At 49.3% G+C, this 144179-nt stretch overlaps 2 protein-coding genes across 2 annotated transcripts; one reads left to right on the forward strand and one right to left on the reverse strand.

Annotated features, from left to right (window-relative positions):
* The first annotated feature begins 1325 nt into the window (after positions 1–1325).
* uck2a (uridine-cytidine kinase 2a) lies at positions 1326–79497 on the forward strand. Its single transcript, XM_038794938.1, has 7 exons — positions 1326–1672; positions 14037–14196; positions 14310–14406; positions 31647–31789; positions 37379–37476; positions 69870–69918; positions 76869–79497. Exons 1-7 carry the CDS (start codon positions 1592–1594, stop codon positions 77003–77005), a joined length of 765 nt encoding a protein of 254 aa, XP_038650866.1. The 5' UTR covers positions 1326–1591; the 3' UTR covers positions 77006–79497.
* An 8470-nt stretch (positions 79498–87967) lies between these two features.
* LOC119964148 (SCAN domain-containing protein 3-like) lies at positions 87968–89535 on the reverse strand (the record flags this gene model as incomplete). The annotated part of the gene is given in 2 exon segments (XM_038793443.1): positions 87968–88871; positions 88873–89535. Coding segments are annotated over 2 exon segments (1254 nt in total), but the record flags the coding sequence as incomplete, so codon positions are not given.
* Positions 89536–144179: the final 54644 nt, after the last annotated feature.

Genomic DNA, 144179 nt, shown 5'->3' on the forward strand with positions numbered 1-144179 from the left:
CAGTCGGCATTAAGAAGGCAAATGCAATGTTGGCATTCATGTCATGACGGCTAGAATACAAGACCAGGAATGTACTTCTAAGACTGTATAAGGCTCTGGTCAGACCCCATTTGGAGTATTGTGAGCAGTTTTGGGTCCCGTATCTAAGGAAGAATGTGCTAGCCTTGGAGATCCCAGAGGAGATTCACAAGAATGATCCCTGGAATGAAGAACTTGTTGAATGAGGAATGTTTGAGGACTCTGGGTCTGTACTCATTGGAGTTCAGAAGGATGAGAGGGGATCTTATTGAAACTTACAAGATACTGCGAGGCCTGGATAGAGTGGACGTGGAGAGGATGTTTCCACTTGTAGGTAAAACTAGAACCAGAGGACACCATCTCAGACTAAAGGGACAATCCTTTAAAACCGAGATGAGTAGGAATTTCTTCAGCCAGAGGGTGGTGAATCTGTGGAACTCTTTGCCGCAGAAGGCAATGGAGGCCAATTCACTGAGTCTATTTAAGACAGAGATAGATAGGTTCTTGATTAATAAGGGGATCAGGGGTTATGGGGAGAAGGCAGGAGAATGGGGATGAGAAAATATCAGCCATGATTGAATGGCGGAGCAGACTCGATCGGCCAAGTGGCCTAATTCTGCTCCTATGTCCTATGATCTTATTTGAGAGTTTTCACTCAGAGTTAGCTTTAAGAAGGGGACTCTGTACAGCTGTGCCAGGCGTCAACACAGTTGTTGTACATGATATGTGCTCCAATACCTTTCCTTATTATCGTGTTGGGGGTCGATTAGCAGTTGGTTCGACAAGTGATGCCAACAGCATGGGTTCAATTCCCATACATGCTATGGTTTTCATGATAGTCCCACCTTCTCAACCTTGCCCCTCCCTCACCTGAGGTGTGATGACCTTCAGATAACTCACTACCAGTCAGCTCTCTCTGAAAGGGGAGTGCAGCCTATGGTACTGTGGTGACAGTTACATTATCTCCTTAATTGCATCGGCGTAATACTTGGGTACAAAACTCTTCAGTAGATAGTATCATACGAGACCCTCACTTGATGAGATGAGAGACAGAAGAGTAAAACAAGGCACCAGTCACAACTGGAGTTAACATAGATAAAAGTTCATACCATCATCTTTTCTTTGGATTTCTCTAAAGTTATTTACTAATGAATTATTTCTGAAAAAATCGGACTTAAATAAAATGTTTTTAAAATATTTTTATTACATGCTATTTGGATGCCATTGGTTGGCTATTCCCAGTAGTGAGTCATGGGTGGTTTCTTTCCCCATTGCTTAGATACAGCTCCGCCCCGGGTATAAAGTTGGCATGCCTGAGTAATGTTGCTGGGGATGGCGGTTCTGACTCAGTAGTCAGCTGCACCTAGTCTGATGCAGCGAGTGGGTGGGGGTCGGAAAGCGTCTGAACCGTGTCATCGTCCAGTATTACAAATTCGGGCGTCCTTCAGAACTGCAACTGCACGAATTCCAAGCGAGTTAGCCCTACTCTCTCCCTTCCTAGGACCAACCAAGACCGGATTCGCAGGTGGGGGAGGGAGGAGGAAAGAAAGATAAGCAAAGGGCTGTGTGCAGCATGGCAGGAGACAGCGATCAGACGGTGCAGAACCGCAAACCCTTTGTAATCGGGGTCGGAGGGGGCACCGCCAGCGGCAAAGTATGGCTTTCTATATCCGATTGATGCGTTTTCGCAGTGATTGTCAGCGAGTTGAAGCGGCCGCGTGGTTCCTCCGGGGTTCCAGCCGCTTTGTCCCGGGCTGCCTGCATTGGTGGCGGCGGGGAGTAGACAGGGACCTCCTTTCGCTTGGTTATCTTACAGAGTTGCAATGATTTATATCGGGGAGGATTAGACACAGGTCGTAGTTTTAAGCATCGGAATATTGTTGGGTGATGTATCCATGTAATCTGCGACCCGTGGCGGGCGTATCAGAAACTGACGAGTCGGATAAAGCAAACTGGTGCAGCAGCACCCTTTTGTCTTTCTAACCATAACAAAGCACTTGGTAATAATGCGCACATATTTAATAGATATGGGTGCAATTTGCTGGGAGAGAGTAGTGTCTCGAAGTGCAAGCCGGAGGTGAGGGGCTCAGGATTTAACATGGAGTAGATGTATACAGGGGTAGTCAGTTTGTACCGGGATATGTATCGATTGACACGTGGGTCAGAAATGTGCAGAGCGAATTCGGAAGTGAGAACTTTTTTCTCTTTTAAAAGTCTGAGCTGTGCCAGATTCCTCCCAACACAGGCCAAGTTTATTTATAACTCTGCCCCTATTTCCCCTGCACATTATGTCCGCTCAGCGGGCTGCATATTTCCCGCTATTATTTTTGTTTTGGTGTCTCTCTTTTCCACCCCAGCTCATTCACACAAGTGATTTTCCTGAATTTCATGGCACTTAAACAGCAAGCCTTCAACAGTGTTTAAATCTGATATGTTTGCCAAACTCCTCCCAAGTTCAATAGTTTATTTTTCAATATGAGGATGGGGTTTTCCTGCCGTTTCCTCTCTGTGGGGGGGGGGGGGGGGGGGAGAGGTGTTGCTTTGATGGCTTCAACAAATGAACAGCGCGGTTTTAATTTTGACTATATTTCTTTTGCGTGCCCATTTTTAAAGGGGAGAAGTTTGCATAGAAAGTTGGCATCATGCTTTTGTTTGCTTCGTGCACGGTTAGAATTTAGAGCTGGAATTAATATATTAACATGTAAAGTCCCGCCAATGGAAAAGGGAAGGATTGGCGCTTTTACATTCAAATTCCCTCAATTTAATGAACACACGGATTAATTAGAATAATTATGCCCAAGCAGAACCAATTTTACAAGTGACAATTCACTTGGATTTTTGTCCTGGTAAAAATGCCATATTGTATCTGTAGTGTGTTCTGATTTGACCAGAAGTGCAAAAACTAGATCCTAAAGCTGCCTTCAAACCATTCTTTTCTTCTTGTGCAAATGATGCAACGGTAGAATGACCAGCTGGCGATCGCCCTGTTTTGATTGATGTGCGGTTTGCTCCAGGCCATTACTGACGCCTCTTTCATAATATCAGCAAGTTTTGGTGAAATTATAGTATGTGTAAAAGATCACAAGAAACTGGGCAGTTGGATTTGTAAAAGATCTGTTTTTTTTATTCCCCTACAATGTGACTTCATCCTTGTCTATAAAGTGCTATAGGGTGGTCAGAAAGGGGCTTTATAAATGTCAGACTGTCTTTCTGGTTCCCGCTGTTTTTGCTTTGCCGTCTGTTTCAGCAGTGTGGAAAAAGTCTTCAAACACCAACCCAAAAGACTGTATTCTGTTTAGAAATTCAGTGCAAGGGCAGCACGGTGGCGCAGTGGTTAGCACTGCTGCCTCTTGGTGCTGACGTCCCAGGTTCGATTCCGGCTCTGGGTCACTGTCGGTGTGGAGTTTGCACATTCTCCCCGTATTTGCATCCAAAGATGTGCAGGATAGGTGGATTGGCCACACTAAATTGCCCCTGAATTGGAAAAAATGAATTGGGCACTCTAAATAAAAAAAAAAAAGAAATTCAGTACAATGGGGTGGAAACTACAGGTACTCAAAATAAAAACAGAAAATGCTTGGTGAACATAGCAGGCCAATCAGCACCTAGAAAGAGAAACAAAACAAGCTGTGTATATCCAGCAAATTCCAGTTTTCATTTTAAATTGGCTTTTGAAAATTCATGCAGTTTTCTGATACTACAGATGTGCCTAACCGGTGTTTGCTTAACCTTCTATTGTTAAAATTGAATTATGTGCCTTAATCCTGCCATATTGCAGAATAATGACAGGATTGTAATGGTGAAAAGTGCTATCTATATGTCTTTGTATTTCTTTTAGTTATTCTTTTGCATGCGTTGTAAATTTAATATGACTCAACCAGAAGAAATGAATACAGCTTAGAATATTTTCTGTATAATGTGGCAGTCTTTAACACTAACCTTGCAGCACAATCCTATCACATTTGACGCTGGTACCTAAGTTAATGCTATACTGCATTGTGCTGACGAGTGCAGTCTGATTATGACACAGTCTAACTGAATAGCCAATATGTTTGCTGCATCAGGTAATTCAGTCTGTTCAGCATCTTGTATTACATTGATCTGCTGCATATTTTGTCCACTAAGTGGAAGTCTTGGCCCATTGGTGGTTTGGATTGCAAAATAAAATAACAACTGACCATTGTCTTGTCAAGGAAGATTGTGTTAACATCCTTTCTTCCTCTTTGGCTAGTGTCTTGCATTGCACCATGCACTGTGGCCCTTAATTGACACTGCAGTCATTTTGTGCGACCATTTCTGTTGACCATTGCATTTAATTCTTCAGGATACAGTTGCAGCAAAAACTGCACCAAGTTGATTTTTGCAGACTTAATTGCACAGCAACTAAATCAGAAGCACAATTGCACATGAGCAGTTTAGAATGGATCTTTCTGATGTGAATATATTTTTCCCGGTAGCTGTCCAGAGCCTGTTTCTCCATTCAATTGCATCATGGGCTATTTGTATCTTAACTCCATTTAGTGGCATTGGTTTTGTAACCCTTAATACCCTTGCCTATCTTTCAATGTTAATTCTTACATTTTCAATTGACTGAGCTTCATTGGTCTTTTGGAAGAAAATGTTTTTGGATGTCTACTCCTCCTTCTACTTCCATTACCCAAAGATGAAGCACTCTATCCACCCAGGAAGGCAAGAACACCACAGTTTCTGTCTTCTGTGGTTAAGATCTTTTGTGTGACAGAGCTTTGTTTGGAATTGGTTTTGGAAAATTACTTTGTTTGGCAGGACTCCTGACAGCCCGGAAGCTGCATCACTGTGTTGTTTGCCAGTTGTCGTGTTATGATCACGGTAGAGACCAGTGACTTTTACATTTTTTTTTAAGATCCAAAAACCCAGATATTCACTAAAGGAATGAACCCACAAGTAATTTTATTACAGAACATGGCTATCTTTAACTGGCTAAGATAAAAATACAATAAACACAATTGCTTATACTTTAAATCCACTTTTCTTCTACTTGTACCCCCAAATTCTCAAGTCAGATACTTTTCAAAACTTGGAAGATTAACACTTGGCCTGGGTATTGAGTCAATGATTTGTTGAATGTGATGAGATATCTTGGGCCTTCAGTTTTACTTCTGGCAAAGTTGCCCCTTCAAATCTTCTCCAACCATCCTAAGATTGCAAATTTCCCATTCCACTTGGTATCTTAAGCACTGCTACCTTAGGTCAAAACTTTTCTGGTTCCAATATTTAACTATGGAGTTTTCTACTGAAAATGCTAATTTTCTCGCAACAGCTGGGCTACGCTAGAAATTAAACTCTCTGTTAATGGAGTCTGTCAGTTAACAAGAGTTTTTAACTTCTTCCTTTTACTCCAGAGTTTGCTAAACCTAACTAAACTGTTTGAACTAAGAACTACTCTTAGGAATGTATTCACCCCTATAATTGTTTTTAAAAAAATATTTTATTCTCCTTTTTCACAATTTTTCTCCCGAATTTACACCCAACAACAATCAATAAACAACAACAAATATCTCAAACCCCATAACAGTAACAACGATCCTATCCTCCCACCATGCCCAGACATCAGCCCGCACGTTAACATAAACAAATGACAAAGGGAAAAAAAAGGAATCAGGGATTACCCATAGCCATCTTCAACATACACCCCCCCCCCCCCAACTAATGTTCAATGTTATCCAGTTCTTGAACGTGCATAATAAATAGTGCCCATGACTTCTAGAACCCCTCCGACCTTCCCCTCAGTTCGAACTTAACCTTCTCAAGGGTCAAGTATTCCAACAGGTCCCCTCGCCACTCCAGGGTGGAGAAGCTGCTCTCCATCCCAGCAGGATCCGCCTTCGGGCGATCAACGAGGCGAAGGCTATGATATCTGCCTCCGCACCCGTTTCCAACCCTGGCTGGTCCGACACCCCGAATATGGCCTCCTGGGGACCCGGGTTCAGCTTAACATGCACCACCTTAGAAATGACCCCAAACACATCCTTCCAGTACTCCCCAAGCTTTGGACAGGACCAAAACATATGAACGTGATTAGCCCCCCCCCCCCCGCAACGTTCACACACATCTTCTACCCCTTCAAAGATTCGACTCATCCTTGCCCTTGTGAGGTGTGCCCTGTACACCACCTTCAGCTGTATCAGCCCCAACCTCGCACACGAGGTGGAGGCATTCACTCTCCGGAGCACCTCACACCAGACCCCCTCCTCTATAACCTCTCCCAATTCTTCCTCCCACTTTGCTTTGATCCCCTCCAGTGGTGCCTTATCCTTTTCCAACATAGCTCCGTATACCGCTGACACTGTCCCCATCTCCAGTCCACTTGCTGCCAGCACCTCCTCCAACAACGTGGAGGCCGTTTCCTCCAGTAAGCTCTGTATCTCCTTCCTGGCAAAGTCCTGAACCTGCATATACCTAAACACTTCTCCCTGCTCCAGCCCATACTTCGCTTCCAGCTCCCTCAATCCTGCAAATCGACCCCGAAGAAACAAATAGAACATAGAACAGTACAGCATAGAACAGGCCCTTCGGCCCTCAATGTTGTGCCGAGCCATGATCACCCTACTCAAACCCACGGATCCACCCTATACCTGTAACCCAACAACCCCCCCCTTAACCTTACTTTTATTAGGACACTACGGGCAATTTAGCATGGCCAATCCACCTAACCCGCACATCTTTGGACTGTGGGAGGAAACCGGAGCACCCGGAGGAAACCCACGCACACACGGGGAGGACGTGCAGACTCCACACAGACAGTGACCCAGGCGGGAATCGAACCTGGGACCCTGGAGCTGTGAAGCATTTATGCTAACCAGCTTCCGTCCCACCTCCCTGGCTCAAATCTGTGGTTCTCCCGGATCGGCATTTCCCTCGACCATGCCCCCAACCTGAAGTGTTGGCGAAACTGCCTCCAGATTTTCAATGAGGCTATTACTACCGGACTTCCTGAGTATTTCCCCGGAGCTATCGGGAGCGGGGCCGTTGCTAGTGCCTTTAGCCCCGACCCCCTGCACAAACTCTCCTCCATTCTGACCCACTGGGAATCAACCCCTCTTGACCCAGGTCCGCACCTTCTCCACATTCGCCGCCCAGTAGTAGTACATCTGTTTCGGGAGACCCATACCTCCTGCCTGCCTTCCCCTCTGTAGCAGCACCTTCCTCACTCTGGCCACCTTCCCTCCCCATATAAACGAGGTAGTCATCCCCTCAATCTCCCTGAAAAAAGACTTTGGCAGGAAAATCGGTAGGCATTGAAAAATAAACAGAATTCGCGGCAACACATCCATTTTAACTGCCTGTACCCGACCCGCCAGTGACAGAGGGAGACCATCCCACTTTGCCAGGTCGGCTTTCACTCTCCCCACCAAACTAGTGATGTTGTATCTGCGAAGCCTTCCCCACTCCCGGGCAACCTGCACCCCCAAATACCTAAAGTGAGTCCCTGCCCTACGGAATGGCAGCCCCACCACCCCTGCCCCCACCCCCGGTTGAGACACTGCGAAATACTCACTCTTTTCCAAGTTCAGCTTGTACCCAGAGAAAGACCCAAATACCTGCAGCAACTCCAATATTCCTCCTATCGACGCACTCGGCTCCGACACATACAGCAGCAAGTCGTTGGCATACAAGGACACCCTATGCTCTATCCACCCCCCCCCCCCCCCCCCCCTCACTATTCCTTTCCATGCTCCCGAACTTCTTAATGCGATGGCCAACGGCTCAAGCGCAAACAGCAGGGGGGGACATAGGACATCCCTGCCCCGTCCCACGGTGGAGAGAGAAGTATCACCCCTATAATTGTTAACCGTTTTTTCTATTCTTCATCTCCAAGGCAACCTGGTCCCATGATCATTTACGACTGTTTTAGTTCTACCAGAAATCCAATATGAATTCTTAAAAGAGACCACCACCCACGGAAAATATTTTTTCCCCCTCAAGCACCTGGGCCATCACAGAAGTTGTGTCCGTTAATGACAAGCTTCTTTAATTGTTATCTTACCAAAGCATATCATTGAAAGAGGATATTCCCTAGATTGGACCTTCTAAAATACAATAAGAACACTTTCAAAGTTTATGAATTCAGATGTTAAAATTGATTCTTTGTTGAAAGTTGAAAAAGGTGATGGACTGACTTTTGTTTTTAATAAACATTTTATTGAGGTATTTTTGGTATAGTAACAACAAAATAAACAATATACATGAAACCATAAACATAGCCATTTACCTTTCGTGCAGGTCCCCCCTACTGTAATCTAAACCCACCCCCCCCATCTGCTAACGATGAATTTTCCGCAAAGAAGTCGATGAACGGTTGCCACCTCCGGGTGAACCCTAACAGTGACCCTTTCAAGGCGAACTTAATTTTCTCCAAACAGTGAAAGCTAACCATGTCCGATAGCCAGGTCTCCGACTTTGGGGGCTTTGAGTCCCTCCAAGCTAATAATATCCGTCTCCGGGCTACCAGGGAGGCAAAGGCCAGAACGTCTGCCTCTCCTCCTGGATTCCCGGGTCTTCCGACACCCCGAAAATCGCCACCGCTGGACTCAGCGCCACCCTTGCTTTTAACACCGTGGACATGACATCCGCAAACACCTGCCAAAATCCCCTAAACTTTGGACATGTCCAAAACATGTGAACATGGTTTGCGGGTCCTCCCGCATATTTTGCGCACCTGTCCTCCACCCCAAGGAATCTGCTCATCCGGGCCACTGTCATGTGAGCCCGGTCACAATCTTAAATTGTATCAGGCTGAGCCTGGCACATGTTGCGGGCATGTTTACTCTACTCAACGCATGGACTGACTTCTTAAACAAAAGTGTTCCACCTTGTGACATTTTAAAGTTATGTTCACAAGTAACATGAGAAGGTTATTAAAGTGATCTTTTGGAATGTATTAACACCTTTTGATGTGGAAGTGCTGGGTTTATGAAACTTTTGAATCGAAATAAATATCACTACAAAGCCATAAGCAGAAATGGAAAATGCTGGAAACATTGATTAAGCAGTTTCTGGATAGAACAAGCTATATAGTAGTTCAGATAGCGACCCTTCATTGATCGAAGGATCCACATCAAAAAAAAAGTTAATTGTCTTTCCTCCACAGGTGCTGCCTGGTCTACATATCTCCAGTATTCTCTGCTTGTTCCAGATTTTAGATCTGGGGTATTTTGCTTTTTGGGTCATTTATTGTCCCGTTTTAAACCTGAAACAATTTTTCATTCAGCAAATTTTCAAAGGTAAATTAACCTTGTCAATGAGTGAGAAGGGTGAGGGAAGTAAGTAGGAGTGTTAATGAGCATTTTCTATGGAAATTGTGTTGATTTTCTTTTTAACAGTGATTTCGAACGACAATAAATGAAAATCTAAATTCAGCGGCTAGCCAAGTACCAGTTGCTGATCTATAGAAACTGATGGTTGGTATCCAGGCAGCAATTTGCCAAAACAATTGATGCTGTGCAAACATGCAGTCTTGTTTTTAAATAAATTTAGAGTACCCAATTCATTTTTTTCCAATTAAGGAGCAATTTAGTGTGGCCAATTCATCTGCCCTGAACATCTTTGGGTTGGGGGGCAAAACCCACGCAAACGGGGAGAATGTGCAAACTCCACATGGACAGTGACCCAGAGTCGGGATCAAACCTGGGACCTTCGCACCGTGAGGCAGCAGTGCTAACCACTGCGCCACCTTGCTGCCCAAACATGCAGTCTTAAGGGCAGACTGTTGCACAGTCTATCCTGACCTGACAAACTTTGCTTTATGATAAAACGTCAACAGTCTGAAACATTAACTCTGATTTTCTCTCTGTGGATGCTGCTGGACCTAGGTGTTTCCAGCATTTTCTGTTTTATGTATGATGTGCCAGATTTGCTCCAATTTTACTTCCTCTCTGTCTCTTATCTGTTAAATGCTCCAGAGCTCTTGTGTGGATTAGAACTTTGCTATTAGCTCTCATGTTGAGTAATTGGATCAAAGTATTGAGTGTTATTTTGATATTCCATTGATGAAACATGTCCTCCATGTGCATACACTTTTTCTTATTCTTTCATGTCATTTGGAACAAGTTATTAATTGTGCTTTAAGAACAGAAAATGCAGGAAGTGCACAGGTCAGGCAATATCAACAGAAAGAGAAACAGGCCAGACAGGATCAACAGGGAGAGAGAGAAAAACTGACGATTTAATGGGGGAAAACAGCCTTTAGCTGGATGCTTCCCACTGTTAAGCAGAACTTTCTTTGGCCTCAGCAAGGAACACCGTCGAGGCCACACTTGCCTCACTTTTTAAATGCCGCTGCTGATTCTCGACCCACTGAGGCCTCCAGGCCTCCCCAGTGCCCCAACTTAACTAGGGATCACGAGCTCCCCTCACTCCACCTCAAGGGCAGGCCACCCCGGGCCTGATTCCTGAACAGGGCACCTTGACACTGCCAACCTTGCAACCTGGCAGTGCCATGGTGCCCAGATGGCAGTGCCAAGGTTCCCAGGTGGCAGGATACCACCCTGCCCATAGCCTGACCACCTAGGGGCTCCGATGGTCTGGGAGACCCCCTGTTACCGTTACGCCTGGTCCACATTTGTGTAGACTGGTGCTAAACGGCTCCATGGCAAGGTCCCTTGGTGCGGAATTTCGGTCCCAGGCCTTGGGAGCATTAGGCGCAGTCCTATATGTAAGTCTGAATCTCATGCAGAAAGGACAAGATCCAGATTCTAACATCTCATTAGATCCAGCGAGGTGTTCTGCGCATCACAAATCCTGCGAGAGGTCTCGCAAGGATTAAAGGCCTTGTTGCGCGTAACGGGGCCGTTTGATTGTGCCCCATGTGTTAGATCAATGGCATTCCATCTGAACTCCCTGTGTTTGGAGGTACTTCACCAAGAATTCATACTCATTAATTCCATCCATTTTTCTAAAGCTGGAGGAATTTAAATCAACACAAAAGGACACCAATCTTATAAAAATAAATTTTACTTATTCAGTTCCCCTCTCTAAGGAATGTGGATGGAATTGTGTAGTGAAATTCCCAGAACCTTAAAACAAAATGTGTCACTGCTCATTAATATATTTAAAGTGGATTTTTTGATTTGCGCAGTGACAAAAACTTGCAACTTTTCAAACGTTGTCCGCAGCCACTTCGAGGATTCAGAGATATGTTGATTTCTGTCCAACCCAGAGCCACTAATCATAAATGTGATCCAGAATTCTGTACCCTTCTGTCTTTGGTGACTTATTTAGGATTTGTTCCCTGCATTCATAGTACTGTTTTTTGATGGATTACTGTCACTGTCTTGGAATTTAAGGCCGGGCAATCTGTGTCTGTGTCAATATTTAAAGGGTTCCTCCATATATGAGGGGAAAATTGAAAAGCAACAAAACCAATTGCCTTTCTGAATAACCTTATTGTGTGGCATGTAGGTAATCTCACATTTCTCTTCAAAACATCGTCCAACACTTCATAGAATCATAGAATTTACAGTGCAGAAGGAGGCCATTCGGCCCATCGTGCCTGCACCAGCCCTTGGAAAGAGCAGCCTACCTAAGCCCTCATCCCCACCCTATCCCAGTAACCCTACCCAACCCAATCTTTTTGGACACTAAGGGCAATTTAGAATGGCCAATCCACCTAACTTGCACATCTTTGGACTAGGGGAGGAAACTGGAGCACCCGGAGGAAACCCACGCAGACACTGGGAGAACGTGCAGACTCCGCACAGACAGTGACCCAAGCCGGGAATCGAACCTGGGACCCTGGAGCTGTGAAGCTCTTACGATTCTTTCTCTCAAAAGTAGTATTTATTTTTAGGCATTCTATTATTATAGCATTATTTACATTTTAGTGAAGCAGCATTTGAGCATCCAATGCACTGGCTCCTTACATTTAGGCCACTAAATCCAGCTCTCCTGTCTAGGCAGCTGAGTTTGCAGTGAAAATAAAGTTTTTGCAATGCAGCGTAAACACCAGGAGTTATCATATATTTGCTTGCTTCCTGCAATAAAAAATCTATCTTGGTTTCCCTCCCCATGCCGCCTCCTGAATTTAGGGAAAAAATTGTCAAAACCCTTGAACCAAAACTCGAATCATGGAATAATTACAGCACAGAAGGAGGCCATTTAGCCTGGCGTGTCTGTGCAAGCTCTAATAAGAGCAATTCACCTGGTTCCACTCCCTCGCATTTACCTCATAGCTCTGCAATTTCTTTCCTCTACAGATCTGATCTAATTCTGAAATGCATGATTGAAGCCACCTCTACCACACAGGCAGTGCATTCCAGATGCTAATCATTCGCCTCTTGAAAAAAAATCCTCTCATGCCATATTTGCTTCCTTTGCCCAACGCTTTAAACCAGTGTCCTCTGGTTCTTGATCCTTCTGCCATTGTGAACAGTTCTATCTACTCTGTCCAGACTGCTTACGATTTTGAACACTTCAAACAAATATCTTAATCTTCTCCAAGGATAATACCCCCAGCTTCTCCAATCTATCTGTATAACTGATGTTTCTGATCCGTGGAACTACTCTCATGATTTTTTCTGCACCATCTCACATGCCGTTGCATCCTTCTTAGTGTGTGATGAGGCCAAACCAATGTTTTATCATTACTTTCTTGCTTTTGTACTGCAAGTCCCTATTTATATAGCCCTGGATGCGTTATGCTTTATTAACTGCTCTCTCACCCTGTCCTGTCACCTTCAGAGATTTGTGCACAAACATGCCCAGGTCTATCTCATCCTGCACTCCCCTTTGAATTGTACCTCTCCCTGTTCTTTCTACTACTAAAACCTGTTGGAATCAGCTGGAATCCTGAAATCTGGACCCTTGTCAAAGCCAGAGAAGATTGTAGCAACAATTAACTTATTCTTCAATAACGCACTCTACTCTAGAATAATTATGATGCATAAACACAGCCAACACACAATTTGAACAGTGTAGTAGCCACCACAATTGCATGAGGTTCTGCAGTCATCTGTTCAACTTTATTGCTGCAGTTGTTGTGTAGACTGCTGCTGAGTGGCTAAAAGATCGCCGGTAGCCTTCTGTCAGGTGCGATGGTGGTTTGTGCCATAGTAGTCAACTTTGGTGAACATTGCCTGGTGTGACTCAGGAGCTCCACTTATCACTCTCATCCTGATGATCCTGGCACATTAGCCCAGTAAATAGATTTTCCAATTTATGCTGAGCTATTTTTTGGCAGGGCAGGAGTAGGAATGTAAAAATTTGATGCAGTAGCCCTAGACTTCCCAGGGGGAATACCACAGTTCCAGATCCTCATCACTATCCAGTGATCGGTGCTGGAGGTACTGATGGGGCTTAACTGTGATGTTTTTCTCTTTGTTTTCCCTCCCATGCCCCATCAAAGGGCTTGAACACATGCACACCTGGACATAGTGCTTGAAGAAGTATAACATGGCAAGTTTTCAGTGCCTTCGCTGACCTATAGGTATTCCACCTGCCTATTAAACATGTATAATCTCTAATCTGGAACGTTAACATTTATAACTGAATATTTGACTGTCATTCCCGATTGAGTAAATTTTTAGATGCTCCTCGTTATGCTTTATTGAAATCCGGGTGGCAACAATCTGTTGCTTTTGCATCTGATAAAAATCCGTGCTTAATTTTGAGAAACAATTTCATATAATGCCACAGACATAACTTTATAGCAGTAGTGCCCAACGTTATGGTATTGTTATGCCTACTGTTGATAATGGCTCCACACTGCCTCAGATATTGTCTGACCACAAAACAGGAGGTAGTTTCAATGTAGTCTTATAGTTGAATTGTTGATATTAGATTTTGATATCTTTCTATGTTTTTTAAACTGAAGTGTGGCAAATGTTAAGGAATGCACTTTTTAACTGCCACAGCTCTCAATACAATATGTTTATTGTTCCATTTTGTATAGTTTTGAAGGCAAATTATTTTGGAGGGGATTAGCTAATGTAGGAACTGCAGCCTTGTTCACTTGTGTTTTTTTTCTCTCTTTTCTGGGGTAGTCCTCAGTTTGTGCGAAAATAGTCCAACTACTCGGTCAAAATGAAATCGATCATCATAAGCGGCAGGTGGTTATTGTGAGCCAGGATAGCTTTTACCGTGTGTTAACAGCTGAACAGAAAGGAAAAGCAATGAAAGGCCAATTTAACTTCGATCATCCAGGTACATGAATCTTGAAAAAGGAGGCAACATCAACAGAGAATTTAGTTATGCATTGCTGTAAGTCTTCATTGATGCAATGATCTGCTTTGTTCTGTCCATTTTGTTATTTACAGATGCTTTTGATAATGAATTAATACTGAACACCCTGAGGGATATCATTGAAGGCAAAACGGTTGAGATTCCTGTCTATGACTTTGTTTCTCATTCCAGGTAATTTATATAAATAAAGGTCATATTTGTTTTAAATGTTGCTTGTAGGCAAAGTAATACTTGGCAGATTCCATTGGCGCCAAATGATGTACACAGCAGATGTGTTTGGTTTATCTGGGGTGTTGAGCCAGTGAATTTGTGGAGCTGATGTTTTCTTTGTACTTTCATTCCGCAAATTTGGTTTCTGATTTATCAACCATGTCTTGGCTGGAGGAGCCAGTGAATAGAAGAGCCTTGCAGAACAGAAAGGTGCAAAGATTGAACACTGATGTCATAAGTGTAGGAGTGCTACATTTGGTTAAGATGAGCAAAAATTGTGTAACCTTCTTTATGTGATCACTAACTTGCAGCCATTAGGTAAAGTCAAAATCAAACTTGGCTTTCTTGTGCGTGTTTTTTTAATTGTTTTTATTTTTAAATTGTAAATTTGTACATCCGTGCTCTGGTATCAGGATTTCATTCTATCAAATTGGGTGATAGCACCAAAATAACGGCTATAGTGTCACATAAACTCTTTTCCCTGGTCATTGTCTTAATTCTCACCTAGGCCATTCAAAATATTGGCGTCTGCTTTGACTCTTCCGACCAAAAATAGTCACCATCTCAAAGACCACCTATTTCTACCTCTGTAGCTCCGCCCCATCTTCGCTCATCTGATGCTAAAACCCCTGTCAATGATTATTTTTCCATCTCCAGACTTGATAGTTCCAATGCTGGATGACCTTCCACCTTGCGCTCTCCATAACTTGAGCACATCCAAAACTTTGATGCATCTGTCCTAACGTACACTTAAGTAACACTCAACCATCACACCCTGTTGACCTACACTGGCTCCCTTGGCAACATCTTAATTTTTAAAAAAATCGTGTGGCATGGTGGTGCAGTGGTTAGCACTGCTGCCTCACGACACCTAGGGCCCGGGTTTGATCCCGGACCGGGGCCCCTGTCAGTGTGATGTTTGCACATTCTTCCAGTGTCTGCGTGGGTCTCACCCCCACAACCCAAAGATGTGCAGAATAGGTGGATTGGTCATGCTAAATTGTCCCTTAATTGGGAAAAAAAGAACTGGGTACTGTTTTCTGTTTTCAAATGCCTCTGTAGCCTTACCCCACCCCCATCCTATCAGCATCCCTACAAACTTTTACTGAGCTCCTCCAAGGAGGGGATTCTAGTGAGAATTCGAGTTCTTTTTGCCCTCAGTCAAGTCTCTGTAAAAAATACCAAGTCGGATTGTCGGTAACAACTTTAATTTAATTGTGCATCTTGCAAGTTGACCCACTCTGCCTGGGTCTTGTAGAGTCCCCAGAGTGAGTGAGCCCCAGAACAAAGAAACTTGGTCTCATATACATTAGTTAAAAAATGAGGTTTACACCCACGACCAAATAAGGTAACTTGGCAATTGTAGGGTTTCTATAGGTTCCTAGCCATATAACTAGGCGGGCGGTAGGCAGCCACGCGTTGGAGGGCTCCCGTTCGGGAATGGCACTGTCGGGGGTTAATGCCCGGTCCTAGGGGCAGCGAAGGTGGTAAAGGACAGAAGGCACAGGGAAGGGATATGTCGAGGATCAGTAAAAGAACGGCCGTGAGAACAGCTGAAAGTCCTCCGGGGAGTAGAAAGGTAACCGCGGGTCGGTAAAGAAAATGGAGGCTGGAGCACCAGGGGAGGCCGCATTGCTTACGGCTGACAAAATAACTAAGGTGATGGCTGCGGAATTCAAAAGGCAGTTTACAAAATACATGGAGACAACGAGGAAGGAGATGAGGGAGGTTTTGAGTGTGCTGGTGGAGGAGGCGATTTCCCTGGGGGCGAGCGCAGTGGCGGAGGTGCGGGAGCAAGGGGAGGCGCTGAAGGAAGTGGAGGAGACATTATTGCAGCACGGTGATCAACTTACCTCGATGGGGAAGGAGATGCGGAAGGTGTGGAGATAAACAAGGATCTGTGAGGAAAAATGGAAGACCTGGAAAACAGATCCAGGCGACAGAATTTGAGGATTGTGGGGCTGCCCGAAGGAGTTGAAGGGCCGAGGCCGACTGAGTATTTTGCCGCGATGCTGGCAAAACTATTGGGGGAGGGGGAGGATCCCATCCGATATGAACTGGATCGGGCTCATCGGTCGTGGAGGCCTGTACCAAAGGCAAGTGAGCCGCCAAGGGTAGTGACTCTGTGCTTCTGTAGGTACAGTGTGAAGGAGAAGGCCCTGTGTTGGGCCAAGCAGAAGCGGGTGGTGCAATGCGCTGGAGCTGGTATACATGTATATCAGGACTTTATGGTGGAGCTGGCGAGGAGGCGGGCTGCTTTCAACCGGGTGAAGAGGGCACTGTACATTAGCAAGGTGCAGTGCGGCATTGTATATCCAGCGAAGCGGAGGGTGACTTACAAGCTCAAGGACTTTTATTTTGGAACGGCGGAGGCAGCGGAGGAGTTTGCAAAGGCAGAAGGACTGTGGCAGAACTGAGAAATGGCCATGTGCCGATGTAACCTCATGACTGTATTTTCTTCTTTTTCTTTCTTTCACTGCGTGCGGGTGTATGGGCTAAAGGAGCCGATGTGTATATATTTGGACAAGGGAAGTGATGGGACTTTCACGCGAAGTGAGGGCTCTTTGGGGTGTAGGTGGATAGGGCAGCACGGTGGCATTGTGGATAGCACAATTGCTTCACAGCTCCAGGGTCCCAGGTTCGATTCCGGCTTGGGTCACTGTCTGTGCAGAGTCTGCACATCCTCCCCGTGTGTGCGTGGGTTTCCTCCGGGTGCTCCGGTTTCCTCCCACAGTCCAAAGATGTGCAGGTTAGGTGGATTGGCCATGATAAATTGCCCATAGTGTCCAAAATTGCCCTTAGTGTTGGGTGGGGTTACTGGGTTATTGGGATAGGGTGGAGGTGTTGACCTTGGGTAGGGTGCTCTTTCCAAGAGCCGGTGCAGACTCGATGGGCCGAACAGCCTCCTTCTGCACTGTAAATTCTATGATAATCTATGTGGGGGTTTGTGTGCTAAAAGAGGATTTCTGGGCTTTCCAAGGGCTGGGCAAGGGGGAAAGGGACCCGGGCGGGGGCCTCCACGCTGGCCGGTTTAAGCCGGCCAGTGAACGGGAGTGAGGTGGAGGAGGGGCTGCGGCCATTGGAGCCTGACAGAACAGGGTCCGAGTGGTCTAGCCGGGGTGGAAAGGAGTTTTACGAGAGGCAATGGACTGGAGGAGTTGGAGAAGGGTGGTTTACAACTATTGGGTATCATGTACGGTACTCTTTCAGAGTCGGGGGGAGGGGGGGGGGGGGGGGTGGACTCTATGCTGACCATGGGCGGTCCCGGACTCCTTTTTTATTTTTCTCCTTTGTTTTTTAGTTTCCACCATGGGAGGGTTTGTTTTATTGGATCCATATATTGACAGGTGGGCCGTTGTTTGGGGTGGTGGGAGGATGGGATCGTTGTTATTGTTAAGGGGATTGATTTTGTATTTGTTACCGTTTACTGTCTGTGGGTGGGGTGTAAATTTTGAAGGAAAATGTGAAAATGGAGAATGGTTTTGTGAAGGGTAGGTCATGCCTCACAAACCTTATCGAGTTCTTTGAGAAGGTGACTGAACAGGTAGACGAGGGTAGAGCAGTTGATGTGGTGTATATGGATTTCAGTAAAGCGTTTGATAAGGTTCCCCACGGTCGGCTATTGCAGAAAATACGGAGGCTGGGGATTGAGGGTGATTTAGAGATGTGGATCAGAAATTGGCTAGTTGAAAGAAGACAGAGAGTGGTAGTTGATGGGAAATGTTCAGAATGGAGTTCAGTTACGAGTGGCGTACCACAAGGATCTGTTCTGGGGCCGTTGCTGTTTGTCATTTTTATAAATGACCTAGAGGAGGGCGCAGAAGGATGGGTGAGTAAATTTGCAGACGACACTAAAGTCGGTGGAGTTGTAGACAGTGCGGAAGGATGTTGCAGGTTACAGAGGGACATAGATAAGCTGCAGAGCTGGGCTGAGAGGTGGCAAATGGAGTTTAATGTGGAGAAGTGTGAGGTGATTCACTTTGGAAAGAATAACAGAAATGTGGAATATTTGGCTAATGGTAAAATTCATGGTAGTGTGGATGAGCAGAGGGATCTCGGTGTCCATGTACATAGATCCCTGAAAGTTGCCACCCAGGTTGATAGGGTTGTGAAGAAGGCCTATGGTGTGTTGGCCTTTATTGGTAGAGGGATTGAGTTCCGGAGCCATGAGGTCATGTTGCAGTTGTACAAAACTCTAGTACGGCCGCATTTGGAGTATTGCGTACAGTTCTGGTCGCCTCATTATAGGAAGGACGTGGAAACTTTGGAACGGGTGCAGAGGAGATTTACCAGGATGTTGCCTGGTATGGAGGGAAAATCTTATGAGGAAAGGCTGATGGACTTGAGGTTGTTGTCGTTAGAGAGAAGAAGGTTAAGAGGTGACTTAATAGAGGCATACAAAATGATCAGAGGGTTAGATAGGGTGGACAGCGAGAGCCTTCTCCCGCGGATGGAGGTGGCTAGCACGAGGGGACATAGCCTTAAATTGAGGGGTAATAGATATAGGACAGAGGTCAGAGGTGGGTTTTTTACGCAAAGAGTGGTGAGGCCGTGGAATGCCCTACCTGCAACAGTAGTGAACACGCCAACATTGAGGGCATTAAAAAATTTATTGGATAAGCATATGGATGATAAGGGCATAGTGTAGGTTAGATGGCCTTTAGATTTTTTCCATGTCGGTGCAACATCGAGGGCCGAAGGGCCTGTACTGCGCTGTATTGTTCTATGTTCTATGTTCTAAAACATTAAAAAAAACCTAGCCATATAAGGTAATCTTTGCAATTACTGGTCCCAATAGGCTGCCCTCACATTCCTTTTGCCTGAGGCCCCTGTGATCACCCATCCCCCTCACCATGATGCTCCTGATTTAACCTGACTACTCACAATGCATCAGTGCCATCCCCTTTTGTTCATTTCCTCCTTTTATCATACCATGGTAACTACTGATCCACCCCCTAATATTTCCTCCTGCTGTGTCCCATATGCGGTGTTCCCCTCCTTAATCCTCGTCTAGGAAAATTCTTCACTGCAATGCCAGCTCTCGCTGTAATGCCTCGTCGTCTGTTGGGTGTTCATGGGTCCTAACCATCAAGATTTTAAGGGTGCTTATTTGCTCCAGTGCAACCTGTACTCTGCCTATCACGCATTTAACGATGGCTAGGCCTACAAGGATGCAACTGAGTGCGACGGCTAAGTACATGGCCATATTTATCATCCAGTCCGTCCACCCTCCGAATCCCCAACTTCCCCAGGAACCTTTGTCGTTCATGCCGTCTAAGTGGTCCCGTATCCGGTCCATGAATTTAGTGATGTTGGCGGTTAGGTCCTGAGCTCCCATGATACATTTTCCCTTTACGATGGCGCATACCCCACCTTCACGGGCCAGGAGATAGTCACGGCCGTATCGATTCTGCGTGGTAAACAATCGTAGTTGGAACAATTCTTTCGTTATTGCCCAAGAGCTCCCAGTGTTTCGTTTCCCAAAATAGTGAGGCCACAGATGAAGTAGTTTCGATTGTTGACCGCCACAGAACCCCCCACGCCCCCCAGAGGCAGGACACTTCGGATTCCCCATCCTGCTGAGTGGCCCCGGTTGGGTGCTAGGACCCAGGGTTTCTTCCAGTTCTCACAGAATTCTGCTGAGACTGCCCGGTGTGTCAATCGATGGTGATGGGCCCACTCGGGGGCAGGGGACTGTGGTGGGGACTAGAGTTCCGATAGCAGTTTTTCGGGGCAATGGGTGTGACAAAACATTGGTTGCTGTGCCATTAAAGAAGAAGTAGTATCCGTTGTCTGTGTACAGGCTGGCATCACAGCCAGGTTGATCAGGGATCTTCCAGTGGCCCAGTTCATCCAGCTTCTGAATGCCCATTCGGCCTCCCAGACAATGCGGAAGGCCCTACTTCCAGCAGTTATGTGAGAGACATTTGCCCAACCACAGAGGAGCTGGAGGCCGGCTCTCAATGGAACCCAGGCGGTGTTGTGACAGACGCATTGGCCTAACGTCTGGGTTACATGACACTTCCGTTCAGTACAGGTGGAGAACAGACATGTTATATCCTCTTCCACCTCTACCACCATACATCCGTACCCCTTTCTAACCAAACAGTTTTTGTATGACCGGGGTCTCTATTGGAGGAGAGGTGGTTGGGTATGTATCCCTTCCACCGTTGGAGCTTGTCATAGTGTGAATGGAAATTATCTCGGGGAAGGGGAAGGCAAATTGCTGGTGGGGCTGAATCCGTGTCATAAGGGAGAGTAACCTGCTCGGGCGGTGGCTGGGAACGCTGGCAGTGAACCACCGCTTGGGGAGTTCCCCAGAGTGGTGAAACTGAAAAAAATCTGGCCACCGAGGTAGGGTCCAGGTAACAGACAACCGGTCCTTGGCCATACATGCGGTAATAGGTCTGGAGGAAGAGACTCATGGTCCCCAGGTCCCCTTCTTTTTGGGTCCTAAGTGAAGTGAGTAGGCTTTCCGATACCCTGCATTCCCGTCGTGCCTCCCGCTTTACCCTTTCCGTCTTATCACGATTTTCCCTTCCGCCCGTGCAATCTCCGCCTATCCCCTCCTCTCGGCATGATTTTACCTTTATGGTACCAGTCTCGTTACATCCAAAATCAAATTTACATTTAGTCCAGAAATAGGGCAATGTCCATACAGCTTTTCCTGCCAATCGTCTGGACCGATGGAGTTGTTTCATTAGTCCCTCATAGTTCGTTAACCTGGTGACCTTCCATGAGCCAGCATCATGCCCCCGTGTATGAGGGCAGTGGAGAACGTCACCTCTGCATAGGTGAAATGCCCTTGAAGATTGGTCCCGATGACAGGATGAAATAACATTGTCCCTCCTGAAATGAAAATCGCTTATTGTCACGAGTAGGCTTCAATGAAGTTACTGTGAAAAGCCCCTAGTCGCCACATTCCGGCGCCTGTCCGGGGAGGCTGGTACGGGAATCGAACCGTGCTGCTGGCCTGCTTGGTCTGCTTTAAAAGCCAGCGATTTAGCTGTGTGAGCTAAACCAGCCCCTAATTCCTTCCTTTGGGAGTACGACGATCGGGACGAGGTAGAAGACGGCCCAGGCGGCCCGCATCCAAACTGACATGCTCCAAACCTGTAAGACAGTCCTGGGGAAAGGACAGTAAGAAGTCTTACAACACCAGGTTAAAGTCCAACAGGTTTGTTTCAAACACGAGCTTTCGGAGCACGGCTCCTTCTTCAGGTGAATGGAAAGGCTTGTTCCAGAAATGTTTATATAGACACAGTCAGAGATGCCCCGGAATGCGAGCACCTGCAGGCAATCAAATCATCAAAGATGCAGAGAGAGAGGTAACTCCAGGTTAAAGAGGTGTGAATTGTCCCAAGCCAGTTCAGTCGGTAGGCCTCTGCAAGTCCAGGCTTGTTGGTGGGGGCCGAATGTAATGCGACATGAATCCCAGATCCCGGTTGAGTCCGCATTCATGCGTGCGGAACTTAGCTATAAGTTTTTGCTCAGCAATTTTGCGTTGTCGCGTCTCCTGAAGGCCTCCTTGTAGAATGCTGACCCGGAGATCAGAGGCTGGATCTGGGATTCATGTCGCATTACATTCGGCCCCCACCAACAAGCCTGGACTTGCAGAGGCCTACCGACTGAACTGGCTTGGGACAATTCACACCTCTTTAACCTGGAGTTACCTCTCTCTCTGCATCTTTGATGATTTGATTGCCTGCAGGTGCTCGCATTCCGGGGCATCTCTGACTGTGTCTATATAAACATTTCTGGAACAAGCCTTTCCATTCACCTGAAGAAGGAGCCGTGCTCCGAAAGCTCGTGTTTGAAACAAACCTGTTGGACTTTAACCTGGTGTTGTAAGACTTCTTACTGTGCTCACCCCAGTCCAACGCCGGCATCTCCACATCTGGGGAAAGGAGGCAGGTTAATGACTGACCTTCTTGCAGTGGTGGAGGTGGACCCAAGCACTCGTCCCTTCTACTTTAGCTGCAGTGGGGGTAGTAAGGAGAACTTGGAAGGGCCCCTCCCACCGAGGTTCCAACCCTTTCCGAACGCAATTTTTTACCATGACATAACTTCCAGGCTGCACTTGAGGCGAGCTAGACAATAGGGTCGGTGTCAAGTGAGCTGCTTTAACGTGGCCATGGAGTTCCTTGAGAGCTTTGGTGAGGGATAAGACATAAGTCGTCATTTCTTCAGTCATATGTTGAAACTGGACCAGTTTGGGGACCTTTTGGTTCCAGGGGGTTCTGAGGGGCCTGCCATAAAGGATCTCTGCAGGAGAGAGTTGGGCCGGTCCTGCAGGTGTAACCCGCAGCTGGAAAAGGGCGACAGGGAGCAACTTAAGCCATGTTAACTCCGTTTCCGCTCTCAGTTTAGCTAACTTGGTTTTGAGAGTCTGATTGTGTCTTTCAATGAGCCCGGCACCCTGTGGCCTCTCTGCACAGTGTAACTGTTGGCGTCTGCCCAGTTGGGAGCAGAACTCCTTGTTAATCTGACCAATAAAGTGGGGCCCGTTGTCGGAACTTAACTAAGCGGGTATTCCGTACCGAAGAATGATTTCTCCCATTAGAACCTTAACCACAGTAGCAGCTTTGTTATCAGTAGTCGGATATGCCTCAATCCATTTGCTGAATACGTCCACAATAACCAAAACATATTTATAACATTGACATCTTTCCAACTCAATGTAATCCATCTGGAGCGTTTCAAAGGGACCACTGGGCAAAGGGGTTTTCCCCATCTCACAAGGGATACTCTTACCGGTGTTATACTGCTGGCACATCAAACACCGGTTACTTATGCGCTGGGCAAGCACCTGTATTTTGGTATGCCACTAAGTGTCCAGTAGCAAGTCGCTAGTCCCCTGAGCCCCACAGTGAGTTGCAAAGTGTATATATTCGATGACCCACAACGCTAGCGTATCAGACATACAAGTCTGATGTGCTGGAGTGGTCCATAAACAAGATACAGGATCATAAACAAGATACAGGTGTTTCTCTGGTTGGCAATCAGTAGCTAGTGGTGTCCCTCAGGGATCCGTGTTGGGCCCACAATTGTTCACAATTTACATAGATGATTTGGAGTTGGGGACCAAGGGCAATGTGTCCAAGTTTGCAGATGACACTAAGATGAGTGGTAAAGCGAAAAGTGCAGAGGATACTGGAAGTCTGCAGAGAGATTTGGATAGGTTAAGTGAATGGGCTAGGGTCTGGCAGATGGAATACAATGTTGACAAATGTGAGGTTATCCATTTTGGTAGGAATAATAGCAAACGGGATTATTATTTAAACGATAAAATATTAAAGCATGCCGCTGTTCAGAGAGACTTGGGTGTGCTAGGGCATGAGTCACAGAAGGTTGGTTTACAAGTGCAACAGGTGATTAAGAAGGCAAATGGAATTTTGTCCTTCATTGCTAGAGGGATGGAGTTTAAGACTAGGGAGGTTATGTTGCAATTGTATAAGGTGTTAGTGCGGCCACACCTGGAGTACTGTGTTCAGTTTTGTTCTCCTTACTTGAGAAAGGACGTACTGGCGCTGGAGGGTGTGCAGAGGAGATTCACTAGGTTAATCCCAGAACTGAAGGGGTTGGATTATGAGGAGAGGTTGAGTAGACTGGGACTGTACTCGTTGGAATTTAGAAGGATGAGGGGGGATCTTATGGAAACATTTAAAATTATGAAGGGAATAGATAGGATAGATGCGGGCAGGTTGTTTCCACTGGCGGATGACAGCAGAACTAGGGGACATAGCCTCAAAATAAGGGGAAGTAGATTTAGGACTGAGTTTAGGAGGAACTTCTTCACCCAAAGGGTTGTGAATCTATGGAATTCCTTGCCCAGTGAAGCAGTTGAGGCTCCTTCATTACATGTTTTTAAGGTAAAGATAGATAGTTTTTTGAACAATAAAGGGATTAAGGGTTATGGTGTTCGGGCCGTAAAGTGGAGCTGAGTCCACAAAAGATCAGCCATGATCTAATTGAATGGCGGAGCAGGCTCGAGGGGCCAGATGGCCTACTCCTGCTCCTAGTTCTTATGTTCTTATATGTAATGGCTGCACGATGGCATTAATTGAGCATAAGTCCTGTACTCGCCGGTACTGGTCCGGTTTGCCTGGTTTGGGCACCGCTAATATGGGTGTGTTATTCTGATTGGTAAGGGACCAGGATACCCTGTTGCAACAGTTCTTGGATTAATTTGGCTATAGACGGGATGGCTTAGGTTTTCAGGGGTATTGCCGAATGGAGGGCAGCCTGACATGGTCCTTAATCGCTACCTTAATGGGTGTAACCTTTGCTTGTCCCACCTGTGACGGGTGATCCGCCCAAACCTGAGGGTTGACATATTACAAAACGTCGCTCCCCAGATGATACTGGAGTCGGGTGTTAACCGTCTCAGGGGCCTCGAAGTACTGTATGGAAGTGCCCTCTGACAGTACTTGGAGTGCATACTCTGTCGGATCCGATTGTTCCACTGCCCTCCTTACCATAGGCCCCAGATCCTTGGCATGGTATTGGTCATGGACTTGGCTTGTAATATTGGGGGCCACGGAGGTTGATTGTCGCCATAAATGTGGTGGTATTGTAACAAAGTCGGCTGTATCTTCTTGTCCCGTGACTGTGGTTGTAATAGTGACTGGCCATTCGGTCCCAATTAATGGCCGGTATTTGTCCTCCAACTCCCTGTTCTGTCCGGTTCTGTCATAGGCCAGGGTAACGTGGTGCAGCGAATGTTCAATGTCCAACGTCCACCACTGGGGTGTAGTAGAGACATAACACTGTTGTCTCGGCCTCCATAATTGCACCATTACCCCCTCGTCCCCGCATTCTAGCCGTAGCTGGAAGATACACAGTAGGGCCAGCAAATTGCAGTCCAATCCGGTGCTGACCACAAATTGATGATCTGTCGACTCATTCTCATAAGTTACCTTCACTGGTTCAGAAATGGGATACTGACACACCTGGCCTTGGAATCCCGACAAATGCTGGGTGTGGTCGGATAGTGGTAGTTGGAGTTCCGGTTTCACCGAAAACATGGCTGCTCCGGTGTCGATTATAACTGGGTGATGTTGATCTCCTATCTGCAGAGAAATCATGGGTTCTCTGTCTGAATGGAGAGTCCGTATGACTAAATTGGCTGGTCAGTCTTGTGGTGGGAAGGGGTTTGCTTGGGAAAAGTCGGTGTAGCTCGTCTGTCCTCCCCTTGGTGGGTACCGCCTCCTTTGTGTCAGGTATCCTCCTCCTGCCACCTGTGTTCTAAATGGGCATTCCTGATGCCAGTGATCTGCGTGGCCACAATTGAAACATTCATTGTTCCCTCTATATCCCGGCCCTCTTCCCCGTCCCCATCTCCCGGTGGACCAATGGCCTCGCAGAGGGGGTGGCAGTTGAAAGGTTGCTGGTGCATACGGCGGGCCGTAGAGAGGGGCTGAAGGTCCATTTGGGTGGGTTTGATATCCTCCCCCGTGCTGATCCACCCACCCGAGGTTACAATATTGGGGTTCCAGCTGGTAAGGTACCGTACCTGCGCACGGTTGGGGTCTCGGATCGTCTTTTTTCATTACATACTCGGTCTTAATTTTTGTAACTGGGCCTCCTTCTTGGCCTCCGCCCTCTTTCCAATAAAATCTTACTGCCTGGGCCACCTGGGAAGGGTCGTTCTCTGTCCAATTCATGTTATTACATTTCACAGCGGTGGCCACGGAAGGTGGTAGGCAATGCATTAATATAGCGCACTATTGAGGGGAATTCTGACCATTTTGGTACAGCAAGTCGCCTGACTGCCCACGGTAGATTTCATTAAGGGATTCCAGAAATTCCTCTGGCTCCTCACACTTTTTGGGTTTGATATCTAGGATGGCAGAGATGTTTATGGGCTTTTGAAATGTGGCACTTAATGCATTCAGGATTTGTGCCCGTCTATCATCGTCCATAGCATGGGCCTGCTGACGTGCAGCATGGTCGGCATAATTCAAGTGGTTGAGGTGACTGCGGTATTCGGCTGGGTTATGACCTGTTGGACTAGGGCCCAGAGGTCCCTGGAGTCAGCTTGATAAATGGAGATGGTGATTCTCAGATAGTCCACAAAAGCAGCAGGAGATTTCTTCCTGTCTGGGATTGAAGCTAGAATAGCCTCACTGGGTCTCCTCAGAAAATAAACATTTATCGTGGGCTGAGCTGCCGCTGTAGCGACATCAGTTTGGGCATTTTCCTAATTGGCAACTGTCTCTGAGTCTTGCTAGGGGGCGTCAAAGGTGGTGCAGATGGGAGCGGATTCCTATGCCCCTTCAGAGGCGTCGGAGTCCTCCCCTTCCGATATGGGGGGCTCCGGTTCTTCAAAACCGTCCCTGTCCTCACCCCATGGTGACAGAATTTTCTGTCCTGTCATCTTGGCCTTAAGCGATCTAGGTCGTAGGCGTAATTGTTTCCGGATGGTCTCAGATCCCTTTTTCATAGTTCGAGATCGAGTTCTCCAGCTAACCGGGCTTGTATAACGGGGCTTCCCTTTTCTAACGGGTGTCGGGGGTGAGGAAGTAGTACCCGAGCTATCAATTGAATGGGCTGGTGTCGGTGCCTCCGGAGCTATTATGCGATCGGCCAGAGGGGGCGGAATTATCGTCTGGGCCTGTGAGACTGAGTCTAAGGGGACTGGAGTGGACGGCATAATTTTAATCTGGGGAACAGCGACTGGATATAAATTATGATACACTGGGGGCGCCGGAGATGGTGCAGGCAATGCCGCTGGCGCTGTTGGGATCCTACCGGACATGGCCCAATGCTCTAGGTCGTCGTCTACCTCTGTCAATGCAAGGCCAGCCATTGAACTACGTCGTCCATTTTTCTCACTCGAGTCTGCCCTTTCTTTCTGTGCGCGTTTTTTGAATGCGCACTCCTTTTTCAGGATTTCCACAGTTTTCTGGTTCCCCTTCACAAATTGATATTCCCATTTTAAGGGCGTTTTCTTGCCAACTTGATAACAGGGTTTTATCTTTCTCCTCTTGACAATATTATCTCCATAATCCAATTAACTCTTTCGCTTTCATACTTTTGTTCTTTTTCCAGATTTCTCCCTGAATGTTCTTAACGATTTCCAAATCTTTGGTTCCCCGAGTGGCCATTCATCTCCCAATTTCTTTCCTAAAGCTGCAGACATTTGCCTAAAATCTCTTGCTTTGTCTGGATATGTGTCGCATAATGCTTGTAACGAACTACCTGGATCCCTCGTGTTATGTAAACAATTCCCTATAATCTCGAACTATTCCTCAGACTGTGTTGTTCGCCACTACAGTCCAAGAATACAATTTAACTTAATGAATTCTAGTTTTCAACACACACGCGAAACTGAATTATCCTTTGATATTCCCTCAGTTCTCTAATCGCCCCTTAACTGAACTATCACTACGATATTCCCTCAGTTTCTAACTGAATTATCGCTAGGATATTCCCTCAGTTCTCATTAACCCTCAGTCGTACCTACATCGACTGAATTTTAATTTTCTAATCCGCCAGACTGACCTTTGATTTCGTCGAGACGATCTTACCTGACCATGTGCGAGTGATCAAACTTTTATCACACTACGAGACAGAGGAAAACCAACATGGTTATTTTTCAGCTACTCGCGTCGTGGGCCCATTTCCCCTCTCCCCGTCTGAGACTAGTTTAATTCTGATTTCGCAGATGACCGGTGATTGTCTGTTGAGATCCCACTTCTGACACCAAATGAGAATTCTAGTTCCTTTTTGCCCTCAGTCTGGTCTCAGTAAAAATACCAAGTCGGATTGCAGGTAACAACTTTAATTTAATTGCGCGTCTTGCAAGTTGACTCACTCTGCCTGAGTCTTGTAGAATCCCCAGAGTGAGTGAGTCCCAGAAAAAAGAAACTTGGTCTCATATACATTGGTAAAAAAAATGAGGTCTACACACACACGATCAAATAAGGTAACTTGGAATTGTAGGGTTTCTATAGGTTGCCTTACATTCCATAACCTAGCCATATAAGGTAATCTTAGCAATTACTGGTCCCAATAGGCTGCCCTCGCATTCCTTTTACCTGAGGCCCCTGTGATCACCCATCCCCCTCACCATGATGCTCCTGACTTAGCCTGACTACCCACAATGCTTCAGTGCCATCCCCTTTTGTTCATTTCCTCACTAGAAATGGAGAAAATTCTTTGGATATACACTCAGTACGTTTCCTGAAATTAGTGTCAAAATCATGCACTGATTTTTGCCTTTAAGTTAAAAATTCTAATTCACATGATGTGGACCTTGCTGGTAAGGCTGTTGTTGCATGTTCCTAATTGCCCTTGGCTGGCACTGAGCGACCCATTGAATACAACTGAGTGATTAGCTAGGCCATTTCAGAGAGCAGTTTCAAGTCAATCACTTTACTGTGCATCTAGAGTCACATTGGTCAATCTTAGCAAGGATTGCAGATTTCCTTCCCTAATTGTCATTAATCAAACAGAAAACCAATCTTGTAATTTCTTGGTCACCATGGCAGGTACTAGCTTTTAAATTACAGATTTATTCAGTTAACTGAATTTACATTTGTCAGCTACTTTGGTGGGAATTAAACTTGGCTCCACATCGTTATTCCGGGCCCCTCGATACAGTAACATAGCTACGGTGCTACTATACCAAATGCTATAAAGCATAGCAGTGGGAAGGCAGTGGCGTGGTGGTACTGTCACAGGTCTAGTAATCCAGAGGCCCAGGGTAATGGTCTGGGGGGCATGGGTTTGAATCCCACCAGGGCAGATGGTGCGATTTGAATTAAATTTAAAAGAAATCTGGAATTAAAAGTCTAATGACGACCATGAAACCATTGTTGATTGTCCTTTACGGAAGGAAATCTGCCATCCTTACATGGTCTGGCCTACATATGACTCCAGACCCACAGCAATGTAGTTGACTCTTAAATGCCCTCCAGGATGGGCAACAAATTCTGGCCCAGCCAGCGACGCCCACGCCCCATGAACGAATACAGAAATAACCGTGTTCCTTTTTTTTTTTGACCCCTGGTTTCCTCTGACTTTGCATGATCTTGAGTACTGTACATGTGTGGACAATTCTTCCAAGATATGAGTGAAGCTATAGTTCCCAGGTGTGTCCAACTGGCCTCAAATGTTGACCTGGGGGAGAAGGGGGCAGATTGCTGCACTAAAATTTAAATGGCAAATACTACAGAGATTAACTGAATCCAGATTATGTGCAATTATTTCAAGTGCTATGTAGTTCGGACAGTGCTAGAATATTTCAACTCCTTCCCAACAATTCCAGCATATCAACTAGTTCCTGTTCAGCTCTGAGCTAAAGAATTAACCTATTCATCAAGTTGCAAGTATCAGTGGAGATCTTGGGCGGGATTCTCCGAATCCCCGCTGGCTCGGAGAATCGGCGTGGGTCAGCGTGAATCCTGCTGCCCTCCAAATTCTCTGGCCCCCCAAAAATCAGCCCGGTGTGAATCGCGCCGCCCGCCTCGGAGAATGGCGGGGACCGGCGCGACTCAATGGGCCCCGGGGCTGCCTGAATTCTCCGGCCCGCAATGGGCCAAAGTCCCACCCGTTTTTTGCCAGTCCCGCCGGCATAAATTGGAGTTGGTCCCGTACCGGCCGGACCTGGGGGCGCTGGCGGCCTCCGGGGTTCTGGAGGGGGGGAGGGGAATCTGGCCCTGGGAGGTGGCCTGGCCCGCCATCGGGGCCCACCGATCCGCCGTGGGGCACTCTATTGTTCCACACCAGTGGCTGCAGCAGTCCGCCATTGCCGGTGCGGAAATGAAGCCCTCTGCGCATGCGCGGGGATGACGCCAGCACATGCTGGCACTCCCGCGCATGCGCCAACTCGTGCCGGCAGGAGGAGGCCCTTCGGCATCGGTTGGCGTGGCGCCAAGCGCCTTTCCCGCCGGCTGACGGGGCGCAAACCACTCCGGGGCGGGCCTAGCTCCTGAAGGTGCAGAGAATTCCGCACTTTTGGGGCGGCCCAACACCGGAGTGGTTCACGCCACTCCGACCCACCTGAGTTGCCCGCCCCACCGATTACGGCGGAATCCCGCCCCTAACTTTTTAACCTCCAATTCTTTCAAGGGGTTTTTGCTTTTTTAAAAAAAAAGTCTTGCCTTCCCCTGTCCAGCAACTGCCCTTCCTAGCTGCATTTAGACCGCAGTAACCTGATCCAACTCTACCTTTTTAATCACTAAGCTGTTTCTCTGGACTTTATTTTGATGTTACTGTGTGACAAAGTGTGACAGCATTTTTTTTTTTGTTAAAACAAAATCTTCCTAGTGCTAAGAGTTCAGATCATCCTGACCTGAACTTGATTTAGTTTTCTTTAAAATATCAAATCAAACAAAAGCTTTTCACTTCAAAATTGAATGATAGTTTTTAATGTAAAATGTCTGTACATTTTGTGCTGTAAGCTGCAAAAGTACCTTCAGTGCTTCAGGAAGTTGAGCTGAATCTGATTCTCTCTCTCTCTCTCTCTCTCTTTCATCCTCCCTGTCGTATAATATAAACACAAGGGACAAGTACAGTGAGCCTACCTAATGATGAGTCTGGTACTGGGCCATTTTGGATTTGTGTTCAGTGGCTGTAACTTGAACGCTTTGATTTTACACTGATTTTTCTTTTTATTCCCATTTTTAAAAAAAACAAGCACCCATGTGAGTAAAAGTTTTGTTGCAACAGTGTTAAGTGAATGAATTTTACAGCATAGAATGGAACCTTGCACAAGCCTCCCTGGGCACTCATGATTTGCCGAGAATTAGTTTTGAAAAAGCATTTAATTACGAAATGGAATCTAGTGCACACAAAAAGGTAGCACGGTAGCATAGTGGTCAGCACCATGACTTCACAGCGCCAGGGTCCCAGGTTCGATTCCTGGCTTGGGTCACTGTGTGGAGTCTCCCAGTGTCTGCGTGGGTTGCCTCCGGGTGCTCCGGTTTCCTCCCACAAGTCCCGAAAGACATGCTATTAGGTAATTTGGACATTCTGAATTCTTCCTCTGTTACCCGAACAGGCGTGGGAATGTGGCGACTAGGGGTTTTCACAGTAACTTCATTGCAGTGTTAATGAAAGCCTACTTGTGACAATAAAAATTATTATTATAAATGGCTGCAAGCACTGGAAATGATAGGATAGTTCTAGTGAACACCTTGTGTGGCAATAGAAACCATGGTATTGCTGTTTATCCGTGTATGTTACCTTTGCAGAAAACCTGAGACAGTCACTGTTTACCCAGCGGACGTGGTGCTGTTTGAAGGCATCCTGGCCTTTTACGTGCAGGAGATCCGGGACATGTTTCAGATGAAGCTATTTGTGGACACTGATGCAGACACCCGGCTATCACGCAGAGGTACAGGGCAGATAGAAACCATCATTGCAATGTGATTCCTGTATAAACATGACATGGCTTTTCTAAAATGACCAATCAGAGTGAAGCAAAAGTGTCCCCTGCCCCTTATTCAATTGGCACAACTGATAATTTAAGAGAATTTTTTCAGAAGGAATTTTTTTATGAACTTAAATATTACCAGTGTTCACTACACATTCCATACCTTGCAGATAGCCGCATGTGTGCCAATGGACACAGTCTGGTCCTTTTTCAGAGAAAACTGTGTGTGGTCAGGAGAGGGCAGGTAACCAGAGTATGCACCCCCCCAAAGGTCGGGCTCAGCCTGGATTATCATAGAACTTACAGTGCAGAAGGAGGCCATTCGGCCCATCGAGTCTGTACCGACCCTTGGAAAAAGCACCCTACTTAAGTCCACGCCTCCACCATTTCCCCGTAACCCAATACCCCCAGCTAATCTTATGGACACTAAGGGGCAATTTAGCATGGTCAATCCACTTAACCTGCACATCTTTGGACTGTGGGAGGAAACCGGAGCACCTGGAAGAAACTCACACAGACATGGGGAGAACATGCAGACTCCACACAGTCACCCCAAGGCCGGAATTGAACCCTGGTCCCTGGAGCTGTGAGACAGCAGTGCTAACCACTGTGCCACCGTGCTGCCTCTGAATGACTAAATGGGCACCTTTACTAAGCCCAGGACAGGACCAGTAAGGTGGCTCTCCAGATTGCGTCCTTACCTGCACCACTAGTTGGACCTAGATCAGGAGCATGGGTCAGAGTTGGAGCCAAAAGGTGAGGTGCAATCCTTTTATGTTGGAGCATTTCTTCCACTTTTTCTCACCGCGAGCAGAAGTATGCCACATGGTCTTGTCAGGTAAGCCTATAAAATAACATCTTAAATCCTGTTAGATGGGACTGATGTGAGCATTATTCCACACCCCAGTTCCCCAGCAGTGCAGAGAGGACTCCTCCATAGTCCCCCCTCACCCATCTCTGCTGGATGGAAAGTGAAGGATAAATATAGCATGGTGATTGCAGGTGTTGCTCTCGAGACTTTTCTGAGTGGTGTTTTCATGCTGTCTGTAACACATTCTGAAATATCATTTGGAAAATCTGAATTTCATCAACTGAACTACCAAATATACTTTAATATTTCACCAGCTTATTTGTGGAGCTGATCAGCTGAGGTTTCTTTGTGTGCATGACATGAACAAACTATGAAATGCATGTTGTTGCTATCTTGCAACCAATCACCAGGAAAGTACATTTAGAGCAATATTTCCCTGTTAAAGGAAAAGAATAGCTTGAGTGAAGAGAAAATGTTATTCAAACTTTTCCCTCTTTCTGAAGATGAGTATTTCCTATTTTGGAAGGTTTTGCCCTACTTCTGATTGTTTTCCACCTTTTTGTTGTTCTTGGAGGTAACTCCTGTAGGAAATTATTTTCAGGTGAACAGATGACCATGGGATGAATTTTATGTCGTTCCCCCAAATGAGTTTATAGGCAGGGGAGTGACCACAAAGTTTTTTGCATGGCCTACCCACCAGGCTCCTGCCCATCCCAGCCTTCCTGTAATTATACGCTGGAACAGGTGGGGCCTGGGTCGACCCGCCCTTGCCCCAATTGAGGCTCTTGGGCGACAAATTATTGACCATTTATTAAAGGTAGACCTTTTCCTGCCGAGCCTCGATGACAGGCTGGTGAGAGGAGTTTACAGGTGTGGGGTGAGATGATGGTGGAGAGAGGTCTGATAATGAACCCTTTTCAGACCCTGGGTTAAGGTGGAGGATTTCCATGAGCAGCCTCCTTTCAACATTGGGTATCCCTCTGGTCCCTGCCTGCAGGTGGTCCCCACCACCCCTTCCATTTCACACCTCTCTGTCAACACCCCCACCCCGGGCCTCACCTTCCTGACCCTGAGACTCCCACTCTTTAAAGAAAATATTTTATTCAGGAATTTGCATAAACAAACAACTAAAGAAACAAACAAAAGCAGAAGTAAAATTATACCACAGAATAAATAATCCGCACCCACTCCCCCTCCTCCTGTCCTGCCTTCCCCTTATTTCCTTCCCCCTTTCTGCTGACGCCTCAATCCTCCTTAAATAATTCAATGAATGGCGCCACCTCTGAGTGAACCCATCAGCCGACCCCCCTCAGGATGAACTTGACCTTCTCCAGCCTCAGGAATTCTGCCAGGTCGCTCACCCACACCTCCGCCTTCAGCAGTTCGGAGTCCCTCCACCCGAGCAAAATCCATCTCCGGGCTATCAGGGAAGCAAAGGCCAAAACATCAGCGTCTCTCACCCCCTGGACTCCCGGGTCTTCCTTCACCCTAGATATCGCTACCTCTGGACTCGGGACCACCTTTACCCACAACACCTCTGCCATTACATCCGCAAACCCCTGCCAGAAACCCTTTAGCTTCAGACATACCCAAAACATGTGGACACGATTCACAGGCCTCCCCCGCACAGCCCACACCTGTCCTCTACTTCCTCAAAAAACGTACTCATCCGCCCAGCCATCATATGCCCACTGTGGATTACTTTAAACTAAATAAGACTGAGCTTCGCACATGATGAGGACACATTCACCCTCCACAGGACCTCCTCCCAAGTCCCGGCCTCCATCTCCCAGCTCATCCTCCCACTTTCGATTTATGTCCTCCATCGGCTCCTTGTAGACCTCAGACACCTTCCCTTTCCCTATATCCTCCTTCGACAACACCTTGTCCTGCAGCCTCATGATCTCAGTTGCTTTGTCATTCAACGTTACATTTCTGTATGGGTTGTTCATCAGAGGTCCTGGAGCTCACACCAGCAATGCTTTGTCCTATTGTGGAGCCTCCAGGACAGCTCACACCACCACTGCTTTGTCCTGCTGTGGGTTCTCCTGAGCCACTCTCTCCAGCAGGTTTAGTTGTGTGATCCTGGCCTGTTTGTGTCTCTAGCCCTCTCTTCCTTATTACAAAACAATCCATTTCAAATTTTACAGTCCTATTGCTTGTTTGCTGCTGACAAAATGGAGGAATCGTGCCCAGAGCTTGTGATGTCAGTGTTCAGGGCGCGTGACTTGTTCTCTACCATCGCATCGCATTGAATTTAAAAAAAAAAAAAATCTCCAGGGTCAGCATACTGACGTCAGGAGGAGGCGGCGGTGTTTCTTGCTGGACTCTGGGCATGTGCACCGATGAGCGGGCATGCATGCGCAGCACGTCCGCATTCTGAAAGCTTGTCGCAGCCGTCATTTTTAAAGCTGGTCGCAGTCGGTTGCTATGGCCGTTGCGCATTAATTCCATGATCGGCAACGCCGCGATGGATGGCTCCATGACCCTCTCAACACCCTGGGGCCGCGACCCCGACTTTGAAAATGACTGTTCTAGATGGTAGCGGTCGTGAGTTTGGATGGTACTGTATCAGGAGCTTTGATGAGTTCCTGTGGTAAATCTTGTAGATGGTACATGCTGCTGCCAGTGCTCATCGATGGTGGAGAGAGTGAATGTTTGTGGAAGGTTTACCAATCAAACGGGCTTCTTTCTCCTGGATGGTGTAGAGCTCCTTGAATGTTGTTGGAGCTGCACTCATCCAGGCAAGTAAAAAGTATTTCATTACAATCCTGACTCGTGCCTTGTAGATGGTGGACAGGTTTTCGGGAATCGGGAGGTGAGAAACTCACTGCAGTATTCCTAGCCGTTGACGTGCTCTGGTAGCCACAGTATTTATATGGCTAGTCCAGTTCAGTTTCTGATCAGTGGTAACACCACAGAATGTTAATAGTGGGGAATTCAGCGATGGTAATACCATTAAATGTTTTGGGGTGATGGTTAGATTCTCTCCTGTTGGAGATGGTTATGGCCTGGCACTTGTGTGCATGAATATTACTTGTCAGCCCAAGCCTGGATATTGTCCAGGTCTTGCTGCGTTTTGACATGGACTGCTTTAATATCTGTGTCACGAATGGGGCTGAACATTGTGCAGTCATCTGCGAACATCTCCACTTCTGATTCTATGACAGAAGGAAGGTTGTTGATGAATCAGCTGAAGATGGTTCGGTCTAGAACATCTCGATCCCTCTGTGCCTCAATCCTACAGGCATTCATTCTCCGACTGAGTAATACTCTGCTTTTTAAAATCTTCTTGCCAAAGTGAACAATTTCACATTTCCCACATTAAAGTCCATCTGCCAGACTTCTCACTCAACCTATATCTATACCTAGATATAGATATCTATATGTCTATATCTAGTTGCAACCTCCTGTGTCCTCTTCACAACATACCTCTTCCCCATCTTTGTGTCATCTGAAAATTTAGCTACCATGCCTTAATTCCCCTCATCTAAGTATTTGTAAACTGTAAAAAGTTGGGAGACGTCAGCACAGACCCCTGCGGACTCCACTCGTCACATGCTGGCAACCTGCATTCCCTGTTGCTGTGGAGCTTCATCCTTTTTGCAAGACTTTGAAACACACTCTGAAATGGCCACTTGGATCCTCTTGGGTTCATTGGTGAAGATGAGAATGTTTTTGTTTATTGAATACAGTAAAATTGCAGACAAAACAATTACTGGGAGCACAGTAATGCATGAAGGACACGAGATATGACAGCATAATGGATGTTGAGTAACAGTGGTTTCTCAGCGTGGTTGTGAAAGGCATTTAAGACAGTCAGTTTCTTAAGCAGTCCCAGATGTGATGGTGGTCTAATTTACACCTTTATAGGCCTGGGTTTTGATGTTTTCTGAGATCACCTGAGAGTCTCTGATACCCAGCCTACACTGTTTTCAACGTTCTCCGGTATTTTACTGTTTTGCATTGAGGTTTTGTTAATCTATCAATTCTTGTTGAACAATACTCATCTCGATTCAGTTTGTTCCTGCAGACGGGAAAATATTGTTTTCTGTTCTAAGGTAAAGCCCTTTATGTGGACCACTGGAGTTTAAACGTTGAACTTGACTAAAAAAAAACAATATCACTTTGGCAAGGCTCCTGGTAGCAAGAGTTTGTCATGTGATTTGCATAGATCAAGTGACTCGTCTGCATAAATGCCATTAATTCAAACATTTCAATTTTCACTCCCCCCTTTGCCACAACGTTGAGAGAACTGAAAATGACAACACCGTGAGACTGTTGAATGTTGTAAGGCATGTTGGTATTTTACGTTTAGGCTTTTGTAATTGAATACTTTATAAATATTAATTTCACATTGTTTGGTGGCTCATTCTTCCCTGCCCCTTGTTTCTCCATTTTCATGAGTGAGTTGAGATTAGTTGTTCCCATTGTCTGAGTTTCAAACCTGTGGCACATTGGGCTTGTGCGGAAATGCATTGTGCAACATGTATGTGTATTTGATCTTTTCCTTAACTGGCCAACCATTAAACTGTGTAAAGCAATTATTCATACTGCTTGCAATTGAAGACATTTCAGACATTCATGTTTTGAGAGTAATAAAGTCGAACGTAGTTAACTAAAATTTAATTAGGGAAATGTTACTGTTTTGTTTTGAGTGCTGATTTTTGAAGTGAATATTTCTGTAAATTCTCATTTTGCAATTGTACAGTAAGAATGCCTCCTTTGTTTTCTTTCAGTATTAAGAGATATCAGTGAAAGGCAACGGGACCTAGAACAAGTTTTAACACAGTACATAACATTTGTCAAGCCAGCTTTTGAAGAATTCTGCCTTCCAGTAAGTATAACAGGGCCATTGATGTAATATTTACTTCAGGTTCTATAATATGGAGTATTAAGCACCCACTCTGGGTGAACCTAACTTCCTTTTGCTTCTTCACAGTGTGGGAGAGACCTGTAGTTTGGTCATACTGGTTGTATCTTGTTGTTTAACCTCTGTTACCAAAGCTGCCAAGACTGAGTATTAAATGGTTTACTGAATTTGCTAAGAGACAGCGTTTGTCAGTAAAATGCAATTTTAAAAAACGATTTTAGTGAAATTCAGTAGGATACAATGTAACTCGCACCGATTATGTGGACCTCGAAGCAGTAGAAAACATTTGGCAATAAGGGAAAATAATTGGGGTCTGGCCCATGGGCAGCTGCCTCGAGCATCTGCAGAGGCTGCTGCTGCTGCCACCTTCTCCTGGCATCTGGCCGCATCGCGTAGAACCAGCACCACTATGGAAACTTCTGCGTCCAACATCCCTGCGTTCTCGTTCAATATCTTTAAGGCATTGGGTAGAGGATGTTAGACTAACAGACAACAGTGGCTCCCACTCCGGGACCCTACATTCCCCAACTGATTCTCCAACCACCCTAACTGGAACGCCCTCCCCACTTACTCCAGGACTGGGCACTGGTCCCGTGGCACTCACCCAACCTCCAGCCGTGGACATATCCCCTGGATTTGTGTCCGACCCCCAGGGTGTTCGGATGTTGGCTGCTGCATGTGTGGTGTTGCCTCCCACAATGTTCAGATACATTGTCCAGGCATCATGGTCTCATTGGGATGCTAGTCTATGACTCCGACATGCTACATTTCCCGCCCACCCACGTGAATACACTTGGCATGTCTGAAGTGTTCACTTCACCACGATTGTCAATTCCCGATTAGCAATAACCTTCAGCCGCACGGCCAGAGGCCTCGGCAGTCAGTGGGGATTATGGGTGGTCCTGGGACAGGGACAAAGATTGCCCCAGAATGGATGCACATGATCCAGGGGTTGGCCCGATGGTGCAGCGAGCGATTGACCCCCAGCGACGCGAACATCCCCCCCCCCCCCGGCCCACTGCTGCGGAGGGTCCCCTCAGCCGAGGGTCCCCCATCCTGCACCGAGCATAGGGGCAGCAAGCCTAGCACCCTCCGGGCTTTTTACCTGTGAGCTACTCACCTTCTCGGCTCCCTACAGAAGCCCTTCTGCCAGGTTCACGCTTTTCAAAAGAAGCATTAATCGGCGTCAGCGTGACCACTTGCTGGTGGGGCCACTGAATCATGGGAGGCCGTTGGATAAGGGATGGCTCTCGTTAATTGTATGGAATGGGGCTTAAGTGATGATAATTGGTTTCTCGCCACGCTACAGCGAGATTTATATTTCCCCTAAAGAGCAGGCCGGTTGCATCGCAAACTGTTTGGCACCTGGCGTGGTCCCCATTTTTGCCCCTTCCCGCTATTCACCGGCAATGTTAGGCTTGAGCGAGAGTGTAACAAGGCCGGAAGATCGCCCCATGGTGTATATTTAAAATATATTTTCACATGTCCTATATCAACTCCGCTCCATTTAAAACTGCATTCCCTGGGTTCTGATTCCTACTCTCTTCTCTATCTGAAGTGTCCAAATTTGCATGCAGTGTTGTAGATGCTGCTTCAGGCATTATCAGTCTTTTAAAATAAGATTTGCGTAGCCAATTCTCTTTTTTTCCAATTAAGGGGCAATTTAGCATGGCCAATCCACCTACGCTGCACAATTTTGTTTGGGTTGTGGGGGTGAAACCCACGCAGACACGGGAAGAATGTGCTAACTCCACACGGACAATGACCCGGGGCTGGGGTCGAACCCGAGTCCTCAGCGCAGTGAGGCAGCAGTGCTAACCACTGCGCCAACATGCCGCTCTCAGGCATTATCAGTTTTATACAATTGGAATAATTTGTGTTTTGTAATCTGATGCTCTTACGTAATGTCCAATACTTCAGTAGCCTGGTTGATAACATACTTTAATTGACTGTTTAATTAATCCAATCCTCATCCTTACCCTGACTGATTGGAAGCCCATTTGTTAAGTACATTTCCTGTCAAACCAATACACGTTGATGTCTAAAACCGTCAAGCAATTTCATAGTCCTGGTGAAAGTCTCCATTGCCATTCATTAATTGTATAAGCAGAGGATCTTGGTGCTGTTCCCATTCCTAATTGATTTCTATTTATCCTTTCAGTTTACTTTATATTGAGAAATGTTGAGCTAATGGTCATCGTTCTAAAGAACTTTCTTCTATTTAGGAACCCTCGTGCAGAAATACTTTCTGAAATAGTACGTAAACAGTTATCTGCCGGCCTTTGTCTTGTGTGATAACCATGGGCGGGATTCTCTGGGAATCGGCGGGGCGGGCAGAAACGGCGCAGTGGAGTGGCGGGAACCACTCCGGCGTCGGGCCACCCCAAATGTGCGGAATCCTCTGCACCTTCAGGGGCTAGGCCGGCGCCGGAGTGGTTTGCACCCCGCCCGCCGGCGTAGAAGGCCTTTGGCGCCGCTCCAGCCGGGGCCGAAGGGACTCCGCCGGCTGCCGCGGGTCCGCGCATATGCGGGAAGGTCAGCGGCTGCTGACGTCATCCCTGCGCATGCTCGGGGGTGGATCACCTTCGTGCCGGCCATCACTGAGGCTTACACGGCCGGCACGGAGGAATAGAGTGCCCTCACGGCATAGGCCCGCCCACGGATCGGTGGGCCCCGATCGCGGGCCAGGCCACCATGGCACCCCCTGGGGCCAGATCGCCCCGTCCCCGCCCCACAGGATCCCGGAGCCCGCCCGTGCCACCAGCTCCCGCCAGTAAGGGACCTACTCCAATCTACGCCGGCGGGACCTGCATAGAACGGGCGGGATTTCGGCCCATCGCAGGCCGGAGAATCGCCGGGGGGGAGCCTGCCGACTGGCGCGGCGTGATTCCCGCCAAATCCCCGGCAGGGGGTCGGAGAATCCCACCCCACTTGTGTAGATGAACAGGATCTGACCTATTGCTGTTTTTAGAAAAAAAACATTGAAGCAGAAACTAAACTAGCGAGTGGCTGAGATGACCACCCACGTGACTGGGCAGTGTCCAAGCACTGACGTCCATTACGGTGGCCATCTTGCTGTGCACTGACCACCCACCTTGGCCCTTGGTTCTGCAGTGTGACACTGTCCATATGGGTGCCCCCACCCCCGCACGCCACCCACCCAGGGCAACACCCATGTTAGCCCCTGGCGAGGGCAGTGCCAGCCAACGGTACCTATGACATCGGGGACGGAGGCCCATGGTGCCAGCCACTGATGGGGCCAGGGGTGCGGGGATGGGGGGAGGGGAAGGGATATGCGGGGGCGGATCCCACAGTGTCAACCAGGCTGTAGCCCGGTGGACGTTGTTGGGCATGGGTGTATGCACCACACTAACAGGTCGACCGTTCACCTCTCTGCAGATAATGAATATTCGAATACAACCAGCAAATGTGGCCTTCCTGTTGGTTGCTGCAGCCCTGGGGGCTGCCCTACGGCTGTATGACTGGGCGCTTCTCGAGGAGGAGGAAGAAGCTGCAGCAGCACGTTCAGCAGCAGAGGGGCAGCCACTCATGGAGAGCAAGCCGCCTAACAGGCCGAGGAGGTGCCAAGGAGGCGCCGCATGAGGTGGCACGGTAGCGCAGTGGTTAGCACTGTTGCTTCACAGGGTCCCTGGTTTGATACCCGGCTTGGGTCACTGTCTGTGCGGAGTCTGCCCGTTCTCCCCATGTCTGCGTGGGTTTCCTCCGGGTGCTCTGGTTTCCTCCCACAGTCCAAAGGTGTGCAGGTTAGGTGGATTGGCCATGAAAAATTGCCTTTAATGTCCAAAAATGGTTGGGTGGGGTTATGGGGATAGGGTGGAGGTGTGGAAGGCTCCGGCTGAGCAGAGAGACAGTGTGATATATCAGCCAGATGATGGCACAACTCGCACTGCAGGGGTATGGGGGAGGACACCCACTCCCAGTGGCCGTCAAGGTGACAGTCGCCCTGAACTTTTACGCGACCAGGTCCGTCCAGGTGTCGAGTGGGGTCTTGTCCGGGCTCTCACAGATCTCATTACACAAGTGCATCCGCACCGTCATGGAGGCCCTATATGCCCAGGCGGATCATAGATACATACGTACATAGAAGATAGGAGCAGGAGTAGGCCTTTTTGGCCCTTCGGGCCTGGTCCGCCGTTCATCACGATCATGACTGATCATCCAACTCAATAGCCTATTCCTGCTTTCTCCCCATAGCCTTTGATTCCATTCTCCCCAAGTGCTATATCCAGCCGCCTCTTGAATATATTCTACTTCCTGTGGCAATGAATTCCAGAGGCACACCTCTCTTTGTAGGAAGAAATGTCCCCTTATCTCTGTCCAAAATGGTTTACCCTGAATCCTCAGACTGTGACCCCTGGTTTTGGACACACCCATCATTCAATACATCTATTTCAATGTGGACTGAGCTCACCAGGATGCCTGGGCAACGGGGTTCACCGCCATCAACGGGATGCCCTGGGCCCAGGGGGTGATCGACGGGATGCATGTCCCCCGTCGAGCACCTGCAGATAACTGGCTGCTCTACACAAACCGAAAGGGATTCCCCTCGATGAACGTGCAGCTGATATGTGACCATCAGCTGGGCATCATTCACCTCTGCACCCGATACCCGGACAGTGTGCACGATGCCTTCATCCTGGCACACCCGATGATTCCTGACATGTTCGAGACGCCCCCACCCTGCTGAGGGGTTGGCTTCTGGGTGATATGGGCTATTGCTGCGGTCTTGGCTGCTGATGCCTGTGCGGAGGCCACAGACTGATGCGGAGACCCACTACAATGAGGTCCATACAGCAACCAGGGGCGTGATCGAGCGGTGCTTTGCCCTCCTGAAGGTGGGGTTCAGGTGCCTCGACCGCTCTGCAGGGGCCCTCCAGTATGGTGGTGAGAGGGTTGCCTGCATTTCGCTGGCTTTTAAAGCAGACCAAGCAGGCCAGCAGCACGGTTCGATTCCCGTACCAGCCTCCCCGGACAGGCGCCGGAATGTGGCGACTAGGGGCTTTTCACATTAACTTCATTGAAGCCTACTCGTGACAATAAGCGATTTTCATTTTTTTCATTTTCATTTCATTGTGGCGGCCACCCACAGGGTTCGCCCATATTCCGCCCACCCCTGGCCAGCCCAGACCAGATCCCCTCATACCCATCTGACAGCACCGAGGCAGATTGCAGCACTGGTAACAGGTATTTATTGTGGACAAATATATCTAGGTTTGTGCCCTAGCCCCTATAACTAAACTGTGCCCTGTACTCATGCCAACTTAACCGGTGTCTACTTTTCTGGCCTTGTGCGTCCTAACGCTAGGTGGATCCCCAGACGGTACAGCAGGAGTGGAGTTGATTCCTGCCCTGCGACCTGGGATGGCCAGGCCTGGATGGGCCTGACTGCTGCTCGGGTGTCCCAGGTGGCGTGGTGCTGCCCTATTTTGCACGCTGCCCACCAGATGCACCAAGAACAGGAGGGGAGTGTCCAAGGTGCTGCGGGGTTCTGGCACCTCCCCTGCGGGAGTTACCAGCACGAGCCCCATCACCCCCTCTTCTCTTGGGGTGCCTGATGGCCTCCAGGCTACTCCATGTGAGGGGGTGCAAGCGGAGCCATCCCCTGAGGCTCCCTGAGCCTTAGGCATTGGACATGCTGATCCATAGCCAAAATCGTCATCCCCCCCCTATCAACACCGCCACCCTTGCGGTGTTGGCCTGAGTGGCACACATTGTCGACACCACCTCCTGCTGCTGCCTGCGGTTGGACTTGTCAACTGTGCCTGCAGGTGCTGAATACTCGCCGACAACCCCTCATGTCCCTGGCTCTGTGACTGCATCTCCACAATCAATGGGTCTGACTCTTCCGGAAGCCCGAGCACCGGCTGGATGCTAGTTCCTCGGGTCGGCCTGCCTTCTGACTGTCTGCATCCTCGGGAGTTCTTACCTCCATCTGCTGTATCGGGTCAACTGTGTGGTGCGCACTAGATAGCGTCCCAGTGACCATATTGAGTTCTTTACCTGTCAGTCTGGCCTCAATAAAACTCGATGGATTTGTAGGTATAGTATTATTTTTAACCAACTTGCAAGGCTGACTCGCTCCACAGAGGTTCAGAACACACAGGCGGTCTTCTGAAGCTCCAGAACCGAGTGAAATCGGAGACAAAGAAATCTCTGCAAATATCATTCAAATGGCATCAAGTTTCACATACAAGATTCCCATAGGTCATCCTATACACCTCCTGACCTGGCCATATATCCTGATTGGCTCACTTCACATTCCTCAACCCTGGGCCTCTTGTTACCCAGCATCCTTTTCCCCATCCTCCACGAGGCTCCCCTCCCCCCTTCCTGGCCGTGCTTTCTGAATCCCTTTGTCCTTTGTTTGTGAACTCATTACTATCAGACTGGCTCACATCTACATTATTCTAACTAATATTTTAACTAACTATTTTATATCACATTCGTTTGTTCAATTCCTCATTCCCTCCTTTTATCATTTCATGATAACCTATCGGTCCAATCCGTAGCTACGGCCCCTCATCTAAGAAGATTTGTCGCTGCATTGCCAATTCTTGTTGCAGCACCCCGTCATCCGCTGCACCCTCGTGGATCATAACAGCCAAGATTCTAGGGGCGTCTATCTCTTCCAGTGCACCCTGCATTTTACCCATCATGCATTTAAGGATGCAGCCGAGTGCCACTGCTAAATACATGGCCATATTTATCAACCAGTCTTTCCAACCTCTGAATCCCCAGTTACGCCAAGAGCCAGGGTCCTGCATACCGTCCAGGTGATCCCGTATGCGATCCATAAATTTAGTGATGTTAGCGGTTAGGTCTTGAACGCCCATGATACACTTGCCCTGCACTATGGCGCATACCCCACCCTCACGGGCCAGAAGATAGTCAAGAGCATACCGGTTCTGCATGGCAAACAACCGCAGCTGAGACAATTCCTTGGTTATTGCCCCGAGGGCTCCCAAGGTTTTGTTTCCCAGGATAGTAAGGCTACAAATAAAATAATTCCTATCGCTGACCGCCAAGGAACCCCCCCATACCTCCCAGTGTCAAGACGCTCAGAATTCCCCATCCGGCTGAGTGGCCCCGGTTGGGTGCTAGAACCTGAGGTTTTTTCCAGTTCTCGCAGAATTCGGCTGAGACTGCCCGGCGTGCTAACTGATTGTGCAGTATCCACGCAGAGGGGCAGGGGACTGTGGTGGGGACTAGAGTCCCGATAGCAATCCGGCGGGGAAATGGGGGTGACAAAACATTGGTCGCTGTGCCATTGACAAAAAAAGTAGTATCCTTGTTCCGTGTACAGGCTAGCATCACAATCAGTATATCGGTTGAGATGGGGTCCCCCAGTAGCCCAGTTTATCCAGCTTTGGAACACCCATTCGGGGAACAGACATGTTATATTCGTTTCCACCTCTATCAGCAAACAACCGTACCCCTCACTGCTGAAACAATTCTCGTACGACCGGGAGTCTCTATTGGGAGGGAAGTGGCTAGGTATATACGCCCTCCACCGTTGAAGCTTATCATACTGTGGGTGGGGATTATCCCGAGGAAGGGGAAGGCAAATAGCCGGTGGTGCTGAACCCGGATCGTAAGGAAGAGTGACTTGCTCGGGCGGTGGCTCGGAACGATGACAATGCACCACCATTTGGGGAGTGCCCCAAAGCGGTGAAACAGAAAATAACCTAGACACCGATGCGGGGTTCAGGTAGCAGACAACCCGTCCCTGGCCATACAAACAGTGGTAGATCTGGTAGAAGAGATTCATACTGCCCAGGTTTCCCTCATTCTGGGTCCTAAATGAAGTAAGTATATCTCCTGATAACCTACGTTCTAGTTGTACTCCCTTTCTCACACGCTCCGTCCTCTCTCTAGTCCCCCCCCTCTCTCTCACAACCTCTTCCTACCCTCTCCTCACGGTCTGACTTTACCTTTATGGCACCAATCTTGACACATCCAAAATCAAATTTACATGTACTCCAAAAACAAGGCAATGTCCATGCAATGTTCCCTTCCCATCGCCGGGACCGGTGCAATTGCTTCATGAGTCCTGCATTGTCCGTTAACCTGATGACCTTCCATGAGTCGATACCATGTCCTCGTATATGGGGGCAGCGGAGAACGTCACCTCTGCATAAGTGAAATGTCCTTGTAGTTTGGTTGGGGTTACAGATGTAGATGATATTTCCCTTTTCCATTTCCGCCGCCGATGTCACTCCAAGTGAGGCGAGGCCGAAGATTACACAGGCGGTGCGTAGCCAACCCATCATGCTCCACACCTGTAAAACAGCGCTGGGGAAGGGAGGCAGGTTAGTGACTGACATTTTTACAGTGGTGGAGGTGGACCCAAGCACTCCGCCCCTCCACTTTAATTGCAGTGGGGGTGGTAAGGAGAACTTGGAAGGGCCCCTCCCATCGTGGCTCCAACCCTTTCCGAGTCCAATTTTTGACCATGACATAGCTCGCTTTCCGTGCAGCCTGGTAGTTATGTAATGGGGACGGTGACGGGTGAGCTGCGCGGACCTGGCCGTGGAGCTCCTTGAGGACCTTAGTGAGGGCTAGAATATAGGTAGTCATTTCTTCAGTCATATGGTGAAACTGGACCAGTCTGGGAACATGCAGGTTCCAGGGAGTTCTAAGGGGCCTGCCATAAAGGATCTCGGCAGGAGAGAGCCGGGCCAATCCCGCAGGTGTAACCCGCAGCTGGAAGAGGGCAATGGGGAGCAACTTAAGCCATGTCAATCCCGTGTCTGCTCTTAATTTAGCCAATTTAGTTCTGAGGGTCTGATTGTGTCTCTCAACCAACCTGGCCGCCTGCGATCTGTACGCACAGTGTAACTGCGGGCGTATGCCCAACTGGGAGCAGAACTCCTTGTTAATCTGTCCAATAAAATGAGGCCCGTTATCAGAACTTAACTGAGCTGGTATACCGTACCGGGGAATGATTTCCCGCATCAGAACTTTAACCACTGTAGCAGCTTTATTATCAGTAGTTGGATACGCCTCAATCCATTTGCTGAACACATCCACAATAACCAAGACATATTTATAACATTGACACCTTTCCAACTCAATGTAATCCATTTGGAGCATCTCGTAGGGACCACTGGGCAACGGGGTTTGCCCCATACCACAAGGGATACCTTTGCCGGTGTTATATTGCTGGCAAATCAAACACCGATTACTGATATTCTGGGCCAGCCCCTGCATTTTAGGATGCAACCAAGTGTCCAGTAACAAATCACTAGTCCCCTGAGCCCCACAATGAGTTGCAAATTGTACACATCCGATGACCCATAATGCTAGCACATCAGACATACAAGTCTGATGTGCTGCCGTGGTCCATAAAGAAGAAACAGAATCATATGTACAACCTAAACGTTTCCACTATCACTCTCAAGTGCGTCCTCCTGTAACCTTATGACGTCTTGGATGGTTGGCAATGTCTTGTCAGAGGCAGACCTATTTATTGCAGAAAGTTTAGGCACCATCACTTGCTGAGTTTGCGCGGCTGTCCGCGCTGCACAATCTGCACGTCCATTACCAACGTCAACCGGGGTCTTACCGTTTGTATGGGCAGCGCATTTAATGACGGAAATCTGCGCGGGCATAAGGAGGGCCTGCAGTAAGTCATTAACTAAACCCCGGTGGGATATCTCCGTGCCTGCTGAGGTAAGGAATCCCCTATTCTTCCAGAGTTGTCCGAAGTCATAACTACCCCGAAGGCGTATCGTGAGTCAGTATAAATATTTACCCGGCGATCTGCCCCAAGTATACATGCACGGGTAAGGGCAAAACGTTTGGCTTGTTGGGCTGAATAAGGGGTCTGAAAAGTGGCCGCTTCTAGGGTCAGGCCATTCTGATCCGCGATTGCGTAACCGGATAGTCTCTGGCCAGTGGGGCTTATTAATGCACTGCCATCAACATACATAATCATGTCAGGTTAATCTAACGGAATATCGCTCAGATCTTTCCTTATTGTAGTAGCTTCCTGAATCAAGGCTAGACAGTCGTGGCCAGGCGCGTCTTCATGGTCAGGGGGACCGCTAAGAAAACAGGCTGGATTGATAGTGGTACAATATTTAAATGTCAGACGTGGATTGTTTAAAAGGTATATTTTATACCTATTCTGACGAGCTGCGGTAAGATGCTGAGTCTGCAGTTGCCCCAGTAGTGCGATGACCGAGTGGGAGCTATACATCGTAATGTCCTGTTGGAGAGTTATATTGGCAGCAGCTTGCAGACTATTGTATATCACTGCCAGGATCTGGGTGCAAACAGGGTGGCCCAACGCCACTGGATCAAGTTTGGAAGAGTAATATGCCACGGGCCGGTGCTTATCCCCATGTTGCTGGGTGAGTACCGCTGTTGAACACCCTTCCAGAACAGTACAGTATATCTGAAACGGTCAGTTGTACAGGGGCCTACCGAGGGCTGGTGCTTGTAACAAGGCCTGCTTCAGGCAACGGAAGGCTTCGAGTGCCTCAGTGGTGAGAGTAAAATTCCCCCCTTCGCTAGTGTAAGGCGTCAGCAGCTTTGTATAGACAGCGATGTTTGGTATCCACTGCCTACAATAATTCACCATACCCAGCCAATGACGGACCTCCTTGGCTGTGGTAGGGCCAGGGAATTGGCATATGGGTTCAATCCTACTGGGTTCGAGATTTCTGTCTGTGGCTGTAAGTAAAACTCCTAAGAACTTGACCTTTGTCTGAGCCACCAGGACCTTTGATTGTGAAACAACGTAACCCAACGAGGATAGGTGGTTTAATAACTGGATCACATCATCCCTGTTACTGGGCTCGTCGGGACTCGCTACCAATAGGTCATCTACATACTGCACGAGAGTGGAACCATGCTCCAATGTAAAGGCCTGGAGTTGGGTCTGCAGACATCTGGAGAAGAGTAGGTGAGTTGACGAACCCCTGAGGCAGTCAGGTCCAGGTATACCGCTGTCCATTGTAAGTGAAGGCAAACAAATATTGGCTTTCAGATGCGAGTGGAAGGGCAAAGAAAGTGTGCTGGAGGTCAACTACGGCGAAGACCCGGGCCCTAGCTGGAATTTGAGCCAGTATGTGGGCGGGATTAGGGACGAGAGCATGTAACGGCTGCGCAATGGCATTGATTGAATGTAAATCCTGCACTAACCGGTACTGGTCCGGTTTGCCTGGTTTGGGCACCGCAAGTATGGGAGTGTTACATTCTGATTGGCAAGGGACCAGAATACCCTGTTGCAACAGTTCTCGGATTAATTTGTCTATGGACGGGGCAGCTTGGGGTTTCAGGGGGTATTGTCGAATGGAAGGCAGCGTTACATGGTCCTTAATCGTTACCTTAATGGGTGTAACATTTGCCTGTCCCACTTGTGATGGGTATTCTGCCCAGACCTGTGGGTTGACATATTCCAAAACGTCACGTCCCAGGTGATGCTGAAGTTGAGTGTTAATCGTTTCAGGGACCTCAAAATATTTTATGGAAGTACCGTCTGGCATGACTTGAAGTGCGTACTCTGTTGGATCTGAATGGTCCACTGCCCTCCTTACCATAGGCCCAGATCCTTGGCATGGTATTGGCCGTGGACTTGACGTGTAATGTGAGGGCGGACAGAAGCTGACTGTGGCCAAAAGTGTGGTGGTATTGTAACAAAATCGGCTGTACCTTCTTTTCCCGTGACTGTGGCTGTAATCTTGACTGGCCTTTCAGTCCCAATTAATGGCCGGTATTTGTCCTCCAACTCCCTGTTCAGTCCGGTTCTGTCACAGGCCAGGGTAACGTGGTGCAGTGAATGTTCAATGTCCAACGTCCACCACTGGGGTGTGATAGAAATATAGCACTGTTGTCTCATCCTCCATGATTGAACCGTTACCCCTTCGTCTCCGCACTCTAGCTGTAGCTGGAAGATACACAGTAAATCTCGGGCCAACAAGTTACAGTCCAATCCAGTAGTCACCACAAACTGATGATCTGTAGACTTATTCTCATAAGTGACTGTCACAGGTTCAGAAATAGGATACTCACACACCTGGCCTTGGAACCCCGACAAATGCTGGGTGTGGTCGGGTAGTGGTAGTTGGAGTTCTGATTGCACCTAAGACATGGTTGCTCCAGTGTCGATTACAAATGGGTAATGTTGATCTCCAATCTGCAGAGAGATAATAGGTTCCCTGTCCGATTGGAGAGTCCTTATGACTAAATTAGCTAGTCAATCTCGTGTTGGGAAAGGGTTTGCCTGGGAGATGATACCTTTGTCGGTGTACCTCGTCTGTCCTCCCCTTGGTGGGTACCCCCTCCTTTGGGTCGGGTAGTCTCCTTCTGCTGCCCGTCTTTTAAAGGGGCATTCCTGATGCCAGTGATCTGTACGGCCACAATTAAAACATGCATTGTTCCCTCTATATCTGCCCCGTCCTCTTTTCCCAGTAGACCAATGGTCCCTCAGAGGGGGCGGCAGTTGTAAAGCTGTTGGTGCATAAAGAGGAGCTGAGGGTCCATTTGGGTGGGTTTGATATCCTCCCCCGTGTTGATCCACCCACCCACGGTCACAATATTGGGGTTCCAGCTGGTAAGCCACTGTATCTGCTGCTGGTTGGGGTTTCAGATCATCCTTTTTCATTACATACTCTGTCTTAATCTTTGTAACTGAGCCTCCTTCCTGGCCTACACCCTCCTTCCAATAAAATCTGACTGCCCGGGCCATCTGGGAAGGGTCGTTCTCTGTCCAGTTCATGTTATTACATTTCACAGCGGTGGCCACGGAAGGTGGTAGGCAATGCATTAATATAGCGCACTATTGAGGGGAATTCTGACCATTTTGGTACAGCAAGTCGCCTGACTGCCCACGGTAGATTTCATTAAAGCGTTCCAGAAATTCCTCTGGCTCCTCAGTCTTTTTAGGTTTGAGGTCTAAGATAGCAGAGATGTTTATGGGCTTTTGAAATGTGGCATTCAACGCATTCAGGATTTGTGACCGTCTATCATTGTCCAAGGCATGGGCCTGCTGAAGTGCGGCGTGGCTAGCATACTTCAAGTGGTTGAGGTGACTGCGGTACTCTGCTGGGGTTAAAACCTGCTGGACTAGGGCCCAGAGGTCCCTAGAATTAGCTTGACAAACTGAGATAGTAGTTCTCAGATAGTCCACAAAAGCAGCAGGAGATTTCTTCCTGTCTGGGATTGCAGCCAGAATAGCCATCATCTTACTGGGTCTCCATGGGAGATAAACGTCTATAGTGGGCTGCGCTACTGCTGTTGCAGCATCAGGGTTGGGTATTTTCCTAATCGGCAACTGTCTCAGAGCCTCACTAGGGGGTGCTTTAGCGGATTCCTCTGGCTCTTCAAAGACTTTGACGTCCTTCCCTTCCGATAAGGGGAGCTCCGGCTCCTCAGAACCATTCCTGTCCTCACTCTTTGTTCTCATACTTTTCTGTCCTACTATATCGGCCTTAAGGGATCTAGGTGGTATGCGTAATTGTTTCTAGATAGGATCAGGCCCCTCTCTCATTGTCCGAGATCGGGTCCTAGAGCTAACTGGGCTTGTGGGACAGAGCTCCCCTTCTCTAACAGATGGCGAAGGTGCAGAATTAGGACCCAAACTATCAACCGAAGGGACTGGAGAGGCTGGCATGATTTGAATCTGGGAAGCAGTGACTGGATCTAAATTATGATACCCTGGTGGTTCTGGAATTAGTGCAGACAATGCTACTGGTGCAGTCGGGACTCTACCCGACATGGTCCAATTCTCTAGGTCATCATCTGCCTCTGTCAATGCAAGGCCAGCCATTGAACTACGTAGCCCATTTTTTAAACTCGAGTCTGCCCCGCTAGGTGTCTCCCTCTCTTTACTTGCGTGTTTTTTGAATGCACACTCCTTTTTCAAGATCTCCAGAGTTTTCTGGTTCCCCCCTTCACTAATTGGAATCCCCATTTTAAGGGCATTTTCTTGCCAACTTGATAACATGATATTATCCCTCTCCTCTTGACAATATTGTCTCCATAATCCAATTAACTCTTTGGCTTTCATACTTTGGTGTTTCTTCCATATTTCACCCTGAACTTTTAAAATAATCTCCAGATCTTTAGTGCCCCCCTAGTGGCCATTCGTCATCCAATTTCTTCCTTAAAGTTGCTGACATTTTTCTAAAATCTCTCGCTTTATAGAGCATAGAACATAGAACAGTACAGCACAGAACAGGCCCTTCAGCCCTCGACGCCGTGCCGAACAATGATCACCCTACTTAAACCCACATACCCAACAATCCCCCCCATTAACCTTACACTATGGGCAATTTAGCATGGCCAATCCACCTAACCCGCACATCTTTGGACTGTGGGAGGAAACCGGAGCACCCGGAGGAAACCCACGCACACACGGGGAGGACGTGCAGACTCCGCACAGACAGTGACCCAGCCGGGAATTGAACCTGGGACCCTGGAGCTGTGAAGCATTGATGCTAACCACCATGCTACCGTGAGGCCCAAATCACTTATCTGGATAAGTATCACATAATATTTGCAATGAACTGTTTGGATCACTTGTGTTATCCAAGCAATTCCTCATAATCTCGAACTAGTCCTCAAGACTGCGTTGTTCACCACTACAGTCCAAGGATACAATTTTAGGTTAATCAATTATAATTTCCAAAACACACGTGGAACTGAACTGTCCTTCCGACATCCCATCAATTCCGCAATCAACCCTTAACTGAACTATCAATATTATGATATCCCATCAGTCTTTTTCAACCCTCAGTCGCACCTACATCGACTGAATTTTTAAATTTTCTAATCCCCAGACTGACCTTTGATTTCGTCGAGACGATCTTTCCGTACCAACCGCGAGTGACCAGAACAATCAGACCATGAGAAAAGGGAACAATCAATGTGGTCATTTTCCAGCAACTCACATTGTGGGCCCATTTACACTTTCCTTGTCCAACATCAGTCTAATTCTGATTTTGCAGCTGGCCGGTGACCGTCTGGAGAAACCCCGGGTTTTCGGCACCAAGTGACAATATTGAGTTCTTTACCCGTCAGTCTGGCCTCAATAAAACTCGAGATGGATTTGTAGGTATAGTATTATTTATTTTTAACCAACTTGCAAGGCTGACTCGCTCCACAGAGATTCAGAACACAGGTGGTCTTCTGAAGCCCCAGAACCGAGTGAAATCGGAGACAAAGAAATCTCTGCAAATATCATTCAAATGGCATCAAGTTTCACATACAAGGGGCGCGATTCTCCGATGCTGCGCCGCATCGGGAAAGCCGTCGTGAATTCGGTCGAATTTAACGACGGTGCGAAACGGCCCAGATCGCGACCTATTCTGGCCCCGAGAATGGGCTAGCAGCCGGGCGAAACACGGGGGGGGGGGGGGGGGGGGGGGGGGGGCGGGACCGGGGGGGGGGGGGGGGGGGGGGGACGTCGGAAGCGCGCAATGCCCAAGTGACGCTGCTCCGCGTCGTAGAAGTACGCGATCTACGACAACAAAGGAGGGGTGGGGAAATGTCAGAGCCACGGAGGGCCGCCCCGAGGTTCCGTGATACGGACCTAGAGACCCTCCTCAATGAGGTGGAGCAGCGCAGGGGCATCATCTGCCCAAGACGAGGGCATCACCACTCTTCCAGCGTTGTGCGATGGGCCTGGCGTGAGGTGGGCACTGCAGTCAGTGCTGTAGGGCAGACCCCTCGGTCTGGGGAGCAGTGCCGCAAGAAGCTCCACGACCTCACCAGGGCTGCCAGGGTAAGTGCCACGAGGGTGCCCCCGGGTCACAACCATGTTCCTCATCATCCACACACACTCCCCCCCCCCCCCCCCCCCCCCCGCCCCAGAAAGGGGGGGGGGGGCGAGAGTGAGTGGAGAGTGGTTAACAAAGTTGTCAGGGACCCACATGAGTGCTGCGACCCCCTGGAGAGATACCATGTTGTAGCTGCAACTTTGCCGATATCTGAACGCCCTGATGATGTCTGCCGAATTGTGATGATTTATCTATGCCCCCCCCCCCCCCCCAAACAGGACAAGACTGCCCACAACAGCCGGGAGTGCAACAGGACCGGAGGGGGTTCACCCATTATGCACCCCCTGACAGTGTTCGAGCAGAGGGCCATGGACCTTGCTGGGGGATCTGCCACCCGGGAGGTTGGAGGTGCAGAGCCAAGTGAGACAACCCTGCATGACCCCCCCCTCCTCCCCCCAGCCCATCCTCTGTCCCCTCACACTCTACCCACTGGACCCCCCATCCTCTGTCCCCTCGCACTCTACCCACTGGACCATCCTACCCCCGGCCGAGCGTGTCTAACTAACCCCGTATCATTCTGTTCCCTAGGGCGTGCTGACGAACGTCCAGGGCCGTCTGGTGCCACACACAGGCGACCATCCACAACAACCACCGCACCCTGGGCCGCACGCCAGAGGGTGGCAGGAGGTCGGCCAGGAGTGCCATCCTTCAAATCCGGGACTCTCGAGCGGGTCGTACAGCGAACGGACAGTGACGACTTTCATGGCTGTGCGTTGCCCGAAGGTCAGGCCGTGAGACAGGACAGGACGGGGTCAGTGGACCCAGACGCACAGAGGACGGCGACACAGTCAACGGACTCACCTGACGCTGAACCATACATGGGCCGCGTGCGCCCTGTGCTCGGATATGACTGGGACCAGGACCCTCCTGAATTTCTGACGGACGGGGACCTAGAGCTTGCGGCACTGCTGTCTCCCACACCATCCACCATCCCAGAGACACTCACCTCGGTTGGGCAATTAAGTGATGAGGCTCCTGGGTCACGGTCTGGTGTGCACCACACAGCTGAGCTGGTACAGCAGGTGGAGGTCGGAGCAGCTGAGGGACTGGACGGTCGGAGGGCAGCCAGCATCCAGCTGGCGGCCAGACGTTTCCCGGGTTTCTGGATTTACTCGACCCACCTGGACAGCCGATGCATTTGGAAACCCAGGGACACAATGAGGGGATGAGGGCCGTCTTCCAGCAGCTGCAGACGCAGTTGGAGTAGTCAAACCGCATCCAGGAGCAGGGAGTGGTGCCGATCATGGCAGCCACCCAGGCCGACACCGCACGGGTGGCGTCCGCGGTCGAGGCAATGGGTGAAACAATATCGGCCATGGGTGAGGTTCTGCAAGGTATTGGGCTTCACGTGCATGCGTCATCCATGACCCTGGAGATGGGTGCCCTCTCACAGGCAGCAATGCGCCAGAGCCAACATGACATTGCCGGCGCGCTACGGGCCATGGCACAGTCCCAGCAGTCAGTCGTGGAGAGCAGCGACCGCCTGGTGCACGTGCTGGATGGCGTCGCGCACTCACAGGTTGAGGTCGCACAGTCCCTGGCGGGAATGTCTCACTCCCTGGACTCCGTCTCTGCGAACCTTCGGACCCTGGTAGATACCGTTGCAGGCCTCCAGGACTGACAGCGCCAGGTGTCAGTGGGGTGACGGGGCACCTCCCCGCTCGCACCTCAGTCGCACTGTGAGGCCCGGGGGCCACCGGGCTCCCCGAGGGAGGAGGTGGTTCCGGGGCCCGTCCCATTAACTCCATCACGGGACGTCCCTGAATGCTCGGCCTCCCCCCGTCCCTTCCCTGGTGCATCGGGTGGGAAGAGCAGGGTGGCACCATGTCATCCGAAACGCCCGCGGAGCAGCCTGGCCCATCAAGGCCGGGTCGCCCCAGGAAATGAGTGCCGACGGGGAGACATGTCGCGGAACGTGATTCTCAGCAGTCCGCCTCCACTCCTGCTGTACCATCTGGGGATTCACTAGACGGAGTGGTAGGGCCCGTAAGGCAATGAAGAGGGACACATAGTAAGCTGGCACGGATGAAGGGCACAGTTTAGTTGTAAGGGCTAGGGCATCTGTACATAACATTCACCATTAAACTCACTGCTGCACCTAACTTGTAAGACTGATTTTTCCGTTGCCACGGGAATCGTGATGGTGACCGAGTGTCGCTGGGGTTGACGAGCGGTGAAACTTCGGTGCCGGGTGTGCAGTCCCTTCCCCTCCCCCTCCCACAGTCGGACACCGTAGTCCTTGGCACTCCGACGCCAGCTACCCCACGCGGGCACGTGATGGAGTGTCCATGACGATCTCAGCGGCCACCAGGGTGGATGGTTCAGCTATTGCCATGAGTCAGACTTTGTCTAACGATTCTGAGCTCACAGCTCATCGCAGAGCGGGCTGTCATCATTCCACATGGCACTGATCACACCCGCTGACACAGCCATCAATGTTGAGCCATTCCGTTTCACCGCAGTGGTATGGTGATCTCGAAGTGCAGCAGTGTACACGGTGCGGGGGGGTGTGGTGGTGGTGGTGGGAGTTGTGTGCTGTCCGTCTGCACGACTGGCGATGCAGGTGGTAGTGTTCAGCGATGCCGTCGCACGCGATGCGTGAATCATGCAGCCACCAACGCGTAGCGTGCCCGCTGTCCTCGCCGGGTCTGTCGTGCAGCCTCCTGGACATTATCAGCACCCGGGCCGTGTGTGTGTGCTGCGCCCGACGCACCATCAACCTCCTCCAGCTCCTCTTCCTCCTCCTCCGTGTTGGCACCACTGCCAGTGGCTTCTCCCTCCGACTCCTCCACAGGGCATCTCCCCTCTGCATTGCGATGTTGTGCAGCGCACAGCAGACCACTACAATGCGAGTGACCCTCTCGGGCTGGTACTGCAGGGCCCCTCCGGAGCGGTCCAGGCACCTGAATCTCATTTTCAGAAGACCAAAGCAGTGCTCCACCACACCCCTGGTTGCTGCATGGGTGAAGGGTCTCCGCGTTGGTCTGAGGCCTCCGTATGGACATCATCAGCCAAGACCTCAGTGGATAACCCCTGTCGCCCAGTAACCAGCCCCTCAGCCGGGGGGGGCCGTCCCTCAAACATAGTAGCGATGAATGACTGCGCAAGAATGTACGCATCATGCATACTCCCAGGGAACCTTGCGCACACGTGCATGATCTTCAGGTGGGGGTTGCATACCCCTGGATGTTCATGGAATATGTCCCCTTCCTGTTAGTGAACACTTCCCTGTTGCCTGCAGGCGGGCGCATGGGGACGTGAACACCATCAATCACTCCCTGGACCATCGGTATCCCGGCCACGTAGGCAAATCCACGGGCTCGTGCTTCTTGATTTGCTCGGTCCTCGGGAAAGGTGATGTAGCGATCGGCGATGGCATACAGGGCGTCGGTCACATCCCGGATGCACCTGTGGACCGATGCCTGCGATATCCCGGATAGGTCCCCACTCGGAGACTGGAAGGAGCCGGTAGCATAAAAGTTAAGTGCCACCGTCACCTTGACGGCAACCGGTATCGCGTGTCCTCCTCCCGTTCCACGTGGGGCGAGGTGCGCCACGAGGTGGCAGATATGTGCGACCGTCTCTCTGCTGAACCGGAGTCTCCTGCTGCAGGTGATGTCCGGCAGTGTCTCGAAAGAGATCCGGGCACGGTACACCCTAGGCCTCGATTGGCGCCCTGGCTCCACCATCAATGCCCCCCCCCGCTGCTCGACATCAGTGCCCGCATCCTGTGCCTTCCGCAGCGTTTGGGGGTCAATATTCCCCTCGGCATCCCCCTGGACATACCGGCCATGAGTGCCTGCGGCCTATATGGCGATGATGGGCCACTTCGCGGCCATTCCCTCTGCTCCTGCAGCTGCCCCTGTATCCACTGTGGGATGTCGCTGTGGACGCTGCTGGATGTCCAACTGCAGTGCAGCGGCCCCAACCACTGCGCTGAACGTCGCCGTCCTGTTCCAATACATTATGGTCACCTACAGAAGGGTGGTGGGGGGCAGAGAAACGACATGTTAGACGGAGGTTATTCGACACCTCGGCAGCCGCCTGCCACGGGATACCGGTCCGCTCACCTCCTCACTGCTCGTCAGCCAGACTTTAAAAAGCAGGTGTGGACGGCGATGGCGTGAACTGGGGTCATGCCGTCGGGACTTCGGTCCATCCGGGCGGGAGAATAGCGGGGGTGCCGGAGAATCGCCATTTTGGGTGAATCGGGCGATTCTCCGTGTTTTTGCACACGAAACACGATGGAACAGATTTGGCCGTTTCGGAGAATAGCGGGAGCGCGTCGGACCGGCGTCGCGTGAAAAACTGGCGCGGCCCGCTATTCTCCCTACCGGCGTGACATCGGAGAATCACGCCCAAGATTCCCATAGGTCATCCTATACACCTCCTGACCTGGCCATATATCCTGATTGGCTCACTTCGCATTCCTCAACCCTGGGCCTCTTGTTACCCAGCATCCTTTTCCCCATCCTCCACGAGGCTCCCCTCCCCCCTTCCTGGCCATGCTTTCTGAATCCCTTTGTCCTTTGTTTGTGAACTCACTACTATCAGACTGGCTCACATCTACATTATTCTAACTAATATTTTAACTAACTATTTTATATCACATTCATTCGTTCAATTCCTCACCAGTAGCCTCTTTCACTAACATGGCCAACCAAAGTGAGTGTTTCTGGGATGGTGGCGGGTGTTGAGCGACAGCTGTGACGGAAAGTCAGTGTCGTCCTTGACCCGAGCTCTGGGGTTTCCTGCGTCTTGGGTGGAGGGCTGGTGTTCGAGCTGCTCCCATCACTGCTACACTCACAGAAGTGGCTCCGGCTGTGGCACTGGCTGAGGGCGTGGCAGCGATAGACGGATCCGCCTCATCTCCAGCAGGTCCTGCAAGACACAAGTCGCATGATTAGACCGCAGGCTGGGAGTGAGTGGGGGTAGGCGTGGGTGGGGGGAGAGGTGTAGGATGTGGTGGTGTGAGAGTGAAAATGGTGTGTGGATGGTGATGGGAAAGTGGGAGGGGGGGGTTGGTTTACACACGTGGCATGGGGAACCGCAACTAAGCCGGGTCTCACTTCCTCACCCATGGCCGACCTCCCTTTCCTCCGGGCGGCTAACTATGTCCAGGGCCTTCTCCTCTGCCACGGCGAAGGGCCGCAGGTCCGGCAGACCCTCTCCTGTCTTCCTCCGCTCCCGGCGATTGTGCGCGGTCTTCTCCTGGGAGTTGGGGAAAATACATAAAACAACAGTGTTAGACAATCTGACGCATGCAGCCCGGGGGTGGGTAGGTGATGGTCTCAGTGGCCTGGTCACCTGGCCATGGCAGCCGGTATAGATACCCGCATGTGGTGCAGGATGAGGGTTCGGCTGTTGTCCCGGGGAGGTTCGTGACAGGGGCATACTGCTGCCTGCCTCCCTGAGGAGGTTGTGCAGAATGCTGGCCTGTCCGGACGGTGTTGCTGGCGGCGCTCATGGCCTCTGCCACCTGCTTTCAGGAACCACTAACGGCGGCAGCCGGCAGCCTCCTTCCCCGGCTGGGGTACAGGGCCATCCGCCGCTTCTCCACCACGTGCAACAGGGTCTTCAGCTCAGCGTCTGTGTACCTCGGGGCTGCTCTCCTCGCTGTCATTTTGTTGGTTGGGATGGTGTGTGTGGGGGGTGAGAGTTGTTTATATGCGGCTGCAGCTTGCCTGCCTTTGGGTGTCAATCACAAAACTGGTGAATCTGGCACTGTTTCCCATTAGAATCGATTGTGTTCCACATGGCACACGGTGCTAGCCCCTTAACAGTAACGGAATCGATCCAGGTGCAGCGCTGGTTTTTCTGTCGTAAAAGTCCACGGATTCGGCGTTAGCGTCAAAACGTAGTCTCAGAAACGGCGAATCCCTCCCGTGGTCTTTTCTGTTCCTGTATAATACTACAGCAGGAGTTGCTGAATAGTAATTAGGAATGCAGCATTTTACAGGTCCTGTAGCGAGTCAGTACTGCACTAACTTGAACCATGAACCTTCCTGACTATATTTGCTCAGACAATTGATGGATAGCTGCATTTTCATTTTACTAGTTGATGGATAATTGTATTTTCATTTTTACTAGTGTTTTTGTGGCAGTAACTAGTCTCTAATTCACTTAACCACACTATAGTTTGAGATTTCTCCTTCATCTTGTTCATCTGCTTCATAGGCTTTTAACATTATTCCATCTTCCATGGATTTTACTGTTATTTTTATTAATTAAGACAACATAATAAATACTGCATGAAGTATTTAATTCTCAATTGTATGCAAAAATTAAGGTTTTCTACAGTTAACTTTGTTTTGAAAAATTTAGATTTTCATAACAATTACTTATTGGCATAGTGCAGTTAATGCAGTAAAACATTCCACGGTGCTTAACCAGAACAATATCAATAAAAAACACGTGGGCGAGGAGGACGGCCACCATGACTGGTTGAATTCCAATATCCATTACCTGCAGAGGGCGAGAGGCTGGCTTGTTAGCTTGGTGCGTACCCGAGTGACCAACCAGGTCCAACGGGCGGCACGGTAGCCCCAGTTGGCACTGTGGACCTTTCCCCTGCATTCCCCCCATATCCCTTGTGGATGGGGTGGGGTAGGGGGGAGGAGGGTATGGGCTGGGGTCATGGGGTGGGAGAACCCATATGTCCAGTGGCACTCTGCAGAACCATGGGCCACGACGGGTGGTCAGTGGGGTGCACAACAAGATGGTGCCTTGCAGGCTGCAGTAATGTCAGCTCGTGCCTGGACTACCCCCCCCCCCCCCCCACCTCCCCAGTCCCTTGGGGGTCACCAATTGCCCTGGCAGAGCCCCCCATCCCCCCGCACCGGTCAGCCTGAAGCACCAGTGAACCTCGCCATCGGGAATTCCCCCCGTTGGAGGCAGAAAATCGTGGAGGCCCCGGAGAATACCAGGGCAGGCCCACTAATGACATTAAACGGCGTTTAGTGTTTGTGCAATGTGGAATGCATTTACCCCGCTGTCAATGCACTGGAAAATTGCGATTTGGCGTAACCCAGTACCCGCCACTATTTTGGCATCAAAGCCAATTCTCCGCCCAATCGCCTTCCCGGTTTTGGCATTGACCGACAGAGAATCCTGCACATAATATTTTACTTAAGATGTTTGTGAATGCCAGGACAATAAAAATCATGCCTGTATTATAACTTGCACGCAGTGATACAGGCATTAAAGGGAGCAACAATTTTTGAAGATGTATCTTGTGCCATGACGGTGTAAGTAAGCAGAACAAGCTGTCATCATAGAATTTACAGCGCAGAAGGAGGCCATTCGGCCCATCTAGTCTGCACTGGCTCCTGGAAAGAGCATCCTACCCAAGGTCAACACCCCCACCCAACACCAAGGGCAATTTTGGACACTAAGGGCAATTTATCATGGCCAATCCACCTAACCTGCACATCTTTGGACTGTGGGAGGAAACCGGAGCACCCGGAGGAAACCCACGCACACACGGGGAGGATGTGCAGACTCCGCACAGACAGTGACCCAAGCCGGAATCGAACCTGGGACCCTGGAGCTGTGGAGCAATTGTGCTGTCCACAATGCTACCGTGCTGCCCTGGCCTGCCATACAGGGCTGTCATGTGAGAGTACCTTTAAGAAATGGGTGTTTATAATTGGGTGTGTATGTAATTATCTGTAGTGAGAGTACCTTTAAGAAATGGGTGTTTATTATGCAATGATGTCAGAGTGGGTGGAGCTGGGCTGTTTGACAGCTTTTTACTTTTGTTTTAGGCTGTTTGCTGCAGTGTGTGTTTTAGTTTCGTTTTCAGAGCTGTGTAGCTGCAGTTACAGCCAGAAGGTGTATTAGAGCAGTGTTCTTCAAAGTCGGGGGCGCAACCCTTGGGTGGGTCGCGGGAGGGTCGCGAAGCCGTTGTCCGCAGTGCTCCAGATCACGCAAATCCCCACGCAGCAGCCGGCTTTTCATAACGCCGGCTGCAAGCGGCCGTGAACATGTTCAAAAAAAAAAAAAATTTCGGCCGCATTGTGCATGCGCGCACGATGACCGACGCGCATGTGCAAATGCGCATGTTCGTCGCTTATCAGGCACGCATGCGCAGTGCGGCCGCTATTTTTTTTTAAGGGTTGCAGTTTATTTTACAAGTTCTGTAGTGGTTTTTATTCATTTATTTTATTCATTTAATTTTTATTTTTTTCATTTATTTTATTCATTTTGGTTTTTTTACAAGTTCGGGGGGGGGGGGGTTTTAGTCATTTTTTTCATTTATTTTACTCATTTTATTTTAATTTTTTACAAGTTCTGGGGAGGGTTTTATTTGATAAAATATTACAGGAAAAAAATTCAGAACTTTGGACAAATGGAGACTCCGGGGACGCGATTCTCCGATGCTGCGCCGGTTGGGAGAATCTCCTGCCGCGCCAGTTTTCCACGCGATGCCGGTCCAATGCCCTCCCGCGATTCTCCCAACCAGCGAGATCGGCCCCATCGGGTTCTGCGCTGCGCAAACCGGAGAATCGCCCGAGACACCAAAATGGCGATTCTCCGATACCCCTGCTATTCTCCGGCCTGATGGGCCAAAGTACCGATGGCGTGACCCCAGTTCACGCCGTCGCCGTTCACGCCTGGTAAATATAGTCGTCAGGGGGGGGGGGGGGGGGGGGGGGGGGAGTGGAGGTGGAAGGGGAGTGGAGGTGGGAATGGGGGTGGAGGGAAGGAGTGGGGGGTGGGACGGGGGGAGTGGAGGTGGAAGAAGGGGAGTGGAGGTGGAAGAAGGGGAGTGGAGGTGGAAGAAGGGGAGTGGAGGTGGAAGAAGGGGAGTGGAGGTGGAAGAAGGGGAGTGGAGGTGGAAGAAGGGGAGTGGAGGTGGAAGAAGGGGAGTGGAGGTGGAAGAAGGGGAGTGGAGGTGGAGGTGGAAGGGGAGTGGAGGAGGAGGTGGAAGGGGAGTGGAGGTGGAAGGGGAGTGGAGGTGGAAGGGGAGTGGAGGTGGAAGAAGGGGAGTGGAGGTGGAGGTGGAAGGGGAGTGGAGGTGGAGGTGGAAGGGGAGTGGAGGTGGAGGTGGAAGGGGAGTGGAGGTGGAGGTGGAAGGGGAGTGGAGGTGGAAGGGGAGTGGAGGTGGAAGGGGAGTGGAGGTGGAAGGGAGTGGAGGTGGAAGGGGAGTGGAGGTGGAAGAGGAGTGGAGGTGGAAGGGGAGTGGAGGTGGAAGGGGAGTGGAGGTGGAAGGGGAGTGGAGGTGGAAGGGGAGTGGAGGTGGAAGGGGAGTGGAGGTGGAAGGGGAGTGGAGGTGGAAGGGGAGTGGAGGTGGAAGGGGAGTGGAGGTGGAAGGGGAGTGGAGGTGGAAGGGGAGTGGAGGTGGAAGGGGAGTGGAGGTGGAAGGGGAGTGGAGGTGGAAGGAGGGTGGAGGTGGAAGGGGAGTGGAGGTGGAAGGAGGGTGGAGGTGGAAGGGGTGGAGGTGGGAGAAGGGGAGTGGAGGTGGGAGAAGGGGAGTGGAGGTGGGAGAAGGGGAGTGGAGGTGGGAGAAGGGGAGTGGAGGTGGGAGAAGGGGAGTGGAGGGGGAGGGAGTGGAGGTGGGAGGGTGGAGGGAGGGAGTGGAGGTGGGAGGGTGGAGGGAGGGAGTGGAGGTGGGAGAAGGGGAGGGAGGGGAGTGGAGGTGGGAGAAGGGGAGGGAGGGAGTGGAGGAGGGAGGGAGTGGAGGTGGGAGAAAGGGAGGGAGGGAGTGGAGGTGGGAGGGAGTGGAGGAGGAAGGTGGAGGGAATGGAGGGGTTCGTCCATCCGCGGATGCCACATGTCAGCCGCCCTGCCGTGGCAGGAGGGTGACGAGGACACGTCGCAGGTTGTCATGTGGCTGATGGGCAGAGGCGACTGGCGCACCGGTGAGGAGGATGGTGTTAACTGACTGTTAGACGCAGACAGTGGCCAGGGGTTAGGCTGGCTGCGTGTCTGCAGTGCGACCAGGCCACCGAGGCACACAGGTATCCCATGGCACCCGGCTGCCGAGGTGTCGAAGAACCTCCGTGTGATATGTTTTTTCTCTGCCCCCCACCCGCTCCTGCAGGTCACCATGTATGCCAACCAGACAGCGATGTTCACCGCAGGGTTGGAGCCGCTGTACTGCAGTTGGCCATCCAGCAACGTCGACTGCGACGGCCCAGAGTGGATGCAGATGCAGCAGCTGCTGCGGCTGCAGAGTGGATGGTTGCGGAGTGCCCCGTCGTCACTGCGCAGGCCGCAGGCGCTCATGGCCGGAATGTCCAGGGGGATGGCAAGGGGAACATTGACCCCCAAACGGTGAGGAAGTGCATGGGGGGGGAGGAGGAGCCACTGATGGTGGTGCCAGGGCGCCACAGGCGGCCAGCAAGGAACAGGGTGTACCGTGACCGAATGATGTTCGAGGCCCTACCGGACATCACATGCAGGAGGAGACTATGGTTCAGCAGGGAGACGGTCGCACATGGTGGCACACCTCGCACCACATGGAATCGGAGGAGGACACGCTATACCGGTGTCCGTCAAGGTGATGGTGGCCCTCAATCTCTACGCTACCGGTTCCTTCCAGGCGCCGAGCGGGGACCTATCTGGGATCTCACAGGCATCGGTCCACAGGTGCATCCGGGCCGTGACCGATGCCTTGTACGCCATCGCGGACAGGTACATTAAATTCCCCGAGGACTGAGCACAGCAGGAAGCACGGGCACGTGGATTCACCAAGGTGGCCGGGATACCGATGGTCCAGGGTGTAATCGATGGTGTGCACGTCCCCATGCACCCACCTGCAGACAACAGGGAAGTGCTCATGCACAGGAAGGGCGTATACTCCATGAACATGCAGGTGGTCTGCGACCTCCACATGAGGATCATGCACGTGTGCGCAAGGTACCCCGGGAGTGTGCATGACACCTACATTCTGGCACAGTCGTTCATCCCCGCAATGTTCGAGGGATGTCCCCCCCCCCACCGGCTGAGGGGCTGGTTGCTGGACGGCAGGGGTTATCCGTTGAGGTCATAGCTGATGACGCCAATACGGAGGCCTCAGACCACCGCGGAGAGCCTATACAAAGAGGCCAATGCAGCAACCAGTGGTGTGGTGGAGCCGTGCTTCGGCTTGCTGGAGATGCGATTCAGATGCCTGGACCGCTCCGGAGGGGCCCTGCAGTACCGGCCCGATAGGGTCGGTCGCATAGTTGTGGTCTGCTGTGCGCTGCACAACATCGCGATGCAGAGGGGAGATGCCCTGGTGGAGGAGTCGGAGGGAGAACTCGATGGCAACGGAGCTAACGCAAACGAAGAGGAGGATGAGGATCTGGTGTGCATCAGGGTGGGGGAGGGGTGCCGGACACAGACACGACCCGGGTGCTGGTTATGTCCAGGAGGCTGCACGATGGCACCGTCGAGGACAGCGGGCACGTGACGCATTGGTGGCTGCAAGGTTCACGCACCGTGTGGGAGGGATTCGCTGAACACACTTGCACCGCCAGTCTTGCACACGGGCACCACACAGCACCCACCACCCCTCCGCACCGCGTACACGGCACCAATTTCACATCACCTTACCACTGCGGCATTACAGGATTGCACTACATTGATGATTGTGTAAGCGGGTGTGATCAGTGCCGTGTTGAATGATGACAGCCTGCTCTGCGATGAGCTGTGAGCTCAGATTCGTCAGCCGAGGTCTGACTCATGGCAATAGCTGAACCATCCACCCCGGTGGTCACAGCGTTCATCACGGACACTCCATCACGTGCGTGTGTGGGGTAGCTGGCGTCGGAGTGCCGAGGACTACGGTGTCCGATTTTGGGAGGGGGGGGGAAGGGACAGCACACCCAGCACCGACGTTGAACCGCTCGTCAACTCCACCACCACTCAGTCACCCTCACGAGCCCCCTGGCACCGGACATGGAACAGAGTCTTACAAGTTACGTGCAACCGTAAAATTGTGAAATTCACATACGGATGCCCTAGCCCCAACAACTAAACTGTGCCCTGCACCCGTGCCAACTTACTATGTGTCTAACTTCTTTGCCTTACGGGCCCTACCACTACGTCTAGGGGTCTCCCCAGATGGTACAGTAGGAGTGGAGGCGGACTGCTGAGAAACACGCCCTACGATGTGGCTCCCCGTCGGCACGCGTTTCCTGGGGCGGCCCGGCTTCGATGGCCAGGCTGCTCGGCGGGCGTGCTGGATGGCGTGGTGCCACCCTGTCCTGCCTGCTGCCCACCAGATGCTCCAGGGACGGAACGGAGGGAGGCCGAGTGTTCAGGGACACCCTGTGCTGGAGTTACTGGGACTGGCCCCAGAACCTCCTCCTCCCTCGAGGAGCCCGGTGGCCCCCGGGCCTCACTGTGGGGCGGAGGTGCGATCGGCGACATGCCCCGTTACACCACTGACACCTGGCGCTGCCAGTCCTGGAGGGCTGCAGTGGTATCGACCATGGTCCGAATGTTCGCAGAGACAGAGCCCAGGGAGTTAGACATTCCCGCCAGGGAATGTGCGACCTCAACCTGTGAGTGCGCGACGCCATCCAGCACGTGCGCCAGGCAGTCGATGTTCTCCGCGACAGACTGCTGGGACTGTGCCATGGCCTGGTGAGACTTGACCAGGGCCCGGAGCACGTCGGCAGTTTTGTGTTGGCTCTGGCGCATGGAGGCAGCCCTCTCCTGGGCCATGGATGACGCGTGCACGTCAAGCCCAACGCCTTGCAGAACCTGACCAATGGCCGAAACCGTTTTACCCATTGCCTCCACTGCGGACGCCACCCGTGCGGTGTCAGCCTGGGTGGCTGCAATGAGCGGCACCACTCCCTGCTCCTGGACACGGATGGACTCCTCCAACTGCATCTGCAGGGGCTGGAAGATGGCCCTCATCCCGTTATTCAGTCCCTGGGTGTCCACATGCATCAGGTGTTCGGGTGGGTCAAGTACATCCAGGAACCCGAGAACTATCTGGGCGGCAGCTGGTTGCTGCCTTCTGACCGTCCAGCCCCTCGGCTGCTCCAAACTCCAACTGCTGTACGGCTTGGCTATGTGGTGCGCACCAGACCGTGACCCAGGAGCCTCATCACTTATTTGCCCAACCGAGGTGAGTGTCTCTGGGATGGTGGATGGTGTGGGAGACAGCAGTGCAGCAAGCTCTAGGTCATCGTCCGTAAAGAAGTCCGGTGTGTCCTGGTCCCCCTCATGGCCCGGCGCAGGGCGCACGCGGCCTATGTCATGTTGCGCTCCAGGTGATTCCGTGGACTGTGTGGCAGTCCTCTGTGCGTCACTGTCCACTGTCCCTGTCTTGTCCCCCGTCACTGTCGTGACTCGTGGCCCCACCTTCGGGCAATGCACGGCCATCACTTTCGTCACTGACCGTCCTCTGTGCGTCCCCATCCAGCGTCCCGGACTGAGAGGATGGCCCTCCTGTCCGACCTCCTTCCACCCTCTGGCGTGCGTCCCTGGGTGCGGTTGAGGTTGCGGACATTCGGCGGCTGGCCCTGGGGAACACAATGATACGGGGTTTGTCAGACACGCTGGGCCGGGTGTACGGTGGTGGTGGGGGCAGAGTGTGATGGGGGAGGGAATCGGGGGTGCAGTGGGCAGAGTGTGAGGGGATGGGGGGTGCAGTGGGCAGAGTGTGGGGGGGGAGGGGATGGGGGGTGCAGTGGCCAGAGTGTGAGGGGGGAGGGGATGGGGGGTGCAGTGGCCAGACTGTGAGGGGGGAGGGGATGGGGGGGTGCAGTGGCCAGAGTGTGAGGGGGGAGGGGATGGGGGGTGTAGTGGCCAGAGTGTGAGGGGGGAGTGCAGTGGCCAGAGTGTGAGGGGGGAGGGGATGGGGGTGCAGTGGCCAGAGTGTGAGGGGGGAGAGGATGGGGGGGTGCAGTGGCCAGAGTTTGAGGGGGGCGATGATGGGCTGAGGGGTGATGACGGCTGGGGGGGGGGGGGGGGGGGGACATACTGGGTTGTCTCACTTGCTTCTGCGCCTCCGACCTCGCATGGCGCGACCTCCCGGGTGGCAGATCCCCCAGCAAGGTCCAGGGCCCTCTGCTCGTGAATGGTTAGGGGGTGTAGCACAGGCTAACCCCCTCCAGTTCGCATATGCTCACGGTGGCTGTGATCTGTCTTGTCCTGTGGGGGGGGGGGGCATGGATAGAGCATCACAATTAGGCAGGTATCGTCAGGGCGTTCAGATATAGGCTACATTAATGCTGGGTGGGGGGGACAGTTGGAGCCATGGCATCTCTCCAGGGGGTCACAGTGCTCATGTGGGTCGAGTACAACGTTGTGCACCCTGAGCCCCCCCCCACCCCCCCTGCCCGGGGTGGGGGGCAGGGAGGGGGGGGGGGGTTGGGTGTGACCCGGGGGCACCCTCGCAGCACTTACCCAGGCAGCCCTAGTGAGGTTGTGGAGCTTCTTTCTGCACTGCTCCCCGGACCGGGTGCTGTACCCCACAGCGGTGCCAACCTCACGCCAGCCATGCCTCACCGTGCTGGACGGCTAGCGATGCCCACGCCTTGGGCAGGGGATGGCCCTTCGTTGTTCCACCTGATCGAGGAGGGTGTCCAGGTCCGTGTCCCGGAACCTCGGTGCACTGTGCCATTCGGGCGTCGCGCGGTTACAATGCTGCTTTCGTGCCATGCCCCCCGAGTTCCTCGCTACCCCGCTCCTAGCCCATTTTCGGGGCCTGAATCAATCGCGATCGAGGCCGTTTCGCGCCGTCGTGAAACTTGACGGCGTTCACGACGGCGCGGGGACTCTGTCGTAACATCGGAGAATCCCGCCCCATACTTTCCGACGCCAGAAGGCTTCACCTTCATCCAACAGGTTCCATTGGAGGAGCGTGTACGAGGGCCAAAGGGACCCAAAACCCTTTCCTCCATTTTTGTCAGCAGCAAACAAGATAAGAGAAAATGGTGGGTCGCACAGGTTGGCCGGTTGGTAAAAATGCGTCCCCGGAAAAAATGTTTGAAGAACACTGAATTAGAGTCTCTCCAAACAGCCTCCTCGAACAGGCGCCAGAATGTGGCGACTAGGGGCTTTTCACAGTAACTTCATATGAGGCCTACTTGTGACAATAAATGATTTTCATTTTTCATTTGTCTGTAATCTAAAGGCTGTAAATCAATCCTGGTCATTTAAAACTAATAACAGCAGTGGCTTTAACCTAATGTGATTCTGGTAAACGGTGTTTAAAGTCTTATGGATGTTAAAAGGAAAGCTTAAAGGATTACTTAGTGTTGTATTCTTTGGGGGTTGTATTTGAATTAATGGTTGCTAAGATGTTTACTATGTTTTAAAAGGTTAATTTGAGTTCATAGAATAATCATTGTTTCGCTTTAAAAATACTTTTACATTTCTGCTGTACCACACCTGTAGAGTGGGCCGTGTGCTCCCCATACCACAATCTATTAAACGTTGTGGGTCAGGTGAACTCCATGATACACTTTGGGGATCTCTAAACCCTGGCCCATAACAAAGCAAGGACTTCATTTGAATAACTTTTGAAGTGAATAGAACAACGAGCATTGTAATATAATTTGATGAAACATTGATTTGCAGAATATAGTAAACTGCTTCATTAAACACAACCGCCGTACAAGATTCTCCTGATGTCTAAAAATCGGGACGCAATTCTCCCAACGGGAGTCTGAGTGCTAACGCCGGAGTGAAAACCGGAGGGCGCGATTCAACGCTGCCCACGACGGGTCAGAGAATAGCGGGAGGGCCTTCCCGACATTTTTCCCGACCTCCCGCTATTCTCCCCGCCACGGCCGCCCCAGATGGATCTTGCGGGATGGCGGAGGAAAGGAGGTCCTTAGAGAGGCTGGCCCGCCGGTCGGTGGGCACCAACGCAGGCCAGACCCCTTCGGAGGCCCCCCCCCCCCCTAAGATTTCCTACGCAGTTCCCGCTGGCAGCGACCAGGTGTGGATGGCGCCGGCGGGAACCTGTCGTGTTGGGGCGGCCGCTCGGCCCATCCGGGCCGGAGAATCACCGCCCACCTTTTGCGAGCGGCAATTCTCCCAGCAGCCAGCGGTGATTCTCGCCGTGTGGTTTGGGGGGTGGGAGAATTGCGTGTGGGTGCTGGGGCGGCGTGGTGGGGCTCGCGCTGCTCCCCGGCGATACTCCCACCCGGGATGGGGGGGGAGGGGGAGAATTCCGCCCTCTAATTTATGCCCTCAGTTCCCAATATGCAGTTTGTCGCTTAATAAAATAGGCCGTAACTACGCCCCCTTCATTTTTGCTTCATCTATTCTACTGCATGCATGCCACATGTATAAACTTGAGGCTCCTCTCTATTTTTTTTTTAAATTTTAGAGTAGCCAATTATTTTTTCCAATTAAGGGGCAATTTAGCATGGCCAATCCACCTAACCTGTACGTCTTTGGATTGTGGGGTTGAAACCCACGCAGACACGGGGAGAACATGCAAACTCCACACAGGGCCGGGATTCGAACCCGGGTCCTCAGCGCCGTAGGCAGCAATGCTAACCACTGTGCCACCGTGCTGCCCTGGCTCCTCCCTATTTAACCTGTAATAATGTTGTGATACGCTGCCAAATAAACATTATTTTTTCTAAACAGACTAAAAAGTATGCAGATGTCATCATTCCAAGAGGAGCAGAAAACCTGGGTATGAAGCTTCTCATTGCTTTTAATAATGTTTATACAATCTTCTTGAAGCAAGGGAACTGTTTCCTAATTTACTACTAGTTGTTGGGTGAAATCAGTTATTGTTCTATGAGCCTTTTTTCTGCTTCTGTGTATCTCCTAACGATTACGCATTGGTTTACCACCTGGAGTGTAACGTCTGACAATTCTGCCGCAGTATTTTGGGAGAGCCATTTTGATGGGGTAAGTGTTCAAGTCATGGACTATGGTGGTGGTATGTGCAAAACTAGGATAATGAAAGTCTCATTCCTAAATTCATATTGTGTTTTCAACTGGCGTTCCAGATTGATATCCAGAGCAATTATTTTTTAGATTACACCAGCGAATCACTTTATACCCGAGTCTACCCGAGTGACCATTGTCAGAAACCTGAAATGGCAACATAAAATGAACACACTTCTGCAACTGCGCTGCCTCGTCCTAGACTGCCCAATCATCTTCTAAATCCGTTCCCCTTAATATCTCTCAAATGTCAATCAAATCAGCCTTGACTTTCTAGATTTCTCTCCCTTGGAGTCTGGGTATTATTCTGCTGAATTTATGCTGCACTGCCTCTCTCAGGCCAAGATATCCTTCCTAAGGTGCAGTGTCCAGAATTGCTGGGCTTTGAGTACCTGCAGCATGACTTCCAACCTCTTCAATTCCTCTCGATATAAATGAAGCATTTCATGAGTTTTTTTGGTCCCTGTCGATGACATTTTAATAATCTGTGTACCTGGACCTCCATCATTCTAGCTTTTAGAATTGTGGAATGGTTACAGCACAGAGGGAGGCCATTCAACCCATCATGTTTCTGCAGGCTCATTGCAAGAGCAACTCGCTGAGTCCTACACTCCATTCTGGAAACTCATATAAATAACATCCACAGACGTTCTCCTGTCCACTACTTTGGTCACTTCAAAAATTTCAATTAGATTCACCAGGCGTGACCTACGCTTTAAAAATTTGTGCTGGCTTTCTCTGATCACCTACAAATTTTCAAGGTGTTTAATCAATCCATCCTTCATTTCCTGACAACAAATGTTAGCCTATTATTCTGTATTTTTCTCTTATCCCTTCCTCCTTTTTTTAAATATTGGAGTACTTCTGCAATTTTCCAAACAAGAGGAACTCTTCCTGAATAGAGAACTTTGAAAAATTATAATTAGGGCATCTGCAATGTTCTCACTTACTTCCTTTAAACAACTGGAATGGAAAACATGTGGAAAGGTCAGCAATACAAAATCCATTTTATTGAACTGCACTGAATGGTTGAGTCCAAAGCCCAACTGTAGCCACAAAAATGGTAGGTGGCAAACTGCTTAAATTCCTGCTTCCAGCACCATGGAAATATTTGCCTTGATGTGTAATTGAGTGGAGGCAGGCTTGCACATAATTTCATACGTCTGACCAGCATTCCAGCTTGTCAACATCATTACCACGCAATGTTGATGAAGGCTGCTACTAGGGCGAGTAGCTTGCTTAGATGCCAGCTATTAGGATTATTAGAATTTCCTGAGAAAGAGCTTTGATGACTTGAATTTAGACTATTTTAAAGAAATGACGGACTCAACCTCCTTGTGTCCCGGTCTGTCAACACCACCAACCACCCTTTAATACAGTAGAGCCAAGATGTTGAGAAATGCACCTGGACCACCACAGAAAGAAGTGTTATGAATAGGAAGGGGGGTTAAATTAAACGCTAATTTCTCCTCTCACCATCCATCCATAAACAGAAATGTGTTTATTAATTTTCTCCCTCACACTCAACGCCCCTTATAAGTACTAGCAAATTTCCTTTCATTTGTTTTTTAGTTTTAGTGTACCTAATTCATTTTTTCCAATTAAGGGGTAATTTAGCGTCACAAATCCACCTATCCTGCTCATTTTTGGGTTGTGGGGGCGAAACCCATGCAAACGGGGAGAATGTGCAAATTCCCCACGGACAGTAAACCAGAGACGGAATCGAACCTGGGGCCTCGGCGCCGTGAGGCAGCAGGGCTAACCCACTGCGCCACCGTGCTGCCCCGTATTTCCTTTAATAACCCCACACCTCCCACAGATAGGGTGAAATCAAAAGGTTAGTTGATTTGCATAGACAAAACATGGGAGAGGGTTGTAGGTTTGCCTCCTTTGCATTCATACAGTAAAAGAAGGATAGATAAAAGCATAATTTGCTGTACAGAGACCACAGAACAGAATACACATTGTTTCACATGGGCTCCATAATCAAAGTCTGATGAGGTATTCCTTCATAAAGGTCGGCAGGTTGAAAAACCAATGCTGTATAATTCACTTTCTGATGGTGTTGACTTCACGCATTGAGATGGACAAGCAGAAATTAATCATTCTTTTAGGCAATGATACAGAATTTCCAGTAGAAGCTGTGTAGATGGGGCCAGGTGTTCAACCTGGACCAGAGTTCCCTGTCTGTGAGAGTACTAGTCAGATGGTAAAAAAGAGTAGGCTGAGACTTTGCAGTTTAGCAATGCAATATTACTGGTTGCACAAACCAGAGGCCTCTGTCACATGACTATCACCTCTCCACGCTGCCTTTGACAAAGGATGTGTATCCCTCATCTAGGTCCCCAAGATTGTTAAATGTCTCATCCATTTAGAATTGAAAGGAAGGTTGTGAGGCCCTTTGACTTAGCACATAGGCAGACAGACACCTGTTAGCTAGCCTGAGTTATGAAATGCCGATGCCCTTTGTATAGTTCTCTTTGAATATGGTGTGTGCAGCCCACATGGGGTTTGTTAGTGACTCGTCAGGGATAATGAGGTGCAGGTTTTTTTGATACTGCCAGGTAGATCCAGTTTCAAATATTTACAGATAGCAATGAGCATATTGCCATATATGTTATTTTTAAAAAACAGAATGAGGTCTTAGTCCCTACATTCGCAGCTGTTGAACAACTCGATAACATTTCACATAAGCCGTGTTTAGAGAATTTGATTTTAAAGCTAAGAACATAGAAAAATACAACACAGAACAGGTCCTTTGGCCCACTTTGTTGTGCCGAACATTTGTCCTAGATTAAGACCAAATTAATCTACACCCCATCATTCTACCGTAATCCATGTACCTATTCAATAGCCGCTTGAAGGTCCCTAATGTTTCTGACTCAACTACTTCCACAGGCAGTGCATTCCATGACCCCACTACTCTCTGACATCTGACATCCCCCCTATATCTTCCACCATTCACCTTAAATTTATGTCCCCTTGTAATGGTTTGTTCCACCTAGGGAAAAAGTCTCTGACTGTCTACTCCAGTGCATCTCAAACTATCTGATGTGGCGGACCGGCAGTTTTTTTTTTCCAATGTGCCAGGGACCGGTGAGCGAAACAAGCCAATCCAGGATTACTGTCTCTTTCTTTTCTGGAAACACTCCAAGTACCGGCAGACGATGGCTCGCGTACCGGCACCGGTACGCGTACCACACTTTGAGAAGCACTGGTCTACTCTATCTATTCCCCTGATCATTTTAGGATTGGTAAAGAGTTCAAAATCCCAGTTCCTTATGGTAGCAGTTAAAAAATGCATGTTTGGAGTTGTCTGCAAATATATATCCTGATGGTTAAAATCTGTTTTGCTATCCAAATCATTTCCTTGAAATTATTGTTCTGAATGCTGTATGGCAATGAAAGCAATGTTCTCTCCAATTAACAAATGGAGGAATTGAATGTCCTTGAAACTCTTAGTGACTCAAGTTTGAAAAACTACGAAATAGAATTTCTCTGAAGTCTGAGGCCATATCTGGGCCAATTTACACCCCTCTTTATAGAATCTAAAACTAGGAGTAATGTGGTTGCTGATCCATTTTACACTAATCACTAACTTAAAATTGTCTCCATAGTCATTTTGCATCTGACTGCGACGGTGAGTTGCTATTTTCATACTATATTGTGAATTAGTTATGGGGCAGCTTCTGGTGGAAAAGTCATTACTGCTCAGTATCTGACCATTGAGGAACAGCTAAATTGATAAATATTTTTATTTCCATATTTAGCAAGAGAAAAACCAAATTAGCAACAGCAATTAGGGTACCAATTCATTTTTTTCCAATTGAGGGGCAATTTAGCGTGGCCAATCCACCTACCCTGCACATCTTTGCGTTGTGGGGGTCAGACCCACGTAAACATGGGGAGAATGTGCAAACTCCACATGAACAGTGGCCCAGTGCCGGGATCGCCCTGGGACCTTGGTGCCATGAGAGAGCAGTGCTAGCCACTGCGCCACCATGCTGCCCCACACCAATGTGGTGTGGTTTAGCCAACACCAGTGGTTGGTTTAGCTCACTCGGCTAAATCGCTGGCTTTTACAGCAGACCAAGCAGGCCAGCAGCACGGTTCGATTCCCGTACCAGCCTCCCCGGACAGGCGCCGGAATGTGGCGACTAGGGGCTTTTCACAGTAACTTCATTGAAGCCTACTCGTGACAATAAGCGATTTTCATTTCATGTATTTTGATGGTGTGCACCTTATACTCACTTTTCATTGGGCCAAACTCGCATTTTATTGTCTGTGAAGCAGCTGTTAGAAAAATAACTACATAGAAGCACCAATTAGCAGTTGTAAGCAATATGGCTCTTTTTGGGAATATGGCTGAGGAGAAAATAGCGTTAAGTATAGCAGTCAAATGGCAAGTTCCAGGTTGAACAGAAGCTGCAGATCTAATGGCTCTCAGAGTATTACTACTTGGGAAACAAAAATGGACCACAGAGCAGGAATATGTTATCCTGTAAATAATTTAATTGCTTTCAGACCACAAGAACGTGTAGTTTTAGACCACTCTTTCTGTGATATGTCATAGTGCAATTCAACGGTCTAGCTCTTGAAGGATACTTTTCTGTAGATTTTTCTGCATTTGTGCATCTTTATAATGTGAAATTTGTAATAATCAGTTATTAAAAGAACTTGCGACTACCTTCATTTTGAACGTGTTGAAATCAGGACAGAATAATTAATTAGACTGAACTGTACGTCTGAACATACGACCATTCTGAAATTTATGGAATACTAATACTGTTTCTTGTGCAAAAATGCTTCCTAATACATAGCACCTAACATGGTGGTTCCTGAGGAACGAATCTGTCTTGGGCTGACTATTCTGCCTCTTGTTTGATTAGACTATGCTGATGCTACTTTTCCATGGATTGTGCAGTACTTGCTTTAGCTAGGGGGCAACAATTGTGTTTCTGCCACCCTATCAGTTGTGTTATAATGGGAATTGAATAACTTAGCCAGTAATAATCTTCCACATGCTTATGTCAATTGCATTCTATTATCAAGTCTATTATCAAGAAAGAAATAGGAGGGCACCTCGATAGAAATTGTCCCATTGAACGAACGCAGCATGGATTCATGAAAGGCAGGTCATGCTTGACGAATCTCTTGGAATTCTATGAAGACATTTCGAGCAAGGTAGACAAAGGGGACCCAGTGGATGTGGTGTACCTAGATTTCCAAAAGGCCTTTGACAAGGTACTGCACAAGAGGCTGCTGCATAAGATAAGGATGCATGGTGTTAAGGGTAGAGTACTAGCATGGATAGAGGATTGGCTGTCTAACAGGAAACAAAGAGTGGGAATAAATTAGTGCTATTCTGGCTGGCAATCAGTGACGAGTGGTGTGCCTCAGGGATCGGTGTTGGGACCACAATTATTTACAATTTATATAGACGATTTGGAGTTGGGAACTACGTGTAAGGTATCCAAGTTTGCAGATGACACGAAGGTGTGTGGCAGAGCAAAGTGTACTGAGGACTGTAAAACCTTAAAGAGGAACATTGACACATTGAGTGAGTGGGCAAAGGTCTGGCAGATGGAGTATAATGTCAATAAGTGAAGTCATGCATTTTGGTAGGAGTAACAATGGAACGGATTATTACTTAAATGCTAAAAAGCTGCAGCATGCTGCTATGCAGAGGGACCTGGGTGTACTTGTGCATGAGTCACAGAAGGTTGGTCTGCAGGTGCAACAAGTAATTAGGAAGGCAAATGTAATTTTGTCATTCATTGCAAAGGGGATTGAGTTTAAAAGTAGAGAGGTAATGTTGCAGTTGTACAAGGTGCTGGTGAGGCCACACCTGGAGTACTGTGTGCAGTTTTGGTCTCCACACTTGAGAAAGGATGTGCTAGCACTAGAGGGGTGCAGAGGAGGTTCACTAGGCTGATTCCGGAGTTGAGGGGGTTATCGTATGAGGAGAGGCTGAGTAGATTGGGATTATATTCACTGGAATTCAGAAGGTTGAGGGGGGATCTAATAGAAACATATAAAATTTTGAAGGGAATGGATAAGATAGAAGTAGAAAGGATGTTTCCACTGGTAGGTGAAAGTAGGACAAGAGGGCATAGCCTCAAGATTAGGGGGAGCAGATTTAGGACTGAATCAAGGAGGAACTTCTTCACTCAGAGGGTGGTTAAAGTATGGAATTCCCTACCGAAAGGAGTAGTAGACACTACTTCATTGAATATATTTAAAGATAGGGTAGATGTTTTTTTGAAAAATAAAGAAATTACGGGATATGGCGAGAATGCGGGTAAGTGGTTCTGAGATCACGAAAAGATCAGCCATGATCTTATAGAATGGCGGAGCAGGCTCGAAGGGCCGCATGGTCTACTTCTGCTCGTAGTTCTTATGTTCTTATTCCCTCAAGGATTCATTGATCTCTATCCATTGAATTCCTGGAACAGTAAATTAGAATAAAAGTATTTTTTTATTTAAACCCCAGTCATTGAAAATTATGAAACTATTTGTATAAAGGCTTCACGGCAGCAAGATGGAAGTAGACGTGGTAGTGGAAGGTATTTCTGATGGAATAACTTGTTCAGTGTATATCATTGGCGGGGGAGGCGACATTAGTATATCAGGTAATATATTAGTATAATTCCGATGTATTTAACAAACTCTTCCAATTTTTCCTTCTAGTTGCCATAAACTTGATAGTGCAGCATATCCAAGACCTTCTCAATGGTGGGCTGAGCAAGCGTCAGAATGGTTATTTGAATGGCTACACTCTTTCATGCAAGAGAGACACTTCGGATTCCAACAGCAGACCACACTGACCGAAGGCCAAGCAGTAGAAACCTTCTATTGAAGTTTAGCATTGACTCTACTATTTACTGTTTCGGGGAAGGAGAAACCAGCCAAGATCTTGCAATATTTGTTCAAAACAAAATTACGGCTTCACTTTTTCTGGCGACTACAGAATTTTCAGAGGCATTTAATTTTGCTCAGCAAGTTTCTGTCTATTGCATTAACTTTAAAAGAAGTGACATCTTGCCTTTTGACCAGTATGTTCTTATTAAGTGTTTGTGTTCCAGCATCACTGGCTAAGAAATACAATCCAATAATGGAATACATTTGGTTGAGTTTGGAAATGTACAAATGAAGGCAAATCCTGTCCTGTTGTGATTGTCCTTTTGTCGAATTTTGATTTGGGAATTCGCAATGCGACATCTCGCAAGATCGGGTTAGATCTCGTAAGGTGTGTTGAGCCAGCTAGATCCCGGAAGATGGATCTCCCGGCATCTGTCCGCTGCGCAACGCTGCCTTTCGGGCGTAACACAGCCAGTAGATCACGCCCAAGTGTTTCCAGAATTCTTTTCAAAAAGAGAAGAGATCACAGAATAATGATGGAAGAACACCAAACAAATCATATTAGTTCAGCGAATATGGTCTTCACTCCCCTCTCCTCTTCTGCCATTGCCAATATCTGTCTTTTTTTAAAGAAATAATTCTGCGATTTTGGTGCTCCACCAACTTCCCAAAAGTCCATTCTGTACATTCTTGGGTCTGACAGTTTACCTTCTTTTAAAAAAAAAATAGATTTAGAGTACCCAATTATTTTTACTTATTTATTTTTTCCAATTAAGGTGTAATTTAGGGTGGCCAACCCACCTACCCCGTACATCTTTGGGTTGGGGTGAAACCCATGCAGACATGAGGAGAATGTGCAAAGTCCACACATACAGTGAGTGACCCAGGGCCAGGATTCGAACCCGGGTCCTCAGCGCTGCAGTCCCAGTGCTATCCACTACACCACATGCCGCCCAATAGTTTGCCTTCTTAATAGTTTGAAGCTGCTCTCCCTCTTGTCCATTTTTTCCAATTTAATAATACAGATTTACCTTTTCTACAATCCTTTTAGCTATCTTGTTGCCTGGACTTGATCACCTTCCTAGTTTTCAGTCGGTTGAAGGTTCTGTTGTGAATCTTGTTCACAGGACTGGAAAATGAGTAAACACTTTTAATGCAATAAAACAAATGGAAATAAAGAGACAGGCCACATTGACACCTCCCACTCACCCCTACCCATTGCATTTCCATTACACTCACTACGACTTTCAATTCTCATTTCAGGTTAAATGCTGCACCCAAACTGCAGCCTTTTGTTTTGACTTTTGAAAATTCTAATCAACTTTTCTGCATATTCCCAGCACTTTGGGCCCAGCCTTTAAGTTTTTTATTTAAGTTTTTTCTGTTCATTTCAAGGCCATGTCTTGTGCTCGAAATCAACTGACTGATTCTGCTCCAGAAAAGGCCATGTTGTCAATGAATTTTAACATGAAAAATTCCACGTTAAAACAACACTGCTTGAGCTTCAGTTTCAATGTGAAGATGTTAGCCTCTCTACCATTAACTTTTCATGTTTTCTTTGGAGCATTGAGTGCTGGAATTTAGGAGTTAACATTAAATACCAGTAGTGCCAAATTTGGGTTATTGAATTGAAAAGCAAATGGCAGCTACGTGAGTGTTGTAGATGCAACTAATGTTGTTAAATTACAGTTTACAGAAAATATATCGTGATATGGGTTAATATCATTCATGTATTGGGACATTTGTGTTTCTCTAACCCTCTACTCCTGGGAACCAATATAGATATCGCAGTTCCTTCAATAAATAGTTGTGTATGTAGACATTTTTGCTTGAAAAAGTAGACCGGCCAAATGTTTGCTAAGACTGCTATATGCGAAGATTGCCTGGTCCCACTCTAAAATAATTGAAATAAAAACAAAAAATGCTGATCTACCCCCAGGAATCATCGATTTGAAATGGTAACTGTTCCTCCCCACAGATGCTGCCACACCTGCTGAGTTTTTCCAGCATTTTCTGTTTTTATTCCAGATTTCCAGCATCTACAGTATTTTGCTTTTGTCTAAGATACTTGAAATTGGCTTTGCTGTCTGAAAGACAAATGCCTACAAGCTTACGTTTTGGCCAACTTCTGAACTGTATTATACCTTCTGGATTTTACTGGCTATCACGGAAATGGGAGTTAAACTTGAAGTAGAAATATAATTCATTGTTCCACTGTTCCAGCTGACCAAAATGATCCTTTCTTGTTTTGTAATGGTGCAGGTAACCTTTTTTGTTGTTGGCGAAAGACTTGATTTGAATTTATTTTCTTAATTGTATTTTCTCTATTTCCCTTTTTATTTCCACCACCTCCAATGCTTTGTAATGTATTGTATGTCAGTCCACTACCATAGAAAGTCAGGGAATAAAGGGACTCTTGAAGTGCTGCACCTGAATAAAATAACAATTTTCTATGGAATATTGTAATGCCTTGACTTGTTATTTGTTTAATCTTGACCAAAGTTAACTATTTATTCCCTTAAGGGGCTGTCTATATTTTATCTTTGGAAAGTTTGCTTTGAGGCATTTGACTCAGGTTCCCGCATGGGAGACTGATCAAGAAGATAAGAGCATGTGGACTTCCAGTGGCGGCTATGAAGGAGTAGGTCGCACATTTGGCGGCTCCCGCTCAGGTCAGACCTTTGGACATTTTCCCCCAATTTTTTACCGGACTTGATTTGGAAAATTGATGGTAGAGGCAATTGTTGACTGGATTCCCACATCAGTGCATGGAGAGGCGGACTAGAAGTGCTCGTAAAGGAAGAAACAGACAAATAGAGAAGGCCTGGGCTGAAGCTGCAGCGGGGGAAAGCATGGCGGATGACCGGAGTCCTGGCTTGTCGAGCCAGCGGTCAACGGAGCAGCTGATGCAAGTTATCCAGGAGGGCTTCGCCAAGCAGGAATGCTTGGACCCGATTAACTAATCAATTGCACGGCTGGAATTCCAATTAGATGCCCAAGATCGGGCGATCCAGAAAGTAGAGAAGGCACTGCCTGAGCAGGAGGGACATCAAACTGGTGGAGTTGAAGGTGGGGATGTTGAGAGACCAGCAGAAAAGACTCCTGGAGAAAGTGGAGGACCTAGAGAAAAGATCCCGCCGGCAGAACCTGAGAATCGTCAGTCTCCTGGAGGGGTCCGTAGGAGCGGACGCTGGGACATACATAGCGGGTATGTTTGAGAAGTTGCTGGGGGATAGGACGTTCTCCCGACCCTTGGAGGTGGACAGGGCGCACAGAGCGCTCACGAGAAAGCCGTGAGTGTGGGACCCCCCCCGAGGGCAATGGTGGTGGCATTCCACAGGTACTTGGACATGGAGCGTATTTTACGGTGGGCCTGGCAGACACGGAGTTGTAAAGAACAGTATCCTGCGGATCTGAGTGCAGAGGTGGCCAGGAGAAGAGTGGGGTTCAATCAGGTACAGTTGACCCTATTTAAGAAAATGGTGAAGTTTGTACTGCTGTATCCGGCCCGTCTCTGGGTCATGTACGAGGAGCAACATTTTTATTTTGAGTCGCCCGAGGACGCGATGGACTTCGCGAAAAGGAAAGGACTGATGGTGGACTGAGGATTTTGAACTTTGCTGCAACGTTCACATTAAAAATTTTTTCTTGTTTTTCGTTTTCCGGACGTTATTTTTAATGCTTTCTGTATTGATTTGGGGCCAGTTGCAGAGCTGAGTGAGTTAAAGTTTACATTTGCACTGATGGGGGATGGAGGTGTGTTTGTCAGATGCTGAATCTTCTGTTTGATCTTTTCTTTGTTTATCGATTTTTTTCCAGAGGGCAATTGTGTTGGGACTGGTTTTTCGTTTGAGTATGTGTGTATGAGCAGGGGGGAGGGTGGGGAGGGAACAATAGGTGGGAGAATGTCTGGTGCCATGGTCGGGGGTCACCAAGCTAGCTAGGGGGCTAGCTCATGGAAGCGCAGTGGAGGGTGAGCAGATGTTATGCTTGTCGAAGGGGTTGGTTTACATTTTGCTGTTACTAGCAGGGGGAGGGGGGAAGATGTTCTGTTGATGGAGGAGGGACTGTTGCTGAGGGACAGAAAGGATGTTGGGGGCGGAGGCTGCCTGGGGGCGGGCCGGTGGAGATGGGTGGCCCAAGAAAGGGGATGGCTGATCGGCTAAAAGGGGGCGATGAGCCCCCCAACTTAGTCCTCTTACATTCACCTGGAATGTAAGAGGACTAAATGGGCCGGTTAAGAGAGAACGCGTGTTCACGCATTTGAGAGGACTGAAGGCGGACGTGGTAATGCTACAACTGACGCACCTTAGAGTCACTGATCAGAACACATTAAGGAAGGGATAGGTCGGACAAGTTTTTCACTCTGGGCTGGACTCGAAGACTAGAGGGGTCACAGTTCTGATTAATAAGCAAGTGGTGTTTGAGGCGGGAAGAATAGCTTCGATGTGGGAGGTCGGTACATTATGGTCAGTGGGAAACTGGAGGGGGTGCAGGTGGTACTAGTAAATGTGTATGCGCCAAATGGGATGATGTAGAGTTTATAAAGAGGATGCTGGGCAAGATCCCGGACCTAGATTCGCATAAATTGGTCATGGGAGGGGACTTCAACACAGTTATTGACCCTGGTTTAGACCGGTTGAGCTCAAAGACGGGTAGGGTGCCAGCAATGGCAAAGGAGCTAAAGGGGTTCATGGAGCAGGTGGGGGTGGACCCATGGAGATTTTGGCAGCCGAGAGAGTGAAGGCGTTTTCCTTCTACTCGCACGTGCATAAAATGTACTCCTGGATCGTTTAAAAATTTTTGAACATGGGGGTGGTGGACACGGGGTATTCGGTGATCACAATCTCGGATCATGCCCTGCACTGGGTTGACCTACAGGTTAGCAAGGAGAGTAGCCAGCGCCCGAACTGGAGGCCAGACATGGGACTTTTAGCTGACGAAGAGGTGTGGGTGGCGGCTGAGGAAATGTATGCAGAACTACCTGGAAGTCAATGACATGGGTGAAGTTTCGGCAGCGGTGGTCTGGGAGGCATTGAAGGCGGTGGTTAGAGGGGAGCTGATCTCGATACAGGCCCACAGGGAGAAGGCAGACAGGCAGAAGTGGACCGACTGACAAAGGAGATATTGCAGGTCGACAGGAGGTATGCGGAGACCCCAGACGCAGGGCTTTTAAGGAAATGACGGAGGCTACAGGTGGAGTTTGGCTTGTTAACTACAGGGAGGGTGGTAGAGCAGTTGTGGAAGGTGAGGGGGGTGATCTATGAGCATGGGGAGAAGGCCAGCAGAATGCTTGCACAGCAGCTTAGGAAGAAGGAGGCAGCCGGGAGATAGGGAAAGTAAAGGATGGGGACGGGAGCCTAGTTGGGGACTCAGCAGCGGTGAATAAAGCGTTCAAGGAGTTCTACAGTAGGCTGTATGGGTCGGAACCCCCAGCGGGGCCGGAGTGGATGAGGCACTTAGGGGTGCTGAATTTCCCAAAGTTGGGCGAGGGGTTGATAGAAGGGCTGGGGGCCCCGATCGGGTTGGAAGAGATAGCAGAGGGTCTGAAGGCCATGCAGTTGGGCAAAGTATCGGGGCCGGACAGGTACCCAGTGGAGTTCTATAAAAAGTTCTCTGGGATATTGGGGCCGCTGTTGATGAGGACATTCAATGAGGTAAGGGAGCGTGGGAGCTTCCCCCGACGATGTCACAGGCCATGATCTCATTGATCCTGAAGCGGTTCAAGGACTCGGAGCTGTGTGGGTCCAACAGGCCGATATCCCTATTGAATGTGGACGCCAAACTGCTGGCCAAAATCTTGTCCTCTAGGAATGAGGATTGTGTTCCGGACGTTATTGGGAAGGACCAGACGGGGTTTGTTAAGGGAAGGCAGTTGGTTCCAATGTAAGAAGGTTGTTAAATGTGATCATGATGCCCCCAGAAGGTAGGGAGGTGGAGGTAGTGGTCGCAATGGACGCAAAGAAAGCTTTTTGGTAGAATGGGAAAATCTTTGGGAGGTACTGAGACTGTTCGGATTTGGGCGGGGCTTTATTGACTGGTTGTTGTATCAGGCTCCTGTTGCGAGCGTACGGACGGATAGGACAGCATTGGACTATTTTAGGCTGCATTGGGAGACGAGACAGGGATGCCCCCTCTCCCCACTGTTCGCGTTAGCCATAGAGCCGCTGGCAATTGCGCTGAGAGCCTCAAGGCGCTGGTCCGGGGGGGAATGGAACACAGAGTCTCGCTTTATGCAGACTACCTGCTCCTGTATGTATCGGATTAGTGGGAATGAAAGATATGAGGATTCTGGGGGAATTCGGCCGGTTTTCGGGTTATAAACTAAATATGGGGAAAAGTGAGATGTTTGCGATCCAGGCAAGGGGGCAAGAGAGGCGACTGGGGGAACTGCCATTAAGAGTAGTAGGGGGAAGCTTTTGGTACCTAGGCATCCAAGTGGCGCGGGAATGGGAACGGCTGCACAAGCTAAATCTGGCCCGACTAGTGGACCAAATGAAGGATGATTATCGGAGGTGGGACGCGCTTCCGTTTTCACTAGCTGGGAGGGTGCAGACAGTGAAAATGACGGTCCTCCCGAGATTCCTGTTTGTGTTTCAGTGTCTCTCCATCTTTATTCCGAGGGTCCTTTTTTAAACATGTTAATAAGGTAATCATTGGCTTTGTATGGGCAGCGCCGGCCCTAGGGTTGCTGGCACCCCGGGCAAGCTGAACTTCGGCGGCGTTGGGGGGCGGGGGGGAGGCGGGGGGGGGGGGGGAGGGGGGCGGGGGAGGCGGGCGGGGGGGGGGCCGGAGGGGGGGGGGGCCGGCGGGGGGGAGGCCGGCGGGGGGGGGGGGGGGGGCCGGAGTGACCACCGGCGAGCCTGGATCCATCCGCCATGTTTGTGCGGGGCGGCCACCGCGCATGCGCTGGTTGGCACCGGCCCAACTGCGCATGCGCGGGACCCGAGTCTTTTATGTGGCGCCGGGTCTCTGATGCCGGTCACGCACTCCTGCATGGCGCCCCCCTAGCACATGGCGCCCCGGGCGACTGCCCGAGTTGCCGGTACCTTGAGCCGGCCCTGTGTATGGGCGGCCAAGACCCCACGAGTAAATAGGGATGCGAGTAAAAGAGGGGGGGGGGGGGGGTGGAGGGCTGGCTGGCGCTGCAGAACGTCAGTAATTACTATTGAGCGGCGAGCATAGCCATGATTAGGAAGTGGGTGGTGGGGGGAGGGTCAGTTTGGGAGTGTGTGGAGGCGGTCTCATGCAAGGGCACCAGCTCGGGGGAGTTGATAACAGCGCCTCTGATGTCCCCACCGGCACGGTACTCCACCAGCCCTGTGGTGGTGGCGGCCCTGAGGGTCTGGGGGCAATGGAGGAGGCACGTAGGACTGGAGGGAGCATCGGTGTGGTCGCTAATCTGTAATAATCACCGGTTTGCCCCGGGAAGGATGGATGGAGGGTTTCGGAGATGGCAAAGAGCAGGGGTTGAGAGGGTGGGGAATATGTTTATACAGGAGAGCTTTCCTAGCCTGAGGGAGGTGGAGGATAAATTTGGATTGGCGAGGGGAAACAAATTTAGGTACTTGCAGGTAAGGAACTTCCTATGAAAATCACTTATTGTCACAAGTAGACTTCAAATAAAGTTACTGTGAAAAGCCCCTACGCAGGCAGTTTTCAACCTTCCCGCTCCTACGACAAAGGGGGGTATAGGACAGGGTAGTTTCTAGAGTGTGGGTGGGAGAGGGTGGGTCTCTGACATTTACAATGAACTCATGGGGTCAGAGGAGACGCAGACTGAGGAGCTGAAGCGCAAGTGGGAAGAGGAGTTGGGAGGAGAGATAGAGGATGGTCTCTGGGCGGACGCGTTGCGTAGAGTCAATGCATCCACATGTGCCAGGCTCGGCCTGATACAATTCAAGGTCGTTCACCGGGCTCACATGACAGTGGCCCAGATGAGTAGGGTTTTTGAGGTAGAAGATAGGTGTGCAGGAGGGCCAGTGAACCATGTCCACATGTTCTGGACATGCCCAAAGCTGAGGGGATTCTGGCAGGGGTTTGCAGATGCCATGTCCACGGTGTTAAAAACAAGGGTGGCACCGAATCCAGAGGTGCCAATTTTTGGAGTGTCAGATGACTCGGGAATCCAGGAGGAGAAAGTGGCAGACATTCTGCCCTGTGCTTCCCTGGTAGGCCGGAAACGGATATTATTAGCTTGGAGGGACTCAAAGCCCCCGAAGTCGGAGACCTGGCTATCGGACATGGCTAGCTTTCTCTGTTTGGAGAAAATCAAATTCGCCCTGAGGGGGTCATTGTTAGGAGGTGGCAACCGTTTGTCGACGACTTTGCGGAAAATTAACCGTCAGCAGAAGGGGGGTGGGGGTTAGCTTAGTTTAGAGTAGGGGGTTAGTAAGGTGGGACCTGTAAGGGAGGAAGATGGCTTTTGCACTATGTTTATAAATTAATGTACATTGTTTATTTTGTTGTTGTAAAACCATAAATGCCTCAATAAAATGTTTATTTAAAAAAAATTAGAGCCCATGAGCTCCAGGGCAATTTGGCAAATTGGATCCCAAATTGGTTTAGTGGTAGGAGGCAGAGGGCGTTGGAAGCCTATGTCCAGTGGCGTACCGCCAGGATCAGTGCTGGTTCCCTTGCTGTTTGTAGTGTATATTAATGATCTAGACAGGAATGTGGGTGGTGTGATCTGTAAGTTCACAGATGACAAAAATTGCTGGTGTAGTAAACAGCGTGGAGGAAAGATTATAGGGTGACCATAGACTGGCTGATCAGATGGGCAGAACAGTGGCAAATGGAATTTAATCCTGAAAAGTGTGAGGTGATGCATTTTGGGAGGACTAAGCACGCAAGGGAATACACAATGAACGGTAGGACACAAGGAAGTTTAGAGGGACCTTGGAGTCTGAGAGACGACAGGCACACATGGTAGGGTAGAAATGAATGACCGCTTTATTACGGTATACACAAAACTCTGAAAGATGGGCACGATCCAATGGCCACACTGCGCCAGAAAAGCGCCTGTTTGGGGAGGCTGGTACGGGAATTGAACCCGTGCTGCTGGCCTTGTTCTGCATCACAGGCCAGCTATTTAGCCCACTGTGCTTTAACACTGCAATGAAGTTACTGTGAAAAGCCCCTAGTCGCCACATTCCGGCGCCTGTCCAGGTACACAGAGGGAGAATTCAGAATGTCCAATTCACCAAACAGCACTTCTTTCGGGACTTGTGGGAGGAAACCCATGCAGGGAGAACGTGCAGACTCCGCGTAGACAGTGACCCAAGCCGGGATTCGAACCTGGGACCCTGGCATGTGAGGCAACAGTGCTAACCACTGTGTTGCCGTGCCACCACTAGACCTACTATGTTCAGGAAATAGTTTCAGGATATTTTGGTTAATTATATTAAACCTAATCATTCTTGAGAATGAGAATGTCTTTTCCCACTGCACTAATTGGTATCATCAAAAGTCTTTTTATTCCCACAGCATTCCAGAAGGCAGGCGGAAAGTTTGATGTGATTTCAGACTTCTCTACTTTTGCTAATCTACAATGGAAAATCTGAAAATATGAACTGCCTCAAACTTATTAAGTTGTTGAACATTAATGAGCTTTATGGTGTAAGCAGTTTTACAGGTCAAGCTATTGAAGGAATTATTTGTGCACACAATCCTTCAAGCAACTGTCATAATCTGCTGTAAGTCAACTCTACAAATATGAGGAACAATATCATGTGCCATAGAAAACGTGTGTTTGTGTTATTGTGAATAGTTTGATTGACTAGCTCAAATGGGGGCTGGTTTAGCACAGTGGGCTAAACATCTGACTTCTAATGCAGAACAAGACCAGCAGTGCGGGTTCAATTCCCGTGCTGGCCTCCCTGAACAGGTGCTGGAATGTGGTAACTAGGGGCTTTTCATTGACGCCTACTTGTGACGATAAGCGATTATTATAATGTAAATCTATTATCCGTGAGTTCCTTCTCCGGGTTTTGCAAGCTTCATCTGCTTGACCACATCCAAATGTAAGTGGAATTACTTTCGGATTAACCTGTTGAGCACCAATTCTTGAAGAAACTATGGCAGTCAAATGCATATTTCCATTCATTCGGAGCAAGCATGCATGGCGCAGGAACATTTTTCTGCACAATAGGCACAGGCCATTCAATCTATATGATAAATAATGATAACATTGTTTTTTTTAAAATATTTTAATTAAATTTTGCATTTTTACACTGTAAACACGAAGGGGAAAAATGGATGAAACTGTAACAGTTTACATGTAGATGATAGCATTATTAAGTACACATTCAGAACAGAAGTGGGTCATTTAGTTCCTTGAGCCTGTAGTGGCATTCTGTTTAAAAATAATCTTAAATCCAACCATTCACCTTGGTTCCATAACCTTTAACATCCTTGCTTAACAAAAATCTGTCAATCTCAGTTTTGAAACTTTCAGTGTGCCAACGAGCAGGAATTTTTGGATGGTGAGGTTTCTCGCCTTCCCACCTGATGTGTTGGCAGGGAATCCATTCCCTCTGATCCCAGCAGCCCACAGCCATTTAATGCTCTAAGGCAGTGGTTCTCAACGTTTTTTAACCCATGGACCCCTTTTCCTCTTAATTTTTTTTTGTGGACCCCCATAGCCATTCCACAGAAAAAAAAGCTTCTTATATTTTTCACTAACAAAAAAGTAAAGTAATTGTATCAAATATTAAAGAAATAGTAAATGATTATGCTTTATTTTGAAGGAAAACTAATTTATTGCAAATAAACATATTTAACAATGAAATTCTATAGAGCATTATGTACACTAGTAAATAATTCATAATAAACCATTTTAAGATAGGCCTAAGTGAGTAATTAAGAAAAAAATGCAGATTTATTCAATGAGATCCCTGTGGTTGATGCTGCTCAGCGAGTTTATTTATATTCGGCTCCATCGCGGTCAATGATAGTCGAAGATCACCCTTTTTCATAATGTCGAGTCTATTACGAGCTTTTGATAATAAGTGAAGAACACGACTAAATCCTGATTCAACAAGGTAAGATGATGGAAAAGCTATAACGTAGAGCTGTGCTTTATCCCAGAGTAGTGGGTACTTTTTAGCAGTGTCATTTGTTTTCCATATATTATGCTTCCCATCTTTGAATTTTGTGTGCAATATTTCATCACTTTGTAATTCAATGAGGGTCTCCTGTAAAGAAATGTCTACATTGGCAGCATTAACTTCAAAAGGAATTGCCACCCAAGTTGGTATATCCATCATGAGTAGGTCACTAAACCAAGCTTGCATATTTTCATGCAAATTTTCCAAATATTCAGCATACAATGCAAGGTCATCATCGTGCAAATCGCTGCTAACCGAGGTCAAACAAGGAAACTGTTCAAATGCACGACGTCTGATATTAATTTTGTACAGCGGCAGTTTTCTCAGAAAAGCAATAATAGCACCTTTACTGGATATGAGATCAGAATGTTTTCCTTGGAGCTGTTTATTAAGTAAATTGATTTTTTCAAATGTATCAGATAAGTAAAGTACATCACATTTAGCTGCAAGCAGTTGTTCTCCAAGCTGGGTGTTAGCCAGAAATAAGACAATAGAGTCCCAAAGTTCAATAAAACGATGAAGACAATTCCCCTTTGATAACCACCTCACCTCAGTATGCATTACAAGGCGTTCAAACTCTTCTCCATTTTCTCTGCAGAATTCACGAAAGAGGCGATCTCGAAGAGAATTTGATTTAATATGGTTAACCACTTTTATCACAACACTAAGGGCATCATGCAGACGTCCGCCCAATTGCTTTGCAACTAAGTGTTGACGGTGTATCACAGTGTATGCAAAATACTTCGGGGACAGCCTTTTTCAAGAGTGTAATAAAACCTTTGTATTTGCCAGTCATGGATGGTGCACCATCAGTAGCACATGCAATTATATTTTTGAGTGGAATATTGCTTTCCTTGAAATAAGTAACAACTTCATTAAAAATTATTTCACCTTTTGTGTCTCTCCTAAGACTTCTGGCAAAGAGCATTTCCTCTCTGGGTCCTTGATAATCAATAAATCTCACATATGCTAATAGAATGACTTCATTATCTCTTAAGGTAGATTCATCAAGTTGGAGGGCAAACTGTTTTACTTGCAAATTAGCTATTAATTGTTTTCCTACATCCTCCGCCATTTCATCAATGCGTCGCGACAAATAAAAAAAAGATAAATTTGCACCAAATGCAACATATATTTATGAACCAATACTTTTAATATCTCTTATCTTGTTGCGACGGAGTTTTGCACAGAACTGAAGTGACCTGCTTGGGTCATGTCGATATTTATAGCTCCTGAGAGTTGATAGTTTCAACCGAAATCGTTTCTGCTACTAAAGAAGTTAATGCCGTTAATCCTTCCTTCATTAGCGTGGCAAACTAATCCAAGGGAGATTAGTGGGACAATTAGGGCCACAGCAAATGCACCTTTTTGGTTCTGAGCTCCTTCAGCCCTCAAGGTAAATTAGATAGATTATAATCTCTCTTTGACCTTTGTCCGTGCGAGAGAGAGAGTCTAATTTGTTCTGAAATAGAATTGCTCTATGGACCACTAAAATATCACCGTGGACCCCTAATTCGGTATTTTATTTGTGTGGACCCCCAGTAATGTTACATGGACCCCCAGGGTCCATGTGGACCCCGGTTGAGAACCATTGCTCTAAGGGCTTCTGCCCCCGAAGCCAATCTGATTGGCTGCAAGTTCTGTACTGCCAGCGGCCACAGCAGCAGCAATAGCCAGGACTGGAAATACAAGGAGTCCCCAGATTCCCAAGTTCAGCACCTGTTAAGTGCAGAGGCTCTCACAGAGGGAAGGTGAGACCTTGATTGGGAGGGGTGGGGGACACAGACCTTGGGCAAGTGCGCTGATGTGGAATCGAGGCCCTTGAGGGAGGCTAGAATTGTAAAACAAAATATTGATGCTTTGTTACAATTCCTTTAAAAGTACAGGAACTTTACTGAGACTAATACTATAAGCTGGTCCTATTACTCCACCAAACTGGTTTTCCAGTGTATTTCAATCTTCAAGCCTGATTCCATTCCAAATCTACACTTAAGTCTGAACAGATCTTTTATGTAAACCTTTCCAACATTGTGCACAAAGTTAGTTATGTTCTTACTAAGGAGGCAGAGCTAGAACTTCCAGTTATATATGCGGCCATCTAAAATGGCCACCTGCAAAGGATAATGGGAATTGTGGTCGGGTTGGAACACAGACAGGACACAGCTTGTGTATATTGCAAACAGCAACTCAGGCTTATACAGAAACCCACACCTGCTAGAAGCCACTCATAGGTCTCCCCAGGACAATGGTCTTCAGATTGAAACTTAACATTAGTTAAGTTTGCCTTATTTGGGAGTGCGTACGCGCCTTGGACAATAACAACTAGTTATCGCCCAGCTATCAAGGTATCCGCCTCTAATTGGCCAGAATTGATCAGGGTGATTGAAATCCTATCGATCCATTGGATCCCTACCTGTGACCAAAAGAGCGCGATAGATTGGAGGATAAGAGGAACTATGCAACCAGCATTCTGCCTCTTTTGGGGGACCGGCTTGTCATCCAACTGCAGCAAATCTACCAGCCAAGTTCAAGGACCCTGAATCTCCACCTGAAAGACGATACTCAGCCGAGACGAACCAGCCAACCTCCAGCCGCCACACGTGGGAACCAGATAAAGGCCTTATCTAATCTGCACAGAGCCAGTCACTTGGAAGTTAAGTAAAGGTCGTTTAACTGCTAGATATAATGTAATGTGTAGTAGCGTCTAATTTATTAAGTACAGAAGTAATCCTATGTAATAAACTGATTATACTGAAATACTTGTTGTATGGTCATTTGTCCAATACACGGAACACACTCGCATATTGTGGTTATTAATAAAGATCAAAGTCAACATATAGAAGCTTGTGGCTTGCGGAAACATCGCAAAAGTGCTTTACATAAAATGAATTTATTCACAGTATTATCACTATGATGTAAGAAAATCTGGAAGTTACTCACTGTCTCACAAACAGTATTGAAGTAATTGACTATTTTGTTCATTGGTTGAAGGTAGAATGTTGGCCAGGAGAGCTTGGGTAGCCCTTCTCAACAGTGCCACAAAGATTGTTAACATCCACCTGATTTCCACCATAATTTAGTTCTGTTGCATTAGTAAGGGCTAACTGACAAGGGTATCATACACTGAGGGAGTTTTGGCAACGATGTAAGTGTGATCCACTCAACCACAACTGGATTCCCCATCAGTGAAAAATGGAGAAGTAGATGATTTTTAAATCAAAGGAACTTAACAAAAGATATATTGTAAAAAGGACCTCTGTGTTGGGAAACTACTGGGAAGCTGCATCAGAATGTAATTGTCACTAATTTAGAAACCTCTTCAGTTTCTCTTATTCTGTTATGCAATTTTTTGTCAGCCCCTTGGCTAGTTGTACACCCATCGTAAGTTTTTAGATTTGTTGCACTTAGTTATGTCAGCACACTCAACTTTAACAACACATGGCGACAGACAATTAACCTCAGTAGTTCCTTGTGTTCCATTTATGGTATCTCCATTATCCTACAGAACATACGTATTTAATATTTTTTGGAAAGGGTACCCCTCCCCCTTGTTTTGAACAGTTGGTCCACAGTAGCTAACAATCTGTACATACCAGGAACGTAAGTTCAGTTTCAATTCTTGGCCTCTACCGGGCTTGCTGGATTGAGCCAGGGTTGAGGTGAAGGCACCACAATTGGCCTCTGTGTTCTTTTCTTCCATAAATGTGAGGGCAACAGCAACCCTCCCATCTTGATTCTATGAGTGTGCATGCTGAGACTTCGGATGGTCATTGCAGTTTGTAGCAAGAAGGCCCCTTCACTGCCCAATAGCCTGCCAATGCTTGCTGTCCATATTTGGATATGTAGAATTAGCTCGAGGTCAGCACTGCTTGGCCTAGAACCTTATCCTCGAGTAAATGTCTGACTTTTTTGGAAGAATAACATTTGTGACAAAGAAGGGATTTCTCTGTCAAATACTGCAGAGGGACAAATCTTCTATTGTAAAGATCCAGGGTCACATTTTCGTGTGCTTGAACATCTGGAACTGTCGAGGCACATTGCACTGAAGATAACCAGGCAGGGATTTTAAGTAAAAGGAAAATTATTCAGGCTCCCATTTGGAGACGTGAACTTCTAATCTTCCTTGTCCCAGATTTCTGTTAGTTTCAACTCAGCAATTCAATCTGCCCAGATACAACATGTGTGTCTGTGTGTATCTAACAGTGTAGAAATATTGTGATTCGCTCCTATGGGCTGAGCAAAGAGGAATTCGGTCACTTTTTTTTCTAGGCCAGTGTGCAAACCTAATGCCAGGTAAAAGTCCAAAGTGCCTGTAAGTCATTTCCCCCAAATCACATAGGGCAGTTTGTACTATTAATGACACCATCACAGGGCCCCCTGATATTGAAATCAGTACCTTTTTTATAATGTGTAAAAATCAAAAATATGGACCAAGTAACTGTTTCAAATTATATGTTGACACAACAAAAACTTATTACACCTCTAATGTAGTAACATTTCCTGAGGTGTTTAGCTGGAGCATTATCAGATTGCATTTAACACTGAGCCATATAAAGAGATAGACAGGTGACTAAACGTTTGGTCAAAAAGGGGGACTTTGAGAAGTTATTTGAGGGTAGAGAAAAAAGTAAAGCAGAAAGAACTTCTGGAGAAAATTCCTAATCTTGAGGCCCAGGCAGATAAGATGTGATTGCCAATGACAGGGCAATGAAAATTAGGGATGCTTAAGTGGCCAGAATTGGAGCAGCTTTAGATATCTAAAGTGGTTGTAGGGCTGGAGGAAATGATAGAGCGCGACGAAGCCGAGGAATGATTTTCACAAAAACACTGCCTTCCACTATTTGAAAAAAGCTATGTGCCTCAGTAGAAAATGCCCAGAGCCTAAATCTGTGGCAGCACCATTTAATGAAGTATGAAAGCCACATGTGGCCCACTGTAGGCCTACTATTTCATGTGTCTGACAGTTAATTCATAACCTGCCAATTACACAGTCAGTTGAGGGGGTGGAGAAACTCTACTGAACAGGATGATGGCTGTGTGATAGTGCTGTTCAAGATTTTGGCATATCACAAAACTGTAACCAATTCCAATTCCTGCACTGGCCTAAATTGTGCAGTGATCTTTAAAGACTTAAGTCGCCCTTCCAACTTATTTCACCCTGAAAAGACTGAAAATATGTGTTTTGTTACCTGTATGGCAGGTAACATGTGCTACTCAATTCAATTACAGCAAAGGCTTTCAGAAGAAGGCTCGAAGTCGTCCAGAAGTTTTACATAAAGTTTATTGAGTAACACAACTTAAATAACTACGTGAGCTCTTACTTTAAGAACTGTACGAGTAGAAAGGTTACAACTTTTCTATACACTACAACTAGGCCTGACCACACTAGCAGCCCTGAGCTAAATCCCTGCCTTTGCTCTCCTCACAGTCTAATCAGCCAAAGAGCCTTGAGGGCTGCTTGCTTCCCCCTTTTATAATCTCCAGTGCTGCCCCCTAGTGGTCTTTCCATTTCCCATCAGCCCCTTCTGTACATACCCATGTAAAGATCACTACATCCCCCTTTTTCACTTTTTTTTCATAGTTGCAGAGCTGTAACTACAATGGAACAAACACAGTTAGTTTCATGCACAAATACAGAACAGAGAGCAATAATTCTATCAGTCCCATGTTCACAAGTTCAGAAGGTTGGGTGCACGTCTGATTCGGGTAGATCTCCTGATTGGGCATGGAGACCCTGAAGTTTTTACGTCCAGCTGGGCACCAGTTGCTGGTGTCCCGGGATGTCGCATGATGGCATCCTGTAGATCCAAATACAGGTTGATGAGTTGGAACCTTCAGCAGGTCTCGTTGATTGCGTCGAAACAGCATACTATCATCAGACTTCACAATGTACGATCATGGCGATACTTGTCAGAGCACCATTGCCATGTTAGACCATCCTCCACCAGGGTGTCGCAGTCTAACCATGTCCTTGATCGTTAACGGATGCAGCACTTTCGCATGTCGGTCATAGTGCTGTTTTTGTATATGACGTTGGTGACACAATGTCCAGCACTTGCGAGTGATCAGGATCGGTGAAATGTAATTCCGGTAGCGTTGTCCTCACATCTCAATTGAAGAGCATTTGAGCCGGTGAGAGCCCTTAGCTCAATGGTGCTGAATGATATGATAATAGAGCTAAGTGTATGTCGGAATTCGAGTCAGTGGCCTTGCTGTGCAGTTGTTTAATAATGTGTGCACCTTTCTCCACCCTGCCATTCGATTGAAGAAAGTGTGGACTCAATGTCACGTGCTTGAAGTTATATTTTTTTGAGAATTCCATCCACTCCCCGCTTGCAAAGCAAGGACCATTGTCGGACATGACCGTTTATGGGATGTCATGCCTCGAGAAGGTTTCCTTGCAGGCTTTGATAACTGACGCCGATGTGAGATCCGGGAGTTTCTTTACTTCTGGAAAGTTGGAATAATAATCGATGAGAAGAACATAGTGTCGGCCCATGGAATGAAACAAGTCAATACCAACTTTGTCCCACGGTGACGTAGCTGTCAGAGTGGCTCCTTGCATTGTGCCGGACGATGTTTTTGACACGTGTCACACATGAGCACCATGTTTGTTATGTCCTCGTTTATCCCAGGCCAGTACATGGATTGCGGGGTCTTCTTTTGCATTTCTCGACACCAAGGTGCCCCTTGTAAATCCTGTGGAGCATGTCCGCCCAGAGCGCCAGTGGAATGACGATTCTGTCATTCCGCAGTATGATGCCATCCACCACGGACAGTTCAGTTTTGACGTTTTGGAACTGTGGGCATCATCCTCTTGGCCAGCCATGCTGAAGGTTGTGCATGACCTGGAGCAGCGTCGCATCTTCTCATGTTGCCTGACGAATTTGCTGCACCCGCTCGTCCGTTGCCGGGAGTGTCTCTCTGCACAACTGTGCATGAGCTTCTACATCGTTAGTGGATGCCAGAGGTGTACTGTTAACATCAATCAGGGTGGCAAAGGCAAGGGCGTCCGTCCTCCTCCCCAGGAATAGATCTGGCTGGTCTGAAACCCCGAAGACCGCCACTATCGGGCATGGCTCCACCCTCATCCCCATAGCCTCGAAGAAGGCTGTCCAGTACTCCACAAGTCTGGGGCAAGACCAGAACCTGTGGGCGTGGTTGTGATTAGCTTTATTGAGACTATCCACCAGTCTCTTGCTTTTCAAAGAAATAGATTGCAGACCAAGAAACCTATTAGTCGCCGAATCTTGCACGAGGGGGAGATCTTGCAATGTGCCCCGATAGTTAGACCTTTCCCCACCCGTTAGTTTTATTTTGCCCTGTAAATTGCTGGAATTGTGAGCTGATTAACAATACAGAAATAGTAGCAGGGCATTTGGGACCTTAGTAAATAATGAGATCAATAGCCTGTCTCCTCAACCAATTGAGATTTAAAAACAGAGAACTAACAGAAAGACAGAAAGGTAAGGAACATATTTAATATAATAAAAGAAAAACAAGAATTTACTGCAGGCCAGAATGAAACTTAATAATTCCACTCTGGAATGGAGAGTTTGATTCGCATTGCAGCAACAATTATCGTGCCGTTGAAAAGATACTTACTTTCTTAAGCACCAGCTCTACAATTCTGTAGCAAATTTAATTTGAGTTTAATGTGCAAATCCAACACATTCTTAATAACATTTGACTATACCATTTGGTGTGAAGCTAACAGAGGAACACAAATTGACCAGCGGTTTCTAGTGCAGGGCTTCCCAAGCTGTGGGCCACAGCCCAGTGAGGTCAAAAGGTGAGATTTTGGGGTCGTGAGTTCCAAGGTAGCAATGGCTGCCGTGGAGTTTGGACTGAATACTGACAGCTCCTTTACCTCCCATGTCATTTTTTGAAGGTGGCACAGCTCCACAGCCATGTCTTTTGAGGCCTGATTGCCACTACAAAAAAAGCCTGTGAGAAGGCAGATATTTTAACCATTTTCTACCTCACCCCATCAAACTCAGCAACTGAACGTAGCCCCTCCTCCTCCACCCCCCCCCCCCCCCCCCCCCCGCCCAACCAAAATAGGTTTTGAGAGCACTGATCTAGCATTTTACAATTCAGGGCCTGATGTGTTGGGTAAGCTGGGTCTGCAAGGACTGCGTTTACTGCAGCAGTGAGAGAGATAGGCTTCCAACACTTGAATAAATGCAACTCTATTTTATTGAACTCTTAACTATCATACATACTTTAACTGTGGGTTGACACTATGCTGAGTTGACTGGAGACCTGAGGCTAACCTGACCAGACTATCTTACTACCACATGGTATATGTTCTAGTTGTTGCTCACGGGCTCTGACTGTCTCAGAGGCTGGATCCCAAGAGAGTGGGAAAACTAGTGCCCTCTGGCTTTATAGTGGTCGTGTCCTGTCTGGTGATTGGCTGCTGTGTTCTGTGTGTTCATTGGTCATCCTGTGTGTCAAACAATGCCTGTCTGTGCACCATCATATACTTGTGTGTATATTATGACAGGGCCTGGTCTTATTAAATGATTTGAGCATTAATATTAATGTCTAGAACTGGCAATTCTTTTCTATGGCAAGATTTAGCCATTAACTTTACACTTTGATTACTCCTTTAATGCCCCCCCCCCCTTTTTGTAGTTGTCTTCTGCACTATTGAGGGAATTTCTTATCTTTTCAGTTTAGAATTCCAACAGAAGAGCTATACCCAAAACATTAACCTGTCATTCCTCATTTGGTACTTCTAAATTAAGCAGCTCCTTATTTGTATCTATTAAGCAGTTGATTGAATTTCATACAGATAAGCTAACATTGTTGTGCACTTTCCACCCACTCGGATGAGCACCAGCATGAGAATATTATTAGGCTAAGTTCTCACAGGCCCTGCCAAACAAGTACTAAAATATGGCCAAATGCAAATAGGTTTTCTCTGTCTCCAACAGATAACCTTGACCATGCAATGGTGTAGCAGGTGTGACATTGAACTTGTAACCAACAGTTCATACCCCACTGTGACAAATTGTATAAAGGATTAAATGGGAGGAATTTATCTTCTTAGAACAGGTAGGTTTTAGTCGGATGAGAAGTAAAGCATCGTTAAGTTTCAAACCCGATGTGGTTGCAAAAGATCAAACAGGCTTCGTGAAAGGCAGGCAGCTTGCAAGGAATATAAGACGGCTGTTGAATGTGATGATGAATCTGTCGGTGGCTCTGGTACCGGAGGTGGTGGGGTCCAAGGCTCGCGAAGAAGGCATAGTACTTGTTTGAAGTTTTGGGAAGGTTTGGGTTTGGGCCGAAATTTGAGGCATGGGTGCGGTTGCTGTATTTGGCACCAAGGACGAGGGTGAGGACAAATGATATGAGCTCACAAAGCTTTGACTTACACAGGGGTACGCGGAAGGGGTGGCCACTGTCGCCATTGCTGTTTGCACTGGCCATAGAGCTGTTGCCGATGGCTCTCAGGGGGTCGGCAGAGTGGGGGGAGTTTATGAGGGGACAGAGGGAGCATCGGGTGTCGCTCTATGCCGATGCCCTCTTACTGTATCTTTCGGATCTGTTGGAGAATATGGGAAGGATTATGCGCCTGCTGGGGATGTTTGTAGGGTTCTCGGAGTACAAACTGAATGTCGGGAAAAGCGATGTATTCCCGGTGAATGAGCTGGGACAGCGGGCTAATTTGGGGGGATGCCATTTACGGAAGCGAGGGATAGGTTTAGGTATTTGGGGATTCAGGTAACGACGGGCTCTATAGCTGGAACTTAAAGAAGCTGGTGGAGGAGGCCAGGGAACATCTGAGGTGGGAACCCCCCCCCCCCCCCCCCAGAGTGTGGGTGTCCCTATACCAAATGGCGGCTCACCACCTTTTCGAGGGCAATTAGGGATGGGCAATAAATGCTGTTTTTCCCAGGGGTGCCCAGATTTCCTGGATGATTAAAAACAAAAGACCAAATTTACAACTAAAAAAATGGTGGGACCAACAAATCCAGTGAACCCTGGATATCAAGAGATACATACAGCCTTGGATGAGGAGAAAAAGGGAGGCCTTTGGCAGATAGCAAGGGCTCAATGCAGCAGAAGCCCTAGAATGCGCCAAAGGAAACTTAAAACGGAAATTAGGAGTTCAAAAACAGACAATGGAAAAATACTGGCCGGTAAAATAAAGGAAAATCCTAAACTATTTTACAAGTACATTAAGGGTAAAAGGATAACGAAGGAAGGATAAGGCCCATAAAAGGGCCCATTAGGCTGGTTTAGAACAGGGCTAAAGAGCTGGCTTTTAAAGCAGACCAAGACAGGCCAGCAGCGCGGGTTCAATTCCCGTACCAGCCTCCCCGAACAGGCGCCGGAATGTGGCGTCCAGGGACTTTTCACAGTAACTTCATTTGAAGCCTACTTGTGACAATAAGTGATTTTCATTTCATTTCATTAAGGGCCACAATGGTAATTTGTGTGTGGAGCTGGAGGATGTAGGGAGGGTTCTAAATTAATACTTTGCGTCAGTGTTCACTAGTGAAAGGGCCGGTGTGGGTATAGAAATCAGGGAGAAGGACTGTAAGAAAATTAAAATCGACAGAGAGGAGGTCCTGAGTGGTCTAGCAGGCTTAAAGGTAAACAAATCTCTAGGGCCAAATGAAATGTAATTCCAGTCTGTTGAAAGAGGCAAGGGAGGAAATAGCAGGGGCACTGGCAAGAATTTTCAATACTTCTCTGGGCGCAGGAGAGGTGCCGGAGGACTGGGGGATAGCCATTATTCAAGAAGGGAGGAAGGGATAAACCAGGAAATTACAGGTCAGTCAGTCTAACCTCAGTGGCAGGGAAACAATTGGAAGCAATTTTAGGAGGCTGAATTGATCTGCATTTGGAGAGGTGGGGATTAATCAAGAACAGTCAACGTGGCTTTTGTTAAGAGGAGGTAATGTCTGAAACTTGACTGAATTTTCTGAAGAGGTGACCAGGTGTGTGTGGTGGTATGACAAGGAGGTTTACGGTACCTCAGAGTAGTGCTGCCATTGGTGCAGAGGACTAGCTGCCCATTGGCTCAAGCAGGTCATGTGTCTCTCTGCCAATTGGCTGAGGCCAGTCATGTGACTGCTCGCCGATTGGCTGAGAGGCCAGTAGCCCCTCCTACAAGGCGGGATATAAGAACCCGTAGCAGACGGCAGTCGGCCTTTCTCTGTAAATCGACTGCCGGGCACACAACTAGTTCATTAAAGCCTGATATTTGGAACTTCTTCATGACTCGAGTCCAATTGATGGTGCATCAATTTAATGAACTAGAATTTGGAAATGGAGCTTCGGATCAAACCAGACTGCCTCCGCGTCAGCCCACATGCTACAAATGCGTCAGCAACTTTTAAACATTGGCTGGTGTGCTTCAATAGTTACCTCACCACTACAGACAATCAACCAACAAAGGAGCAGAAACTCCACATCCTCCACTCGTGCGTGGGCACCGCCGTTTATTCGATGATAGAGGATGAACAGGACTATGACGCAGCCATGGACCTTCTGAAAGGACATTTTCTCAGGCCTGTAAAGCAAGTCTACGTGCGGCACCTCCTGGTAACAAGGCAACAGTTCCCCGGTGAGTCCGTTGATGAGTTTTATCGGGCCCTCATTGTCCTGGGGAGAAATTGCACCTGCCCACAAGTTACCGCGGCGGAGCACGCTGAACTGCTAATCAGGGATGCCTTTGTCATGGGCATGCAATCCTCTCAGATACGCCAGTGGCTCCTAGAGAAGGACACTTTGAGCCTCATTGAGGCACGGACCCTCGCATCCTCCCTGGAGGTTGCCTACCGAAACGCCAGCGCTTATGCCCCTGGCCGCGCGGCGACCCCTTGGACAACTTGGCACGCACCTCCCCTCACCCCCGCCGATTCCGCCCCCCCCCCAGGCCTGTGCTGCGGGACGCCCCGATAAGCCCACGGGGCCCCGCTGTTATTTCTGTGGCCAGGCCAAGCACCCCCGCCCGCGCTGTCCGGCCCGCTCCGCAGTCTGCAAGAGCTGCGGTAAAAAGGGCCACTACTCCGTGGTCTGCCAGTCCAGGTCGGTTGCTGCTGTTCCGTGCAGCGACCGCGGATAACCTCCCCCGCGCCCCCCCAAGGCCCCGGGCGGCCCACAGACCCCTCTGTCCCCGCTCCCAGCCACCACGAGTGACCCACGGATGCCGCCATTCTCGGGCCCTGGCGTCACGTGTGGTCCCCGGGCGCTGCCATTTTGGGGCCCCGACTCCACGTGCGGCCGACGGGCACAGCCATCTTGGGTCGGCACGGAGGACCCCACCAGTGAATACTCCATGGGAGAAGACGACTCGGAGCTCCTGCCACGACTCGCTGCTGTGACACTGGACCAATCACGGCCCCACGCGCTCTCCACAGCGACTACGCAAATCCTCCTAAACGGACACAAGACGAGCTGCCTACTAGACTCCGGGAGCACAGAGAGTTTTGTCCACCCCGACACGGCTGCGCACTCCCTGTTCACCCGGTTAAGCACAAAATCGCTCTGGCTTCAGGTTCGCACTCCGTCCAAATCACCGGGTGCTGCGTAGCGGACCTCATGGTCCAGGGGAGGGTTTTTAAAAATGACAAACTCCTCGTCCTCCCCGTCTCTGCGCACCAGCACTTTTAGGACTGGATTTCCAATGCAACCTGCAGAGCTTGACCTTTAAATTCGGCGGCCCTATTCCCCCCCCCCCCCCCCCCTTACTCTTTGCAGCCTCGCTTCCCTCAAAGTGGACCCCCCTTCCTTGTTTGCGAACCTCACCCCGGATTGCAAGCCCGTCGCCACTAGGAGCAGACGATACAGCGCCCAAGACCGGACCTTCATCAGCTCCGAGGTCCAGAGGCTGCTGAAGGAAGGAGTCATGAGGCCAGCAACAGTCCCTGGCGAGCCCAAGTGCTGGTGGTTAGGACTGGGGAGAAAAACCGGATGGTCATTGACTACAGTCAGACCATCAACAGGTTTACGCAGCTGGACGCATATCCTCTCCCCCGTATCTCCGACCTGGTTAACAGGATCGCAAAGTACAAAGTCTTCTCCACGGTGGACCTTAAGTCCGCCTATCACCAGCTGCCCATCCGCGCGAGTGACCACAAGTACACCGCATTTGAGGCAGATGGGCGCCTCTACCACTTCCTAAGGGTTCCATTCGTTGTCACAAATGGGGTCTCGGTCTTCCAACGGGAGATGGACCGAATGGTTGACCAACAAGGTTTACGGGCAACCTTCCCGTATCTCAACAATGTCACCATCTGCGGCCTTGACCAGCAGGACCACGATGCCAACCTCCAAAAATTCCTCCGTACCGCAAAACTCCTTAACCTCACATACAATAAAGATAAGTGCGTGTTTAGCACCAACCGTCGAGCCATTCTTGGCTATGTAGTGCGTAACGGAGTGATAGGCCCCGACCCCGAACGCATGCGCCCCCTAATGGAACTCCCTCTCCCCAACTCCCTCAAAGCCCTCAAACGCTGTCTGGGCTTATTTTCTTATTATGCCCAGTGGGTCCCGAACTACACCGACAAAGCCCGCCCCCTCATCCAATCCACCACGTTTCCACTTTCGATGGAGGCCCGCCAGGCCTTTAGCCGCATCAAAGCAGACATTGCAAGGGCCACGATGCGTGCTATCGACGAGTCCCTCCCATTCCAGGTCGAGAGCGACACGTCCAATGTAGCTCTGGAGGCCACCCTGAACCAAGCGGGAAGACCGTGGCCTGCTTTTCCCGGACCCTCCAGGCTTCCGAACCCGCCATTCCTCGGTGGAAAAGGAGGCACAGGCCATAGTCGAAGCTGTGCAACATTGGAGGCACTATCAGGCCGGCAGGAGGTTTACCCTCCTCACAGACCAACGGTCAGTGGCCTTTATGTTCGATAATGCACAGAGGGGCAAGATCAAGAACGACAAGATCTTGCCAGCGCACAGATAGACCGCCTCCGCTCCCTCCACACGGACCGCTGCCATCCAGGGGTAACCCGTCTCTACCATTTCATTAAGGCCCGCAACCTGCCCTACTCCATCGAGGAGGTCAGGACTGAAACTAGGGACCGCCACATTTGCGCGGAGTGCAAACCGCACTTCTACCGCCCCGAGCAAGCGCATCTGCTAAAGGCTTCCCGCCCCTTTGGACGTCTCAGCATGGACTTCAAGGGTCCCCTCCCCTCCAACAATCGCAACATATACTTTCTAAATGTGATTGACGAGTACTCCCGCTTTCCTTTTGCCATCCCCTGCCCCGACATGACCACAACAACCGTCATCAAGGCCCTCCACTCCATTTTCTCCCTGTTCGGTTACCCCGCGTACATCCACAGCGACCGGGGGTCCTCTTTCATGAGTCACGATCTGCGTCAATTCCTGCTCAGCAGGGGCATAGCCTCTAGCAGGATGACCAGTTATAACCCCCGGGGTAACGGGCAGGTCGAGCGGGAGAGCGGTACGGTCTGGAAGACCATTCTTCTGGCCCTACGGTCCAGAAATCTCCCTATCACCCACTGGCAAGAGCTAACCCGCAGTACGCGTACGTGGAGTATCCCAACGGGCGGCAGGACATGGTCTCCCTTCGGGACCTGGCACCCGCCGGCGTGCGGCCACAACCCCCCACACCAACACCCCCCCCCCCCCCCCCCCCAGTCCCAACCCCCTCCCCGGCACTTCCCAGCGCCCCCGCAACCCAGCGCACAGGAACCCTCTCCCCCGGCCAAAGCTTCGCTAGCACCAACCAGGGGTACGGACACAGGACCACGGCCGCCGCTCCCGGAGTCACGGACGACCACCGCTCCAATATCACCGGCGCCGCTGCGCAGGTCCGGCAGGACATTGAAGGCACCCGTCAGACTGATCGAGTCGATTTGATGTTGCACTGGACTTTTTGTCGGACTCTTCGTGTTGTTCAGCGTTCCCTTGTACACTGTTGCATCTTCCTTGTCATTTATTTTTGCTTGTTTGTTCCTCGATTGGTTCATAAGTGCATTGTGCGCGATATTGTTGTCCTTTTGTACATTCGTCGCGGGCCAGTGGGCAGCCACCAGACATCTCGGTACACCTCGTTCTCTCTAGTCATACTACTAGTTCGACGGCCCCCCCCCCCACTTTTCTTCTCTCCTCCTCTCCCCCCCTCCCCCGGCTTCTTTCTCCACAAGAGGTGAATGTGGTGGTATGACTAGGAGGTTTACGGTACCTCAGAGTAGTGCTGCCATTGGTGCAGAGGACTAGCTGCCCATTGGCTCAAGCAGGTCATGTGTCTCTCTGCCAATTGGCTGAGGCCAGTCATGTGACTGCTCGCCGATTGGCTGAGAGGCCAGTAGCCCCTCCTACGAGGCGGGTATAAGAACCCTTAGCAGACGGCAGTCGGCCTTTCTCTGTAAATCGACTGCCGGGCACACAACTAGTTCATTAAAGCCTGATATTTGGAACTTCTTCACGACTCGAGTCCAATTGATGGTGCATCAGTGTGTAGATGAGGGAAGTCTACCTGGACTTCAGCAAGGCTTTTGATAAGGTCCCACATGGGAGACTGATAGCGAGGAGCCCATGGGATCCAAGGAAATTTGGCAAATTAGATCCATAATTGGCCGAGTGCCAGGAAGCAGAGGGTGATGGTCGAGGGGTATTTTTCTGACTGGAAGTCTGTGCCCAGTGCGGTCAGTGTTGGGGCTCTTGCTGTTTGTGGTTTATATGAATGATTTGGACATGAATGTGGGAGCTTTTATCATAATTCGCTGATGATATGAAAATTGTTGGAGTGTAAATAGTGAGGAAGATAGCTTTGATTTACAGGAGGATACAGACGGGCTGGTCAGATGGGCTGATCAGTGGCAAATGGAATTCAATCCGAGTAAGTGTGAGGTGATGCATTTGGGCAGGATAAACAAGATAAGGCCATACATGATAGAAGGGCAGGACACTTGGAAGCACCGAGGATCAGAGGGATCTTGGTGTGTAAGTACACCAGTCCCTTAAGGTAGCAGGGCAGGTGGATATAGTGGTTAAGAAGGCATATGGTATACTTGCCTTTATTAGCCGAGGCATAGAGTTTAAGAGCAGGCAGATTAAGCTGGAACTGTATAAAACGTTGGTCCTGTCTCAACTAGAATGGAACAGCATGGTGGTGCATTGGCTAGCACTGCTGCCTCAAGGCGCCAAGGACCTGGGTTTGATCCCGGCCCCAGGTAACTATCTGTGTGGAATTTGCACATAAGGCCCGTGTCTGCGTGGACCTCACCCCCACAGCCCAAAAAGATGTGCAGGGTAGGTGAATTGGCCATGGTAAATTGCCCCTTAATCACATTCTCCCCGTGTCTGCGTGGGTTTCACTGCCACGACCCAAAGATGTGCAGGTTAGGTGGATTGGCCACGCTAAATTGCCCCTTAATTGAAAAAAAAAATAATTGGGTACTCCAAATTTATAAAAAGAAAAAAAAATGACCCCTTAATTGGAAAAAAACGAATTGGGTACTCTAAATTTAAAAAAAGGTCACAGCTAGAATATTGTGAGAAGTTCTGGAATCCACATTATAGGAGGGATGTGATCGCACTGGAAAGGGTGCAGAGGAGATATATGAGGATGTTGCCTGGGCTGGAGAGTTTTAACTTTGAAGAGAGGTTAGATAGACTGGAGTTGTTTTTCTCGGAGCAGAGGAGACTAAGGGGGGTGGGGACATGATTAAGATGTATAAAATTGAGGGGCATAGATAGAGTAGATAGGCAGAAACCTTTCCCCTGGTGGAGGGATCAATGACAAGAGGGCATAGATTTGAGGTAAGGGGCAGGAGGCTTTGAGGGGATGTGAGGAGACCAGAGGGTTGTGGGAGTCTGGAACTCACTTCATGAAAGGATGGTGGAGGCAGAAACCCTCAGAACATTAAAAAAGTATTTTGATATGCATTTGCGATGCCAAGGCACACATTGTGATGGGCCAAGTGCTGAAAAATGGGATTAGAATACTTAAGTGGTTGTCTTTGAATGGCACAGATGCGATGGGCTGAAGGGCCTTTTGTGTGCTGCAGACCTCAATGACACCATAACGCATATGGAAGCTTGTATTTCTGCTATCTGAAACCGTGTGACCTGGTTAAATCTACAGCCATATAATGGACAGATTCCAAACTCCAGACAAATTTGGTTCTCAATCCATATCGACTGCACTGTTATCCTAATCTGTTTTTTAAATATTCATTCTTGGGTTGCAAGTGTCACTGGCAAGGCCAACATTTATTGCTCATCCTTAATGTCTCTTGGGAAGATGGTAATGAAAGGGAATACCAGAAGTGTTGCCGAATTACTGGTGGAAAGGGAGGAGGAGAAATATCATGAAGTGGGTGAGTAATGTTAAAACTAAGGGCGGAACGTTCCCTGAATTGCAGTGCGGGAGGAGCATAGAAATCGGTGCTGATCCAGCTGATCCAGCTGGCCACAATGGCGGGTTTCGCACTGTATCGCCGACATTCCGCCTCATTATTTGTGCATTCCAATGGAACCCGCTAGCTCATTGGTGGACAGCCCTGCCATGATTTACCATTTCCTCATTGCGGGTGCCATATTTAAAAGGGCACAGCGCACACACTTCCCGGTACTTGCAGTGCAGGAGTGCTCCAGTGAAGAGGTGGTCACAGGCAAAGAAGAGGGCTGCCCCCAAATTTAGTGATGCCTCACATGAGCACCTGCTGGACGCCATGGATGCCTGCTGGAATACCGTTTACCCTCACTCAGCTGCAGGAAGAGCAGCAATGTGACAAATCAAAAGTGGCGGCAGCGGTGGTGTGTACCGTCGCTACCAGAGGAGGTCTGTCAACTAGTGTCACTCTTGACTCCAAAGCCCATCACACACCCACAGGGATCTCACTCACTCCCAACCACTCACCCTCTCTCATGCACCCTCACAGCACCGTCTGGTTCCATATCCTCTGCTCATCTTGTCCTCGTTCCTTCCATGGCTCTACTAACTATCCACAAATGCCAGCCATGCTTCTCGTCTGCCCTGCCTTGCGTCTTGCATTTGTCATTGTGCAGGGCAAGATTGGGCAACTCTGGCTCCAGCGCTGAGAGCACCTCGGATGAGTACCCCGAGGACAGTCCCCTGAATACCCGTCACCTACACCCTTCACCAGCATAGTGCCACACACCTCGGTGGGATCTAGATCTAGAGCAGGCTCAGGATCGCAATCTGGTGGGCACAGCTCATAATATGCTACATGCAGGAGGAAGTCGCTGGCACCCAGAGAACTGCTGGAGGTCTGCTGAGTCCAAGGCGGGTGATGAGCCTCTGGACGCAGTCTTCAATGTTGGTGGAGCTGTTCATAGGAACATTAGGAAGGGATGTCAGCAGCACTCCTCAGATTGCAAAGCACAAAGGAGAAGTCTGTCTGCCTTCAGTCTGAGGTGATTGTGTTGTTATGCCAGTGCACAAGGTCCACACTGGCAGGTTGGCAGCCAACCTGAAGACCTTGGTCCAGAACATTGGTCCTGTACTGTGGATCTCCAACACTGAAGCTACAGGTGGCCATCAACAGCGTCAGTACGAGAGGGATGCAGGGCAGCTCGATTACACACATGTGAGCTTCCCTTTCTTCTCAAGGAGTCAGCCAGAGGCCCTCAGCCAGCCAAAGGGGGGAAGACAAGTAGCCCGGAGCCATCCACCCAGGTGACTCTGGGAGTGTCCAGCCAATTCAAATCCCACCCTTCTCTGACCCCCATCAGCTCCAGCTTCACAGGTGAGGAATGTGCACCTGCCCCACAGCAGGACACCCTATGCAGGAAGGGGCCCTCCAGATCTTGGCTCTCCAGAAGACACCCGCCAAGATGATCACAGACAACAGGGCCTAACAATTAGCAGGCCACCTCTGCCGTAGATGCCAGGGATGCACCAAGATATAGTAGCAGAATTAAGAAAAGTAAGAAATGTTAGGATCACAATGGTGGCACAGGCGTTCATATGACATATATAATGTGCATAGAGGTAAATAGAATATGGCCCAGTCCACATCTCTTGTGTTTGTCTCTTTATGAAGAGCTATGTTGCAGTTACTAAGGTGACCCACCATGGTCCCTCCTGCCCTAATGACAGGGCAGTTCAGAGCAGAGGTAGTGTGAGAGCTCCAAGGCTTCTGGTTAACAGCCCTGAAAATGAAACTTAACTCAGAACAAAGAAGTATGAACATTTCTTGAGGTCTAGCTTTCTCAATTGTGACAATGCAAACAAGGAGGTAAAACCCATGTCTGCTTTATGCAGGGAAGTACTGGCAAATGAGAGAAGTTTCAGAATTTGAAAGAGAAGTGGTGTGTGAAAAATTCCTTTTCAGGTTGAAACCGTAGAGTCCGTTACTAACTCAGAGCTGACTCCAAATTAAAATTCTATGCTGCTGCAACTTTCCTTTAATACCACATCAAAACGTGCCAAAAAGCCCATGCGGCTGTCAGCATTCTGGCGTGGCATCTCGCAGGTGTAATGATATGCAGACACACCCATAATATATACAGGCAGGCATAGACAAGCAGCTAATGGACACAGAGAACAGGACATGACCAATAAGCAGGCAGGACACTCAGGGGTGGGATCTGACTATGAAAGACACGAGGCACTCACACTCCACCTCTTTCCACTGATGAACATCTAGAGAGTCAGTCAAGGGCGTTGTTACAATCTCACACCTCCATCACATGGCTAAGATCTAGTCTGGTTGAGTCAGAGTAACCACACTTGAGTTAGCAGAGAGTCAAACTCACAGAGAACTGTGCTAACTGTGCTATTAGTTCAATAAACCTGATTGAACTAACTTCAAGGTCTGGAGTATCCTTCTGATCTAAGCTACATCCAGTTGCAGCCAGTGTTATACCAGTGTACCTAACATGACAGCAGGAGAATCCAGTGCTGAGTAAAACATGCATTTCATTGCTGTTGCCTTCATGACGACCTACTTGTGTCGGTCAAAAAGGTGAAGACTGCAGAAAGGAATTGCTGAAGTCTGCACGTGATATATGCATTGCCTTCTGCTCTTTCGAACTGGATTCAAGTGAGATCACGTGGACAAGGCAGGCTCTCCTTTCACATTAAAAGGTAAGCAAACATGGTGTGTTCTGCGAAGTTTGGTCAGAGTGTGTCGCGAAGGTTGTCCGCCGTGCGTCACTAAGGTTGGCTGGCATGGATCCCGAAGGTTGGCCGGTTGCCAAAAGTGGGTTCCATAGAACATAGACATAGAACATAGAAAAATACAGCACAGAACAGGCCCTTCGGCCCACGATGTTGTGCCGATCTTTAGTCCTAGATTAAGAACAAATTAATCTACACCCCATTATTCTACCGTAATCCATGTACCTATCCAATAGCCGCTTGAAGGTCCCTAATGTTTCCGACTCAACTACTTCCACAGGCAATGCATTCCATGCCCCCACTACTCTCTGGGTAAAGAACCTACCTCTGACATCCCCCCTATATCTTCCACCATTCACCCTTGTAATGGTTTGTTCCACCTGGGGAAAATGTCTCTGACTGTTTTCTCTATCTATTCCCCGATCATCTTATAAACCTCTACCAAGTCGCCCCTCATCCTTCTCCGTTCTAATGAGAAAAGGCCTAGCACCCTCAACCTTTCCTCGTAAGACCTACTCTCCATTCCAGGCAACATCCTGGTAAATCTCCTTTGCACCTTTTCCAAAACTTCAATATCCTTCCTAAAATGGGGCGACCAGAACTGCACACAGTACTCCAAATGTGGCCTTACCAAGGTTTTGTACAGCTGCATCATCACCTCACGGCTCTTAAATTCAATCCCTCTGCTAATGAACGCTAGCACACCATAGGCCTTCTTCACAGCTCTATCCACTTGAGTGGCAACTTTCAAAGATCTATGAACATACACCCCAAGATCTCTCTGCTCCTCCACATTGCCAAGAACCCTACCCTGTATTCCGCATTCATATTTGTCCTTACAAAATGGACAACCTCACACTTTTCAGGGTTAAACTCCATCTGCCACTTCTCAGCCCAGCTCTGCAGCCTATCTATGTCTCTTTGCAGCTGACAACAGCCCTCCTCACTATCCATAAGTCCACCAATCTTCGTATCGTCTGCAAATTTACTGACCCACCCTTCAACTCCTTTATCCAAGTCATTAATGAAAATCCACAATCAGCAGAGGACCCAGAACTGATCCCTACGGCACGCCACTGGTAACTGGGCTCCAGGTTGAATATTTGCAATCCGCCACCACTCCCTGACTTCTAACATTTAGCCAGCTCATTCTCCATCTGGCCACATTTCCCACTATCCCATGCCTCCTTACTTTCTGCATAAGCCTATCATGGGGAACCTTATCAAATGCCTTACTAAAATCCATGTACACTACATCCACTGCTTTAACTTCATCCACATGCTTGGTCACCTCCTCAACGAATTCAAAAAGACTTGTGAGGCAAGACCCACTCCTCACAAATCTGTGCTGACAATCCCTAATCAAGCAGTGTCTTTCCAGATGCTCAGAAATCCTATCCCTCAGTACCCTTTCCATTACTTTGCCTACCACAGAAGTAAGACTAACTTTCCGAGGAAAGAAAGTTTAAAAAGCACAGCAGTAAGAGACCGGCTGATCCTGTCTGGCAGCCACACTTGCAATTTCCAGATTACATTTCACAGGCTGTGCAATAAGTGTAGCACCTTTCCAACTTAAGTGTATGAGACTCTGGTCCATGTGCTCGAATCTATCGATCTGAGCATATGTAACCATGGAGATGTATGCATGTGCGTTGTGTTTCACGGTTCTCGTATGGACATCATGCTGGACATCCCCTCACCCAACCACTGCCATGGTCACTAATGCTGCATCAAACTGGTCGTATGTGATGGGCCATGAGTCTGTTAAGCATGATCGGGAGCAATCAATCATGCCTTCAGACAATGCTGATGGGAGAAATGGGGTATGAGGAATATAAAACTGAAGCTTTAATGTGCTCCATATTGGAAACTACATGTCAAGCTGAGGGCTTAATATTGTCAAATTACCAGGGCCTCCGCTGCCCATGAGGGCAAAATGTTTGCGGTAAAGAGGAGACACATTAGTAGCTGGCATGCAATTGATTGAATGTTGTCAGCCTCAGGTGGTCCACATCCATAGTAAGGTGACAAGACATGATGGCCACCATCTCTGAGTAAGGGAGCCAGATGTCAATGGTATTGAGAAGGTGACTCATGTGTACATGGATTGAGACCTGCCAAAATGTCTTGGCTGCATTGACCCCAGTCTCACCCATCAGTTGCACCATTGAATTAACTCAGAATGCGCAGTTACAATACTGGACATGGATCGCCTTGAGGCGAGCTCTCCGATTGAAGGCTACCGCCTGTGAGGCCACTCACAATAGTGGATCAGCTCCTGCATCGTGTTGGCTGTCGTCATGACTGGCATGCTGCAGAGACCCTTGATGAGTCAGCACCTTCGGACCTTTGCTGCCCTCTTCCAGACAGTGCCTCATCTCTGTGATGAAGCATGCTTCCAAGATTTCATCAACATTCAGAGGATAACACCCAGGGGAGCATGTTTGAAAATTACTCTCTCTCATCTTGAAGGGCAGAGTTGAAATGAGAAGTTTGGCAATGTTACACTTGACGTTGGCCCCTCATGCACTTTTCCAACAGGATGCCTCTCCATCCTGTCATCTCCCTCCTGGAATCTTTATGATGCCCACCCCTGCATACCTCCTTCATCTGTGCTGTACCAAGAAGCTGGGATAAATGAAGATTAAAGAATTGGATAAAAGGATAAGAATTTTTTTATCTCATGGGATTTGGGCATTGCTGGCTGGGCCAACATTTATTGCCCATCCCTAATTGCCTTTTGAACTGAGTGGTTTGCTCAGCCATTTCAGAGGGCATTTAAGAGTCAACCACTTTGCTGTGGGTCTGCAGTCACATGTAGGCCAGATCAGGTGAGGACAGCAGATTTCTTTCCCTTAAGGACATTAGCGAACCAGATTGGTTTTTTACAACAATTGACAATGGTTTCCTGGTCATCTTAGCAATGGCTTCATTCCAGATTTTTATTGAATTCCAATTTCACCATCGGTCGTGGTGGGAATCGAACCTGGTTCCCTGGATCTCTGGTTTACTAGTCCAGTGACCTTTTCATTGCCTCCCATGTTGCACTGAGGGCTACGGGTATGGGGTGGATACGTGGGTTTGAGTAGGGTGATCATGGCTCGGCACAACATCGAGGGCCGAAGGGCTTGTTCTGTGCTGTCTGCAATTACACAGACAGCAATGAATGCAGGCATCATCTGCCTTGTGGCCTCCTGTCCACAGTATAAATGAGAAACACACAGGAGTCTGGAATACTAATCTCGTTGTCAAAGACTCGTGAGTGACTGAGTTAACGGCTCTGGCTCTATGCTATGGTGGGGGTACCCAAGTGATAGCCCCCCCAATCCCCTCGCACAAGCGCTATGGAGATGAGACTGGTTTGGCCTGGTGCCTGCCTTTCAGCCTGGCCACTGGCATCCTCATACCCAGCACTGTAAGACAACAGCGTTTGGAATATACAGGAGCGACAATTGTTCACCAGACTCTGCAAGATGTTGAGGCCAGCCTGTCTTCTTGGAACTGCCAGCACCACTACTGAAACAAGCCTCAAAAACTTATCGGGCCCCTCCATTGCACTTATCTTCATCATCACTGTAGGGTAATTCCACACCATGAGCAAGGAGTTAAACCCAGGAGACCGATTCGTGCTGCATGCTTCAGTTTGGTGATTTGCTGTGATGCCATTGGGAGACTGCTAACATCTCTCAGCTGTGCCTGTCTGCTCACATGGGAATGCACAGTTCAGTTACGTGGCTCTTTAATCGCCCCTGTCCCCCTCCACCCCAACAGCCCTTTTGCAGCCAGCTGGCATCCAAGGTGCCTTCAAAGCCCCCAGCAGCAGGGTTTGGTCTCATGGTACTTCACGTCTGTACAACGATGGCTGGTACTAAGATGCCCCCCCCCCCCCCCCCCCCCCCCATTATCTCTTGATTTCAATGCATCTGTAGTGCATATCCTTCAGATATTCTGAGGGGGAGAGGCTACTTGTTTGTCAAACATGCACCTTCCCCGCCATCGCCACCCCCAACACCAAGACACCCTTGCATGTCCCCCTCCCCAACTTCGCCAAGCCAGCCCTTGCCTTGCAGCCTCTGAACCTGCTGGAGGCCACTTCCCTGCGACCTCGCTACCCCCCCCCCCCCCTCCCTTCGCCTAGCCAGTTCTCACGCTGAAAGGATACCCCTGCCTCACCACTGGTCTGGGAGATAGAAATGTTCCTGTGTGCCCCCTCTGAAATCCATGTGGTGCTGCCAGCAAAGCCTGGCTCCGAATACTGTGCGAACTTCCCGAAACAAGATAGGTGATGTCGTGATCTTCAGATATCAGTATACATGATCAATGTATGTAAATGTAATACAGTCATTTCAACACTAGATGGCACACAGTCAGATACTATAAGAACTGATTTCCTGCCTTTTCTAAGGCAGATGACATCAGAATAGTGAACTAGCAAGACATAGACTGGCTAGAGTGAGAGAAGTTAGAACTAGTTTGTTATAATAGTGTATAATTATATAGTTATCTGAATTGTACTTTAATTCTTTATTGCTAGTTTAGTATTAAATAAAAGGACTCAGTTTATTATTTTATTACTCATTTATTGGTTCATCTTTCAACAAGAAGGCTATTGGTCATTTTATCACCAATTCAAGAGTAATACATATATTTTAGATAAGTCATTATTTAAAATATAACAGGTGAGTGACCCTGAAAGTGAGGAGCAAAGTGTAGGTCATCAGGTGCACATCGCTTGTGTACCATTGTGAAACACATCGATGTGAGGACAACGTGACCTTGTGATCCAGTGCAGGATCGATGTGAGGACAACGTGACCTTGTGATCCAGTGCAGGATCGATGTGAGGACAACGTGACCTTGTGATCCAGTGCAGGATCGATGTGAGGACAACGTGACCTTGTGATCCAGTGCAGGATCGATGTGAGGACAACGTGACCTTGTGATCCAGTGCAGGATCGATGTGAGGACACACCAACGTGACCTTGTGATCCAGTGCAGGATCGATGTGAGGACAACGTGACCTTGTGATCCAGTGTAGGATCGATGTGAGGACACACCAACGTGACCTTGTGATCCAGTGCAGGATCGATGTGAGGACAACGTGACCTTGTGATCCAGTGCAGGATCGATGTGAGGACACACCAACGTGACCTTGTGATCCAGTGCAGGATCGATGTGAGGACACACCAACGTGACCTTGTGATCCAGTGCAGGATCGATGTGAGGACAACGTGACCTTGTGATCCAGTGCAGGATCGATGTGAGGACACACCAACGTGACCTTGTGATCCAGTGCAGGATCGATGTGAGGACAACGTGACCTTGTGATCCAGTGCAGGATCGATGTGAGGACAACGTGACCTTGTGATCCAGTGCAGGATCGATGTGAGGACAACGTGACCTTGTGATCCAGTGCAGGATCGATGTGAGGACACACCAACGTGACCTTGTGATCCAGTGCAGGATCGATGTGAGGACAACGTGACCTTGTGATCCAGTGCAGGATCGATGTGAGGACAACGTGACCTTGTGATCCAGTGCAGGATCGATGTGAGGACACACCAACGTGACCTTGTGATCCAGTGCAGGATCGATGTGAGGACAACGTGACCTTGTGATCCAGTGCAGGATCGATGTGAGGACACACCAACGTGACCTTGTGATCCAGTGTAGGATCGATGTGAGGACAACGTGACCTTGTGATCCAGTGCAGGATCGATGTGAGGACACACCAACGTGACCTTGTGATCCAGTGCAGGATCGATGTGAGGACAACGTGACCTTGTGATCCAGTGCAGGATCGATGTGAGGACACACCAACGTGACCTTGTGATCCAGTGCAGGATCGATTTGAGGACAACGTGACCTTGTGATCCAGTGTAGGATCGATGTGAGGACAACGTGACCTTGTGATCCAGTGCAGGATCGATGTGAGGACAACGTGACCTTGTGATCCAGTGCAGGATCGATGTGAGGACACACCAACGTGACCTTGTGATCCAGTGCAGGATCGATGTGAGGACACACCAACGTGACCTTGTGATCCAGTGCAGGATCGATGTGAGGACAACGTGACCTTGTGATCCAGTGCAGGATCGATGTGAGGACACACCAACGTGACCTTGTGATCCAGTGCAGGATCGATGTGAGGACAACGTGACCTTGTGATCCAGTGCAGGATCGATGTGAGGACAACGTGACCTTGTGATCCAGTGCAGGATCGATGTGAGGACACACCAACGTGACCTTGTGATACAGTGCAGGATCGATGTGAGGACACACCAACGTGACCTTGTGATCCAGTGCAGGATCGATGTGAGGACAACGTGACCTTGTGATCCAGTGCAGGATCGATGTGAGGACAACGTGACCTTGTGATCCAGTGCAGGATCGATGTGAGGACACACCAACGTGACCTTGTGATCCAGTGCAGGATCGATGTGAGGACACACCAACGTGACCTTGTGATCCAGTGCAGGATCGATGTGAGGACACACCAACGTGACCTTGTGATCCAGTGCAGGATCGATGTGAGGACAACGTGACCTTGTGATCCAGTGCAGGATCGATGTGAGGACAACGTGACCTTGTGATCCAGTGCAGGATCAATGTGAGGACACACCAACGTGACCTTGTGATCCAGTGTAGGATCGATGTGAGGACAACGTGACCTTGTGATCCAGTGCAGGATCGATGTGAGGACACACCAACGTGACCTTGTGATCCAGTGTAGGATCGATGTGAGGACACACCAACGTGACCTTGTGATCCAGTGCAGGATCGATGTGAGGACACACCAACGTGACCTTGTGATCCAGTGCAGGATCGATGTGAGGACAACGTGACCTTGTGATCCAGTGCAGGATCAATGTGAGGACAACGTGACCTTGTGATCCAGTGCAGGATCGATGTGAGGACAACGTGACCTTGTGATCCAGTGCAGGATCGATGTGAGGACACACCAACGTGACCTTGTGATCCAGTGCAGGATCGATGTGAGGACAACGTGACCTTGTGATCCAGTGCAGGATCGATGTGAGGACAACGTGACCTTGTGATCCAGTGCAGGATCAATGTGAGGACAACGTGACCTTGTGATCCAGTGCAGGATCGATGTGAGGACAACGTCACCTTGTGATCCAGTGCAGGATCGATGTGAGGACACACCAACGTGACCTTGTGATCCAGTGCAGGATCGATGTGAGGACAACGTGACCTTGTGATCCAGTGCAGGATCGATGTGAGGACAACGTGACCTTGTGATCCAGTGCAGGATCAATGTGAGGACAACGTGACCTTGTGATCCAGTGCAGGATCGATGTGAGGACACACCAACGTGACCTTGTGATCCAGTGCAGGATCGATGTGAGGACAACGTGACCTTGTGATCCAGTGCAGGATCGATGTGAGGACAAGGTGACCTTGTGATCCAGTGCAAGGGGGGTGTAGAGGGAGGGGGAGGTGTTGATTCCACACAGCAGGGCTTATAATGAAATCCAAATCTATGGAAGGTGCAGCAGTGGGAGTGGATGCGCCATTGACGGGAGGAGCGGACAATCGCAAACTGGGTTTACAGCGATGTCAAACCATTTTCTTTTTGCGACCTTGCGGCATTTTCCGCTCCCTTGACACCTGCCACAAATGGAAGCAGAAAATCATGGCCTAAGTTTTTTTGTGTATAAAACATATTTCACACCCTAGAACTCGTTATACATGGTGATATGTGGGATGACTAAACCTTGGCAGCTGAAGATGTCACTGATGGTCCAATTTGATAATGTTTTCAATTGAATTTATTTTCCTTTTCTGTTCCCCCCCCCCCCCCCCCCTGCATAGTATGGTGTGTTTTCAGTTGCTCCTCACAGAGTTTAACGAGTTTATGTTGTACAAAACACCTTGAGACAAGAACATTTAAAAAGTCAAGGACATTTGCCGTGGCACCTTATTGATGTTCAGTTCAGGATGTTTACGCTGCAGAGCAGATTGCAGTAACAACACTGGCGTGAATGGGATTGCCTAACCACCCGGCCTACACTAATAGCTGGGGGGAAACAAGGACACATGTGCAAATTCTCTACACTTGTACCGGCAGGTTTCACACTGCTGGAAATGGACCAGTGGTCTGTTATGTTGTTGCCTGTGGCTTAGGGGGAAAGCCCCACATCTTGTTGTGACCTTTCACATTGTTGAGGTTTGGGTGCAGCTGGTGACACTTCCTGTAAAGTAGGGGACGGCATGAGATGCACAATTACTTGGCTTCTGACTTTAATTCTTCCAGGAGTTATGAGTCCTCTTCAGGTGTCAGCAAGTTTCATTATTTTGTCTCAATGATCATTCTAGGTATGTGAGTTTGTGAGTTTAAGTCAGTGAAAGTTGCTTGCTAATCAATTCTCACAAGCAGCAACGGTAAGCTCTCCCAATGGATGCACCTTACTCTTGGAATTAATGCATACTGAACAGGGGGCAGGAATCTCAGATGATTTATTTTTTGCTAAACAGTATTTTGCTTTGCTGTTGCTGTCATGTACTAGGGCAAAGATTAGAAGATTAGATGGTCCAGCAGATGGCAGTGACAGGCCTGTTTGTTACCGTTAGGCTAGAATGACACCAATTTACAGCACAAGAGACAGAGCTTTTTGCCGAACCAATCAATGGATGCTGTACATTTGTCTCCTCCCACCCTATCTGAAGCCTATCTATATACTCACCTATTCCCTTCTGCTTTATATACTTACCACCTCGGTCCTCAAAGGAAGTCACTTCAAACTTTTCATCCTAACCACTCTTGAGAAACACGAGTGTATCATTACAGTTACAAAATCTGTATATTGAAGGAAAATAGGTATGCCTATCTAATCAATCTCTTCACCATCTATTCACTTTTCTTTTGTCCACTAATTTGCCTGGAACGTGTCCTTGCCCACTGGACCAGACAGATGGGCCCCAACAGTCTTTTCCACTTCTCTGCATTCATCGAGTACATTGTAAATGGTGACAATTAATTTTTGTTTTTGATGCATATTGTAACAACTCTGAAAATAACTTACTGCAGGTAGACCTCTGCTGCTTATTATGAGGCAGATGTGCCAAATATAGACAATTTGTAAGTCAACATTTGGGAAGAGATTAGGTGGTTGCTATCTTGATTGTAGCTGCCTATCACCTTCATGCTATTCCCAAGGGTTGTGCTTTGCAACATCACGTTTCTACATTAAATACCTTGTACATACTGTTGTGTTATGCTGCTTCGTGTAGCATAAGCTGCTTCCTTGATGTATGCTTTGACAAAGGAAGCTCCAGACTATGAAATGAGTTCAACGTGTTCATTGAACTATTAACACATTTCTTAAATGAGTTCGACACTCTGCTAATCTACCTGTAGTAACTCAGTCTATCTTTACCAGCCTGCTCTAAGCCACGTGCTGGGTATGATGCTGTTGATCAACCCTGATGTACTCTCTAGATGTCTGTCTGTGGAAAGAGGCAGAGCATGTGTGCCCTGACCTTTTATATGGGTTGTGAAGTGCCCCCTTGTGGTAATGCCACCTCTGGGTGTCCTGATTACCCATTGGCTGCATCCTGTTGTAATGACCCATTGGCTGTATGTCTGCATGTCATGACATCTCTGGTGCTCCCTCTAATTGTTACTTAGTTGTAGTGTATTTACATTAACTCCTTGTGTATATACAGTGATGCATATCACCACAAATGCCACTTGCATCGTCTCACAACCCTGGCCATTAATCCATTGAGTGAGGAGGAGGAGCTTGTGGGAAATAGAGGTTTAGTGCAGTAATGCTGCCTTCTAGTGGCTTAGCCTGGGAATCCACAAGTTTATTAAAAAACATTTTACAGATAAAGTGGAGGGATATTTCCTCACATGAAAAATGAAAATCGCTTATTGTCACGAGTAGGCTTCAATGAAGTTACTGTGAAAAGCCCCTAGTCGCCACATTCCAGCGCCTGTTCGGGGAGGCTGGTGCGGGAATTGAATCGTGTTGCTGGCCTGCTTGGTCTGCTTTAAAAGCCAGCGATTTAGCCCAGTGAGCTAAACCAGCCCCTGCAGTATGCAACATGCAGTCAGGGAACACCACTTAATACCAGAACAATCTTCCAAGTCTTTATTCAGGCGGAATATCTTTTCAGTGTTGAGTAGAATTTATTTAATGAGTGTGTCTACATCATTCTTTGTTTACTCTGCCTGTCTAACCTGTTTTCTTCTGTTGCAATCATTGGACCATTAGAATTTGGCCCATGAGCCGTGAACATGAGTTGCAGGTGAGTCCATCACCGCCTGATTTGTATCAAGTACAAGGGATGCTGATGAGCCTAAAGTTGAAGAGGGATTTCCAACTGAATTGCAGAGACGATACTGCAGATGTGCACTACCATGAGTGCCCTGATAGTGTTCAGTCTTCATTATAGATGAACTGATTATGTCAGGTAGCACCACAGCACATGGCAAGTGGTGCAGTTACATACCATTGTCATCGACGTAGGATCCTTCACATGAAATAAAACATAAATATTTTACTGTACGAGTAGCTTGATATTTAATCTCTTTGCATTTACAAATATGTCCAATTTAGGTAACCAGCCTGAACATTGGTGGCCCAAACTGTATGTGCCTGATTGGGCAGCTTATTGCCTAAAAGTATTCATGTAGATTTATTATGACTTAGAAGGTTTTGGATCTAGTTTATTTTACTTTTTTAAATGGACATCATTAATAATGATCTAAAACTAGGGGCCATAAATATGAGAGAGTCACTAATAAATCCAATAGGTAATTAAAGAGCAACTTCTATTGTCCAAAGAGTGGTGAGAATGCCAAACACAATATGAGTATAAAGGGTGAATAGAAGGCACTGCTGGAGGGGATTAAGGCAAAGTGGCAGGAAGAGCTGGGAGAGAGCAAGGAGTAGGGGTTGTGGTGTGAGGTGCTCCGGAGGGTAAATGCCTCATCCTTGTGTGTGATGTTGGGGCTGATACAGCTGAAGGTGGTGTATAGGGCGTACCTCACAAAGGCGAGGATGAGCCGATAGAAGATGTTTGTGAAAGTTACGATGGGGGCCCCGCAAACCACGTTCATCTATTTTGGTCCTGTCCAAAGCTGGAGGGGTATTGGAGGGAGGTCTTTAGGGTAATCTCGAAGGTGGTACATACGAAGCTTGAACCGAGTCCTCTGGAGGCCATATTTAATATGGAGGGTATTGGATCAGCCCGGTTGGAAGCGGGTGTGGAGGCTGATTTTTCAGCCTTCGCCTCGCTGATCGCCCGAAGGCGGATCCTGTTCGGGTGGAGGTCAGTTTCTCCACCCTGTGCTTTGGCATGTCGGGGGGGATCTGTTAGAGTTTTTAACACTCGAGAAGGTGACGTTTGAGTTGAGGGCAAGGATGGAAGGGTTCTACAATTCCAAACATGGGCTTTGTTTATTATACACTTTCAAGAATTGGATGACATCGAACATTAGGGGGGTGGGGCTGGGTTGGTTGAGGTGTGGGGGGGTTCGATTGTGTACGTTGTTGGTGAGTATGTATGGGGTGGATGGTGGATTCCTGAATCCTTTTCTTTGATGTTTGTATTTAAAATGTTGAGTGTTGTTTGGCGGTTGGTGGGAGGGAGGAATTGTTGGCCAGGGGATTGACATTGTATTTGTTACTGTTGATTGTTTGTTGGTGGGTGTAAATTTGGATGAAAATGTGAAAAAGGAGGAGAATAAAAATATTTATTAAAAAGAAAGATAGGGTGAATAGCATATTTACCTTTAAGAGGAAGCTGGATTAGTCAATGAATGAGATTGAGAGAGAGTTGGATGAAGCGGAGTGGGAGGGGAAATGTTACGGGTCACTCAGGGAATCAGAGTTGCTGTGGTAACCTGCACTATTTGCACCCTTGTTGTACTCTGGAACTATGGGTAGTGATGTTAAAGGGTCCAACATTCTTTCCTCACATAGCTTGACCAGGAATCTCTTCCGTTGTTGCCACATGCCTTGGTATGTGTTGGAAGGATTTGCAGGTTGACACACTCCACCTGTTTGGCCGCTTTATGAACACACCTTCCTTGGCCATCAAGTCCTGCGTTGGAACTCAAATGCAGAGCTTCTATCTCAGGTAGGGGTGCTAGCCACTGTGCCACAAGACCGTCAGCCAGAAGATTTGTTGGGAGCATAACCACTGGCAGAGATCACTCGTGTTAAATCATCTGTTTCATTCTATCTAAAAATGGTAAACTGGATCCCTAAACAAGTTAGTTTGGTACATCTGTTTCATGCCTAGTTGGAGTTAACTCAAGAAGTATCACTGGGATCGGGTTAGTGAGGTAAAAATCCTTCTATCTGCCAGAAGCCAGGTTTTAGTATATTTACCATTTCTGCCCATTCTCCTAGTCTGTTGATGGGATGTTAGTAAAACCGCTGCATCTTCAGATAATCTATCCTCCTGCACCTGGAGGCTATTCGCTGATCTGTGGGGTTGGGGAGGAGGAGGGGATGGAAATTCAGCAGCTCCTCTGTGGAGTGAAGTTTGAACTCCATTTTCAAAGAGGTGGGTTGGTGGGGGTGGGGGGTGGGGGGGGGGGGGGGGGGGGGGGGAATCTATTCTGGTGGCATGGAGTCACAGAGGCAATTATGCTCCTCCTGGCTCCACAGAAATCAGATTTTGTTCCCCCTGTCTTCATAGAATTTGCAGTGCAGAAGGAGGCCATTGGGCCCATCGAGTCTGCACCGGCTCTAGGAAAGAGCACCCTACCCAAGGTCAACAACTCCACCCTATCCCCATAACCCAGTAACCCCACCCAACATTAAGGGCAATTTTGGACACTAAGGGCAATTTATCATGGCCAATCCACCTAACCTGCACATCTTTGGACTGTGGGAGGAAACAGGAGCACCCGGAGGAAACCCACGCACACACGGGGAAGATGTTCAGACTCTGGAATCGAACCTGGGACCCTGGAGCTGTGAAGCAATTGTGCTATCCACAATGCTACCGTCTTTTGGAGTCTTTGACAGGAGTATGTTTCACTGTTCAGTAGCATGCCATAGAATTAGGACTCTGAAAATGGTGGCAGAACCTGATTTAACTGTTTTAACAAGGTTCCTGTCCTTTTCAGATAGGAGCTCTTGTCACTCCAATCAAATTGGCCAGCGTCCGGCAGGAATGTTTTAAAAATAGATCAGATTCTTTCCCTATTCACATTGTGACATGCAACGGGTTCCATGGCCCCCCAAAATTGCACAAAATGTCTTCTGATACTTTTATTTCACCTGCCGTTTCTTCTCCGTAAGGAACATTTCTAACATCGTTAAGTAAAATTAATTATTTTGAAAAAAATTCACAGTAACACGATTACATTTATCAAATGATTTTAATGTCATCATTACTCCTTCCGGCAATGACAACCAACCTCTTTGTTTAAAAAAAGTAGCAAATTTATGATACCTTTCACTCAGAAAAGAATCATCCATTAATGATTTATTCATATCCTATGGAAATGGGCAGGCCAGAAATATTGAAAAAGATCGCTTTTACTATGCAAGAGGAAATGTATGCAAGGCGGCTCAATTATATTCTGGCACCATTTAATCACGGCTTCTTCTTCATTTACTTTGTCGTTTCTTCTCATTTTGTGACGAGATCTTTATGCTTTAGATCTTAGTATACTCAAGTATACTCTCAACTTGTACTCTCAAGTATAATTAGAAACTCGCCTCATGAGATGTAGTCCCTGCTATTAGAGGATACTTCAGAAAAATAATGGTTCACTGCTCGATTTAGCCACTGTGGCTGGATCATGCAGTATTGATTTAGCAACTTGAGACAAAATGGCCAAATGCTGAGACAGCCAGGAACACGGGTAAGGAATTAATTAAATTGTCTTCCGCCTTTGGGGAATTTTGAGCTGTGCTTTGCACAACTGCACTAGATCCTACTTTTTTTTTCAAAGATATTTTATTCCAAACGTACACAACATCAACAAAATATACAATCCATCAAAGCATAGTTTACAGTTTGTACAATTTTTCCCCTTTTAATACCCCCCCATGACGAACAGCTCCTCAAACAAAGTCGTGAACGGACTCCACCCCACCTCGAAACCCTCTTCTTTTTTAAAAAAATAATTTTTATTGAGATTTTCACAAAACATCAAAAACAGAAAATATCAACAAGAAAACAGTATTAACAACAAAAAAAAAAAAAAAAAAAAGAAAAACCCCCAAAACCAAACCCCCCCCCCCCCCCCCCCCCCCCCCCGGTTCCCGTAATTACAAAAAGAAGAAATAGGTTAGTACCCGGCATATTCAACAAACACATGTACACATTCCTCCCCTCCACCGAACCAAACCCCCCCCCCCCCACCACCTACCACCCTCGACACCGTGTTTGCTACCCCTTCCAAAACCCCCCAGCGCTGGGCATGCCCAGAACATATGGGCATGGTTCGCTGGGCACCCCGAGCACCTAGCACACCTGTCTTCGCCCCCGAAGAACCTGCTCATCCTTGTCCCGGTCATATGAGCCCTATGTAGCACCTTGCACAAGAAGAGGAGGAATTCACCCTTTCCAGGGCATCCGCTCACCTCCCCTCCTCAATCTCCTCACCCAGCTCCTCTTCCCATTTACCCTTCAGCTCCTCCACCGAGGCCTCGTCTACCTCCTGCATTACATGGTACACGTCCAAAATCCTCCCTCCTCCAATCCACACCCCTGAGAGCACCCTGTCTCGTACCCCACATGGGGGCAACAGAGGGAACCCCTCCACTTGCCGTCTGGCAAACGCCCTAACCTGCATGTACCTAAACATGTTCCCCGGGGGGGGCGAAACCCTCTTCTGACCCCCTCAGAGCGAACTTAATCTTAATCCAACCTCCAACTCAACAGCCTCCTTTGCCAGGCAATCAGAGAGATGAAGGCCACAATATCGATCGCCTTCCCCTCCAGCAGCTCCAGTAACTCTGAAACCCCAAAGATTGCCACCGTAGGGTCCATCCTGATCTCAGCCCCCACTATCCTGGATAACATCCCAAACACCGCCTCCCAAAAGCTCTCTAGCTTCTCGCAACCCCAGAATGTGTGAGCATGATTCACCAGCCCCCCCACCCCAGACTTCTCACACCTATCTGCCCCCCGACACAAACAACAGTAGGTTGTCTGTATACAATGACAACCAATACTTGGCTGACCCCTGAAGGGTACCTTGGCCTTGTTGAAGCCCGCACGCCACTTTGCCAGCTCTGCGCCAATGTCCTGGTAAATCCAGACTTGATTATCCTCCCATTCACAGTCTTGCTTCACCTTGGCCCTCTCAGGATCTTCCTCTTGTCCAAAAACTCCCCCGCTCTCAGCTTCTGCCTCAAGGACCTAAGGGCCCGGTCCACCTCTGGCGCCTTGTCCAACACCTTCTCCTCCATCAACCTGTCCAACATCCTCGACATGTACTTTGTGGCAGGTGCCCTCCACACACCCCCCCCCCCCCCCCCCCCCCCCCCGGCAGACTCACAATCTGCAAATTCTGTCATCTGGACCTCCCGCTCCAGGCTCCTCCACCTTCAACCACAGCGACTTGCACAGATCCCCCAAGACCCCACCTCCATCTCCAAGGACACAATACAATCACTCTGGTCAGACACCACCTTTTCCACCTCCCGGATCGTCGCCTCTTACACTTCAAGGCACTTCCCCCCCCCCCGATCCAGAGACCTACGAAGAGGTGCCACTGCTCCCTCGACCAGCATCTCCTTCCTCTGCTGTTGAAATTCCTCCTTGAAGAAGCTCATCAATTGCTCCACTTTCCCACTGACAATGGCCCTTCCCCCTCCGCCATTTTCACAATTGGCACTGCGCCACGAATCTCCTCTACCTCCTTAGCCAGGTCGTTCACTGTCTTCTGCCGGGTCTGATAGCCAGTAACCATGCCAATCCGGGAAGAACACCTTCTCTTAAAATTTCCTCTCCACTTTACTGCTGAATCTCCACAATACAGGAATAAAAAATGCAAAAATCAATGCCTTCGAGCCGGAGCGCCCTGTGTGTGACCACTCACTCCATGGCCGCCAGTTCCTACCAGTTCCTCCTTTGAGGAATAAGGTACATTTTATCCTCCATCTGGTAGAACCCACTGCTTTATCTATTCTTTTTGGAAAATATTTTCATTCAACAAATTTTCAACAGTTTTACAATACAAAACAACCTTACAAAAATACCCCAAACCACCCCTCCCTCAACAGGCAATAGTAACCAACTCCCTAAAATGCATGATGAACAAACCCCATCAATCCCTCCTTCACCCCCCTCAGAGCAAACTTCACCTTTTCCAGGGTCAGAAACTCCAGCAGGTACCCCCCCCCCCCCCCTCCCCCCACTCCCCCCCTCCACGCTGAGGCACAGGGTGGAGAAGCTGAACTCCACCCCAACAAGACCCGCCTGGGAGCAATCATGAGGCGAAGGTCTGGCCCCACTTCCGCCTGCAGCTCCAGCTGATCTGACACTCCGAATATGGCTTCTAGAGGGCCGGGCGCCACGTCAACATGTAAAGCCCCCAAAATAGAGCTGACACCATCCTCCAAAACCTTTCCAGCTTCGGGAAGGACCAAAACATATGTACTTGATTCGCAGGGCCCCACCCACACCACTCATAGACATCCTCCACCCTATTGAATGGCCGGCTCATCCTAAACCTTGTGAAGTGCGCCCTGTACACTACCCTCAGCACAAAGCTGAGGCGTTAACCCCCCGCAGAACCTTACAGCACCACCCCAGCTCCTCCTCCCACTTCATCTTACACCCTTCCATGAACACCCTGTCCTCCTCCAAGATCCTCCCACAACCCCCTTACTGACAGCACCGCCTCCAGCAACGAAGAGGCAGGCACTATCGGGATGGTCGGGAGGACATTCCTCACAAAGTCCCGCCCCTGCATATACCAAAAACTTTCACCCCGCATCAGCCCGAACTTCTCACCCAATTCCTCCAAACTCACAAATCACCCTCCTAGAAACAAATCCTTCATTCCTTTAGTCCCCCTCTCTTCCCATCCCCGGAACTTTGCATCCACCCTCTCCGGCTCAAACCCATGATTCCCCCTAATTAGCATCTCCCCCGACCCAGCTCCCAACCTAAAATGCTGTCTAAACTACCTCCGATCTTCAACGTGGCCACCACCACCGAACTCACTGTATACTTCCCTGGGGCCATCGGGAGCGGTGCCGTTGCCAGCCCACCTCCACTCTCCCCCAGCCCTGAACCTCTCTGCATTTGCTGCCCAATAATAATACAACAAATTTGATAGGCCTGCCATCCCCTCTCCACTATCACCTTCCTAATCCTGGCCACCTTCCCTACCCAAACAAAGGAGATCAGACTGTCCCCCCCACTAAAAATGCCTTGGGCAAAGAAAAGACCGACAGGCATTGAAACAAAAACAGGAATTATGGCAAAACATTCATCTTTACTGCCTGCACCCAGCCCGCCAACGACAGAGGGAGATTGTCCCATCTCAAAAATCAGCCTTCACCCTCCCCACCAAGCTAGCAAAGTTAAACTTCTGAAGCTCTACCCAATGGCCACCTGCACCACCAAATACCTAAAATGAGACACCCCAGGTGAAATGGCAGCCTCCCACTCCCCCTCCTGGAGGGGAGACCACAAAATACTCACTTTTCCCTAAATTCAGTTTGTATCCTGAAAACATCCTAAATCTCTGGAGCAACCCCATTGTACTCCCCACTCTGAAATATACAGCAACAGCCATCTGTTTAGGGACACCCTGTGTTCCACCTCTCTCCTCCTCACTGTCCCCTTCCACAACCCTAAGTTCCTCAGCGTAATAGCCAAGGACTCTATAGCCAAGGCATAGAGAAGGTGGGACATGGGACATCCCTGCCTCGTATCCCAATGTAATGCAAAATAACCTGCGTTCATAGTGTTTGTGGTAACACCCGCCATTGGCTCCTTATATAGCAGCTGCACCCACACCGCAAACTTCGGCCCAATCCCGAGATTCTCCAGTACCGCCATCAAATAACTCCACTCCACCCAATCGAGCACCTTCTCCGCATTTAACGCCACCACCACCTCAATCTCCCTCCTCTCTGCCGAAGAAAGCACCATGTTCAGCAACCTCCTCACATTTGAGGACAACTGTCTTCCCTTTACGCACTGTAGCCACTTGGGGTGGCCACGTCCCGATTCCAAAATGGACACTCGCAAAGAGTGCAGGGAAAAATGGACAGCACTAGAAAAACAAGCAGGTACAAGGTTTCCTGTGGATTGGAACTTGCAGAGCCCAGACAGAACTGAAACTACAAGCCATGAGCATAGTAATGAGCTATCTCCGGGGACAAAAGAGAAACATTTAAGCAATCGGTACCAGGGCAGACTCCCCGGCGCCAGTGGAGACTAAAACAAAGGCAGGCCAACGGTCACCTAGGACCCACCCAGTGATCAAGCAACGACCCCTTTATTGGAGAAATCAATACAAATGATTAGGACATGGTCCAATTAATTGGGGGCCAAGTTCAGGAACCGCCCAAAAGAGCGCGAAGCCCCTTTGGGGTATAAAGAGGAGTCCCCAAGACAGATCGTTCTCTTCTTCCTCACCTTCATCTTGGCCTTGGCTCTCAGCGACGCGAGGCCCGCCAAGCACCAGCCAAGTAAGTCTAAGGTCAACGCACGCTACAAGATAGACGCTCCTAGCTACCATTCTATACCAGTTCGAAGCCAGCAGTACACAACTGGACAACGGCCATTGTTCCTCTGACTGAGTAGGCCCCCAAAGCTAAGTATAGGTTTTTAGTAGTAGTTGTAGTTTAGTGAGTAGAGTTTGTGCATGAATAATAATTGACTGTGTGTGTAAATAAATGTGCATTGATTTCGAACTTACTAACTGGTGTATTGAGTCATTGATCAGTATTCGGCTTTGAACCTTGTGGCGGTATCAGAAATATACCTGGCGACTCTTGAGCAAAGGTAATTAAAACAGAGCAAATTAAGGAGAGCATATCAAGCAACAGCACTCCATCTGGTCCTCCCCAAACACCTTTGGGAATCACACTTCCAACCTTAACGCCAACACCTTTGCCTGTATGTTGGCGTCGCAGTCAGCAGAAATATGGGCCTATACAGCCCACACTCCACCGGATCCTTGTCCTTCTTTAACAATAACGAGATTGAAGCCTGCACCATTGTTTACAGCAAGACACCCCCTCACCATCGCCTCCTCAAACATTCTCGACATCAAGAGCGCCAGTCTATCCTTAATCTTTAGTAAGATTTGACTGGAAACCCATCAGACTCCGTCACCTTCCCTGCCTGCATCCTCTCAATCGCCACCTTCACCTCCTCCTCCCCCACTGGCTCCTCCAACCTTGCCCTCTCCGCCCCTCACAACCTCGGATACTCCAGCCCTTCCAGAAACTCTCTCAACTCACGCTTCTCCTCCAGTGGCTCCGGCCTATACAGGTCCCTGTAGAACTCCTCGAACACCTTATTAATTTGTTCTGGAACCACCACCAACTCTACCGTCTTATCCCACACTCAAACTATCTCTCTGACCGCGGCTTCGCTCCAGAGCTGACCTGCTGATATACAGCCTGCCTTCTCCCCATTCATGTACACAGCTCCCATCGCCCTTCTCAGCTGATGCACCGCCTTCCCCTTGGACAACAGTCCAACCTCGCCTGCAGCTCCTTCCTCTTTGCCAGGAGACCCACGTCCGGGACCCCCCCCCCAGTTCCTCCCATCCACCTCCAAAATCTCTTCTGTCAGCCGCTGGTGTTCCTCCCTCTCTTCCCTATCCACCTTAGCCTTAAACAAGATCAACCTCTCCCCCCTCACCACCGCCTTCAGAGCCTCCCCGACCGCTCACCGCGAGATCTCCCCCGTGTAATTAAACCCCACATACTCCTCAATCACCTTCCCTATTTTGTCACAGACGCTCCAGTCCATCAATAACCCCAGATCCATTCTCCACCCCGGCCTCTAGGCTTCCCCCTTCTCCAAAACCACATCCATCCGATGTGGGGCCTGATCCAAGATCACAATTGCCGAGTACTCCGACCTCTTAACCCCATCCAACAGCGCCTTTCCCACCACTGAAAAAAAATCAATCCTCGAGTACACCTTGTGCACCGGGGAGAAAAACGAATACTCTCGATCCCGTGGGTGTTAAAACCTCCATGGGTCTGCTCCTCCCATCTCCCTCATGAGTTCAGGCAATGCCTTCGCCACCCTCCGCTCCCCCGACTGGGTCAGCAAGTGTGGCTGGGACCTGTCCACCTTCGGTTCCAACACCATGTTCCAGTCCCCCCTTCTATCACCTCATGGGTATCCAGATCCGGGATGGCACCCAGCGCCCTCTTCACAAACCCCGCATCGTCCCAATTGGTGCCACTGCCACCAACCTCCTGTCCAGTGCATCTGCCACTATCACATCCCTGTCCTGCTGCCCCAGCCACCACCTTCTCCATCTGAAACCTCACCCTCTTTCCCACCAATATCGCCCCCCCCGAGCCCTACTGTCGAACCCCGAATGAAGCACCCCACTCACCTAACCCTTCCTAAGCCTCACCTGATCCTTTACCTCAAATGAGTCTCCTGCAGCATCACCACATCAGTTTTTAAACTCTTCAAGTGCACAAAAACTTTCACTGGTCCCCCTCATGTACCACGTCACGGTTCTTTATTTTAATATAAATTTAGTGTACCCAATTAAGGGGCAATTTAGCGTGGCCAATTCATCTACCCTGCACATCTTTGGGTTGTGGGGGTGAAACCCACGCAAAACACGGGGAGAATGTGCAAACTCCACACGGACAGTGACCCAGAGCCGGGATCAAACCTGGGACCTCGGTGCCGTGAGGCAGCAGTGCTAACCACTGTGTCGCCGTGCTGCCTACCATGTCACAGTTTTGACTGGGGGTCTCTCACCCCCCCCCCCCCCCCCCCCCCCCCCCACCCCCTCTACCAGTCATCATAACCCCAGGCCCTGCCCATCCAGCCAGGACTGCCCCCCACCCCATCCTTTTGTCATCGTCGAACCCCCCACCCCTCCCAGAATCCACCCCTCCCAGAATCCACCGTCTTGCAAACACCTCACCCAGTATCAATCACCTTCCCTCACCATTCACACTTCCCAGGTCCATCAAAACCTCCTCAACCAGGATCCAACGACTGCAACCCCTCCCCCCACCACACTCCTGTTCACAAGCCAACCTTCGTTGGCTAGTGCGGTCACTCCTGCCAGAGCACCCCCTCCTCCCCACCCCCTCCTCAGTATCCTGGCCCCACATCCCCCAAACAACCCACCTCCATTATATCAAAGAACAATACAGAATCATACCCATTAAAAACAAAAACTCAACACACGCCAACAAATGCAAACAAACTTCCCAATCCAGAAACCGAGAAACAAATCCCAATCAAATAGAAAACCCTCCATAAGAAAAACACCATCGCCGTCCCCACCAACCAAATCCAAATCCCAACTCTCATCTCAGTCCCAATCCTTCAGCCTTAACGAACACCTCCGCTGCCTCCACCGTCTCAAAATAAAAATCCCTTGATTTGTGCGTCCCCCTCAGCTTGGCTGGGTAGAGCCCTCCAAATCTCACTCCACTGCCAGACAATGCCACCTTTGTTCATCCAAAGGACACCCGCTTTCTCACCAGCTAAGCTGTCAGGTCTTTGTATATTTGTAAAGCCACGCCTTTCCACTTCACCTCTCGTCTCTGCTTCGTCCAGGTCTAGACCTTCTTCACATGCAACCGCCCTGGGTCGCTCATTTGATTTAGGCTTCGGCCTGAGCGACTAATGTGCCCTGTCCATCTCATAGCGGGAGAGATCTTCCCCTCCATATCAACTCCGCAAACATCTTTGCAAAGTACTCGGTTGACCTTGGGCCCTCCACCCCTCAGGCAGGCCCACGATTCGCTGACCTTGCCTCCTTGACCTGTTCTCTAGGTCCTCCACCTTAACTCTGAGCCCTTTGTTGGCCTCCGCCACCCTCCGCAGCTCCTCACCCATCGTGGTGAACTGTTGCGACAATGCCTCCTCCACTCCCTTCAACTTCTCTCCTTGCTCCCGCACCTCGACTGACACCTTCATCACTGCTGCCTTTACTGGGGCAATCACCTCCTCCACTCACTCGTTCATCACAGTCATCATCTCCCTTGGAAGCACCTCTATATGCTTGGCAAACAGCCCCTCAAACTCCACTGACATCACTTCAGTCAGAGCTTCCACTGTGGGGGGAACGGCCACACCCATCGACCCAGCTCCCACCCATCGACCCAACTCCCACCCATCGACCCAACTCCCACCCATCGACCCAGCTCCCACCCATCGACCCAGCTCCCACCCATCGACCCAACTCCCACCCATCGACCCAGCTCCCACCCATCGACCCAACTCCCACCCATCGACCCAACTCCCACCCATCGACCCAGCTCCCACCCATCGACCCAGCTCCCACCCATCGACCCAACTCCCACCCATCGACCCAGCTCCCACCCATCGACCCAGCTCCCACCCATCGACCCAGCTCCCACCCATCGACCCCAGCTCCCACCCATCGACCCAGCTCCCACCCATCGACCCAGCTCCCACCCATCGACCCAGCTCCCACCCATCGACCCAGCTCCCACCCATCGACCCAACTCCCACCCATCGACCCAGCTCCCACCCATCGACCCAGCTCCCACCCATCGACCCAGCTCCCACCCATCGACCCAGCTCCCACCATCGACCAGCTCCCACCCATCGACCCAGCTCCCACCCATCCGACCCAGCTCCCACCCATCGACCCAGCTCCCACCCATCGACCCAGCTCCCACCCATCGACCCAGCTCCCACCCATCGACCCAGCTCCCACCCATCGACCCAGCTCCCACCCATCGACCCAGCTCCCACCCATCGACCCAGCTCCCACCCATCGACCCAGCTCCCACCCATCGACCCAGCTCCCACCCATCCGACCAGCTCCCACCCATCGACCCAGCTCCCACCCATCGACCCAACTCCCACCCATCGACCCAGCTCCCACCCATCGACCCAACTCCCACCCATCGACCCAACTCCCACCCATCGACCCAGCTCCCACCCATCGACCCAACTCCCACCCATCGACCCAACTCCCACCCATCGACCCAGCTCCCACCCATCGACCCAACTCCCACCCATCGACCCACTCCCACCCATCGACCCAGCTCCCACCCATCGACCCAGCTCCCACCCATCGACCCAGCTCCCACCCATCGACCCAGCTCCCACCCATCTACCCAGCTCCCACCCATTGACCACAAGCTCCCACCCATCCACCCATCTCCCACCCATCGACTCAGCTCCCACCCATTCGACCCAGCTCCCACCCATCGACCTCAGCTCCCACCCATCGACTCAAGCTCCCACCCATCGAACCCAGCTCCCACCCATCGACCCAACTCCCACCCATCGACCCACTCCCACCCATCGACCCAACTCCCACCCATCGACCCAGCTCCTCCCATCGACCCAGCTCCCACCCATCGACCCCAGCTCCACCCATCGGACCCAGCTCCCACCCATCGACCAGCTCCACCCATCGTCCCAGCTCCCACCCATCGACCCAGCTCCCACCCATCGACCCAGCTCCCACCCATCGACCCAACTCCCACCCATCGACCCAACTCCCACCCATCGACCCAACTCCCACCCATCGACCCAGCTCCCACCCTCGACCCCGCTCCCACCCATCGACCCCGCTCCCACCCATCGACCCAGCTCCCACCCATCGACCCAGCTCCCACCCATCGACCCAGCTCCCACCCATCGACCCAGCTCCCACCCATCGACCCAGCTCCCACCCATCGACCCAACACCCACCCATCGACCCAGCTCCCACCCATCGACCCAGCTCCCACCCATCCAACCAGCTCCCACCCATCGACCCAGCTCCCACCCATCGACCCAGCTCCCACCCATCGACCCAACTCCCACCCATCCACCCAGCTCCCACCCATCGACCCAGCTCCCACCCATCGACCCAGCTCCCACCCATCGACCCAGCTCCCACCCATCGACCCAACTCCCACCCATCGACCCAACTCCCACCCATCGACCCAGCTCCCACCCATCGACCCAACTCCCACCCATCGACCCAGCTCCCACCCATCGACCCAACTCCCACCCATCGACCCAGCTCCCACCCATCGACCCAACTCCCACCCATCGACCCAGCTCCCACCCATCGACCCAGCTCCCACCCATCGACCCAGCTCCCACCCATCGACCCAGCTCCCACCCATCGACCCAACTCCCACCCATCGACCCAGCTCCCACCCATCTTTCCTCCTGCAAAATTCACAGCCTCACTCGATGGTGGACGTTCACTCGCCCTCTTCTTCCCAGCACCCTTCTACTATGTCTTCGACATTTCAAGTCTTCCTTATGACTTCCCACAACAACACATTCACAAACTATCCCTGAAACCGGGCATAAAAGTCCAAAAACCCGAGACTCTATCAGGAGCCACCTACCGTGTGACCTCCAACTACATGTCGCCACTGGAAGTGCCCCCCCCCCTCATTTATCTATGTATCTGAGGGTCACTGTGTTTGCAGATACCGAAAAAACATGTTGAAGATTATGAGAACAATAAAAATCCAGAAGTGTTGCTCAGGATTAGACCTCTTCTCAGTCTGATCTGTTTTCCTCATTTGTTTATTGTGATTTTCCAGAGTCTCTGTCCTTCCTTCTCCAAGTTGGCTCCTCTCAGGGCTGCAGCCTCACCAGTGAAACTATCAGCCAGCCCGCCCCTCAGGACCATGAGCTGTCTCCAAGCTTTGCCTGTCAAACGTGCCCCTGCTCCGAGTCATCCTGCCCCCGGTTTGACAGGTTGCCAAAACTTCTGCGTTACACCCAGGACCCACATCACACTCCTGACAAGCTCCTAGCAGAAACACACTTCCCTCACTCACCCCCATCTGTGGTACTTGCCCACACACAAGCCTCTAAACATGGAGGCGATTGGTGGCACATGGTGACCTTTTCCACCACTCAACCTGCCCCTCCTCCCTTCACTGCACATTCCCTGTCCCTCCTCCTTTCCCTCCACCTTCCCTGTCCCTCCTCCGTTCACTGCACCTTCCCCATCCCTCCTCCTTTCCCTCCATCTTCCCCTTTCCCTCCTCCCTTCACTGCACCTTCCCTGTCCCTCCTCTCTTCCCTCCACCTTCCCTGTCCCTCCTCTCTACACTCCATCTTCCCCGTCCCTCCTCTCTTCACTCCATCTTCCCCGTCCCTCCTCCCTTCACACCACATTCCCTGTCCCTCCTCCCTTCAATCCACCTTCCCTGTCCCTCCTCCCTTCCCTCCACCTTCCCTGACCCTCCGCCCTGCACCCCACCTTCCCTGTCCCTCCTCCTTTCCGTCCAACTTCCCTGTCCCTCCTCTCTTCACTCCATCTTCCCCGTCCCTCCTCCCTTCATTCCATCTTCCCCGTCCTTCCTCTCTTCACTCCATCTTCCCCGTCCCTCCTCCCTGCACCCCACCTTCCTTGTCCCTCCTCCCTTCACTCCTTCCCACTACCCGAGCTCACCCTCTCCCCTCCATGGGTCCTACAGCATGGTAGCACAGTAGTTAGCACTGTTGCTTCACAGCTCCAGGGCCCCAGGTCAATTCCCGGCTTGGGTCACTGTCTGTGCGGAGTCTCCACGTTCTCCCTGTGTCTGCGTGGGTTTCCTCCGGGTGCTCCGGTTTTCTCCCACAAAATCCCGAAAGACGTACTGCTAGGTAATTTGGACATTCTGAATTCTTCCTCTGTGTACCCGAACAGGCGCCGGAATGTGGCGACTAGGGGATTTTCACAGTAACTTCATTTCAGTGTTAATGTAAGCCTACTTGTGACAATAAAGATTATTAATTATTAAAGTAGTTAAACCTTGCCCTTTTAGCCTCCCAAGCTGAGAATCCTGCCCAACATCAGAATATTGGCCCAATTTACTCAGCCTCTCGCCAAAGCGACCACTTCAGTGAAACTTTGCGGTACATTGCTCCAATGTAAGTATATCCTTTCTTAAATTTGGATACCAAAGCTGCACATAGTAATACAACTAACTAGATACAACCACATAGGAGGCAAAAGAAAATGAAAAAAAAAAATATGGGTGGGATTCTCCGTCAGCCAATGCCTGAATCGGGAAAGGTGCTTGGGCTGAGAATTGGTCGTGAAGCCAAAATCGTGGCAGGCCCGGGCGCACGATTGAATGCCATGTTCCAGTGCCTACACAGTAGTGCGAAGTACAATGCATTGATATGGCGGTGTCAATGCATTCTACGTCCCACATACAGTAAACACCGTTCACATATTATTAGCGGGCCTGGTCCGGTATTCTCCAGGGCCTCCGCTATCCTCCACCTCCACCGGAGTGAATTACCGATGTTAAGTTTCACTTGTGCTTTTAAAAATCGAGAAACAGGCTACGTGGCTAATGAGGGAGAGAGACGAGGGATGACATGAAGAGGCAAGACTGTGGGCTGCTCTCCCTGCCGCTGGCAGAGCTGGCTGTGTAGGAGGGCCTCTGCCAGAGGCCTCTGTAGGGGGCTGCAGCAGAGGTTGATGGGGGCTGACCAGGGGATGGGCCGTGGGATCGACATGACCCCCCACGGGACCGGGGTGTCCAGGCATGGACCGCCCACGGCAGCAAGGCAGCCAACTTGCTGCGCATCTCACTGACTACCCTCCGCTGCCCGTCATTGTGCAGAGTGACACTGGCCGTATGGGTGCTCCCATCCCACCATCCCTGCACTCCATAACCCACCCTCCACCACCTTCCACCCTGCACACCCCCCCCCCCCCCTCCCCAACCGGGCACCACCAAAGGGGTAGCATGCAGCTCATCCAAGGAAAACGCCAACAGTAGCCTCTACCGGGGGGCATTGGATGGGGGCTGTGGAATGTAACGCTGGCATGTATAGCACTGGCCAAAGGTACCCCTGACATCAGGGCTGAAGCCCCTGCAATGCCAGACACCAACGGGACCAGAGTGTGGAAGGCGATGTACCGGGGAGCAGCCGAGGGAGAATGTGGGAATGGAGGAGAAGGGGATGAGAGGGACATGCGGGGGCAGGGTGTGCAGTCCAGCCTGCGTAGCCCATTGGACCTGTTTGGGATCGGCTGCGCGCATCATACCATCATATCTGCCTTTCACCTTCTACAGACAATGTACTTTGGAATCCAACCAGGAATGGTGGCCTTCATCCTAGTCACCACAGCCCTGGGGGATGCACTGAGCCTGTGCGAGCAGGAGCTGCTCGAGGAGGACCATGCAACGGCAGAGCCTAACCCAGAGGAACAGGAGGCAGGTGGTGAGGATGTGAGCCGGCCACCCAAGAGGCTGAGGAAGATGTGGGAAGGAGGTGCCACATAAGACCTCGTGTGTACCAACAGCGCCTGTCATTCGAGGCCCTGCCGGACCGGGCACGCCTTCGAAGACTGGCTGAGCAAGGGGACAGTGTGACATATCTGCCAGATCATGGTGCACCTGCCACCGTGGAGGCATGGAGGACACACCACTCCCGGTGACTATCAAGGTGACTGTCGCCCTGAATCATTACCCCATGGGGTCCTTCCAGGTGCTAAGTGGGGTCCTATTCAGAATATCACAGATCTCGGTGCACAAGCCCTATATACCCAGTTGGCACAATAAACAAATTCTATGTAGACCGAGCCTACCAGGATGCCCGGGCAGCGGGGTTCACCGTCAGAGATGCCCAGGTTCAAACGGGTGATCGATGGGATGTACGTCCCCCAACGAGCACTGGCCATGACAGACTGATTTGTACAAATCGAAAGGGGTTTCACTCAATGAACGGGCAGCTGGTGTGTGACCATGAGATGCACATCATGTACATCTGCACCCGATATCGGCCAGTGTGCACAACAGCTTCATCCTGGTAGGTTTCTGACCACTTAGAGTGCACTCCAGGCTGAGGGATTGGTTCCTGGGTGACCGGGGCTATCCGCTGCGGTCATGGCTGATGACGCCTATCCGGAGGCCACAGACATATGTGGAGACCCACGACAACGACGCCCATCCCAGGGATGTGGTCATGCGGTGCTTCTGCATCCTGAAGATGCAATACAGGTGCCTGGACCGCTCTGGAGGGGCCCTCCAGTATAGCGCTAGGGGGGTCTCCCAGATTGTGGTGGCCTGCTGTGTCCTCCACAAGATCGTACAGCAGAGGGACAAAGTGCAGGAGGAGCAGGATGAACGGCAGGCCTCGTCCAATGAGGAGGATGCAAGCAAGGATGAAGATGGGCAGAACATGGGGCCCGGGCAGGCACAGGAGGCCACACAACGTATACACCTGGGCCAGCGCACATAGGACGCCCTAATCATCCCCAGGTCCACAGGCTAGGGTGCCTGGCCAGCGGCACGGACAGCCAAAGCTCCCCTGGCCAACCACACCCTCCCATGAACACCCTCCCTGCACACACCACCCCAGCTTGTAACCCACTCTATGATTCCTACCTGTCACACAACGGGTTGCGGGCCCTGGGTTGGCAGTAACAGCAGGTGTGGTCCATGGGATGGAGGATGATGATGATCCTCTCTGGGATGAGCTCTGGGGCTCTGTATTATTCAACAACATCTGACCCCTGCCCACGGTAGCACTTTCCACCGTCCACCTCGTGTGAACTGTTCATTCCATCACATGGTCCCTTTGGGGTGGCGGAGCTGGGGCTGGTGGCGGGGGTAGGATGGGGTGGAGAGGGATGGGGATGGGACACCGGGGTGGTGAGTGCTGCCTGAACTGGAGTCCCAGGCCCAGTCCCATCCTCAGCGTCTGCCTATCGTCCCCTCCCCCCCATCCCCAGCGCCCTCTCTGTGGCCAGCCCAGATCAGCCCATCCCTCATACCCTTCTGACAGAGCATTGAGGTTGTAACATTGGAAACATGTGTTTATCGTGGACAAGTGAACATATATATATAAACAGTTTTGTGCCATAGCCCCTAACGCTATCCTATGTGCTGCACCTGTGCAAACTTAACTGGTGTCTACCTTTCCGGCCTTACCGGGCCTAACGCTACACTGAGCTGGATGCCCAGGCAGTACATCAGGAGTGGGGGCAGCCTGCTGTGATTCTACCCTATGAACTGGGTCCCCTTTGGCAGCCGTCTTCTAGGGCAACAGGACCTGGGTGGACAGGAGGGGGTCCGAGGCACTGTGGTGTACCGGCATGGGCCCCATCACCTCCTCCTCCCTCGGGGTGCCCGATGGCTCCTGAGCTACTCCAAGTAATGGGGGTGGGAGCGGAGCTAATACCTGAGGCTCCCCCACCACCTGGTGTTGCCAGTCCTGGAGGCCCGCTCCCGTCCTGACCAGGGTCGTGATACTCGCGACAACGGAGCACAGGGAGTGGACCACCTCCCTCTGGGATTGCACTACATCATGCTGTGATTCTGCCACCACCTTCTGGGTCTGTGCCACGTCAGCCAGTGCCCGGGCAATGCTGCCAATGCCATCAGCCATAGCCCGTTATAACTGGGCCACACTCTGGAGTGCCGCTGCAATGTCCAGGTGACCCTGCTACATGGTTGGCAATGAATGGGCTGGCCTGTCCTGGGCCTCAGCCATCGCCAGCACAGAGTATTCCGGGCCTTGGACATCCATAGCCGAAACATTGGCCTCCAAGGCCTCAACCACGGATGCCACCCGTGCGATGTTGGCTTGGGTGGCACACATGGTTGGCACCACCTCCTGCTCCTGCAGGCGATTGGACTCCTCCAACTGCAGCTGCAGGCATTGGATGGTCGCTGACAATCCCTCATGTAGTCTCTGGCTCGGCGCCTGCATCTCCACTAGAGATGGGACCGCCCTTTCCAGAAGCCCGAAACCCGCCTGGATAGCAGCTAGTTCCTGGGGAGGGCTGTCTCCGACCTTCCAGCCTCTCTGGGGTTCTTACCTCCACCTGATGTACCGCAGCACATGTGTCGTGTGCACAGATAGTGCCTCAGGAGCCTCTTTGCTGTCATGCCCAGCCAAGGTGGGTGTTTCTGGGTTGGTGGAGGATGTTGGAGACAGCAGTGACGGGAAGTTGGTGTCGTCCCCGGACTGAAGCTCTGGGGGATTTCAGGCTGTGGACTCCCATCACTGTCCATATCCTCTTCCTCACTGCTCTCCACCTGGGGTTGTGGTTGGGGTCAGCGGGCACCAGAAGGGCTCGCCTCATCACCAGGCAATCCTGCAAGACACAAGACATGACGCACGATTGGATCGAGGGTTCGGGTGGCGGGTGGTGGTGTGGAGATGGGGGTGTGGGGGTGGGGATAGTGGTGGTGGAGGGGGGAGGTGTGGTGGTGCAGGGGGTGGTGGGAGTGGTGGTGGGGCTGGCAACACATGAACCATGGGGAAATGCAACTCACCGAGGTCTCACTTGCTTGCCCAATGCCAACCTCCGCCTCGGTGGCTGCCCTCACTCTGGTCCAGGTCCAGTGCCCGCTGCTCTGCTGCGGTGAGGGGGACACAGGTCCGATGGCACCCTCTCTGGTCTTTTCCCTCTCCCTGCCGTTGTGGACCACCCTCTCCTGGATGGGTTAGACATTGATCGCATATAGCACAGGGCATGGGTAGCTGGTGGCCTTCATGGCCAGGGCACCCGACCATGGCAGTCGGTATGGGGGCTGGCAAGTGGTGCAAGGTGGGGGTTCAGTCACCCTCCAGATGGGGGGGGGGGGGCTAGAAGTGGGGTTACGGGTATGTGGGTCAGGAGTTAGTGCCAGGGGCACAATGCAGCTTACTCACTCTGACCGCCCTGTGGAGGTTATGCAGTTTTTATGGCACTGCTGGCCGGTCCGGGCAGTGATGCCCAAGGCACTCACAACCTCTGCTACCTGTGCCCAGGCCTGGTGCAAGGCAGTGGGTGGCAGTCTCCTTCTCACCCCAAGGTACAGGGTGGCCCGCCTCTCCTCCACGGGGTCCAGCAGGGTCTCCAGCTCAGCAGCAGTGAACCCACATCTTGCTGCCATCTTGTTGGCTGAGGTGTGTATGGGGTGTGGAGTGCTTATATGCGGCTGCAGCTTGTCAGTCTCTCGAGTACCAATCCGGACCCCAGCAGATCGGACACCGGTTTCCATTGGAATCGATCGTTTTCCGCCTATTAGCGGTTGATGAATTTGATGCGACCATCAATTCACACAAGAAGATTAGTAGAAGTGAACAGTGGTTTTAATAAGTTAGATCTGTGCCTGCCTGCGACTACTCTGTACTGAGTGCCGCCGACAGGCTGCAGATCTATATACCACCCCCGAGGGGGCAGAGCCCACAAGGGCATCAACATAATACAATACAATACAGTGGTGAATTGCAGTAGCAATACGTTCGCCATAGAATTGCTCTGGGACTGGCACCAATTATGCCACTGTAGAACACCACCGATTCAGTCCCTGCGGCAACACTTACTTCCTGAATCAAAGAATGCTGCCACATGTTCATTTTTTTCAGTTCCACGCTCGATTAGGGCTGAGGAACTAAAAAGGCCGGTGTTCTAGATGGGGGCCTGGAGTAAGAACAGTCACGTATAGGCTCGGAGACCCAACTGGCAGCTCACTGAAAATCAATGGGGGGTTCATCAATGGATGCTCAGCCTCATCGACGAGGTGGAGGTTGTATGTGTATGTGTGTGGTGGTGGTGGGGGGGTGGGGGGGGGGGGGGGGGGGGGGTTTGATTAAAAAGGTGTTCGCAGTTTATAAATAGTTTTAAATATTACAAAACCTCAGCCAGCTGTTTCAATTCTACAGAGGCTGTGGCAATTTGATTATTAATACAAAGCCGATTTCTCCCCTTTCTCTCCTCTCCCTTATTCCTCTTTATATTGGCTGGTCTCTCTCCCTCTTCTTCTCCAAGCTTAAAGAACATTCTAAAGTGGAAAAAAACAAAAATAAGTCTGTAATCAGAAATCACTTTTCTTTTCATTCGCTTACACAGACACAAACAAACCCCTCCGCTTCTCTTTTAAAGAAAAACTGAATATAAATTTTACCTCTTCACTGCTATTGATATTTAGTAATAAATTTTAGTAAAATTAGCTTTAAAAATGCTATCAAGTAGAAAGTACAGCCTAAGGAGAAAATTGCACCAATATAGCCTCACAGCTTCAGGGCCCTGGACTCAATTTCAGCCTCGGGTGATTATTGGTAGCATATTGGTCAGCATAGTTGCTTCCAAGCTCCAGGGTCCCAGGTTCGATTCCCGGCAGGGTCGCTGTCTGTGTGGAGTTTGCACGTTCTCCCCGTGTCAGCATGGGTTTCCTCCGGGTGTTCCAGTTTCCTCCCACAGTCCAAAGATGTGCGGTTTAGGTGGATGGCCATGCTAAATTGCCCTTAGTGTCCAAAAAATGTTAAGTGGGGGTTACTGGGTAGATACGTGGGCTTCAGTAGGGTGCTCTTTGTAAGGGCTGGTGCAGACTCGATGGGCCGAATGGCCTCCTTCTGCACTGCAAATTCTATGATCTGTGTGGAGTTTACACTTTCTCCCTGTGTCGGTGTGGGTTTCCTCCGGGTGCTCCGGTTTCCTCCCACAGTCCAAAGATGTGTGGGTTAGATGGATTGGCCATGCTAAATTGCCCCTTAGTGTCCAGAAGGTTAGGTGGGGGTTACTGGGTTACGGGGATAGGGTGGAGGCATGAGCTTAGTAGGGTGCTCTTTCTCGAGGTCGGTGCAAAGTCAATGGGCTGAATGGCCTCCTTCTGCACCGTAGGGATTCTATAATCCATTCTGGATAAGATTGCATAATATGCAATTCAACCCATAAAGTCCAAGTCTTGGGCAAAAATCGAGCCTAAGATTTTTGGGAGGAGATGAGACCTTCAAGTAAAAATTTCAGAATCCATCCTGTTTGTAAAATATAGAAGCCAAGGCTGTGCTGTCATCAATGAGGTTAAAGTACTGAGACAGGGAGCATTGCGCTGACATTAGGCAGAAGTAGACCACCAAACCGCGTAATGGGTAACTCTGAAAAATGTCACTCCTTTACAAAATAGAAAGATCATTATGAATAAAGGTTAGTTCTGCAATTTGCACATTCTCCCCGAGTCTGCATGGGTGTCACCCCCACAACCCAAAATAATGTGCAGGGTAGGTGGATTAGCCATGCTAAATTGCCCCTTAATTGGCAAAAAAAAGGAATTGGGTACTCTAAATTTATTTTTTAAAGTTCTGCAATTTGCTTCTATTATACATTCTACAATTCCTGAATTTATAAAGAAAAAAATAAACAGTATTAACTCTGCTGAGGAGTGAAAGAGATGTATGCCAGGACAATAAAACATGCCAGTAATGAGTTGGCAGCCATTTTACTTCAATGTTAAACAACATCTGGCACAGTGCAAACCCCCTCTGGGCAGGCGGCCTTCCTGTGCCTGTATTCCGGCAAGTCAAGGGTCAGAGGAGGAAGTAAGACAGCCTTGCACACAGTTTTTTCCACATGGCAGGATCGACACTGATAGATAAGGAGAATATTATCATGGGATCAGACAGATTTGGAGCTTCCTGAGCTGGGATCGTTATTGCTGTAATGAGGGATAACAGGTTTAATGAAAGGCCCTGGCGCTTTATCCTTTAAGAAGGAGTCATTGAGTGAAATGATTGCTCTCAGGTTAATAGTCAAGCAACATTACATGCTAATGTAGCAGAAAATAAATTCTAATGTTGGTTTAAGTATAGAATAAAGGGAATGAGTAGTCAAAATAAACAGATCCATTTGATGAAGAATGACTTAACAACTGAATAATAATAGACTTGCATCAAATGGCACAAAAATGTGGATTGGATCAAATAAAAACAATTAGGAATATAGAAAAGAATGATCAGGCACAACAAAGATGTCTCTTTTTGATTGATCTCAGCTGATCCTTTTCATAATATTTCTCATTCGAGAAAGAAATCAGCACAGAGCAGATTGGTTTCTTTTATGTGACTGAAGGTTAATGTATAGAATTAGTAGATGAAAAGACAATCTTCCCCAGCATTAGGGCAGCTTAAATATTGTATTTGCAAATAAAACTGGACTCCTTCTGTGGTTTATGGGGAGCAGCAGTTGGCAACGCTCTTGCCTGCAAGTTAGAAGTTAAAGCCCTGCCAGGATTTGAGGAGATAACCTAGGCCGATACTACAACAAAGTGCTGCTTTCTTAGAGTTGCCTCGATTTTCATGTGAGACATTGAACCGAGGCCTTGTTCCAGTGGCTGGGGTAAGTGTTAAAAAATTGCCCCAACACAATGCAAAGAAGGGCAGCAAGTGATCTTGCAACAGTGAGGGCGATAACTCCTGCTTTCGGGCTCACCTAATGGTAAAATGTCACTTTTTACAAGAGCAAAAGACAATTCTGTTTCCAGCAATGAAACCAGAAAATGTCAAACTGAAGTAAATATACAAAATGAGTCTAACCTGAATTTTAACATGGGGGCGCGTGGTCAGTGGGGCAAGTGGGAAGTTAAGAGACTGGAGCAATTTGACCCCCCTGTCCTCATTAACAGACCCGAGGTCTGACTCTGGCCCAAATAAATGTTCACGTTTGCTCATCTAGTCTTCTTCTAGCCCGGGATTCACTCTGCAGCAACTTCCTGGCGTGCTTGGCACCTATCAGGCCTACAAGCGTTTCTATGTATCATAAACATTAATACAGTATGTTCTGAAGCATTACCAGATACTAAGCAAAGTCTCAACCTTAAAATTTTCGTCCTTTCTCTAAAATCTCTCAATGGCCTCATCACTCCCTATCCCTATTTTCTCTTCCTGTCCCACAATCCTCCAAGATATCTGCATTGCTCCAACTCAGGCCACTTGAGCATCATTGACAACAATTGCTACACACTTGGAAGCCTTGCCTTCAGTTGCCTAGACACTAAGCAGTGAATTCTGCCCCCCACCCTCTCCCCGAGCTCTCCACCTCTCTTTCCTCTTTTAAGATGCTTCTCAAATCCTAACTATTAGACCAAGCTTTTGGTCATCCTCCCTAACCTCCCTTTATGTGGCTTTGTCCAATTTAGGAGCGTCGCTGTGAAAGGGACATTTCACTGTGTTGAAGGTGCTAAATAAATGTTGTTATTGGGACTGAGACATTCTCAATAGTCTTATTAAGTTATATGAACTATTCAAAACTTCCAGTCAGCTCACGATCCAATATTTCCATAATTTGTATTCTGCAATGATGTAAAGTTTGAGTACAGAACATTTACCTTAACTTTTTGCACACGATCAGAGTGGGAGAAATCTGTCTGAGAAACAGCTTATTATTTTTATTTGGGCTGGAGTGTTTTTGCTATGAAGAAAGGCTGGTTAAGCTGGGGTTGTTCTCCTTAGAGCAGAGAAGGCTGAGAGGTGAACAATATTATGAAAGACAGATCAGGGAGATATGAGAAACATTTCATAGATCATAGAATTTACAGTGCAGAAGGAGGCTATTCGGCCCATCGAGTCTGCACCGGCTCTAGGAAAGAGGACCCTACCCAAGCCTCCACCTCCACCCTATCCCCAGAACCCAGTAACCCCACCCAACACGAAGGGCAATTTTGGACACTAAGGATGGCCAATCCACCTAACCTGCACATCTTTGGACTGTGGCAGGTAACCGGAGCACCCGGAGGAAACCCACGCACACACGGGGAGAACGTGCAGACTCCGCACAGATAGTGACCCAACTATGGGACCCTGGAGCTATGAAGCAATTGTGCTAACCACGATGCTACCGTGCTGGCCCTTGGCTTCCCCTTGGTTGAAGGGTCAATAACCAGGGGGTATAGATTTAAGGCAATGGACCGGAGATTTAGAGGGGGTTTGATTTTTCATTTAGAGGTTGGTGCAAATCTGAAACTCACTGCTTCAAAGGGCGGTAAAGGCAGGAACCCTTCCAAAATTTAAGAAGCATTTAGATGAACACCATGGCGTACAAGACTACGGA

Source organism: Scyliorhinus canicula, chromosome 4 (genome assembly GCF_902713615.1).
Source record: "Scyliorhinus canicula chromosome 4, sScyCan1.1, whole genome shotgun sequence".
Classification (NCBI taxonomy): Eukaryota; Metazoa; Chordata; class Chondrichthyes; order Carcharhiniformes; family Scyliorhinidae; genus Scyliorhinus; species Scyliorhinus canicula.

Bases quoted from the DNA above. Each gene is read 5' to 3' on its own strand.
- uck2a (XM_038794938.1), top strand. From the start codon at position 1,592: ATGGCAGGAGACAGCGATCAGACGGTGCAGAACCGCAAACCCTTTGTA. The intron at 14,407-31,646 runs GTAATTTATATA...TTACCTTTGCAG, and splicing joins GACTTTGTTTCTCATTCCAG to AAAACCTGAGACAGTCACTG. The intron at 31,790-37,378 runs GTACAGGGCAGA...GTTTTCTTTCAG, and splicing joins CACCCGGCTATCACGCAGAG to TATTAAGAGATATCAGTGAA.